Source organism: Labrus bergylta, chromosome 17, assembly GCF_963930695.1.
Source record: "Labrus bergylta chromosome 17, fLabBer1.1, whole genome shotgun sequence".
In the NCBI taxonomy this organism is placed as follows: Eukaryota; Metazoa; Chordata; class Actinopteri; order Labriformes; family Labridae; genus Labrus; species Labrus bergylta.
Genome location: NC_089211.1, coordinates 18778178 through 18914546, shown reverse-complemented (window position 1 = coordinate 18914546; position 136369 = coordinate 18778178). Strand labels below are relative to the sequence as shown.

Here is a 136369-nt window from a genome sequence, read left to right as displayed (position 1 = left end):
TTCTCATTTAAGAATTGAGCCAAAGCAACGATCAAGTGCTTTTAACCTTTATACTTTCTGATCGCCAGCAGGGGGCACCGTCACTGGTTGCAAACAGAAGCCTGACTGTAACACCAGTTGAGAAAATGACTCATGAACTCGTCAGTTCATTTATTGCCTCAATTTACTTTTTTTTCTGGGTTTTATTCCTTGTTCCATTTTGAATGAGCATTTTATGCCAACAGTAGCTAATAATGACTCAATGAAGGTACAGTTTGAAGCTATTTTACTGAAGTATTGGACAAATTATTTGGATTTTTTATAGGTCATCAACAGGGGTAAGAGTATGAGACAAAGGTTTGTCTTCCTTTCTATTTATTAGAGGAAACACTCAGACACACGTGAGGAGTTACCGCTGCGTGGCCTGGCAAGCTCACTTCAGTCCGGACTGACTTCAGGAAGTCAAGCATAAAACTAGACATGACACAAACCGATTTACTTTTGGCCTTTGGCTCACTGCACATTGATCAATGGTTTCAAAGATACATGCGGAGATCCCCGGAAATTCAATGAAATAAATTCTAATAAAATGCACGCTATAAGTCCTCTGACAAATATTAGTTAACCCTATCACATGTCGTAAAAGGGTTTTTAGAAGAGCTGGACTCCATGTGGAAACACTTAATTACAGAGTCATACGTTTCTGCTTTCAGTGATTTTCTTAAAGTAGTCTTTGGTACAAAAATACATGTAGTCATTACTTAAAGGTTCTCAACTGGTGGGTCGAGCACCAGAAGTGGGTCTTGGAAAAAAACGATGTCCAAATGTTTGTAAAGCGCTTTTTAAGCATGTTTGTTTTTTCCCCTTGTATTTGTTCTGTGAAATGTTGAGTAACAAATCAGATATGCAGCTGGGTTAAATCCACATTGTACTAAGGATTTTTATTTTCTACATGTACAAAACCAGGGTCCGGATTCACAAAACCATCTTAAGAAAAAAAAAAAACTTGCTGATTTCTTCTTAACTTCAGTCTTAAGACAAAAGTTAAGAAGATTTGATATTCATGAAATAAGTGCTTATTTATTTTCAAAACTAAGAAAAAAGCCTAAGAATGAACGTGATTATTGAAAGCAAAGTTCTTACATTTCTTCCTAATTCTCCTCGTAACTTTAAGATCACACTACACCTGTCCTAAAATTGTTAAGAGTGGAAAGTTTAGTCTCTAAATTCATTAAAAACACATCGATTGGGATTTTCAGCTTTAATAAATTTGTTGTAACTTTTAGTGTTCATTTTAGCCACTTCTGTTTTTGGTGTAAGTCTCATGTCTCTGGTACTCCTGAAATAGCATATTTAACAGTTAATTTTATTTTTAATTTGCCTTTACCGAAAGAAATGAACTAATGTTGTAATCTTTTCCTTTACCCAAAGTTTTTTTTTTTTTTTAAATTAAAGTATAAATATGTTTTCTACAGCAATAATGTTGACTAACAAGCTTATTATGATGTATTGAAATAACATTTCAGGCCTTTAGTCAATGAATTGTACCCAATGTACAGTATATATAGACGTGTGCATAGGCCTATTATATCAACATATATGCCTGCCCTGCAGCATCTGAGAAGTTCACAAGAAAGAGAATAAGGAAGTTCGAAAATAAAGAAGTTCTTAAGAAATGAGACAGTTCTTAAGAAAACAATCAGGAACTAAACTTAAGAACATTCTGAAGAACTTCCTAAGTTTATCTTAAGAAAATGTTTGTGAGGAATCAGGTGTCAGTAGTGGCAAATATAAAATTCATGACCTCATTAAACACTTTTACAGAGTCTTATTGTACGACTTTAACTGGCTGTCCATCATTTATTAGAAGTTATTATCTAATGTTGTTGAAATGTGTCCATATCAGAAAAACGTGGGCCATTCAATAAGATATTTACGTCTGAAGAGGTTTACAGAATATCATTTTATATTCACTGACACAGGACAATATCTTTGGCTCTCAGGAATGTCCTGTTTCTTTAATTGAATCTTTCATTTTTGTTTTTAAGTTCATGTAAAAAAAACTGCAAGTTAAAAAGTCCTTTTTAGTTATTAAGTTTTTAGTTATATGTGAATGAATGATCACCGTTTCCAATCAAGAAGAAGAAGATGGAATTACTGAGCTGTGTGATCTTACCTTGTTATTTGTGATCTCGTGGTGAAATCCAGGGATCTCATCGACCGCAGGACTTCTATACAGCCGAGATACTGGTGAGCAAAAACATAAAGCCAGTGTGAAATACATACTCCTAACATTTCCTGTCTCTATTCAGCTGTCCTATCCAATAAAGGAAAAACAAAAAATATCTTTAAAAAAAAAATATATATATATATATGTGGATGTTTGTTTTGTCGATGAAGAAAAAAGTGAGCCCTGCTGGAGGAATTAATCATATGATGTTTAAGTTCATCAGTATAAAGGCGAGTCCGAGCCCAGGATGTGTTTCTTTTGAATGGGAAGCTGCATCAGCGTGTTACTACAGCACATGAAATCCTCTTATCCCATAAAAAAAAAACATCTCCAGCGCCAGCCACCTACTCACATTACAACACCTCCACTGATTAATATTGTACAGACGGGGAACATTTTGTGCTGACGAGTTCCTTTCATTATCAGAATCACATTCATAATCTGTCTGGAAACAAAACAGACACACTTCTGTTTCTATTTCCTCTTCAGAGTACACCGAAGTTATCAGAACAAAAACTGTCATGTGACGAGCCTCTGTCTCTCCAGGGAGCATTTTAAAAGTACTACCAAAGCAAATAATATTATGTCAACGTGACGTTTGCACATTTGTAATGTTTTCTACTTTAAGAACAGCCAGTTTGAAGTGAACAAGTCAGCAGGGACAAAAGTATTTCAAGCTATTCTAAAATTGGTGAGGAGCTATTCTGAGCACAACGTGAGGACGTTTCTCTCTCATGCTGTAACAACAAACAAGAACACAAACCACACTGTTCAACTGAGCGGCAACTTAATTATGAAAATCAATGGGAGACCGTCTCTTAACATCTATTAAGTCATCAGAGTCTAGAACACAACTTCTTGTTCGGACTCAGTTTGAAAAAAAAAAGAAAAGAGTCAAAAAGGTTTAAACATTTCTAATGTCTGATCTGTAAAAGCATGAATTTACACTTGTTAAAAATGCACCTTTTTTTTTCATCTTAGAAGCAGAATGTGGTTTCCATAAACTTGATGTTAAATCTTTTTTTTTTTTTAATTATTCAGTCTTGATCCTAAATATTGTCTGTTTAGTCAGCCGGGCTCAAAACTAAAATAAAGTGATGGTGTCTGTAAAGAACAGCAAACACAACTTAAGACGGGCACCTGCAAATAATTCGATGATTCTACGATAATCAAACAAGATTAAAACGTACAGAATTAGGAGTTAAGAAAGTTTTAATGCTAAAACGTGAATTATTTTTAAAGGTTGAATATTTTATTTGAGACTCATTTACATTTTATTCACCCATCAGTCAAGTGCTAACTTTAGTATGGCTGCATCAGCATGAAAGCTAACATCTCTTTTTGGATGATTTTATATTTGGTCATTTTTTTCAGAATGTGCGACTTTCCAGTAGATGTCGCCCTTGAGCACCAGCGTTAAACCAAAACAAACTGCTGTTTGGCCGCACCTCTCCTATTCTGAAGCCTCCGCTCTCCTCCAGCGAAACACCTCCAACCCCCCTCTCACTGGAGTTCGCATGAAGGAGTGAAGCGCAAGCGGTGGACAAACTTTTCCTTGGCTTGAGCTGCGACTGCCTGTGGCCTGTTGTGGTAGCAGGCTAATGTTCGCGCCCATTAGTTAGCTCGTAGCTTCACATCGCATTACTCAGAATACCTATGATATAAAGCGCTTACTTGGCCTCCAAATAAGCAGTGAGTTATTCTTCTTTTCTCTAGGCCCTGAGCCAGCGGGATTGCATATCTGTTTTGTTGTTGTTATAATTAAATGTTTTTAGTTTTTTAAAGCTCCTGTGAGGATTTTCAGCCGGTTATGAAATTGATACATCTGTGAACTACAAAAACTAAAGACACCATCAGCATAGAGATTGATTATTAACATACAGGTATGTAATGTCTTAAACTGCAACGGGGGTAGCTGCCAAATGAAGTGAATTAAGAACCAGACTTTATTTGACTTGGCTGTTTCGTGGCTGTTTCTGCAGGAGGGAAATAATTACTGTGGATTTATATTTTTTTTAATCTTTCAGGTAAACAAATGACCCCAAAGTGTCAATCAGAATAAGAAAACCAGTCTTTCGCCTTAAACTGTGCGTTCTGCAGCCACAACAGGAAGACTTTCCTCCAATATTTACTGTACTTGCTTCACGCAGGTCATGCTTTGTCCACAGGGGTCGCCAAACTCAACGCAAACAAAAAAAAAAGTTTACTTCCATGTCTATCGCTCTTACTTTGATTTTTCAGCCCCATCAGTTTCTTTCCTCTTGAAGACTTGTTGTAAAACTGTGAGTATTTATCAATCAATCTTTATTTGTATAGCCTCAATTCCTAACAAATTCCACCTGGAGACACTTTACAAAAAGAGCAGATTTAAACTCTAATGGTTTATATAATCTATACAAAAACCCAACATTAATGTACCATCAACTCAGCAATTTGCAACATTTAGTAAAGTAACAGCGATAAAGAAAAAACATTATTTAAACAGGCAGAAACCTCGAGCAGAACCAGAGTCATGTTGAACGGCCATCTGCTGCGTCTGGTTTGCAGGAAGAGAAATAAGAGTAATGTTATCATAATGTTGTTGCACTCAGGTCAAAGAATATTTAATTCTTTCTCAGTTTAAACATCAGTTTAATTAAAGATATGTCTTTGCTTATTGTAGTTGAATAGCATGGAAAATGCTAACCCAAAAGGCATGGATTGTAACATGAGTAAAAGACCGTTACGCTATACTAACTAATGAAGAAAGAATGGTAGTTCTAATAGTTAAGGGTACTTTTAATATTTCACAGATAACTTGGCTATTTGACTGCAAAACACCAAACATTTATCCTCCATATCTGCCGTTTCCTCCAGCCTCATCGGAGCTTCATTGTTGTAGTTTTTTAGGGTTGTTTAAGCCGTCTGTTGTAGGACAGTATGTGTAGCGTGCGCACTGCTAGCATGGGCTAAAAGTGTGAGTGTAAACACTGTCACTGTCAATCAACATCCCTTCAGAGTAATGGTGCGTGACGTGTGGGGGAGTGACCACATGACGCTAATTAAAAGTGCTGTGAGCATAACACCATGATGAACTCAATACACACAGGACCCAAACCACAGGAAAGGAAGATAGGGGGGTTGGACCCATCCCCCCCCCCCTCACAGTGTGGATGCTTTCAGCGGCATCGACTAGACAAATAAGCGCTCCCGTCCCTAATGCAGTTAATGGAAAGTCACGCTGGTCACAGATACTGTAGGCTTTGTTTAGGGAAGTTGTAGGAAGTGTCATATGATGGCAATCAAACTGTGTTACTACATTTGGAATATAACTCATTTAACCTGCAGCCATTGCATTCAAAGCTGTGTTTTAATCTGTTTGTGCTGAATGAATAAAAAGCAGATGAATAAATGTGTTCAGGCCAATTCATTCTTCCTCTGCTCCATTTCAGATTCAGTGTGAATGGTTTCTTCCATTTTTTTCTTTTTTTTTTCCATTCACTTTACACCTTCAAGAGCCAGGGCTCAGCATCATCACTCCTCATGCGAGTGACTCATTGCCGGCATGATGACACTCACAGCTCTCGTAGTTGTGCGCCAACTTGTGCTCCTTTAAATGATGTATGATGGCTGAACAACACGAACGTGATGAGACAAACATTGCAGTGTCGTATGTCTTGTTTTTTGTTTTTTTTTCCCCCTTTTCCTTTTCCACCATTTCACTATGTGAGCCCATAGAGATGCACAATGTACAGAAATAACACATCACCATGGTTACAAAAGCATAACGCTTCGGCTGCGCACACACAACAAAGACGGAAATATTGAAATGATTACGGCGTGTTGAAAATCAAACAGAGGAAGGGTTGTTGTTTTTTTTTTTTGTTTCCACATCGCTGTTTCTCCTCCTAATGTTGACCTTCTTTATTTCCTGAATTATTCAATGTCTGTTTTCTCCTCGCTGCTCCTTCACTCAGCCTTCCAACCTACATCCACCCACTCAAGGGCATGTTGTGATGTACCAATGAAGCTACATTACCTCCCTCCATGCAGGTAGCTAAGCTTGAGTCATTGAAAGAAAAAAGAGAATGGGTAAATGAATGGAAAAAAATAAGACAATGTGAGAGAGACAGAGCACCAACCTTTACAACGTATGTCACTCCAGGACCGGAGATCTTCTCGCTCGAGTGTAGCCATCCTCTGGAGGGTTTGTTCACCAGTCCACCACCACCACCACCACCACCCGGGTTCCAGTCCTCTCTGCCGGGCTGATGCTCTTCAAGCCTGCTCTTCTTGCTCATACTGACGGCCGGCTCCAGCTGCGAGCAGGGGGTAGAATGGGAGCTGCACAGAGAGCCGCCCACACCAGATGCTGATGCTGCTGCTGCTGCACTGGGGCTCGGGCCACTGGAGCCCCCTGAGCCCGAACCCCCACCCACCTGCAGCTTAGACACAGCCAGGTCCTTGACGGCCGAGGGCAGACCCTTGATGCCTAGCAGGCTGCCCGAGTTGCTGAATTTCAGGTTGGACACCTTGTTGATGAGGGTGCAGAGGGTGGTGCCTCCATCTTCCAGGTGGTCGGCGGCAGTGCTTGAAGAAGCAGTGGTGGCAGTGGAGCAGGGCTGGACCTCAGTCGGGGGTGTGTAGGACGTCTCGGCTGCAGACTGGGAGTTGGCCGAGACCTTGGGGTTCATGGACAGGCCGTGGAGAAGCTCATCGACGGATGTCACTGACTCATTCCTGAAGCGGTTGTATTTGGTACGGTGAAGCATACCCTTCCCTCTCGTTTGCTCTCTCCCCCTCTCTCCACCGAGCGACACGCGCAGCTTGCCTAGTTCACAGGCGTGCTGGCAGACGTGGCTGAGCCGTGCTGATTACCCTCTCCTGTAACATAGCAGCGGTGGTACAGGCAGCAAACGCCTTTCAGCAAATCACAGGCCACCTGACTGTAATTTTCTCTATTGAGGTTACAGCAGTGGTTGTGTTGAGCTGCTGCTGCTGCTGCTGCTGCTGCTGCTGCAGTTGCCAAAGTCCAATGTGCTGTCAATGAAATCCAGAGCTGCAATCCAATCCTTCAGAGGGAAATATACAGACACAATCCATGGACATATAGCAGACACAGAGGACGAGGATGGAGAGAAAAAGGTCTCTAAGAGGCTGCCAGTGTTGTGGTGCGGCTTGCTTGGTTTCCAGCTGCGGGGATGCAGCTGCTGTTGATGATTTCTAGCCTCAAAAATCCAAAAAGTAAAAAGAAGACAAAAAAAAGGGGTCTATGTTGTCGATGATCCCGGTTACTGCGAGGGAAGAGCAAACACTCTCTGCTGACTGCTGCCTGCCTGCCTGCCTGCCGGCTCCGAGCTAAAGCATGACTCACTGATCTGAGAAAACCTTCTCAACAAAAGGCTTGCTGAACACTGCAAATCACTTCCTGTCGGAGGGAGGAGAAAAAAAAAAAAAAAACTCCCACTTACAGCACACTAGGACCAATCAATTTTTAAATTCCCCAGTCTGATATTTATTCTCTGTAATTCTCCAAGTCTCATTTGTTTTTCTGAGAAAAGGAAATGAAGAACAAAGACAGGAAGCTTGATAATTCAACTTGGTAAGGAAATCATTCAGAATAATTTCCTCATACTCTTGTTAGAAAGTGGATGAGGTGATAAAAGTTGTGCTAGATGGATGACGCATGCTATAAACTCATCACAAAGAGGATGATGAATGAAAAAGCGATAACAAGCATCGGTTTAAAAGCTACAATCAGATCCTGGCTGAGTCGTCCTGTTTGGACAAATATACTTGGATTGAAGAATTAAATGTAAATATTTCACAAAGATATCATTTTCCTTTAAGGATGGCAAACTAAGCTCTATAAATCATAAACGCAACGACACAATAACATTTGAGCTTAACTGGAAACATGAAACGTCAGAGATATATTGTCCATTTTCATTTAAAATAGCTGCATGTATGACACATCAACCCTTTTCTCAGTTATTCGCTTTCAAGAAACTATGACTGACTATGACGTGACTAATCCAGGGGCTATTTTTGCACAAAATATTCAGAATCAGGCGTTAATGCACTAATCCCTCACAGTATTTGATATGTGGAGCTAACAACTAGGAGATCGTTTGCATATCTTGTCTTAAATATACAGCTATCAGTCCAGCTTGAATTGATGAGACGTTACAACTCAAACAAACACAACACCAATGACATGCTTCAGACAGATGAGTCAACCAAACAACCAAAAGGATAACAGAAAAAAAAAAAAAAAAAAGCCCTCAAGTCTCCTTAAAACCAGCAGCAATGAAGCATCTTTGTCTCCCTGGTACCGGAAAGCAAACAGCCAGACACCATTCATGTGAAAATGTCCTCAGGAGCATCTAGCTAAGCCAAAAGACTGACACTCATTCATAAGCAGCTTCCGCTCTCACTCTGCCGCAGATTTCGCACTGCAGTCCCTCCCAACATCTCTCTTTCCTGCCTGGCAAATATTGAAAAAAAAAAAAAAAAAAAAAAAAAAAAAAAAAAAACAGCACGTCTGCCTTCTCGCCTCTGAAAAAAAAAAAGAGAAGGCAAACACAAAAGCAGGGTAGAAAATGCAGGCCCTCGCTAATCAAAGGAGGAGGCAAAAAAAAAACACAAAGGAGAAAAGGAGCAGAGGACAAAAAGCACATGCAATATTTAGTCTTTTGTGTGAATGAAATAGCAGGCAGGCATACCAATGTTTCTGTGAATGGAAGCAAGGCCTTTCTGCCTCTGCAAGGCAATCCCTTGGGATGGCATGGTCTTATCCAATGAGGAGCAGGCTGGATGACTCATTCAGGGGAGGCTTGCAGAATAGTGGAAGAGACCATTCCAGACGCAGGTGTACATTTTGTTTTCTCCCAGTTGCCCTTTAAAAAACAAAATGTGCATCATCAGATGTGACATGTTGCCATCATGTATTAACCTGATGTGCCGTTCTAAATAAAAATACAAAGAAATATTTCAGGAGAAGAAGCTAAAGATAGAAAAAGCCCCCCCAACCCCTCTCGATTTTGACCGTCTCCATCGTCAGCTCTTTCCCCAGCATTCATGTGAACAGTAACCACCTACACATTCAATGTACTGTTTCTATGTATGAGAGCAGATAACACATTTGCAATAGAAGAACACATGGATTCTCATTTGACAGAATTACAAATACATTTACATATCTGGTGTCTTTCAAATGCATAGATAGATTAATTCATTCTTTTAGGTCACCCTTTGATATCTTATTACATTTTCCAGGGTTATTTTGACCCTTTGAGACATTATTAGGTTTTAAGCAAATCCCACTTTGTTAGAGTTTTTGTCATTGACTTGTTATTCTAGTAGAACACCTAATGAGAAACTAACTTCAACACAGACACTTACATTTGTAACTTGCTGCTGTTTGATGGGTTTGATATCGTACCAATGACCTAAAGCGCTACCCTAAAGAGCCTGACCGATAAATCGGCCGCCGATAATATCGCCGATATTAGCATATAAAGTGACTATTGGTGTCAGCTCATTTTATCGAAGATATGTGCCAATATCACTAGATTTATTCATCAGTCAAATAGCATTTCATTTGAGTTTTATTGTATTAAAGTAGCAGTTGTCTTCCTGGCTGTCACCAGCAGAGGGCGCTATATGGATTACGAGCATTATCACTCTCCAGAGTGTAAAGGTGATGCGTGTACAAGAACAGTTACTTCAAATTTGAGTGACCAATTCGTCCATCTTTATAATTTCCACAAGTGTATGATAACTGCATTTGAGGGATCAACTCAAAACATTTGTATATCTATATCTATCTATCTCTAAAGATCTAAGAAAGATATTGGTTGATATACTGGTATCTGATTTTTTCTCTTCCTAAAATCGAGATCGATGTTGGCTCTAAAAATCCGATAATAATTTGTTATATATCACTATTACCACAAACAAAATTAAAACTTCTACATAATCAAATAAGTAATTGTTCTGTGCAACCGTAATCCTTTTTTATAAAATAGAGCTATGTATGAAATGCATCTAAAATGTATATTTTCATATTTGAAAAAATTTGAATCTGACATCATTTTTGCAATTGTGAAATAAAAAAATGAGAGTTTGGTAGTTTGATTTTAAATTCTAAAAGACTGGTTTATGGTAAATCTGTCAAAGTGACCCATTGAAATCAAAGAGCAGGACATTAAGTCCAGTTGACCTATTTGTAAACCCCTCCCCCAAACAGTGTTAGCCCAATCAAAGCTAACCCCATACTTTGGCACAACAGGGTCTTTTTTGCTTTGAAGATTCCTAACTAGGTGAAATGATCTGGAAGTTTTTAAGTGGTAGACATAATGCTTCCTTTTTTTAATGTCCGTAAGGTATAAAAATATAGGCTGAACCTCAACTCCACTATTCACCATGCACCTTATAACTTATCATTTAGTATTTCCTACTTGCACATAGCTCTGTATATATATATATATATTTATTTCTCGTTTACTGCACATACTCTAGTTCAGGTTAACATCTGTCAGTCCGATCACTGTCCACTTATATCTACTCTTTTTATATTTTGTATTTTAAGTTAAGTTTAAGCTTTAAGTTGTATTTAAATTGTTAAAATGTTCCGTCTACCAGCACTGTTGTTAATTTACTGCTCTGTGTGCCTTTAAATTGCCCCCCGGGGACAAATAAAGTTTTTTGAATTTGAATTTGAACTGTTCTTAATAAAAGGAGTCCTGCAAGTTCATTATGCAAGCAACATCTAGAGTGATGCATCACTGTGTCAAGCACAAAAACAATCATCATAACAGAGGTACAACTACATGGTGTGTGCGTGTAATCAAATACTTTCAAAGAGTCATTCTCACTAATCTCAGTAAATGTTAAACTATTCTCAGTGTGATGACCCCCTCTTTCCCTTCCCCCAAAACAAACTACAGCAGACATTATACCTTAGACTGTAAGTACACAAATGAAGTGTAAAATAAAATGATGTGAATTCTTAACCATAATGCATAAAAAGATGAGATTTTACAAAGAAAAGGCTTCATATTTTTACAGCATGAACACAAAAAACAAGTGAATCATGTAAATCTTGACCCAAAGGTAAGCTTTTAAGTTTATGTTTAAAGATTTTTAGACTCTTTTGCAGAGTAGTCAATGGGCAACGAGTGAAGAAATCGAGAAAGCTGTCCAACCAAAGTTTGAAGTCTGTTTTAAATATGTTTTCAGCTAAACCTGTAAAAGTTACACAATTCCCTGACTGAGTCGAGGACCCTGTGTTTATTTCCCAAAACTCAAATTAAGAAACCGAGCGACACTATTGTGCACAGCCCACACTGCAGAGTTTATAAAATAGCATCAGGGCATCAGGAAATATAACTTCAAGAAGCAGGCTGTGAGCACTAAAAGCACTGAGGACCCACCCACCATTTCTCTGCCACTGTGGAGCCTGACTTCAAAAGAAAAGGTGGGAATATTTTCAACGTCTGCTGCTTCATCTCAACAACCCACAGGAATGTGACAGTGGGAGTTTTCAAATTAAAGCATGCAGACCCCTGAAACCTGTACCTTCCTCTCTTTTCATAAACCATGGAGATAAATGAAATGTACATTTCATAGCCAACACGAGATGTAAGATACTTGTAAAAGGTTTAGATTCAAATCATCTGTATCTAATTGTTCAAACATTACTTAAAAATGGAGGAGAGACAGTGGAAAAGAGCATCCTTTGGCGAGGAAAGCTGGAGACACTTCTCCACATGACTACTGTTGCCAGGCTACCGAAAACATTCAAAAAAAGAGTTATTTTCAGACTATAGCTACAAGCAAAATAACCAATATTACAGAGAGGGCAGACACAGGCAAACTGGTAAATTGTGACCATTTTGTTATTTATCAGAAATGCTTATTCACTTACCGTAATGAAAAAAAGCTAAATGGACCATCACAAAGCTGACCACTGCACGTTGGTTTAAGATACTCTGGAGGAATCTGCACTACAAGGAATGAAATCACAGACACAGGACTGTGGGTACACTGATTGGAGCTATTCTCACACATTGCATCCCACTGTTATTAACCAGCACCCTCATGGTACCTACTCTAAAGCAGGAGCTAAAAAGGTTCTTCTAAACGGGTACTAGGAACTAAAAAAAGTTCATCATTCCTGCGGTGTGGTGCAGAATCATTAAAAAGGGGGGGGGTGTTTTTTTTTTTGTTTTTTTTTTAAAGAAGTCAACTCAAAGGTTGTTGAAACATTCTGTACACATGTGACTGCAGGATTTGTGTTCATTTAAATATGACGGGCTTAACAATAGTCAACCTGCAGATTGTTGTGTGTGGAGCAACAACAGTGAAGGAAGATGATCACTTCTCTTTCTATCTTGTGTTTGGAAAATATTATAGATCTATTTGAAGTTTGAGTTTTTGCACCCGCCCTCCAAAGAACCCCTCTGTTCTTACTTTGCTTACATGATATTGAGGAAAGAAAAACCCATGAAGGTCTGTCGCCCCCCCGTTTGCTGCTACAGACTTGTTGAATTTCTCCGACACTCTTTGTTGTATGGATTTTACTGACGAGTCACACTTGCAAAAGCACAAAAGCAACACAACATTGGGTTACACTGAACGGAATATAGGGTGTTTTTTGTTGTCCTACATCGTGACCTGTATAATGAGCCTGTACGCTACCATGTTTCAATAGCATTATTGCTTGCTGTTATACAATGTGTGAGTGTGTGTGTGTGTTTTTTTTTTTAAGCTTAATGAAACACAATAATATGAATGGCAAAGGGAAACAATGTTGTTAGCCTACTTGAAGAGAGAGCAGAGTGATGTAAGAATTTCCTGTGTGGACAATAACATCCACAGCCTTGAGAGCTCATTCTCATAATCAAGTCTGGGGCATCATTTGAGCCGTCGGTGAATGGTTCATTAAAAAGCAGCACAAGCAGCGGAAGTGAAGACCACATAGGAGTGGAGTGGATGTGTTTGTGTAGCCGTATAGCAACAGTAACCTGATTCTGTGTGTTTTAATGTGTGTGAGGGATAGGCTCAATATCCACTGGTTTCCAAACATTCATAAAAACAATACAATTATTTATCAAGTCAAACCTTTTTCAAAGAGTTATGGTTATATGTCAATACTTAATTTAAATAAAACAATGTGTTGTTTGTGAATAAGATGAGTACCTTAAGTTGTTTTTGGGGCCTTTTTGCCTTTATTACTGCAGATAGTACAACAGCAGAGAGACAGGAAACGTTGGAAGGAGAGAGAGTGTGTGTGTGTGTGTGTGGGGGGGGTGACATGAAGGAAATGGCAGAGTTCGGATTTGAATCCACGGCCGCTGCGACGAGGACTACAGCCTCTGTACATGAGGCGAGCAAATTAACCCCCTAGGCTATCAGCGCTCTGAGTGCCTTATTTTGACCAAATTTAAAACCAAACATATTTTGATTAAATAGAAAACATTGGCGGATAGCACATAAAGCCACAGTATATATGAACCTTTCTACATTGACAGTTGTGGTTGTTGGTTGTTCTTTTTAAATCCTTATAGGAGCCATCCTCATTTCATCTGTGCTTTTAAATGTGACGAACCCCAGAACCTTTTTTTTTCTACATTTCATTTGAATATATTGTTATGTAAAGGAGGTAAAGGAATTGGAGAATAAAAAAAACATCTTTAAGACTTGACAGATGGTGGCCCCTAGCGGTTAGATTTTGGCCCCATGTGCAGAGGCTATAGTCCTTGTCACGGCTGCCGTGGGTTCGAATCCGACCCCGACCCCGACCCTTTGCTGCATGTTACCCTCAACTCTCTCCTCCCGACACTTCCTCTCTCTCTCCAGCAGTCCTACCTCACATAAAGGCAAACAAGGGGGGTCTTGTTAAGCTTACATTATGACACACATGGGATTTTATCACAAAAAAACAATATAAGATTATTAAGTCAAATGGCCTACTAATCTTATAAGAGCTTATCCAAGATTGTAAAGCAGATGTGGGTTGTTGTCACTCAAAGACAAACGCTGGAGGTGTCCATATTCAAAGGAGAGAATTGAGCTGAAGGGAAGCAAGGGGTTGTTAGGCCTATAAAGCTATACATATTTAGCCTCTTACTCATTAATTAGCTAACTAATTAGACAGTTACAAGGTGCTTGAACAGAATGTGGCTCTATTTTTGTTGGTAGCTGACATTAAATGTGTATTAATTCCATTCAAGACACATATAGCTCTGCTGGAACATGGCTTCTGAACTGTCAACAATAGAAACAAGTCGAGTAGTCATGCAGCCCCCCCCCCCCCCCCCCAAAGAAAGCCCCAGTAAAGAGGTTTCACTATATGACAGCTTGTGAGCCTTAAAAACTTAACTGCGGGTAGCTCATTTCATAAGCTGGCACAACAACACTGTAGCTAAAATGTTTCATATTTACACGATTGGAAATGTTTTTTTGGGGTTTTTTTATAACCTACTCACCTCTTCAGCAAAACACGTTTAAGCTGTCGCTGGCAACACCTGTGTGTGTGCTTTGTGGTAGGAATAATCCTGAGGCTCTCCTCAAATAATTCACCCAAAATGTGTGACGTCCTAAAATGAAGAAACCCACAGCAACATATTTAAGGGACTTATTTCTGAAAGCTTCAGACTATTGTCAAATTTTGCAATTTAAAAAGCAATATATATAAAATATATATATATATAAAACGTTGTTTCAGTATATTTTTTTTACTTATACTTCCTTACTTGGCCACACGGGGGCGCTGCTGCACCAGTTGTGGTACTTGGTGCTATAAACTATGAAAGTTTGCAGATCCATGCCGAGCTACAGAAACTCCTTCCTGTAGACATTTAAAGGAGTCACCTTGTGTTTCTGTTAAAGATCGAAACTCCAATACACTGAATATGTTTGGTAAGTTTAACTTTGATGACATTACTGTACTCTCTGAAAATGTCTGAACTTGTTTCTGAGGAGAAACTGAGGAGTGGAAGTTGGTTAATAATTCAGATGGTGAAGTGGAAAGTGGAAAAGGCTGACGTGTCATTGCGTCACTCTAGTTTGATGCTGCGATGTTTATAAATGTGTGAAACAGGTCTGTTAATATAATAATTTATCATCATGTAAAAAAAAAAAAGTGGATAATGAATGAATAGATATTAAAGTAAACGGAAAGTAAAATTCCTTTAGGTAGTATCTGTTTTAATATGAATAAAGTTTTACACTTGTATTAATATTTTATTCAACCTGTGCCATTCTATTGCATTTAGAAATCCGCATGTGGTGATATAATCGTGCTAAATGTCAAACATGAGAGGCTTCACTGTGGTTCAAAAGAGTCCCGTTTCCCACAGAATCTATTGGCACAATCAAAACCACATGAGACCTCTTGGGCTTTGACTCTCTGTGATTGAAAATAAGATTAAAGACAAGGTTGCATCTCAGGTGGAAAATGCCAAACAGGAAGGTATCTTTTAAGAACCATCTGGGAAAATAAATGTGACTGAGGTTTCACAGACGCTGCATCACCTTCAAACACAGATCCGTGCTCCTCTCCTTCACAATGAAATACATGCGCTGTGCAGGCAAAGCTTTCAGGATGTTTATTTACATCAAGATAAATAAAAACAAAATCACAATCGGTAGAAAAAGCAGGTCCTCAGAATGAGGCAACAGATGAGCTTCATCTCCTTGTCAAGATAAAGGAGTCCCATCATCATCTTCATCATATTCTTCTTCACGACCAGGTGAGCTCCTGCAGACAGAGGTGGTTTCTGCACGGTCCATCGTGGCTCTTGTGTAAAAAGTGACACTGTGACATCATTTATCATCAGTTAATGGTAGTTCCAGTGTCAAAGGAGACGTCCACCTGGGCCGAGGATCATCCATTTCCAAACCCCGATTCAGCCAACACAAGAGAAGCTCATGATCACTTCACGAGCTCAGTGGCCGTCACAGCTTTCCTGTGGAGGGAAGATGCAGATTTGGACTGTAGGACGGAGACATTGAAGAGGTAAGACTGAACTCTCCTGCTTCTACACTGCTGATTTTCTGCCCACATTCTGAATGTATCGATATGTTTTAAGTAATGAAAGAGAATGGTGAAATTCAGCTTGAACATTAGAGCTGTGCTTTACATGCTTACAGATTTGAAAGTTTCACACGGGGGAAGTTTGCATGTTCCTGGCCAACTTAATGCATGCAAGAAATATCTCTACTTCAAAATTATGTAAGAAACTATTTGAATCTTGAGACTTTTATGTAATTTCATCCGGAATTAGAAATCTAAAGCTAGAGACAGATGTTGGCGTCTATTAAACATAAATAACGATCACAGATGGGATGAAGGACATTCATTTGAGGAATCAAATCTACGTTGTTCTTTTTAGAAGTCTAATGGCTTACGCCCAATAAGAATTTCAGGACGTCTAGACCTGTGCATGTACTTTTTAGACGAGTCCTTTAGCAATCCTCTTTAAGGGAACATAGGTGTTTTTGTTATGTGCCACACATTAGCTGAACGTGGTTAATGGATCATGTGGAACAGAAAATGTAGTTAAATGTAATGCGGTTAGGTGAGAGGGCTAAAAAAGGGATTCACAAAGAAGCTGCAGGCAACGGTGGTGATTAAGTTAAATATGGCGCAGCAGACTGGACAACATTAAAGGTTATTTGTAGAAAAGTGTTTTCTGAATATCAATCAGCTCTGTGTCCTTAAACCATCACCTGATTAAGCACTTCTTTTGTGACCCTGAGAAAACTCAACATGCAGAGTAAGTCAGCGCAGGCGACAAACTGCACTGCAACTTTTATGAGATCAGAACAAATGCATGTGCAACAGCATTGACGTACCCAGGCCTTCTCCCATCTCTTTAGCAGCTGCTCATGCTCTGTGAGCGCACCTCTCCACTGGTTCAAATCTCGGGATGGAATACTCTCCTCATCTGGTAAACGACAACATCTTTTACTGATATCAGCTATTACAAGTATGGAGTCATGGGAGTGCAAAAAAAGAACAAAAAAAAAGGCTGAAAATGATTTTATATAAAAGTAGTTTTACATTTAAAAAGCAATCTCAGCAATTAAAAAGGTATAATTATCAAAGGAAATAATCGAATTTTTAAAGCAAAATACAGTTGATTTACAAGTTTGTCCTTTGAAAATAATATATTAAAATACAGATTTAAACAAACATCTAAAAATTGTAGTATTTTTGTCATATTAAAGTAAAAAAAATACTAGTTTTTCCAGTATAGTGTTAGTTTATAGGTTAATTCATTTACAAAAAAAAGTATTTAAAAAGTGTCTTTTAATTTATTAAATGTAATTATTCTATTTTTTTTTTTACTAACTTCGTCATCATTTTGCACTCCTCTGACTCCATACACAATGAGTATCTGCTCTGATAATATAAAGGAGTGTCATTGATCCTCTACCTGTGTCCCCCTCTGCATGCATTAACCCAATATCAACTTTTCAAGCCACACACCGGGTGCAGATACCTCCTATAGTGAGGTGGAGGTCCACCTCTGACATGTCATTTCCTGTGCTGGCCTCAGCGACACAGTGGTAACGGGCGTCCTTGATAAGCGGCCCCTCGCGGAGCCAGCTGCTCACCAGCACCTCCCTCTGGCCCAGCGGGCGGCGGTACTCCATGATCGGCGTGTCCAGAGTGTGGCCATTTAATAGCCAGTGAATGTGGACGTCGCTGGGACCTGAGGGACAGAATCGGACCTTGATGTTTGACCTGTTATGGTCGTGATATTTGCACGCCCCTGATACTCCACACAGTGGACATACTTGCCTTTCAGTGGGTCTGTTTGTGTAGTTAAGATGCACATACACATGCTTTATAATTCTGAAGTGATCATAATAATCCACGGGGATGAGAAGATATTGAAGAAAACAAGCCAGTGTTGAAAACCTTTGACACGATTTATTTAGCTTCCCTACCAATAACAGTCTCAAAATGTTCCCTAGAATTATGTACACCTTCTAACTGTATTTTTCCATATATACAGATATATTTACACTTGTTTACAGGCACCAAAAATAACCAGATAAAGTCTTGAGGTGTAACACATTTGAGCATCGTATAATTTTGTTCTTAGGAGAGATTCTAGAAATTTTACATTTTCAAGTCAGGATGCTGTTATACAATATTATACACAAACTGCACCTTTAATTCACACCAGATTGAGTATTTTGAGACAACCAGATCGCTAGGAGGTTGACAGTTTAACCCCGGTTTGGATTTTTAAACATTCACTCATAATGCAGGCGTCTAACGACACACCAAAAAAGTCAAAGCAGGCTTCTTTTAAAGAAATCCAGAAACACACAGAACCCTGGTTAGTTTTTTGATTCATGGTAACATGCAAGGTGAGAAAATGTGAGGGAGCCAGTGGGAAAAAAAAAATGGCACAGAGAAAAGGAAGGGTTAAAAAAAAAATTTAAAAAAAAAAAACAGGAAGGGAAAGGTTCCAAACCGAGCAAGAGAGAAGGTGGCGTTGAGTCAGTGTCACAGGCACCACTCACCCAGGGCCAGGCAGAAGAGCAGGAAGGCCTCCTGGGCGTGAACCCCCCAGGCCTGGTCCTTCAGCAGGGGGGGCAACAGTCTCACCTCTGCCTCCCGAGCCTCCACGTTGTGGGGCGAAAAGGAGGCTCGGGAGGAAGAGGTGGAAGAAGAGGAAGAAGAGGAGGAAGAGGAGGTGGAGGTGGAAGGGGTGCTACTTCCAGAAGAGGACAGGATGTGTGAAGTGTCGACAGGAGAGGAGGCTGTGAGGGAGGGAGTGATGGAAAAAGAGAGTGTTGAGGGAAAAATAGGAAATCTAGAGCAGAGATGACATGCAGTACAGAAAGGGGGGAGACGAATGAATACAGGGTCTTAAAAAAAACAAACCTGCTGCAATAAATACAATAAAATAAAACAAATGAGGAGCTACTTACACACTAGAAAAAAAAAAGAAGATATTACCCCAGATGTGACTCATCTTTAAATAATAATTCTCTGGAAAGGTTCTTAAAATGAAACCTTCATTTAAAAAAAAAAACAACAACTTCAGATTGTTCCAGGGCTGTTTTTAGAAAAAGAAGAAGAGATGATTGATATAATCAAGCATCATGTCATACTGAACACATTCACTTCATACACAGACCACAGAGGGAGGAGAACTAGTAAAGGGTTAATACACAGGAGCATCAGAGCTGTTGACACGTCGGCTTCACAGGGAGGGAAAAAACATTAAATACAGCAACATTCCAGGCAGCTCTACACTAGACAGACAGTGGTTGATTTTTTTTTTCTTCCTAATATGCAAAGTCATCCTTCTCTCCTTTTCTGACGACCTTCAGGCCTGCTTCACCGCTCGCTGGGTGAGATTAAGGCCCACATATCGCGAGCTGCAGATGTCAGCTCCGCACAACAAAGCCAGGCTAAAGTGAGCAAATCTTCCCTGAGAAAAATTACTGTAACGTTGAAGCATTGACTAAAGTCCAAAAAGCCAAAACATAGCTTTGAAAGAAAAAAAAAAAAAAATGCAAAAGCTTATAATTTTCACTCAGGCTGTACAAAGACATGACTCCAATTTGGAAAACATCAAGGTAACTTACCAATTTGGTAAACAATGTTTCCAATTTGGAATTTAAGAAATAGCTTTTCTTGCTGGACACGGCTAAGAGGGCGCAGCTGCCCACAAAAAAACAGTTTTTTGTTCTCTTGTTGTCAGCTCTAAACCAGACGGCAGAAATTAAAGCGCCTGACTTCACTTCAACATGCTTTTATGAAGAGAAAACCTTTGCGTTATAAGTTGTGCGAAGGAGGAGAAAGAGAGAACAGTCTCTGTGCTAAGAGGAACCGAAGCTTCTGGTTAGCAGTAGGGTTCATCTGCGTCTGCAAACTGGATGGGCTGGGATTCACAGTCCACATCAAAGGGTTTCTCCTGAGACTGGCTGTCGCCGCAAAAACTGTGCGACGGGATCTGACCGTTGCTGCACTCAGGCTCTGTCTCGTACCCAGTGTCTCGAAGGGCCCGCAGGTTTTGCGAGGTCTGGCTGCCGTTCTGCGTGGGCTGCTCTGTCATGTTTATTTTCTCGGTTGCGGATGCCTCCATAAGCCCCGCCTCGCAGGAGAGATACTCGGGCTGATGGGCGCTCTTGTGGCTGCCCAGCAGGGCGGCTCGCATGCGCAGGCAGGGCGCCGGTAGGTACTGCATGTAGCAGTTGTACGCCAGTGCAGCAAGGAAGAGGAGGAAGAACAGGAGGAAGAGAAGAAGGAGGGCGGTGCTGTTGTTTTGCTCTAAATATTCCGCCGATGGATCCAGGCTGTCTGGGAGGGGGGCGTAGGAGCTGTGGGGAAGATGCGGCTTTGGCTGAAGCTTCATTGTGCTGCTTGGGGGCGGGGTTAGTGATGAGTCAGTCTGGGGAGGGGAGGTGAGCTGGACTGGGGATGTGAAGCTGGGAGGGGCGAGGGCTGAAGCTAGTGTGGCTCTGTCTGTCTTACCATTACCTTCAGCTCCGTGTGTGCTAGATGAATCCTGAACGCCAAGGGTGGTGGTGACATGACCCGCCTGGAGAGGGGGTCTGGATGGGAGATCCAGAGCGAGGACGTACGCAGCCAGGAGGCGGGTGAAGTTCTTCCTGGCGGCGGGGGCCCACTCCACGGACCAGCACTCGTAGTGGCCTTGATCCTCCGGAGCCACGCTGTAAATGAGGAGGCCATTTTCGCCGATGAAGTGGAAGCGGGAGGCCTCGGTGAGAAGGGAACCGTTGGATTTCCACATCACCTGAGCCAGGTTAGAGTGAACGAGGCAGGGCAGCTCAGCAGAGCTCCCCGGCTTCACCGTCACAGTCTGGTAGTCCTTCGGAGACCGGCCTGACACTAGGAAGGCAGAACGGAAAGACAATGATTAGTAAGGGCAGCTAAAAGTCTGGCCTAGTTAGAGGTTGAGTCTGGCGTGCTCAAAACAGATGACAAGTAGAGGACAGTCATTCCAAACTTACAAAAACAAAATATCAAATGCAGCCCTGAGGATGAAAGCACAAACATCTTCAAAATCCAGGGTGATATCTATCAGAACAGATCATACTTCAGCTATATCACAGCGATGTTCTACTGAATATATTCACTGCTATGATTCAGTCAGTGAACAGAACTCAGAACTTCAGGCTGAAGTGGACTGAGACGTTCCAGTGATGTCGTATCCTACATCATTACTCATGGTATGCCTCACGTCCAATCAAATTACTTGGACGTAATAATAAAAATATAGCACCCAGCTCAATTCACAGCTAGACAGATACATCTGTCAGCCGATAGAGGCTGATAGCAGATGTACTGGTATTGTCGTGTTTCTGTTTCCAGTATTTATACATCACATTTTCAATGCCCAAAAGTAATTCTTGGGGTGATTCAGAAATGGTGCAATCGCAAAGTTTATCCAGCAGAGGGCGCTGTTTATAAAACTCAAAGCATCGTCTGCAGCAGATGTAGTCTAGCATCAGAGCTGAGCAGCAATGTAGAACATTGTTGACTGAAATAGAAAAGGATTAAGTTAATTCAAATGAATAAAAGAAAAATCCATATTGACCACAAAACACTTTTTCCCCTCGAGAATAATCATCAAAAATCCACCATCAGTCGGGTTCTTCAGTATGCTGTATTACAGTGTAATATTGGGAAAAAGAATAACACAAGTTTCCTTCACTGCACGTGTGTTATTGCTTCTTTATCAGGTAACATAGCATGTTGTCACCTACCTGAAGGACACTTGTCTGCGTCACCATTCAGACTCTGGATGAACCTCCTAAAAAAAACAAACAAAGATTATTTTCAAATGAGGAAGTATCCTTTCCGAGACTGTAAAGCAGGTCAAACTGGATGGAGTACAAGTGAAGATGTCTCTTCATAGTGGTTTTGTGTTTGCTAATGCATGAGCAGAGTACTGGTATGAAAAAAATAAAAGATTAGGAGGTGACAGAGAGGGTAAGTACTGTCAGTCTAGCTTTAGGGGGACTTACTGATGCCGACTTGGAACCTCAAAGATGTTGACGCAGGCAGCGTTGCGAGGGTCCCAGGCACAGTACGGGTCTCGAGCCAGGATACAGTCATCACAGGACAGATACCTGCCGCAGAAAGCTGTGGGGGACTGCACTACACCAGAGTCTGAACCAGCATACAGCGAGCGCGTCTGTGGAAACACAAGGTCGTTCATGTTAACATGCCACAGAAAAGTGCTTAAGACAGTTCACACAGAAAACAACAACAATGACAAACCTGGTTAACACAACACAAGTTTAAAACATTAAATCAGCAACATTGCTTTCTCCAGACAACCACAAACCCACAATACAGGAAAGATTAACTTGCAGTCTCATCTGATTTTGAAAAAAACAGCTGGTTTGGCTTTTAACTGTCATGCAATCTTTTTGGCAACTTCCTTATGTGAACATTATCACAACAAATTTAAACACATACTTGCAAGTTTAGATACTCTTAGCTTAAAAAAAATGTACTGTAAATGCTGTAAATGCATGTCATACTCAGAGGAGTTTCTATTACTTTGTTATCCTATTTACTTGAGGCGATCTATTACAGTCACTCACCATTAATTATGTCAGGCTGGGACACCTGTCAAGTAGCATTGCGAGATGTGTAGCTCAAAAACCTCCTAATTTATCTAATACTGGCGTCAGTAAAATCCCTCATTTTTAACCTCTGCCTGAAAAGGCTAATTTCAGCTGCTGTCTCTTTAAGAACCCCCTGCCCATGGAGTCCACTTTCCTCTGATTGGCCGGCTCTGTTAGCAGCCGCATAAAAATTTGAGTGAGCTTCCGGGTGGGCGTGTCCTACAACTTTACTTCATGCTTTGCTCTAGGACGTCGGCAGAACCGAACGTCGGGTTCTGGCCAAGTCTTGCAAAATTTGTGTATCTCTGTCAAACTTTGCCATGGTCGAGTATGGACATCCAACATGGAAACATTTGATGTATGTATTTAAATATGGATCAGCATAATAGATCTCCTTTAAGTGAGGAAAGGCTTAATATCAGAAACACCAGTCGCTTGGCTGTAGTTAGATGTTGACTGGCAGCTGAGTAGTATCATAGCAACAATGAGTAGTAGTACAGCAACAGATAGACAAGCTGACAGTCTGGTGGGTGCTTTGCTGTCTTTGTGGCTCCAACACCAACTGTTAAAGGGAAGTCACTGACCTGAGAGGACAGCAGCAGGTTTTTTATGGACTCCGAGTTCTTCAGGAGCTGAATCTCCTCCACAATATGCACTTCTCCATCGATCACCACTGACTTGTGCAGGATTCCCTTATCTGGAGAGGAGAACGGTAACGTGTCAATCAATTAGCTGGAAGTCAGAAAGAAGCCTCTTTCGATACAGTAACCTTCAAAGTCTTTTGTACTAAAGATCCGCATTCAAGGCTAAGTTAAAACTGATCAATTAAAAAAAGAGATTTGTAATTATAGACGTCACTGAATGCTGAATAAAGAAACATAAGACTTGGGCTCTGTATTAACACAAGCATACTTAAAACTCAGAGAGTCACGTTAGCATCAGGGACAACGTTACTATTTCAGGACACCCTTCCTCGCGCGTTCTCACCTGTTCCAGTGAAGATGACATCGTAAATGTTCTTATCGAGCGCACGGACCCTCTCCACCACGATCTGAGTGTAGTTGACGTCTTTGGTGATGAGGCGAGGCCCGTTGCCGATGGGCAGGACGGGATCCTCCAGCAGCGGGTGGTCCTTAACAAACTGGAGGGTTTTGTCGGGCAGGTGGAGAGAGGTGCTGATGTTCTGCTGTCGCATCTGGCTGTTCATACACTGGTGGAGGGAAAAGGCAGACAAGAGACAGTTCATCATTTATGAAGCAAGAATTTTTCCACCTACGCCTACATTGCACCTACTTAATAAAGCATTTCTTCACCCTTGAAAACAAAGAATTTGCACAAGAATTGACACACTTTGGTGTTTGACTGCACTTACTGCTCCTGGACGTGGAGAAGGGGTGATGCCGTTGTAGCGGACCCACTTGGTGTGGGATTGCTCCACTGTGGCCTTCTGCATGTACTTGCCCTTTGAGAAGACCTCTTCCACAGCCGTCATGTTGTAGGCACACACCGCTGACAGACCCACGTTACCCCTGGAGGATGAAGATTTCAATTTAGCGCTAAATTTGTCCGATTTTTTTCTTCTTCTTCTTCTTGTCTGACCCCTACTGATCCCCATCCCAAGATTGAATCACATCACTGACCACTGGGAGGTGAAGACCCCGTAGATCACGGTGTCCCTCCAGTCTGCTCCCTTCAGGATGAAGACGTCATGTACTACATTGAAGACGAAGTTGAGCTCGGGCATGGAGCAGACCAGCTTGGCTTTCAGGAAGGACGTCCATTTCTTCTGGAGAGTGCGCTGACCCCCGAGGTCACCCTATGGAAAAAAAAAAACAACAACTCATCAGCATGTCAGACGAGGGGGAGACGCAGAAGGAAGTAATAAGGATAGAAGAGACGATGGCAGAGTGTGAACGTGTGCATAATTTTCACTGGGGCTGGAGTGGGACACATCAGGTTTTATTGTTTTTCATTTTCTCACCGAAGTCCAAACATTGTTTGCTTTCTGTCTACATATAAAGGTTTTATAGTTACCTGAGACGCCTCGAGTTAATAAGAATCTCTCAAAGCAATAATCTCTACAAGCAGCAACAAGAGGTGATACGATGCTTACAGGACCTTTTTTGTCTTGAAGGTTGCCTCTGAGGGAAAATATAATCTGCTCTAACTTATTGTTGTTGTTTTGCTGGAGCTATATACGATCTAAAAATAACACCTGCACACACTCCCCCCCCCCCCCCCCAAAAAATAGTTTTTCAATATATATTCACAGCCAATATTCTCTTTCAAAGATGCTAGATTTTGAATGTTAAATAAATTAAAAAGTAAGCTTATTCTAAGTGGGGTCAGTGCATTAACAAAACATTTTCTACACAGCTTTCAATTATTCTTTATAAATTTGGAGTTATATACTCAGCTCATTACAGGAAATCAATAATTGTGTCCTGTGAAAATATTTTTTTGTGTTATTTCTTAAGAACATATCTTTTATTAGATGCATGTGTATGTATTATATTTTTTTCAATTTTCTTGGGAGTTTTTATGTCACGACTTTGGTGCTTTCAAACTTAAACAAAACTTAAAAAAACGCCCTGCAGTTTTTCAGTTTGAGCTGCATGTGTTAAAGCAAAAAGCCACATTTTTAGGGAGGGGGGGGGGGGGGTGATGACATTTATGTTCTGTGGCCAGCATGCGACAATGATAGACTGTATGCATGCGCCCAGTGCGATCTCCGTTGATGTAACAAAACTGCTTCATTATGTTTTCTGTTTGTTTCAGTATGTTGCTCTCCGCTCTGTTGTTGATATTGTGATAATGTAGATCTGATTCATAAGTTATTGTAGGCTTCAGACTTTATTTTTCTTCATGACACCATGATGCACTAATGATTCCCATTAGGTCAGGAATAGAGACAATGAAGGGAGGGGGATTGAGAAAATGAAAAGGCCAGCACACACAGACACAAACATGCGTAGAGGGAGGCTGCTGGGATGTGCAGATGGTACCTGACGTGTACTGACCTTACAGACGCGCGCCACCCTGGGGATGAGCAGCTTGCCAAAGAATTCGTATTCAACCGACACCTCAGTGAAGAAGTAGTAGATTTTATCGTCCTCGCCATCCACTCTATTTGCGCCTTCTTTGATCACGTCGGCAAAGACAAAACTGGGCTCTGCAGGGGGGAAAAAAAGAAGGATGATTGGACTGCTTTTGTAAAAGCCTCATTGTATTATATTATAAGATTTAGTCCCTCTCATGACAATCTTTAAACTATCACAATATGTCACGTCCGTATATTGTTATTACCCACCATTAAGCCATGATGTGGAGTACTCCGTCCTCAGCAGGGACTGTGATGGAGAGTATCTGGAAATAATCGGTTCACTGCCTAAGAAGTTATAAGCTGTCCCTGAGTACAGCTCCCCATCTGATAGAGAAGCAGAAAAAAAAAAAAGCAATTTTAGCCTCCCAAAAAAACACGAGATTATTGGGGATTATTGTGCATTTTGCTGCAGGGCTCGCCACCGACAGAGCTCTTCAAATAAAACTGGCCTCAACTCACCAACCATAACAGTAGTGAAGCTTTGAGAGGGGTCAAAGGAGCACTTCCCCCTGCCGTCTTCAGGTCGACCGACCAATGAGAAGTTAGAGAGGTGCTGAAAGAGGAGTTCACAGTTAAATTTCACTGAAAAGTTTGCAATCCCAATTCATTTATTGAATAAGATGCATAAACCTACCAAGTAGTCACACTGAGGCTGGAAGGCGTGAGTGCCGCAGACATACAACCGCTGGCTGTCCACGACTTGGAGCACTCGGATGTAGTTTAGGCAATCCCGCTGGAAAACAAAGTAACATATACTAATAAAAAAACTAATATTTATTGTCTGCAACACTTAAAGTCCCTTAAAAGAGTGATTTGGTCATGACATAAATAAACACTTTAATGGTTGAACAAACCTCCTTTGATTTCCCTTTCAGCGTGCACATGGCCATTGGGTTTTCTGCAACTTTCCACTGAACCTAAAAATAGAACAACAAAAATAATGAACACAATTTTCCCGAGAATGAATTTGTTTCTTGATTGTTTCAAATTCCAAGTTCTAATTTTGATACCTTGTTATTTTTGACTGTCACATCGTTCTTGCTGAGCTCAAAGATGGCCTCCCTGGCTCCCACATACAGCGCATCCTTTTCCTCACTCAGCAACAATGTGGTGTAGTTGAAGATCCCAGGTTCGGAAAACTCCATCAGATCCAAATCTGAACACAAAACAGATTCCATTGTGTTACTTTTAAGTGTGTAAAATGTTTCAATTTTAACCTGCTCAGCAACAAACAGCAAACCAGCAACGTCAGGGACCAGGCGGAGACCCAAACAAAGATACAAGGAGACTTATCCTGAGAATTGTGGATGCTCATTTATCAAGGGGGGCAAAAACAAATCGATTAAGGAATCCTTATGTTCTCCTTAATCAACTGGGGGGGGTATATAGCAGATAAATAACACATGGTGCAAATTTCAGTCATTTTTTCTTAACCGATAGTAGAACAAGTTAACAATTAATGATCGATTAATCGTTAATAACATAAACACTTGGGACACAAATGTCTACTTTTGTTACAGAGACACAACAGCATTGTGTCGAGTAAATCTCGGCACTGTGTGTTGGGTGATTGATGGCAAAACTAGCCAACATAGTTTGTGGCTGGCTACGGTTGTGCCGGGTGCGAGTGGGTTCAGGTTGTAGGCGCCTGGACGTAAACGCCACAGCGATGAAGGCAAGCACCCTCACTGACTGACTGAAGCAGTGAAAACGTGAGCTGTGCTGGTTCTCACAGCGACTCAGTTAGTGGAGCTATTTATGTAACCAACAGAAAGCAAACTGAACTTCCGCCTGACAGGAAGTGCTCATGCTTGAGAGCCTGTGGTCAGACTGTGGGACTCTGTTGACATATCGGTACATCGAAGAAACAGGTGCCTCTGTAGTATTATGAAGCTTGTATTGAAGCAGCACAAGCACATCATACATAATCTTTCTATACAGTAAAGCCTGGTGCATACTTCTGCGTTGAATGCACACCGTAGCTTACGCTGTAGTGGACCTTCGCTGTTGTTAGCACTACATACTTGTAGTGTGTTGTGTGTCTGCGTAGCTCTGCAATACTCCACCTACAAATGAGAGTTGGAAGTCTGATTTTTATGCTTTGGGTTAAAACGGAGCATATTGTGTTGTTGGAGTCGATTAATATTGAGCTGCATTATTCTAGCTTGTAGTGTTCTACCTTCTGCAGAATTTTGAAAACGGCAGAGAGAACGAGACATGTTGTAAATGTAGGAAATACAAAAACAACGCAGCAGTCCAATCACAGGACTTGAGGTTGCATCATTTCAACATGTATCAAAAAGAAGGTGCACGCCAGGCTACATATGAAGGCATCTCAGTTGGTACAGGACTAAGAGAACCTATAGTGTATCTCACAGCACAGATTTGACACAGATGTATAAATCAGGCTGAAGATAGTTCAGGTCTCAGGGCGCTGATGGCCTAGCGGTTAGGTTGTGCCCCATGTATGAAGACCAGTCCTACAAGCAGGTGGGGCCAGGTTAAAGTCTGACCTGCATCATGTCATTCCCCTGCTTGCTCTCTCCTGATATTTCACTCTGTCCACTGTTCTCTCTCAAAAGCCCAAAAAGAAATCTTCGGTCCAGGTCTCCATGCACTGCTGACAAGTTGAGTTGACACTCGTGGTCTCAAAATAATGAACACCAACACTCACTAACAAGTACAACTTCTCACTTTGAGTGCATCCTCCATGACTTACCGGTAAGCACAGTTTCACTTTAAATCAGCAGGTTTAGAAAGAACATTTACAAGAAATGGTTCAGTTTTCTAAGGATGGAGTTTACAATAAGAAAGAGGATAAGTGTAAGGATGTTGCAAACAAAAACCCTTGAAAAACTGAAGTAATACATGGTTGATGAGGTTAAAGAAAAGTGAATTCATTAGAGAATTCCAGAACTTAAATTGTTGAATTTATAGCATATAAATAATACTAATAAAACAGGACACTAACACCATCCACTGTTGTTAGACACTTAAAAAAAGTTATTACAACTGTGAGCATTTTTTCTCTCGATCACCAAGTGAACGTATTCCCCAACCTCTCAGTAAAATGTCTTTTCTTATTGAAATCATCCAGGTCAGCCCTTACCTTGGTGTCTCCAGGACGTCCGAGGCACAGCGTGGGGTCCATGGGTAGACACCTCCAGGAGCAGCCCCAGAAACACTCCCAGCACGCCAAACCCCATGTTAGACTCTGGTAACTTCGGAACTGTGAAGTTTCCTCTGTGAGACAAAAAAAAAAAAAAAAGAGAGAGAAGCGACACATTCAAACCCGGTGAAGCAAAAAGAGTGTGTTTTACAAGCGAGAGGTGATGAACGATTTCTTCACAGGCTGATCTTATCATGCAGCACAGACTCTAAAATGGGACAGGCATCAAATCCACTTCCCTCATACTGAGAGCTGGCAGAGCTGATTCATCCTCTTTAGTATCGCTTAGGAGGTCAGTGTGCTACGTCACACGCACTCCAATGAAATCAATGAAAAGACACTTCTCAGACAATCAGAGAAATATGTGAAGATTATGTTCTGACAAGAAAATACATATATATTTATCATGTGATTTATCACAAAAAGAGGAAAAAATGAATATATTACACAAGAGCTGCAACAATGACGCAAACAAATGATTTGTCAATTAAGAGCAGTTAAAAAAAAAAGAAAAAGGATTGCAGCAATTTATAAAGAGAAGATGCAACTATGACCTGGTTTAAGCTTTTCATTTGTATGTAAGTTAATGTCATATCAGAGGGTCTGATGGGTCTTTTTCATACACAGATTCTGACTAAATTCATAAATCTGAGGAAAAAAATAATTTATCAACAATGAAACTTACTACTATCATCCTTCAAGTGATAATACCTAAAACTGCTATTCCTAACACCTTGTATAATATCATGTAAAATGTCAAACATCTTTATTTTATCTCTTTGACCGCATGTGCTTTATTTATGTCGCACTAGAAGTACATATTAGTCACATCAACTACTGAAGTTCACACAATTTAAATGAGGAACTTATGCTAATCCTGTCCTCTCACTTTCCAGTCAATGAGTCAGTCGTCACTGTTTCACACACAGACAAACTGAGGAAGAAACATTTTGATAGTGATCAGAAACAACTCTGACATCTGCATTTTTGCACACATTCTTCTCCTGAAATTCAACGCCAAGCTCGTAAGCTGAGCAAGAACCATTTTAGAAATGTGGGGTTAAACAACAAAGCAGGAAAACTGATGTGGACTTGCATCCGAACGAGGCATGGTGGGTCGTGTTGCTGGTGGGGTACAGCACATGAAGCTGACCTGGCATAACAGTGATGGAAAAAACACTTTTGTGTGTAGTGAGCATAAAGCCGTGCACTTGAGTCCAGTCTGCCTGACGTTCATGCATGAAAGTGTGTGTTGTAACTCTTAATGTTGAACGTCTTATGACCGCTGTATGACACTTCAGTTTACTGGTATGATCATTATGCAACACAGCAGGCTTAAGTAAATCCCCCCTACACTTATTGAAACTTACATTTATGTTCTGCTCTGCTGATTTGTGTTTCTGTTTGCCTCGGATCATGACGACAATGACAATGATTATGATGATGATGATGATGACGACAGCATGGCTGGTATCCATCAGCTCTAATCAGATATGGGTGTTGTTCTCCATTTGCCAATTTGTGTAGCATTGTGATCTTTCAGCCTGTTCACAGCTCTCCCCTGGTGCAGGATGTGCCTGATAAGGACTCCATTAGGCCGCTTTGAACCATTTGTGTACGTGTTTTAAAATATCCAGACCCACCTCAGGATGTTGGTGTTGTCATATTCAATAAAACCCTCCCGTTGTAATCAAGTCCTGGATTTTTGTCTTCAGCACTGGGCCCTAAAAGTGCAAGTCACTTCATAGTCTGGACACCGGCAAAAACAGTAAATGATTCTAAGATGCGGAGAAGTGATTTGATTTAAAAGGTAATAAGCAGCAAATGTTAAAGTTTTTATAACAACAAATGTGCTTTAAGTCATTTCGTTGCCGCTCACTCGAGTCTAAAATGGTAATAATCTCTGGAAAATCAAACCCTATTCCAAGTTGCCTGTTGTAGGTCAGCAGAAAAGTATGTGTGTGTGTGTGTGTGTGTGTGTGTGTGTGTGTGTGTGTGTGTGTGTGTGTGTGTGTGTGTGTGTGTGTGTGTGTGTGTGTGTGTGAGCTCATGCTTTAAAGCTTAAGTAAAATATTAAAATAAATCTCTAAATCTGTTCTCAATCCTGCTTGTAATACATGCAATGTTTGTTGCCAAATTAACTGCAGTGGGAGCGCATGCAGAATAATCTTGTGGTCAAATTCCCCCCCCCCCCCCCCCAAGACCAAATTCATTCAGACCTGCACAACATATTGATGCCCTCGTACATTGTCATGACTCTGTTAATATGATCAACACTGAGATGGTATTAACTCACAGAGTAATTAACTGATATAATTCAATAATAAGGATAACGTGCTTCCTTTCCTCGATCCAATCATGTGAAAGGAGCGGTGTGCTCGGCGTCAGCACAACTCCGGCTTTGTACTCTGGCTTTTCTCTCGTTCGACACAGTCGAAGTCGGCTTTTACGCGATCGCTCTGGGTCGCTGATGGAGCGCCGTGGAGCCTGCATTTGTGCTCCATGTTGTTTTAATAAGCAGGAAGCAGGTGGGTTCCGGGCAGGTCAGGTGATTTCTCTGAGAGGGTAACGTGATCTGGCTCCAAAGCAGGTTATTCTGGTTTTGTCGTCAACGGGTCTGAAAAGAAGGTGAAGTACCCGCAGCACACCTCCGCAAAAAAAAAAAAAAAAAACAGGGCGGGTCGGTCACACGAAGAAGGGGATAAAGAGGTTTATCGTATGTCTTGTAAGACGAGGATGAAGGCAGTTCCTTATTCACATGAATCAACAAGCAGTCGAGCAATGTTGAGGATTTAATGAGCAATCAAGCTACTGAAAAGATTCATGTTAGACAAAGTAACACTCAAGACCCAATAAGTAGAAAACAAAATAAAAGGTACCCTCTTCCAAGTATAAAGCGAGGGGTTTGACTTCCTGCATGGGTCATTTGTCCTCATTTCAGATTTAACACCTAAAATTACAGAACAAAGGCTAAAATAAAATGCCTGTCGAGCACTTCTTAATGACCTAGTAGCACCATTGTGGCTCAAATATAGGTTAGTAATCAGTTACCCGGTGGAGGGGGAGATATATCATGTGGCAGAGCATGAACAGACAATCGATGAGGGACACCACAGCAAGAGAGAAAAAAAAAGGAGAGACTGGTAATTGATTATTGATGTGGTTGTAAGTTAGAACAAATTGCCCCAGAGGAATGACCCGCCTAATACTGGGGTTTGTATTTCTTTTTTTTTTTTTTCTTCGTGTGAGGGTTTCCACCGTCTAAATCTGGCAAAGATGGAATTCCATCCCGGCTTCAGCCTCCACTCGGCTGAAGAGGGGGTCAAACACACAAGGACCTATTGTTTACTGAAGATGAGGGTAGCCTCCACTCCACTCCACCCCCATCACATCCACATCATCACTGCAGAGTGCTCCACAATGAACAGAGAGAGAGCGAGAGAGAGAGAGAGGAGGGAGGATAGAGGACTAGGAGGGAGAGAAAGACATCTTTTCTCCCTCTCACCCAGTTCTTTTACAGTCTTGCCAATCTAAATGCCAGGACAGCTTAACCCTGAGTTTAAGCCAGCGTTTTTAAAGATCACATAGGCCCGTGAGATCTGGATGTGGAAGCGTCCAGTAAAGATGCTCCATTCACCTTATTCACTCCGACATCACACTCAGGATGAGAAATTTAAATGCTGTTATGCGGTTCCACTGAATTCAAGGGCTGACAAACGTCATCATTAAGCTGCTTCTTGGTAAATGAGCAACAGAAATGATCAAGTACAACGAAAAGACTAAAGGCTATCTGGCCATAGGTGTGAAAACAGCACGTTGGAAACCCCATTAACATTGAACCAATTACAAGATGTTTTGATTAGCTGGAATTCTGAAGTTCTAATAAGTTCACTACAATCAATTTATAGAGTAGACTAAGGATAGTGCAGTGTGGAGGCAATTTAGGCTGCATTTAACTTCAAACAATATATTAGGTTAAAAAAAAGCTTCCATCAGATATAAAACGCTACCACATAACAACAGCCTTACTAACACTAACTCCAAATGATTAATTATTTGCCTTCATTTTGAAAGGACAGCTGCTGATATAGTAGGAGATCAGGAGAGAAAGAAAGAGAGAGAGAGAAAGAGGACTCACATTGTCCCCAGGTTGTACTTGAACCCGACCGTCCACTTGGAGGACAACAGCCTTCATACTTTGGGGCACGACCTAACAGCTAGGCCATCAGTGCCCTGACTCCTGAACATGGCTAGAAAATTTTCAGTCAACCTGCCCCTGAAACCTTCCCAAGCTGCCTTCACAGCGTAACGCTTTCCCTGTGAGACGAGGGGAGGGGGAGGGGTCTCAGGAGGCAAAGCCATGACTTGAGACAACGCTGTAGAAATCCAAGAAAGCAGCACAGCAACAGAGTCCAACACTATGATGATAGTTTTTTTTTTTGCCTTAATATGAATGCTACGTGTAATTGGACATATTTAAAGTATCAACAAACGAGTGGAAAACATCACGAAGGAGCTTTTTGCGTTACGATCACACTGGTCGTGCAGTTGCTGTGTGATATTTCATCATCACCGCTGCCTGATGCTCGCTGTGAATCTTTCTGAATCTTTTCTGTTTTCACACATCAGCTCACCACACCTTCACCTGGAAGGCGTCTGGCAGGAACAATTCCAGGTAAAGTCGGGTGAAAAGGTTTTATACATTTAAAAAAAAAAAAAAAAAATTGTTTCACTTTGAAAATGGCCGGATTTTCACCATCCGTTGTCATTTCAGTCGCTCATGAATTAAACAGCAATGAAGTGAGAAGAATTTGTCAGACATCCTCAAATAATATGACTCGTACAACCTTTAACACAGCAGTATAAACAATAAAACTTCAGAGTGACACAGCGAAAACGGCTGCTGCATGAATATGAGAACAATAAAATGTCTGATGACGGCAGCAGAAGCTGTTTCTGTAAGGCAGAGACTGAGGGAAAGAAAGAGAGTGATGTCAGCGCAGTGTGAATGGATGAGATAACAAAACTAAATCCAGAGTGAAAAGCCCAGACAGACAAAATTTCTCTCTAAAAATCCCCTTGTGGCACACTGCATTATTAAAATCCTCAAACTAGACTTATCCCTCTATCCCTGCACTCCTGACGCCCTCTATCACTATAACCACTCTGAGCCCCATTTAGGGCAAACAAAGCTTAAAAAAAAAAAAAAAAAAAAGCTTCAGACCCCTTGACGCATTGCTACAGTAGCAGAAAGAGCAGACTGGCAGCTACCCTCTGCTGCTGAGAGATTTAGAGGAGTGGCCATACTGGCCGGGGATATTTAAGACGGTTGCCATGCTGGCAGGTCTCTTTGAAACCTTTGTGTTCTCCTCTCAGCTCTATTGGCTAGGCAGGGTGGTTGACACCTGCTCGGGGCCTTGGGGTTCCCAGCACTGAGCTGGTAACTGGGCACAGACATTGGCGGGCTGCCCACTGAGGGCAGGGGGCAGAGTGGGGGAAACTGGAGCTTGACCTTTCTGCACATGAGGACTTTGAATCTGTTAGTGAGAATCAAAGAATTCAATAAATCTGATTTATCTAGGAAGTGCTTTGATGTGCTTACGCCATCAAAGTCATTAAGGGCGTGCAAACCCTTTAAATATGATTTATTGACTGGCCGGGGCGGGAGGGGGACATGCACTGTTTCCTAATGAAGCAAGACCACAACGACTGCTGGATTATAGAAGAGCCTCTTACAAATACAATCTTTCATAATAACCCATTTGAGTAAAATATAACAAAATCTTAACATGTAAGCCGAAGAGGAAAGTTTGGTTACTTGCAGAGCAGTATCTTTGTAAAGGACAAAATGATACAAAGAGACACAGAGTCAGGTTTGTACAACCTATGGCCTTTAAACACAGCCAGCATTCTAAGAGTAAAGGGCATAGGGTGTACAAACCAGATCCTCTGGCTGGTAAGAAACAGGGGGGAAAACAAAGTCATGGCTCTGCAATCCCTAATCTCTTACATGACTGATCTGAAAAACCTAGAAAACCTGAGTGTAGTTCTCAGTGGCTCTGTTGCTTTCCCTGGAGTTTCATGATTGCAAAGAATGTCAAAAACAGTTTTTTTGTTTTGTTTTGATCATACAGTCAATCTCAGATATGTTAACAGTGAATGTCTCACAAGTATGTGACCTCTTTTTTTGATGGCTGCCAGATTGGATATCTTTGCCAAAACTTTTGTTGTAGTATTTTAAAAGACCCAAGAATCATCCACAGATGTATAAAATTTAAAATCAGTGTCAAGACGATTGGTGGTTGGTTACAGGATTTAATTCTGGGTCATGCGGTTTGTCTGTTTGGTTCTCCAAACAACACCTACGGAAGAAAAAAAGAAAAAGATACAACTCGACTAAATTTGGAAATCAGAACACTTCTCCTCTCCTGCAAATATTGGATAACAGATTGATCTGCAACAAGTGTATTTGGTTAGAATTGGCTGCATGTATGACTTTATTAAATGAATGGAGGGCTTAAGTGTGTCATAAAGGTATTTTATGAAGATATATATCTAGAGCAGACTGATATATAAAAACTTAACCACTGTCTCCGACTTAGAGATCACTTATTCCCTGATGAATTGGTAGGGTGACTTGTCACATAAGACCCCCATAGTGGTTTAAACACTTCCCACTTCATTTCAAATGCAGAGTGTGCAGAAAAAGAAGCTCCACATCCTGCGAGCAGAGAGGATGGTGAGGGTACGGAGGGTGATGAAGGGTGATGTGAGGGATTTGGACATTCAGTGCCTGCCAACAACTCCAAACCCTCCCTGGCTCTCTTTTCCATGTACTCACTCATCATCAGCATCAATGCACAGAGATGCTCTTCTTCCTTTTGCCGCAGCACGCCAAGAGGCTGCTGCTGCTTTTTTTTTTTTTTTCTTTCCTGCTCCGTCTGTTGCTATATTAGCAATGGACCTAACCACGCAAAAACAAACTGTGCAATGGGAAATGTGCTTTAAGTAGTTCATTTAGTGGAAAGAAGTTCTCTTCTGGCAATTCAGCATGACATTTTCAAGCTGTGAAACACACTAACTTTCCTAAAGAAGTACCCATGTTCCTACCACTAAAAAAAGTAAACCATATTGTTAGTTTATTTGAGGAAAAAAAACAGCTCAAACTAATGCGGTCCTGCAAATAAATTCCACCCGAGTTTACACTGATCAGCTCTGCTTTCAAGGTGCTCAGCCTTTTTAGAGTTAGGATTATGTGGTCGCACTGGGAAGCAGCCGTACAAGAATAATAATCATATCACATACAAACAAGTAGGAAACAGCTGTAACAACCAAACAAACATAACTGGACAGACAAATACACATGACTCGGTACAAAAGAAAAGCGAAAAACCAAACATCTGCTTACAATGCATCCTGTAGCGCCAAAAGCCTAGTGGTTATGTTGCAGTCCCCGTGTACCCCGTGTTCTCGTCGCAGAGGCCGTGGGTTCGAATCAGACCGTGGCTTTTTGCTCCATATAATCCCCGCTCTCTCTCCTCCCAACATGTACTGTCTCTCTCTTCAGCTGTCCTAATCCAATAAAGGCAAAAGGCCCCCCAAAATATATCTTGGAAAAAAAGCTTCATCCTGCAAACGATCATGAAGTTGGAACAACACCACTTTAAATACGTTTGAGAATTATACCCATGATACAGACAGAACAGCTCAGATTACACAGTATTAGCTCCATCTAATTTTACCTGATAAACTTCCAACTGTGTGCATACGACCCATTTTCTTGGTGAATGACTGCTGACCTAATCTAGCGTACCATCTGTACAGCACCCACCCAGCTATGGGAGTGGTGAGAACAGAACTGACAGTTTATGCCAATCAGGGTGCTGTGGGCCAGGTTTTCTAACAAACCATAATCATATAATGACATAGTCAACCAGTAGTAATGATGTTATTATTGATGGATTGTGCTGTAAATATAGAGCTGGATATAAGAAAGGAAATACAAACCAAATGGAAATTAATTAAGGTACTCTGTCAATGGCACAAAGAAAATTAGGTTATTAAAGGGACGTGTGTTTACATTCAAGTATGAATTTGTAGTCACATGATTTTTTTCTGTTGGATTGGACCCATCTTCTTAAATCAATATTCTCCTTTTTTCTTAGCCTTCTATGAAAATCTATTTTATTTGTCCGACAACACAACTATATCAAATGTCAGCATGGTTGGGGAACTTGTGAGAGCATGACAACACTAAGTTCCCATTTTCTGACATTCTAATGGCTTAGAAAAATGAATCTATTCAAAACAAATCTGTTGATTTATCATATTCATACTTGCCTAATATTCTTACTTAACACAACTGTCTTAAGTATACCACACAACAGTGTAAACCATAGAGCATATCTGCATTCATGACATTTAACTCAGGGTTGAAATAATGCAGTTGGATGGCAATCTTATAAAACTTTTATGGCTGGTTTTACATTATTAAAAAACAGAGCTAAAACCAACTCTGATGTTTGTACTTATTTGTCAAACAGCACTTGGCCTTGCTCTTTTAATCTCGGTTATTTGGAGCCAGGCCTGTCCAGGCCCAGAAATTGCCAGCGAGAGAGAGAGTGGGAGGGAGAGAGAGAGAGAGCCTTTACTTGAAACAAAATACTGAGACCACAGAGGATGACACATTGATGGAGACAGATGTCAGCTCCAATGTCATTTGCAGATTAATGCAGTTTGGTGTTAGATGTGGCAGGGACTGGAGCACGCTCACATGTGTACATGATAATGCCAACTGCGGGCATCAAATCCCTCTTAGAAGAAATGACAGACAGAGGGAGCTCATCTTAGAACACCGCCAGCTGCATCAGAGTTTTGGGTTGCGTTTCCCCACAGGCTCAAGAACCGTTTCTGACATTTCAAGTGTGGACATTCACGGCTTTACTGTCTCTCAGTATTGGCGACAACTCCATGCGACGATTACATTACAGCTCCAGTATTTGTAACAGTCAGATGAGTAGAGTTTGTTCTCTTCTTTCTTTCTTAACACCCATAGCTCTTAAGTTTCCATTTTCAAACTCCAACTTCTTAGCCCAAACTGATACAGACTCGGTCTTCCAGCAGCAGTGATTAGCTCTTTCAAATAGCCATTCAATATGCTGCACTTATTATGGTTCTTCTGTGTTAAATAAATTGGGTTCAATTTTGACTGTTTTCTGAGGGTTTTCTTACCTTCAGAACAGTCGGCTAGTCTGAATTTTAATTTCTGTTGAATCAACATTGAAATGAGCCACTACCTCCCTAGGCATTACCAATTTCAAGAACTTCCAAAAAGACAATTTAATCATAACAAAAATGGTTCTGAAATGCAGAATTTGGAAATGTAAACCTGTGATTAATGAATGCCATTATTTGCAATCAAGTATTGAAATTCAGCTTGAAGCACAGCTTTAAAAAAAATTTGAAGTTAAATAAAATGAGTTGGGGATGTGTTGCCATTAAATTACCTAGATTAATTTCACCTTGTATTAAGTAATTAGTTTGTAATCTAACTAAATTACGAGAACTGAGTTTAAAATTGCAATGCCAACACATTTTTATTTTGTGACTTTGTCAGAGTACTTCCACATGTTCCTCTTTGTGCCTGCTTGTCAGACTACAGCATGCCATACTAGATTGATAAACTCAAAACATTCAAATCAGTCCATATGTATAGTTTCTCTTTCAGGTATGTCAATATTTTCGATTTAAAATATAAAATCACTGCCAAAAAAACTTCTGACATTAAAAGGTTGCTTTAAATTAGTATTTTTTAAACATGTGATAACTCTGAACAAATACTGCCATATAAAAATTGTTCTTTACTGTTTATTTCCACTCCCAGTAAACAAAACTGGTTCTCCCTTAGACCTGCCACCAGGCATTAATGTGTAAAATTGAGCTCCCCTTCCTATCAAGACCAGTTAGTCCACTTCTCAAATTGTCTGGATAAAACAGCACCAAAGTGTTCCCTTCCCCTGTGGAATTCAGTGGAAACAGACATCAGGCTTCAGCTGTGAAGTGCAAAGCCACCATGTCAAAGCCGCATCATGTTAACATCAAGACAACTGAAATCCAGTGAACAGCTGCAGAGCTTCCTCTGCACAGCTGACTGATGGTCATATGGAGAAAAATTGTGTTTAAAAACTGCGACAGATGATGCAGCAGTCAGCGTACATTATCCTGGGTGAGCTCCCCTGGGCGACAGATGGGAGGAGAAGTTGAACTTCACAAAAGCCAGATCGGGGATTAACGGCGTTATCTTCTACATTCAGCATATTATTTAAAAAAAAACCCTTCATTTAAAGCTGAATTTTTACATGGCACACGTGATTATGTCTGATGTTTAACAGGCTGTACGTAAATCAATTAGGAAGAATTTCGATGTAGGTAATCCATCAGTGACAACCTGAATGTCTAAATTAAGGAAAAGGGCTTGTGTGAAGGCAACACTATACAAGGGATGTTAAATAGAAACCCTCCTATATAATTACGGGTTGTAGGGCCCCTGCTGAGCTAGCATGTCGACCTAAAGTGGCCACAGCAAAGGCAAATGAAGGGTCAGGTCCAGTAAAGGGTATATTTAGTCTGTCGATGGCAAGCTTTTTAAAAACAACACACCCTTTCCCTGAGTCACATGGCTCTGTAGGATTAGAAAAAAACGTCCCTATAAACATACAGACCAGCAGAGTTTTCTAACTAGAGGAACAAGGAGTGCTGTGTGGTGTTCCCCGTCCTGCTACTAAATATGCCTCTTTAGTTTAACATGAAAACATAATCACCAGGCGCTCTTTCTTTTAATTAAAAGGAGAAAATAAAGGAAGGAGTTTTACAATTGACATCTGCAAAAGGCTAAAATACAATGCAGGAAATTCTGTTTTGAGGATCCTCCATAAAAGCGGCTGCTTCTGCACGCTTCTATGTCGTCATCCTTACCAGATTAAAACTGTCAGACGGCTGCATGAGCAGTTAGCCGAAGCTTGGCAGTTCATATTTGTCATGAATGTGTAAAATGCTAAATATTGCTAATAATGAACACATAAAAACTGAAGACATTGTTTTTAAATCTTGATTGTCATAACTAAGTGCTAAGTTTCTCGGTTGGAACACAAAGGCACGCTATTGAAAAAGTTTTAGAATAAAGCAACTGGCTACTCTGTAGTGAAAACATTAAACACTTTTAGAATTCATATTATAAAAATAAGCTGAGTAACAACTAGTGTTGTAGTCAAAGACCACACTAACCAGGACCAAGACATAGCCAAGACCACAGTGCTCCGAGATCAAGACAATACCAAAACATTTAGGGATCGAGACAGAGTCAAGAGCAGAAATATCCATGAAAAATCATCATCTTGTGTGAAGTGGGCGTGTCACTCGCTTACACCAAAACACCGGGAAGGTTGCGACCGTAACGGGGGGGGGGGGAAGATAAAAATGACATTTTTAATGAGTTGACGTTATTTGTTTATTTAGAAAGTGGCATTTCCTTCCAATCACTGTAATGACGTGGAAAATAGCCTATCAGTGGTGGTCTTGATTTAAAATCTGAGACCGAGACAAGACAGAGGAAAAACGCTTTCGATTCTGAGACGTGACAGAGACCTTCAAAAAGTGGTCTCGAGACCGATTTCAAGTACTACAACACTATTAACAACTAACGCAGAGCTGTGAGAACAGTCTTTTTCACCCTGAAGATTGTAAACATAAACATTTTCACTTAGAGATTTAAATATGATTGATTTCATGCTTTTTATTTTATTCGCAGGACAATGCTTGTTTTTCCATCCTTTTTTTTTTTTCCTTTTCTTTTTTTAAAAAGAAGATATTTCCTATAGGAAGACAACTCAAACTTTCAAAGCTAAGCTGATCTGCTGTGAGGATGCTGCATACTGCCTTAACGCACAACTAAAAGCCCTCGCTTTATGTCACTTATCTTACTCGCAGACCATACAGTCAGGGGTCATATAAAAACCACCGCTCACAGCAGAGTAATAAACCTTTCACTTGATGTCGTTTCCTCCAGGCTGCTGCGATGCCAGGGAGGCCTTGGGGCGTATAATGTGGGACTATTTTTGGAAGCTGCGAAAGCCCAGCAGAAGGTCTTGTGGTTCCCGGCTGAAGGCCTCGCGGTAACAAGAATGTGAATGGTAGTCTCATTGGTAGTAGCTTTTATAAACAGCAATATAGCCGAGTGCAGGTGACTTCAGCCCCCAGAGTGAATCTTGAAGTCTGCATTTTCAATCAACTGACGAGGAAGGACATATCTGAATATGATTGCCCTAACAGATTCATTTGACGCACTAATGAAATAAAACGACAGTAAAATAAAGAAACAAAACTCAGTCTTTTATATTACAGTTACTAGGCTTTCCCACCAGTCAGGGCACATTTAAAGAGGCTGTAAACATCACTAAAAACCTTCCTATATTTTCCCCTCTCCTTTCTTCCTTTAAGAAGGACTCCTTTCTCTCCTGCTTTTCTCCCAGCACAGTCTTCAGCAGGCACTGATTTCATGGTGGTAATTTTGGTCCGGCAGAGACAAAAACCTCCTTTGGAGCGCTGTGTGAAAACTCAGCCCATCACCCACAGGCTGCCACAACACTAACAGTGTGTCCCCCTGAACTTGGCATACCAGGAGATAAAACACTAATTTCACCGTTCCCTTCACAGCGCACAGAGGGGTAAACAACACAAAGGCCGGTCTTAAAACTTGAAACAGTCATCACGCAGACATCTCGTGATGCGGCCGACAGATTTAGGGCACACTTCTGCCCTCATGGAAATTACAACGGAGAAAATCAGGTAAACGTCCATCACAAGAGTAAATCAAGAGAAATAATGGAAGGTCTTCTTAAATCCCTGAACTCCGGGAAACAGGTGTTGTCGTCAGCTAACCATTAACCAAGCCCCTTCTTCCTTAGTTACAGTTGCTATGCAGGCCAAGCATTCCTGCACAGCACATATGCAGTTTACAATAACAATGGCAGATTAAATGATTAAAATTAAAATTAGTTTTGAAACAATAGGGCTTTGATTTGAGACTGAAGTAAACCAAGTCAGGCGTCTTTATTTCTCACTGACGGAGGGCAATATGTTGGCTCAGTGTATTTTTGTTAAGTCGTAAGCTAGCTAGCAGCAAACAGAATAGCTATTGTTACTGACCAAGTGACAATTTAGCACCCAAGCAGTCAATGTGTTTAATAGAACTATGTTTTTATAAATATAATCTCTGTGTCTGGAACTCTTAGTGAGCTACAGATATACTCCTTGGCATTGGAAGTTAAGTTAGCGTACTTACTGTTATAGATGGCACTCTGGTTAGCCAAATATCAGAGATGCTCTGATGCAGGGGTGGGCAACTGGCGGCCCCCATCAACCCTCAACGTGGCCCTCGGGTCAATTTTTACATATCAATTAATTGGAAACATGACAAAATCTGCCGTGAAATCAGGAAAACCAGAAATATGTCCATAATAATATTTGATCACTGGTATATGTTGAGTTAAATTTGAGACATTATTGACTGTAAATCATTTTTGTATACTACAATTTGGCCCCCAGGCAGTGAGAATTAAATGAATGTGGCCCCTTGCTGTGACCAAAGTTGCCCATCCCTGCTCTGGTGTATCTGTTAGATATCAATATCGACTGATATTTGCCCTGTTGACAGACATCAGCCCATCATCAAATATTGTGGCGCCGATGTCTGTAGCCGATGTGTATCCGTTCTGCAGCATCAGTTTAACGCTGATAAGCTCGTATACCTAGCTGTTTATTCGGAGAGGTTTTTTTTATTATTGGGCAGAAGACGTCACCTGACATCCAGTCTGCAAGACATGTTCCAGTGATATTGCAAGAGGAAGGAATATAAAAAAAAAATGAAAAATGTATCAAATTACAAGGCCCCTTGGAAAACCAGACACCTAGCAGAAATTAGGGCTCTGCTTGATTCTTTTATTCTGTCGGTCAAATGTGGCTGTTCAATACAAAGCTGGACCAATTTGTTGTGAATTTTTTCCAATCAGCAGAGTAGAAACTCCTATATCAGCCCACATGAGTCTCAGGTGTTACCTTTAAGACGCATGTGTCTCAGAGCTTTCTGTAAACTAAAATAATAAATCACAGATATTTGACTGGTCACTTGAGGTCATCACAAGGTCTTTTAATTCAGACTCTTGTAAGGCAGACTGAGCTAAAATTGTAGTGGTGGGGGGGGGGGGGGGGGGGGGTGGGGGGGTGGGGCAAACACTCAATCCATTACTTTACTCTGGTGTGTTTGGTTTTTAAAAAGGGTTCACAAAGAAACACCCTCTCTATGCGAGTCGCCATCACATTGTTTCAGTTTGGGAGAAATGTCAAGTTGGAAAAGACACTGTTGTGCCTTGTTACAGTTGCTTAGCTATGAGGGGACAATCAATGTTTGGAGGAGCGCTTTCAAAAACAGTGAACGGCAGAGAAAAGGCACAAAGCAAAGCTGGATGTCTGAAAGGCCACTGAAAGCAAGCAGCTGCGCATGTATACAACGTTGACCAACAGCTCGCTTCCAACAGGTATAAAACAAATGAATCAAAACTTGAAGAAAAAAAATAAGGAAACTTGACGAACTGATTGGGTAAAAAGAACAGCATCAATTTAAAAAAAAAAAAAAAAAAAAAAAAAAAAAAAATCATACTTTGCACCAAAAGCACCCAAGCCACGCAGAATGAAATCAGAGTTGCATTGCCCAGGTGTGGTCATGCAAGGGGATTATTTAAAAAAAGAGGATCAAAGCCCTGAGGTGGTTACAGGGGGGGGGGGGTGTTTGTAGAAGCATGCAGCATTCGTGTTGAAGCATGCAGGGCTGCTGAGCAGCTCAGTATCGGTCTGCAAAGCAAAAAAAAAGAGGGGGTTGGGAGTGAGAGGAGTAGAGTTTCTGACCTGTGGCTCCTTACAAGATGCGACGCTCTTCCTCCGGAGAGAATTATAAAATCCTCAAGCTAGGGAGGGGGGGGGAAGAAGACAGAAAGATCAGACAAGACAGTAATGTAGGGTGTGTGTGGTTGAAGGAGGGAGAAAGCAGTGTGTGTGTGTGTGTGTGTGTGTGTGTGTGTGTGTGTGTGTGTGTGTGTGTGTGTGTGTGTGTGTGTGTGTGTGTGTGTGTGTGTGTGTGTGTGTGTGTGTGAACATGGTACGCTGTCTAGTCCATGCTTAGACAGATAGGATGTTGAATCAATGATAACACATGTTGCACAATAAATCAACCATTAAATAAAACATTTACACAACCACAAGTATCTTTTCATCCGTCCACACACACATCAATATGCAAATGAGTTAGATAAGCATTCTGGGAAGGACAAAATAATTACAAAGTGACATAAATATCCAAAGGCCACTAAGCCGCTGATATCATATGATGTCTGTCGGGATACTGTGCTAACTTTTTCATAACCAAGGACACAGGAATGGAGAGCAGCCAAATGATAAACATTATCTTGTGTGAGGAACCTGAGGTCTGTGCTGCTGTATTCATTTCCTCTTCCACTTCGTTCTCTACTGAAGAGGTTTGCCTGTGTTAGAAGTCTGTCTGAGATATTGGAGTACAAATTCAAGACTGTCAGCAGCAGCCATGTCCGTGGATCAAGCAGATGTAAATACAGAGAAAACCCTCTCGGTTCAGCCCTGTTGAATTATGTCTGCTCTATATGTGGGTTAATCCCAGGAGAGGTCAGCTACAGACAATCCTTAAATCTGCCCAACTTTAATATCAAGTTGCACAGTTTGTAAAATGATCAATTTGACATTGAAAGGCGGAAGAATGTGGCTAAAATGCAACAAGTTTCTTCTTTTTAACACAGCTATCCTACTTTATCAAATTAATGGGTTTTTTTTTTTTGTATGCCTTCATCCACCACAAAAATCATAGTTCAATCTGAAGATGCCCCCAAATTTGGGGTGCTGGATGTCCTAGTGGTTACCTTGCGCGCCCGAAGTACGGAGGCTGTAGTCATCACAGCGGTCGAGGGTTCTAATCCTCCCTTGCAAGAATCAGCACATTTCTGCCATTTTTTTTTTGTCTTATATAAAATTAACCAAAAGTAGTAGCAGATTAGATTTCTGATCAACTAATCTGTATTTTCACTGTGGCTCCAAAAAACCCTTCACCTGATGTGGACACTAGAGATCTAGCTTTCTGTATTGCTAGAGAGAAAAATTGGGCGACTAATAGAATCATTAGGATTGTTTTGTTGGTAACCACTAATGTCTGAACCAAAATTGTGCCACACCGTGTAGTACATGTTTGAATGTTTCACTGGATACGTAAGAGATTTAATCTGTTGGTAGAGCTACATGAAATGTCAAAGGATCACTGAATGTGACTGGCTTACGGCCTGACATCAACATTACTGTGCCATAAAACTAGGATGGGAAAAAAAAGTGAGATCTATTTGGAAAAACTCAGCAACGTCAGTCATTAGGACTGCACCAGTGAGGATAGATTCCATTTAATCTAATGATTTCTCACAGAATTTGGTTTGGATTTTGAGCACATGATTGAGAACGGACAAAAATCAGCAAAAACACGATATCACTCTTATTTCATGGAGGACCAAATCCCCCACAACAACAAAAAAAGAAAAGTGGGGTTTCAGGCCCTTTACAATTTTGTGCAGTGTCAGCACCTGACTTGTGCATCACTAATGAATCGACGCGAGAACAAAGACTTTCTGGTATAATAAGCAGCAGCAATAGCTGAACAGCCAGGTGGAAAAATTCTTTGGTTTTCTTTTGGGTTCATGGAAACTAGAGCGCCTAAGTGTAAAGGAAAGTAGAAATCTTCTTATGGCCATCGTGACAGATGGTTGGGCCTCCATTCACAACACTTTCCAGTCTGTTCCCTCAGACTGCCTCCCTTTACAACAAGGCTGAATACATTCTCCCTGCACAAGTACACAAGCTTTATTCGCACATTCCACTACTATCCAACTCTGTTTGAGTGGAAAAAACAGGCTTACATATTTACTCTGCCTGAACCTGAACTTCAGTTCAGTTTGGGACTATTGGTCACCGCCTCTACCGGAAAATAAACTTAACTACGGATGTACCAAAAAGAAGTACTCAATATTCTTTAAAAAAAAAAAAAAAAAGTAAAAAAGTAAACAAAACTGGAAAGAAGATAAATGTTGTTAAAAATGAATTAAAAAAACTAACCAGATATCATCCTAAATAATGCTGAAACAGCATCAAAAGCTGTCCCAGGACACAAGAGACAAATCTCCCAGACACCCGAATTGAGGTCACCAAAATCAACCCAAATATTCAGATTCATTAGCATTTGCTTTGGTGGGGTAAGCTACTGTAATGCAGGCCCCCTGCTCTACAGTATAAAAGAATAATCAGATTATGTTAAGCAGAGATGATACACTACAGGCTAGAAACATGGGCAGTTCACTTCACACAACAGATGATCTTTAAGACTAAAATGCTTCGGATGTGCACGCACATCTACAGCGTGTAACTGTCCGGAAGTTCATCCATTGCTTTTGGCGCTTCTGTGATAAAGTATAAACTTAAAGCGACATACCAAGTACATTAGTTTAGGTCAGTCTTGGTAACTATCAGATCCGAGGCCACAGAGGACGGTTATTTGTGTTGATCAAGTTCATATGCTGTGCTTGACAGATTCAATATGTAGCCGCTTGGAGACAATGTTTCTTTCCTCTTTTTCCACTTTGTCACTCGGACAGCTATAGAAAAAAATAATAATAATAAAAATCACGTATGCAAGCAAGCACAAATACACGTCGCGACAAGTTCTGCCTCCTGCCCGCCTCTGACAGCATCAATGGACCGCTGGGAGAAGATGACAGTCGCCAAAGATTGATGAGCCCGAGGCCAAAGGGTTCATCCCCCTCGACATCCTTAGGAAACACTTTGACTTGGCTTCCCTCGACTCCCACAAAACCCAGTGACAGCTGATACAGACTCTTTACTATGCACCCACGAATCCAAGTGACACCAGTGACACCACGCCTTCATACGTCTCAATTCAGGACTTCCTGAGTGGGTGTCAAGCCCGATTGTGCCCCCAGACAACGCCCTTGGTGACACCGTGGTCCGGAGAGGAAGTGGGATGTCATGGGTCAGTTTTTTTTTTGTTTGTTTTTTTTTTTAAATTGATGAGTGGACTTGAATGAGGACCAGGAAAAGCCAGCCTTTTTGAGACTCTTGAAGGCAGAACAAATTTATTAATAGAACTACTTTAGAAACCAAGGCGTTGGTAAACATACCGACAGGATCGGCTATTGAGCTCACCCAACTGTGACACCTGATTTTCCCTAGAGCTAATAAAAAGGTCCGAGCTGGAGCTTTTATCAGGATCTTATTACCAACCCATCTCCAATTCTCATACAAGGACCCTATTTTGTATATCACTGGTGAATATTTTAGGTATTTTCAACAAAAACCTCATCTGAAAGAACAAAATCAGTCAGTAAAATCTCCATTTTAAATGAAAGTTAAAGCAGGCATCCAACTAGGGCGGCGATGTAGCTCAGTTGATAGAGCAGGCGCCCCTTGCAGTGGCGGCAGATTCGACGACCGATTCTAATGCCGTTTGGTGCACATCATCCCAAACTCTCTCCTATATCACTCCTGAGATGTCTTTTCTCTGGAGGGTTAAGCTTCTGACAAATCATTTGGGCGTTGAGCACATCTCTAACTGCTACACATGTTGCTGTTTTGTGAATGACATCTACAAAGCTTTTAGCCGGTCTCTGATAATGGTTTTTAACCCTTGATCCCCTGAGACTGACATGAATACAGACACATGAGCAACCTTGGCTGATACACAAAGAAACAGATACACAGAGGACTGGGAAAAGGCCTCTCATCCTTATGACAGTGTGGTCCTTCCAGTAAGAGCCCCCCCCCCACCCCCCCACCCCCCCACCCCATCCCCACTTTGCAACACACTCATCTGTGCAGCCACCCTTACTGTCCATCTACAAACATCCCAAGTCTCTGACAGGCCTGGCAGCGTGCACCACCACAGGTGGGGGAGGGATGAAAAATGAGAGGGACAGAGGAAAACAAGGTTTGCTGAGAGAAGATAGTCGAGCGTGCAGATTCAGACCATGCTTAAACAGAAAGAAGAGAAAGGACAAAGAGGAGAACGAGGAGGAAGGAGTGGGAGGAGGATTCTCCTCATGGGAAACAAGAAGGGAACGGTTGCATAAAGAATCATGAACGTTTCAGTTTCAGGGCTCATGGAAAATGATGTTTTCCTTCTTGCTTTTGTTTTTCTTCTCTCCGGAAGGAGAAAACACACTCAGATTTTGACTCCAAAATGTGTTTTAGGCAAAACAAGATTTATTTATTCGTCGGGTTAGCACATTTTCATGCGATATAATTCTCCCCAGCATTTGGCACTTTGTCTGGATGTCCTACTTTTCTACATGATGCAATACAGGGAACCCTTGTGTAAATCATTTGGTAGGAATAAAAACATCTTGCACATTTAAATCCTGTATGGATGCATGGGCTCTGTTCTTTGCACACACAAACACGCAAAGGGATGTTTTCAAAAGGATTACGCAGGCTTGAATTTAACAGAAAGAATCCCCAACTTCAAGCTCTACAGAGCAAATCTGGCTTAAAGAAACTTTCCTCAGAGCATCCTGGTACATTAAAAAGAAAGGGCTAAACTCAAAAATCCTGTCAAAGAAACATGTTTATTTCTGGACGATGCGAGAGCACATCTGCTGGAAGATTATCAGCTCCTGAATCAAGAGCAACAAAAAGCATAGAGAACACTTATACAAAACTATTTTTAGAACAAATCTGAAGTTTGTACACTTCAGGGTCACATGCACTTTGTTGGAAATTGTCAGAAAATGTGAAATCAAAAGGGTTCTTTCTTGTTCTTGATGTTTCTGCAGACTAGCGTGTCTCTGGGAATGCCAACTGGAATGCATGAATCTACAGGAATGTCCACTGATATCCTGCTATGTGTAAATGTTTGCTCATGACTGAGCTAGGGAAAATAAGGGGGGTATTTGTATGCAAGTGTGTGTGTGTGAGAGAGAGAAAATAAGTGGCAGTCTTCTTCTGCTTTTGTATGAATCTTAAGTAGTCCCATGTTGAGGGAGGCTTTGTTTGCCGTCACCATCGGGGGGCACGTCCTCCAACTTTTCCCCTCACTTCCCCTTTTGGCGTTACATTTATCATTCTTCTTCAGCGAACAATCATCCTACAACATGGACTAGCATCAGACACACAATAAAGTACCGCCCTCCCCCCCCCCTCTTTGGTCCCTCTTTCTGGTTGCTGGGATACCTTTCATCCAATGGGACAGCTTGTCAACAACATCATCACTTACTTAGAAACTTTCTCTTCAGCTCACTTTGATTCGAAGCAGCGGAGGCTTATTAAAAAATACTGCTGCTTCTTCTCTCCTCAAATTAAAGTCTCTGGAAACTTGTTTTTTTTTATGCTGCATCCAAAACCCTTTAAAAGAAATTGAAGATTTAACGTCTGGTGCTGCAAAAATTGCAATGCTTCCTGAAGGGAACGGCTGAAGTGGTACAACCTTCTAATTTGCAAGAGAAATTCCACTCAGGGCAAATATAGCATTATCCGGCTGTGCTTACAAACTAGATGCACGGTATTTTATGCTGACATTATAGACTGCTAATGTTAACTAGGAGAGCTACCCTGAGGCCTGATTCATAGAAAGACTGGGTGACTCACCAGACCTTTTTTTCCCTTTCTGCTCTCACAATCGTGGACAGGTGCATTAGCAATAAGTGGAGAGATGACGGAGGTTGACTAAGAGCCTACAAACACTGAATCACATCCACCTCATTTCCTCTGCCAAGGAACTTTTTCTAAGGGCGACATAACCTTTTACTGAGTCCTGCACAAGCATACAGGATCGGCCATGATTCAGCACAGTATTCTGAAAACAACCCATGTCTTCTGTTTTGTTTCTGTTCAAACTTTTTTTCCTTCTACATCTGAAGCAGTTAAAGGTTTGGACTTGACCGCATTTGCACCTCTCTCTTTCAGCTGACCGCTTATTCCGCTTATTATGACCGCTGAAGGCAGATTATTTTGCTTACCGCACCCGAACTCCCCATCTTCTATAGATAAAAATCCAAAAGAAACACCAGGCGAAGAGACAATGGTGATGTTGACAAAAGAAACAAAAAGAGATAGGGTGCATAGAGAAATGAAAAAGGGGGAAGGGGGAAAGGAGGAACCAAAATAAAGAAAAAAAAACAGGGGGAGAATACAGAAAAGGAGCAAAAGGAGAGGTTGTACTGCAAAGGCGGAACCCCCTTTAAATGACTGTGTTTTGTCAGTGAAATAAAGAGCAGCTATCAGCAGCAGCAACATACCAGCACAGTGAACGAGAATGCAAATCAGCCCTGATGCAAATGTCATACGTCTTCAGGGGGCAAAACAGACTGTCTTTATACCGCCCCCACCCCTCCAAACATTACACACTTCTCTCTGTGCGATCAGAAATCCCCCATGATTCTCCTCTGAAACACCAACACTTCCAGGAGACAATCTTGCGCAGAGCAGGAGAAAAGTAATAACATCATCTTCTTACTTCACACTGAACAAAAGGCCCGAGTACAGTGGGCTCTTTACTCAAACACACACACACACACACACACACACACGCTTCTGAAAAGATCAATCACTTACTTGTCTGTCATGGCGTCGGCTAGCGAATACTGATTCATTAAAACTGCTTTTCGCTTTCTTCACCCAGTTGGAAACGGTTGAGGGAGAGGCCCAAGGTAAGAGTCACAACACCAGTCTGCAAGAGAGGGGAAAATCAAGATGTATTTGAATTAAATCACAATTGGACACGACAATACAAGATCTCATGGAGATTATCTTTCAGTGTATTGTGACCTATTATAAAGGCTGAAAACAACAACCCTCATCTTTATTACTGAATCAGAAGTGAGTGAAAAATGCCTGCCATAGCCCAAAGTGACATATTCAAGAAGGGTTGTCACGATACCAGATTTGAAAACCTTCATAGGATTCTAGGACAAATCAAACAATATCAATTGCAAGTTAATACCTTTTCTATTTACAAGAAATCAGTGGATCTCATCTGGTCTAGCCTCAGGACCCACCACCAACACTTCCTTTAAAAATCACGACCAAAATTTCTGATAATTTTCCTCCAATCAGATTTATACAATGAAAAGCAGTGCAGTTTGGAGCTCAGACGGTACAAAACATGAGACAGAACAAAAAAAAAAAAATCATGTTTAAAAGTGCTTCATAGACTTTATGACACAATTTTCCTCCAGGTAGACGTTTGCGACCCGCTAATGGGTCCTGACCCACCAGTTGAGAACCACGGCTCTATATTATCTAAGAGTGTTTATAAATGGGGATTCCAGTCCCAATGTTATGTACTTTTATAATTATATGCACATTCTTTTGTCTAACATGTATGTAGGTCAGGCAACTAGACAATTCACTGCTTTTGATGAGCAACAAAAGATGAGAGCTAATCAGTTCTATTGTGACTGCAACTGCACATCAGCTAGGACCCCCCCCCCCCCCCCAAAAAAAAAAAAAAAAGAGGAAAGGAAAACCCAGCAAACAGGCCTTGGTCCAGACTGGGACTGCAGCGAACTTTGCAGTCATGCTTCACTAGCTCACAATTAGCCCGAGCAAGGCCCAGGTCTCCTTTAACTTTCTGTGGGATACTGTTACCATAGTTACCAAGGCAGCCAACCAGCAAGCATAAATAGGAGTGCACCAAGAAATCCTCTGGGTAGCAAGGAGACAGTGTTCAACCAAAAGCACAGATTAAGAATGCATTGTTTGTGATTAAGGAGCAATCATGACATTTTCACATCAGTACAGCTGCGCTTCATGCAGCGTAGAATACACATTTAACAAATGCAATACCTTGCAGGAATCTAAATACACCACCCTGATAAGCATGCGTGTTTGGGGATGCACATAAATCAGCAGATGTTCACTGTCAGCATCCTGATTTTTCAATTTTAATGAGGAGCCGAGATAAGTCACATCCTGTGTCCTGCTGGGTGACGACCAATCTCCCAAACCCTTGAGATTATCTGCCTTTAAACGATTACCAAAGCAGCACATTACTTTCAAAGATTATACCCTCTAATGTGTTAACACACTGGCAACACATAGATCTGACTTTCCAGAGAGGGATTTAGGCTCCATAAGCAGATGAAGGTTAAACAGCATTTCGCTGAACGTCAAGTAAACATAAAGGGACCTGAAGCAGGAAACGAAAGCTGTTTTAACTCTAAATCACGTCAATTTATTAATCCAAAACTGATTAACTAAAGACTACTTAATAGTTTTATAACTGTCAGCCTAGATTGAAGGGAACCACAGGGGTGAAGGAAGGCTCTCAACTCCGCCCAACCCTATCAGCATCAATCGCAGACAGACAGCCTCTGAGGCAGCCAGCGACAGTCTGTCTGCTGATGTGCCCCCCTTTTCCCTGCTTTCCTTTCACCGTATCCACACATCATCCCCGAATTCTGAACTTTCTGCTTTAAAGCACCCATCATATTTCCTGTTGCTGCACCTCTTGCGCACCTGTTTCTTTCATTTCCTGCCTAATAGCAGCTCATTGATCTTATTTATGCGCCTGTCCACAGTACTGTACAGAAACATGCATTAGCTGTATACACCCAAGTAATCTCCTGTAATCACTTTAGTTCCATTTCCTCGGGTCTCTCAGCCTCTGTGTTTGAGGGAAATGTTTTAGAAGGAGAAAAACTGTTCTACTGAATTAATTGATGCAATAATTAATGGATTGATGGTGCAGGGTTATCTGCAGAGCATTCTGTCTTTGCAGAGATAAAAAAAAAAAAAAAAAAGAATAGAGAAGAATGCAAAGGATATGTCCCAGCATTGCTTTTAGAAAGGCCTACAAGTCGATTTCCAAATGACATTTGACCAGATTACTGAATTTTTGCAAGAGTATGTGCTATGCACAATGTGGCAATCCAGAAAAGTATGAGAGCTTTATGGAAAACATCCCTTCTGCTGTGATGATGTATGTTTTCCTGCAAAGCAAGGGTTTTTTTTTGTTTTTTTTAACCACAAGCCAAAATATAACTCCTGCCTTCTCAAGTACAACATGATACAGTGCTTGTATACTGTGCTCAACAGGAAATACATCTGCAACACAGTGTTTATTACCAGTGCACAGTGAGATACACACTCAGACCTGGAAGAACAGGGCTATTTGGCTTAAATCAATAGCACTTGAAAATATACATCAGAAATCTCTGATATACCTGAACACAACATTCACAGACAATTAAAGAAGCCAAAAGTGTTTCTCTGCCCAGTTAAGGATAGAAAACCTGTGGCATGCTTAAGGAAATCGGACATGTCCACACTGGGAGAGCAACGCCCTTTCTTCCCCTCTCTCAAGTGAGATTTATAAACTCCTGACAACAGCCAGCAAGAGGAGGACTAACTCTTCAACATCTAAAGCTGGGCGTACAGTGCGATTCTTTTTCATCTTGAATGTAGTGTTAAATCACACTGCATGTCTTAATCAGTCCCTGTTGGTTTTGTCTAGAGGGAATTCTGATAAAGTTTATCAAAACAACATGGCTTCATCCTCGATGGCGACAAAAAAAAAAAAGAAAGAAAGGTCTGCTTCCTGCAATCATGGACAAACAAATGAAGAACAAAGAAAACCGTGTGGGAGATTTGGACTATTTGATCCATCAGTTCTGCAGCAAAGTTGTGTATTTTAGCACGGCAGTGTTAAGACTACAGATAAAACATTGGCATGAAAGATGCTACCTCAGTATCATCAAACACATCTCTAAAAAACAAGCTAGAACAAATATTTGAGCGTGAGCAGAATCGACCTCAGCACCAGCAGCATTTGACAGAAAACAAACTGAGTATGCAAATATGCCAGAAATCCAATCTATTACAGACAAACACGATTAAAGAAGCAACTGTTAAGGTGTCATGGCCTCTAAAAACAGAATTTAATCAGCTACCTTTTCAAGTTAACCAGTTTTGCATATTGCCTTATCCTGAACAGCATGAGCAAATTTCTTTTACAGAGCATCAGACAACACAGAAAATAATACAAATGCTGCCCTTTTCTCTGTAAACATCTTCAATTTAAGCTTGTATAGGAAAAGTAGAGCCTTTCTAGAGAACTGTGTGGGTTTTAACTCAAATAAGGCACAGCAGAGTCCCACTCACTGCATCATGAAAACACTGAATTATTCACCTCCCAGTTGCAATTCAGGGTAAAAATAGCATGCACAGTACTGGAGACTATCCACTGCCCCGAGTAAACATCAAAACAAATCTGATCACTGAAGCAGAGGAGAAAGGTGTTGACATTGCGAGATGCCAGCAGTCAACACACTGTCCACACACACACAGGCTTGTCTGCGACGTGAATCTTACCATAATCTGAGAAGGAAGATCCTGCAGGTTGAGAGAGGAGACCCCTGCTTAGTCACAGTGTTTTTTACTGGGAAAGTCACCGAAAAGGTTTGTATGACAGATGGAAAAAATAAATAAATAGAAAACAATCTTCCAGCGCGACTAGTCTGTCATCTCCTCCTTCCGTGCTCCCCCGGCGGTCATGCTTCTTCTCTCACACTCCCTCCTTCTGTCTACCTCTGTGTGTCTCTCTCTCTCTCTCTCTCTCTCTCACACTCTCTCCTTTCTTGCTCGATAAACACTAAAAAGACGAGCACAAGAGGCTGCAAACGGTGGAGAGAAAATGCTTGCATCAGCGGTCTGGGGTTACTTTAAAAGCGTGACAGCGGAAGACTCTGTCTCCGTACGAGTCTGCAACAAAAAAACAGCAAGCAATGCCTGTCCCTCACTACCACAGCAGTCAATTGCGGCTTGCCGGTGGACAGCGACAGCGCAGGGATCGCGCCTCTGGAAAGCGTCAATGCACACAATTGCTGAGGAGGGGGAGGGGGAATTTTGGGGTAGCGGGCGAGTGGAGGGAAGAGGGGGGAAGGGGGCTAAGGTTAGGGTACTGTGCATGTGGGTGTGTGGGAGTGTGTCTATTGTCGCTGGGTTGTTTCCCCCCCCCCCTTCCTTCTCTTTTAAGGAGTGAAAGGAGACTTCAGGTCCAGCTGCTCAGCACTGTATTTATCAGTGTGTGATGTGCCCACAGTTAAGTTTCTTTTTTTTCTTCTAATGTTGTCATAGAGCATTGCTAAAGTCTGCAATAAATCACATTTTCATTAAGTTAATAACATTGAGCTGAGCAGCAGTACATTTATTTTACACCAGGATGATACATTTCCCAGAGATACATGGATCACATGCGGCCCCAACTTTCCGGAGATGAACAGACAAAATGATGGATCGACTGTGATCTGTTGCACCACATGGAATTTGATACAAATAGCAATTTTGAGATGGAGAAATATTACTGACAAGTAATTCTTCGCTATAGTGAATTAAAGCTATGATGATGATGAATGCATTTTTTTACACAATTAACTTTATAAAAAGGGATATGTATCATAATCATACATTGTGTGCTCAGCTGTGATGCTCTGCAGGAGGTGCTGCACACAGTGCCACGAGTTTTGTAAACCTAAAAAGAGTCAAGAGCATGGTCAACTTAAACTATCATTTCTAAAGTATTGCTTACGGCACTGCATTTCCAGCAAAACAAGTTTTCATGTTAAAACGTATACGATGCAGATATATCCGTGATTGGCCGACAAAACATGCTGGCAGATCTATCAAGGTCAGACCCTTCTGGTAATATAAATTACATTGTTTAATATTAAAATGGAGTTGCAAATATCAGTCACAAATTTATGATTTTGTATCAGTATGTCTTTCTTTAAATATTTCAACAAAATGATTCAAACTGCAACCTTCAGGAAGGACGTTTTTGTTTCAGTGACCCTGCTGTACTAGCAACACATCTACACAGCAACACACACTTAACTGCCAAGACAGTTTACACCCTCAGGGAACGGATCATGGTGTTGGGACTTATTTCTCACTATGCAAACATTGAACCGATCCAACAGCAAGCAAATGAAAGAATACTGATTAAAGTTGCAGTTATCCAACATCCTGATATGCAAAACTATCCCAGAGTCGCTTTTCACCACTGCCATGCTAAATTACAGTTGAAAGTCGAAGAAATAAAAGACAGCACCTTGTGCGTTCAGCGGTGTCACACAGTGATATCTCTGCACAGTAACAGAATGTACTGTATGTAGTCTCGCTCCACACTCCATTCCCTTCCAGCTCCCTGCTCTCAGCCGCACAACACTGGGAACCTTTTCAAAACATCAAGTAAGCTGTCAATAGCAGCGCTGCGGCGGCGCATCGGCAAGCTTCCTGCACTCTCAGCAGAAGAATAGGAGCGGGTGCAGCATCTTGGGAATCTTGATGGATTTCCTGTACAGTATTCATAAAAGTAGTTATTGCCAGCACTTCAAAAAAAACAAATAGCATGCTTCGACCAGAGCTTCTTTTGATCAATGAAAACAAAAAAAGCAATAAAGCCTCAAAAAGGGTGTGGACTTCTCTTCACCTTTATTGTTACCTAACACATGAAGCAGAGGAAAAACAGGAAACCAAGCTTAACGTTCAGTGTTTTCTGATTTGAAAAACACCATTCAAACACGAGACAATTTTGCTGAGACATTTCTGGAATGCACCGATGCATTATGCATGGCCAGTAACGCATAAAGTGCCAACACATGCCACTGTCTGCTGCTGAGACACAGCCAGATGCTGCTCCCGTCTTCGCCAATAGGAAATTATTCCAGCCTGAGGGTGTTGGGGTTCTACTAGGGTGTGGCGGGGGGGGGGGGGGGGGTTTGTGTTGTGGGATTCAGACCGAGGTGGGGGTTGCGGCCCCAGATGTCCGTTTCTAAGAGCATACGCAGCACACCTCAACATCAGAGCAGGACAGGCCCGACCTCTAACCTCTACCCTTTAACTCCTGCAGGACCAAAACAATGAGGCGGCTGCAAGTCGTACATCACACTCGCCTACCTTGTTTCCTAAAACCATGACATCCAATAGGGACAGCTCCCATCGGTTATATTCTAAACCGCCCCTCCCACAAGAGGACATTTGAATATCTGCAATACACAGCAAAGTGCATTAAAACTGACATATATGCTGCAACACTGGAGTTTAGCATGTCAGACTTGCCAACTTAGCCCAGATTTGTTCCTGCCAGCCGCCTAGTTTTTCTGTTAGATACAATGTTGTTAGGTCTTCCCTACACATGTTAGCTTGTAGGCATTTTCCACCAGTGTTGGGTATGATTTTATAATGATGCGAGACAATCTTTCTTGCTGCCTCGACTTGCCAGGATATACCCAATGATAAGATTGCTAATTGGAAGGAGGGAACAATAAGGAGGCGTGTCCTTGTTGAAGAAATAGCACTTTTTACAGCGACCTCACAGTAGGAGGTGGAACGCCACAGGCCAGACAATTAGCAGGTAATTCAGCCTTATCTGCCAGAGGAAGAGGCTGACGACCAAACCCAGCAGAGGGGGGGGGGGGGTAAGAAGAAAGCCTCTGATGGCTTGTGAATGGTCGCCCTCGAATCCATTACAGTGGTTATTCAATTACCTGACAGTCGCTCACTGTGTGCACGTAAAGAAACGTGAAGTCCTTTAAAATGGGGTCTTCTTGAAGGTGGCAGAATAATTGCATTTGGATTTTACAGACGAAGGGTATATGCAACACTGGCTACCCTCCAGTAAGAAACCAATTTCGACGCACTAACTTTTTACAAGACACAAATTTGACAAACAGCCCAGGCTTGTTCTGAAACCCAAACAAGGCATCCAAGTAAATATCCCCTGACATCCAGAGCAAGTGCCATTTCTGCACAAAGTTCATGTTTTGACACAAAGCTCTCTTTAAGACATGCAGACATGCAGACTGAATGACCATTTCCCACCAATTTAAAACAGATCATTGATTCGGGGGTAAAAAAAAAAAGGACTCTAAAGACAAGCTTGTGTGCGGTTATCTTTCACAAGCAAGAGCGTTCAGGCTGATTTCATTTAGCACATGTGAATCCCATGCTTCCAATGAATGTGGGGAAAAAAGACAAAGAACGTCTTGAAGGGAGCTCAGTCACCCAGCTGATAAAACTGAGACAAATGTAGACAAAAATGTGACAAAAATAGACTAATTAGCCTCAAGTAAACTTCACAGCCCATGAAAGCGTCATGTGCTCAGAGATTTGTATACTTCGATACTTATGTAATTTCAATGGCTACACCAGGATCAAAAAGGAAGAAAAGACTGCCTTACAACACACACAACCTCTAACCTGAGGGAAAGTCAGCGGCATGCAGCCTGTGGTTTAATGATTTGTCTGCAGCTGGTGAATGATCACACAGCAATATCCTGTTAAAGCCAGTTCTCCAGGCCCCCCCCCCCCCCCCCCCCCCCCCTCGAGGGTCTGACTGACATGATTCTGGCCTCCCCCGGTGACACTGAAGCGCCAGCCAGCGATCATATTGACAAGACCAGAGTGGCCGCCCCCCCCCCGCCCCCCGTGCCTTGTATGACCCAGCCAAGGACCTGTAGAATCAAACTCGATGAGGCAGAAGAATGACTTATTGAGGCCGCTGGGGAAGGGATGTCACAGCCCGGGCAGTTTGGTGGAGCGCTGAGCGAAGCGGAGGGGAGAGGCGAGGCGGGACGGGGCAGTTAATGTCGCTAATGAAAGCTGTGGAAAACAAATTTAGAAAACACAACAGCTGGGTTTTGGGACAAGCCCAATGGCTGGCATGTTCAGAAATTCCAAAGTAATCATGCAATGTAAACTACGTCTGTATGTAATGTGAGGGGCGTTTACTCTTCTGTGAGGAGTATCAATGATCCATGAATTTACTTAACCTCCCTTTATGACAAGTGCAAGAGCAGGTGGGAAACTTCTACTTCTATGATCGTTTTCACAATCAAATAAATTGTATTCTGTTTATCCCAGGTCATGTCCTCAACTGCTTTCTCACACACAGAAATCCTTTTTGCTTGAGTGTTTACAAGAAAAAATCATCTCCAATGTGCGAACACACACATTTTTCACATTTTTCACAAGACATAACAACTGACCAATAGGCTTTTTAAAAAATAGGTGCAAAGTTTTAGCCCAACATCAAACTTAAACTTGAAAATTACCTTGGACTAATAATAAATATTTTGCTAATATGAAACAATTTCATAGATCGACAGAAATTATCTTTTTAAAATGCAAAGCTGTATGCGGTTCAACTGTGAACATTATCTTTTCATTCTGCTCTGTTTGGACAAAATGATCGAGACATTTGACAAGATTTAACATTCTGTGACTTTTTAAAATGGACCAAACCTTAAATTGACCGAGAAACTAGTCATCAGATTGATCAGTGGTTTAAAACAGCAAATACACGTGGCAACCAATCGGTTTATAAGTTTGCGATGTAAGTGTATGAGGAAACTCTTGGGATTTGAGGATCTTGACTAAACAAGCAGCTTGGATTATAACCTCATATTGGTGTTCAAAACAGTAGCAGGTTAATAGTCTGTTTATATGCAAACCAATGATGGGACCGCAGCTCTCATCTGAAGCTTACACAGAATAAATGAAGCCCTTTGAAGGCTTTGTCTGCATTTCACTTTAAAAAAAAAAAAAGGTAAGAAGGCCAAGAGAAGAGAAGGACTACGGTGATGATAGTGTGGTTTGAATTATACTGCACGGAGCCAAGAGAGCCACTAACAGAGCCAAGAGTTCAGTTAGCCAGGCCAGAGGGCAAATTGTGAGACAGAAAGCAGCTCCATAACTCCTTATTACTCCCTCCGGTCCACACAAGACAAACTAAGACTAGACAAGCATGCAGGTGAAAGGTTTATGAGCATCCTCTGATGAGCTCCAGCTGCACTACACTGCCCTCCTGTCCTGGCACAAGTCATTCTCCAGGCTGAAGAACTCCAAAAAAAAAAAAAACACACACCCTAAGAGGCAAAACAGTGCACGCTGCAGGTCTGTATGCTCCATCCAGCCTTCATATAAACGGTGGTTACGTGTCAATAAAAACGCCTTTGTTGTTGCAGTGAAAGAGCACCCTTGATTTATGCATGCCAAGGGTAGAAACCCCTCAATGACCTCCGGGTGCCAGAATGGCATTTTGAAAGTGCAAGGCGAGTTTAATCTTTAAAAAGATTGGTGTGAGCACGGGCTGGTGAACCAGTAATATTATATTCACGTGTTCTGCAGCCGCTTCAAGGACAAGACAGCGACTGCAGGCACACAGTCGTCCGCTTACATCTTCATTTTGTTCCCCCCTTTTCGGAGTGAAAACATCGCGTCACAGTAATTAAAACGTTTAAATGAGCCAACCAAGGCGTGGAGAAAGTGTAAGCGAACATTGTGTGCGAAATGAAATACGTTTAAAACAAAGCAAATATGTCTTTCTTTCTTTTCTTGGCGTAGTGGGAGTTTAGACTTCAGTGCAACAAGTGCAGCTGAGCTTCAAGTCCGCGACAGCACGCATGAACACGACCAGCAGGGACACACGCAGTCTGAAATAACTTAGCAAAAAAAAAAAAAAAAAAGTCCCGATAATGCTTTCAAAAAGAAAGTAGAGGTTATATAATTTAGCACCCAAGTTAAACCGTGTTGTTTACTCACCGTGGGGACGTTTTTTCCCTCTTTGGCCCGGTGTGTACGGAGATGAGCGTACGTCGTTGCAGGAGCAGCAGCAGCAGCGTGACAAAGTTTGGTTAGTGGCGCTCTCTCTCTCTCTCTCTCTCTCTCTCTCTCTCTCTCTCTCTCTCTCTCTCTCAGCTCAGCATGGCGGCTGGGGCCAGGGACTGGATTCAAACCTCTCCGGGCTGTGATATCAACAGACAGGGGGGGGGGGGGGGGGAGCAGTGTGCAAGGGGGGGAGGCGACGGCAAGTGAAAGACCAGAAGTGGAAGAAGTAGCTCAGACTTTGAACTCTATTTTTTAAGCATCAATATTGCAAAGTAAAAAAAAAAAAAAAAAAAAAAAGATAATAAAAACAACAAACAAATGTTATAGGAGAAGTCACACATGTAAAACTTCACGTGCAAGTAAAAACATTCAGATTTAATAACTGTGGCTGGGATGCCCTAATTTAAGACGTGTTATCTTAATAAGGATGAAATTATATTTTTGTTATTTATTAGAATCTGCTTAGCTACATCTAAAGTCAATAAATAAATGTGTTGCAAAAAAATGCAAAAGTACAAATCTGAAATGCATTGGAGCAGAGGTATAAGGAAGCACACAAACGAAATGCTCATGTTATGCACAAGTAGCCTACCTATGAATTATCCTTGCAACAATCCATGCAATGAATTACTTAATACCCCTAAAGAGACCCACATATCTTTAAAAAAAAAAAAAAAAAATAGTCTCTTTAGGCAGCTTCAACCTGGACTGAATCATTTTTTTCTTCCCTCTTAATAATATACTTGCTTATACTTTTCTTAGACAATCCATTTGATAAAGCTTGTATGATGTCAAAAGGGAGGGAATTATGAATTATTTGTGATCTACCTAGTAGTATTTTAAAGTTTTTGAATTAATAACACAACATACTATAAGCTACATTCATCCAAAATTGGGCCTCCTGCACAATGAGGCATTCAAATGTCTGACTTCTACTCTTAAAAGTGTGATGCATTAATATAGAAACCTTCAAACACAGGCCTATATAAGCCTATGTACAGTTAAGATAAGTTGTGGAAGTCACCTCTTCTTTCATTCGATTACAAAATCTAAACATTGTTATTGTGAAAGTATATTAACAGAAAAGTCATGCACATTGCTCTTGACTTTTCCTTGCTTATATTTTAAATGCAGTTCTTCTTGTGGAGTATTTATACATTGTGGGGATGATTCTTCCACCATCAACAAACCATAGATTTGTGTTAAAGCAGGACGTCAATGCACAAAAAAACGGACACCTTTTTAGTTGTTTTAGTTCAACAAAATATCAGTTTAACCCCTCAACAACATACCGTAAGTGCAATCCTCCAATGCCAACTCCTTGTCAGCCCACAAATTTCCAGCAATGTGACGGAGGTTATGACCTTTCTGTCCTCTGTGGTGCCTGTACAGCCCAGTTGTAGAGTTAGTTACCTCTAATACTGGCTACGAGGTCTCGTTTAGGTGAGGCCAGTGGGTTGAAAAGGTCACTGCTGGAGGTCAGAGTTTACATAACATTTTGCTAAAGGAGAAGTGAATCAAAAACACAGTGGAGGAAAGACAGGCTGAGCCTTGTCTCATTGTGCAGGCCAGAGGAGGAGGGAGAGGGGGCTTTCCACAGCACTGCGGGGCGAATACAATACCATCTTTGAGTGAAAGACAGATTGCTGCTGCTGGTGGAAAATAGAATAGCATTTCAGTCTACCTCTGTGGCTGCTTTGTGGGTTCACCAAGAAACAACTGTCGAGAAATTACCTGCCCACTTGAGCAGCAATAAGTCTATAATTTCCCTTTTCTTCATTAAGGAAGATGTATGCCGCATTCCTAAACATGACAATACTTCCAGGTATCATTGGCTATACTACAAATTGTTTATTTTCATGTGGGCCTCTGGTGATCTGAGAGCTTAGAGTTGAAGGCTGGCTGGAGTTAAAAGGGGACGCTAAGTGCTGCCTGAAATGAATACGAAAAGCAGCTGGGTTTATCTTCACTCACGCTTTGACATGTGCTGCTAAGAGAAAACAGGTGACCGAGGAATGTGCGCTGAAACCCAAACGTAATACTGGAGCTCAAATGATTTGTAGCCACTTAGGCAGTTCTTCCTTTTAAAAGATATATTTATTGCAATTATATGATGTCTTTATGATGAATTTCTTCCTTTTTGTAAGTTTCTCTCGTCTTGTGTGTCCCTTGCTCTTAGTTTGTCTCTCTGCATGGGCACAGTCTGTATAAAAATGACATTTAAAGGTGTAATCGAGTCATTTTCAAAGAGGGAGGACAAACAGACAGACACAGAGGAGGTAATTTGAATGCTGCTCCTGATAAATGTATCAACTGAAGACCAAAATGTAAAATGAATAGGGGCAGAAAGTTTCTCTCTCTCTCTCTCTCTCTCTCTCTCTTATACACACACACACACACAATAGACAAGAAGGTAATAGAGTAAGGTGTGGATTTCAAGTGTAAGTATATATGATCTTCATGCCTGAGCTCTTCAGACACAGCAGTTGGATATATTTAGAGTCCCTAGCTGTGTGTATCTATGCTACAAGGCAGACCACAATTATTCACAACACTGAAAGAGCCACCACTGGTCTGAGATCAGTCAAGAGGAGAGTGTGTATGTGTTTGTGTTCACTGGTACGAGGACAGGATTTACAGTTGAATGGTCAGAGGTCATGGACCAGTCATATAAAAAAGTAAATGCGGTTAACCCCTGAGTTAAGACAAATTACCCTTTTAGAGACTTTCACGCTAAAGTCGTCAAAGTTTTAATACACAGATACTTCTGTGGCTCATAATTACCAGGATAAGTTCAACATTGAAAAAGAAGTAAAGTCTTACTGCCAATAAAGGGTTAAAGAGGGGTGTCTTAAAGGCTGTCAGTGATGCCCTAACATTCATATAAGGCCAGTCACCTAAAAATGTCTTCCCTGTTTTCCAAAACTGAAGTATAGTGTAATGAGCAGAACCGCCACAACTAACAACAAGACAGGAAATTGGTGCAGAATTATTTTCTGCGGGCTATAGTTTAAATTTTAAACACCTGCTACTGTTGTTGAGCAGCTACCTTGAATGTGATTAAATACAGGCAGTTCAAGTTATACACGAGAAAAGTCTTATTCAACAAATAATTGTATACCTTTACTGACAGAGGTGGCAGCTTTTTCTTGTGTTGCCTCACCTTCTTTGCACTGACATGCATGAGTCATGACACATTTCATATTTAACCTAGATTATTTATTAGCTTACATATTTCCCCACAAAACAAGTTAGTTTAATACATAAACTTTTGCCAGCTTTTATGGCTTTGGGGAAATTAAAGGTGGACTTACACCCTTGTAAAGAAGCAGGAGACTGCCATCTAGCGGAGATGACGAACACACTCATTTAAAGAACCGTCAGGTAGGTTACCCTCTCACTTGTCCTGAATCTACTTCAGGTTCAATTGAAAAAAAAAAGTTTTTGCGTCTGTGAAATCTTTTTATATTATGTCATATTATAATTTTTTTAAGAAGCTGCAATAGGGGAATTTGGTCTGATTTCAATGGCAATCCCACCTTGCAAACTCAAGAAAGTAATTAATTGCGCCCCCCGGTGGTCAAGTGGAGTTGGTACAGTTCCCTTAAGTGCAATGTTTTCTTTCTGCGATATTACTGAACTCGAGGGGCATCGGGGGGGGGTTAGGGAAACCTACCTGATTGGGACCATACATGAGACCTCTTTGGCAAAGCACTGCCTACTGACCTGTCTGCAGAGGGACCAGTAGATAAAGATCATAGACTGTAAATATTAAGATATTGTGCTTGTGTGTATATTTCAGTGTGTGTGTTGCATGATTACAGAGTGTAAAAAACAGAATTTCCCCTTGTGGGAATCAATAAAGTAAATCTTAATCTTAAATAGGATAGGATAGGATAATACTTTATTGATCCCCAGAGGGGAAATTCGGGTGTTACAGCAGCACAGACAAGAAAGCTAAAAAATACACATTAAACAGAATAGATAAGATAAATAAAAAAAATAATAAAAATAAAAATAAAAATAAAAATAAATATAAATATAAAAAATAAAAAATAAAAAATAAAAAATAAAAAATAAAAAATAAAAAATAATAATAAAAAATAAAAATAAAAACAGGGGGTATATACAGTACAAAATAAATGATGAAGTTAACTGAGGGGAATTGAGACAGTAAATCTTAATCTTAATAAAGATTAAAATGTAACCCTGCCTATGCTCCTCGATTGATGTCAGACATTGTCTACACGTGGATAAATCTGGAGTATAATCATTTCTGAATACCTCACCAGTACACGACTTGTCTTATTTTATCTGCTTCATGGATTTAGCTGAAGCAGGAAAATTAAAATCCAGGGATGTATAAAAGCTTGTTTCTGAGGGGCGGGGCTTACAGCTCCATGCTCCAATCACTCTTTCCGATGCTTACCACGTGCCTCACCTTGCCCAATAGTGAGCCGCGGATTATCCAGTTCACCCTGAGTTTGCCGCACCCAAAGGTGGATGACGGTGAAATGGGGCGGAGCGACCCAGCGACGAAAAGGGACAGGGAGATAAACCCACTGTGAAACCACCAGGGTCGGGGATAAAAAACAGAGGAAAACCCGCACGTCCTGCGTTCGCCCTAGCGCCGTTTTATAAACCAAACACGTCATCGAAAAAGAGGGTAAGCGCTGAAATAATAATATATTTTTTTGCATTATATCTTTTTATCTCCCCACGTACAGTAAGACACATGTGGGGGGGTTTATTTGATTGTTTTGTGCCCTGTGGTGCCTCTGGTTGTGTTGCTGTATGGCGAGCTCTCACGTTGCGGAGTCTGCAAAGAGGAGGCGTTGTGTGTTGCTTTACTGCATATCAAACGACTATTTTTTTGTTGTTGCTTTTTTTTTTTTTGGTGCGATTAAATGAACGCAACCTCCGCCCAGACGGTTTCCTGTGTTGAACAACAACAACATTTGCAGCCCAGGTTTTGGCCCCAACTATGGTTAGCCTGCTACCGAGTGAGCAGGCCTGTGCATGCATTATTATGCACTTCCCCAGGCGCTCAGTTACTGGAGCTTTCTTTTTTTTTTTATTTCTTTTTTTTTTTAAATATTTAAACGGATTTGGGAGCTGCTCAAAACGATTTATGTCGTTTTTCTTGAACTGGGTCGGACTGTTTGTACTCTGGGAGTGTCGTGAAGCAGAGGAAGTGTAGGGGCTGTGATGGGGCAGTTTCCTGTTAGACAGATAGCACCATGTCCTGCATGATAATAACTATGTGCAATTAATATTTGGTAGTCACTGCATCCGCTAGAGTATGTTTTTTAATCATAATTAAAGGGTGGGGGGGTTCAGATGTGAGAGTTGCAAAGTTATTATTGTTTTTAGTGCATACGAGAGAAAAAAAAAAACCTACAGATTACTGCTGAACATTGTTGTACGACTTGCATGGGACATTAATGTAAATATTATTCACAATGGTAGTGCAAAATGCCACAGAATAATGTCCTAACATTAATGACTACCTAATTGATGATGGAGTTGATGCATAATGTTTCAGCAACATGAATTAATCACCCATGAAGAAAAAGTAAAAATACAATATATATATATGCATAAGTTGTTGCTGCTTTTCTGGCATAGTCAATGATTGTCCTTAAGATTTGTACTTTTTGCCACACTATATTATTCATTTCTCATAATTTCCCTACATTGAAAGCCCTAAAGATTGTTTATAGCAGTGGATGAACTAATTGACTGACATATAGGTTGCAGCCCTGTAGTAGGCGTAATGTGAGGCAATAATAACATACAAGTTGTTTAATTTGGAGTACATAACTATTTCTCAAGTCCACTTTGAAGCCCCTCCCCCCCTCCAGTCCATACTGTATGAGGTTTTGCAGCGCCAAACTGCCAACACAAATTGCCTGTGAGTGTGTTAAGGGATGGTAACTCCCTGGATTTGGTCATTCTGTTAGAATGAGTGAAATTCCCAAAGGAGGGAGCTTAGCTCTGACAGTCTGACTACGTGTTGCCACCCTCCACAAGCTCTACACTACGACACACACACACACACACACACACACACACACACACACACACACACACACACACAGATAGACACTCACTCCAGATACTGAGCTCTGAGTGTTTGTTTTACTCCCACTCCCCACGCCCACACCCTTGACTGCACTGCAGCTGAAAATGTGTTCCTCATTTCAAGTCCATTCTCTATTTCACTCTTCTCTTCCTTCCTCCCCATATGTGGTCACTTAGCAGGGTTTCAGCAGACCTTTTTCCAGTTAAAAAATGTGAAAATAGTCTTTTTTGAACTTTCACTGACACCACAGAGGTCACTTAAGATCATGTCAATATATGTATCTATGTTTGGGTCAAGTAGTTAGCCAGCATAATGCATTAAAGATGCACATACAATAGTACAGGCTACAGATTGAGACCAGGGAGGGCTGTGTTGTGTCAGATCTTCCAGCAGTCGGTCCAAACATGCAACAGACAGATAACCCCTAAGCTGAAGTACTCACATGCTACCACTGCAGCGTGTGACCTGACCTTGTTGGTAGTCAATAATAGATAATACCTTTCCCATGCCTTTACATCCCCTGATATCCAAATTATGCAGTATATGTTTGGTTAGTCCAGAGAGCTGTTTTTCTTAACTCTAATTAAACTTGTACGTGGATTTTCAACCTAATCAACTCAAGTACGATTTATCTCGTTTTAGGGGTTTTTGTTGCTCCAGAAATCTATCTGGGAGAAAGGCACATTAATCATAATTTGGAGTCATGTTTTAGATATTTAGCCGCTGCTTTCTCTGATTGTCTGCTAGCTGGCTGCTAACTTTGGCTGACTATCCCTGACGGAGGGAGGAGGGAGGGGGGGGGGCGGGGCGTGTATTGAGAGGGGTCTCTATATCAATGCTTCCTGTAGTTCGACAATAACGAAGAACACATTGAACCAAAAACACGATGAAGCAGTCACATGCACCTAGGTCGTACTGGTTGCTTGAAAACAGTCTAACGTCACCTGTCGGAGGATATAAATGTCACCTTCCCCCTCCCACTCACTAATGGTTAATATTCCTGAATGTTTCCTGCTGTGATCTCACATCAGCTCACACCTACTTCACAAGGGAAAAAAAGGGGTTATGTCAGTGTCAGAGTTGAAAGATCTGGCCAGTTGCATTCACACATGCAGCCCGCAATGAAAAAAAAATCAGGAAGTTATCAGGAGTTTTATCCAAGTATGAAAGCGCCGTGTGTCGTCTAGTGCCATTAAGGTTGTGTACAGTGAGTTTACAAAGCTGAATACAGCTCCCCTCTGACAGTTGAGACGATGTTGTTCGAGCTTGGAGAGCGAGCCCAAACGGTAAACATTTCTAGTTGGACAGGTAAAAAAAAGAGGTTAAACTGGCTTTGGCTTCATTAAAACAGATGGGATGCTGCAGATCATTTATAATAATCATAATGTAATCGGGTCATTAGTCTTTTTGTGTTCAGCACTATTGTCTTTAAAAAAAAGTTTACATATTGTTATTAGACAAATTGCTCTGAGATGACTGTAAATAACAAGACAATTTCATTTCATCACAGTCTCTCTGTTGACGCATGCGTGCCTCAGACTCCTTCTGTTTCCAGGAAAGATCATAAATTGGCTAAAGTGTTAATACCTAGAAACTGCACTATGTGATGAAATGACAGCGTGGAAAGTAAATGTAATCTAGGGGTAGTGGGTGCAAGAGTCTTCTTGACAACTGCAAAAGTGGTTTTGAAGAACAAATGTGTTCCCACCATCAGGCTAATTGGGCTGTTTTTTTCAGGCTCATCAGTGTCTGGTCTAGAAAGGGAAATTACTGATTAAAAAAAATATATATGGCAGCCGATTGAATGAATGTAGAACTAGAAAGAAAACGGACCTTGTCTTTGTTCGATGTGCATTGAGTGTGGACTAATTAAAGAAAAGAAAGGCTTCAATCTTTAACAAATATCAGATTTTTAAGAATATGCACTTTAAGCATACACTGTGAACAGCTTATCATGTTCTGTAATATTGGAAAAATATGCCTCAATATTTATAGAACTTTGATAGGACAGTCTTGGTCGAGCTCAGGTGAGCTTGACATTGAAGCCATTTTAAGAAGTGACTTCAGGCTTAAGAAATTGTGATGTGTTTTTTATGGTATTTTATGCTTTTAATGGACCAAATGGATTATAGACTAAAGGATAATTTGAGCTGCTTGTAAAAAATGATCATCAGTTGCATCCTGCTGGATATGCGTCTGTGTTTGCTGATTTAAATATGTGGAAGTGGAACATGTTTGGGATAGTCTCAAACGTAGCCAACAAGCCAAGAATATGTTAATTTGAGTTTTGTAAAAAATGTATTTCTATGAATTAAAATGTACTTGTTGCAGCTGATGAGGTATGATATTCATACTGAGTAAGATAATGGCGCGGAGATAACGACTTAAAAATGGAGCTTCATGATCTGCGTTTTTGTTTCTGCTTTACTTGGTCGATGTACTTTCAGCTGTGAGGTCAGCACTTGTTTTGTTGCCTCCTCAACACTACTCTACTCTTGTCTGCTAGCAGCTCATGATGTTGATAACACGACAACTACGACACTGTGTATGTCAATTACTGTCGGCTGCACAGGACCGTTTAGAGGGCCTGTGCTGAAATGTCATCTAATGCATTCCTACCCGTCAAAGTAGTTAGGGTATCCACCCACCCCCCCACACACACACACTAAAAGCAGTTGCTGGTGGATTCTTAGTCCTCAGTCGTGATAGGCATCCAGCTCAGAGATATAAAGAGACTTGTCTGAGTGCTTGTAAAACTGTACACAAACTGATACAGAAAGACCAGCAGGACATTGAGACCATTTTTGACACCATGATGATCTTTTCACTGCATGTTGTGTGATTGGCATATTCTTGGAGCACTCTAAATGGACCGTTTTCTCTTTTGGAGAGCTTAGTCATGCTGACAGAGCTGCATTTAATCTACGCTTCCGTCTCTTCAAAAAGAAAGCTTTGAAAAATACAGTTAAGTCTACCTTTCTCTTTTCCAGCGTCTGTGTAGAATGAAAACACATATTAGGCTGTGTCATAGCAAGTTCAAACATCAGCTGATTCAGTTTTCTAAAAGGAATTGTGACCCCTTTTTTTAAATATTCCTGTTTGAGTGCACACGTTCTCTGTCCTTCTAGACATTAAAGTGAAATATTTCATTAAAGAGCCCTTTTGTGAAAGCACACATTTGAAAGCACATATTTGTTCCAATTTTGACATATTAACAAGATTTTTTCCACTTAAGCAAATAGTTTTAATTGATTACCAGCTTTGGTCTTAATTAGGGAGGATCCTTGACTAATTTCCTCGTTGATTAAACAGAAATTTAAAGTCAGACTAACTGACTAATCTAAAGGTAAGAACACACAAAAAAGTAGTAAAAAAAAAGCTGTCTGACAGTAAACACCGTCAAATTGGTTTGTTGTGGCTAACATTAATAGTGCTAGCACCACCAGCCTTCGGTCCGCCTTCAAAATACTCCCGGACTGCACTACTCCTACAAGATATTATGCATTCACTGTGCTTGTTTACATCCAGGTAGTAGAGCTAGAAGAGAAGGCCCATTAGCCTAGTCTACAACAAAGAGACAGATGGCTGTGTTAGAGCTTGAGCAGGGTCAACATATAACAATATAAATATTTAATGTAATTGACTAATTCTATCCATGGTGATGACCGTTAACCATTCAGTCACATCTCTAATCTTAATAGAGAGATATAATGAGAGATCTGTTAATGCAGCAGCACAATGAACATCTATAGCACAGTTAGCTAAAGTGTCCTCTGGGAGGTTTTGTAGAAGGTGTTGTGTTTCATCCCCAGGCTGCTGTTTCCTGTTCTTGACCTTTTTTTTTTTTCTTCTTCTAGCAAATCTAAAACGCTTGATTATCACATTTACAAATCCAAAAGTCCTCTTATTTCTCACACATTTAATAATCTGCTATATAAATATGCTGCTTGATTCATCATCAAATCTCTTTCCAGTTGCTTAGAGACGCTTGGATGAATATAGATCAAGGGTTCTCCACATCCACTGTGAAAATGTCTGTAGACGTAGCAGCTTTTGCTGTGCATAAGCTGCTAAATGTTCTATGTAGCCCTGTCCATTGGTGCTAAAGAAAATGTCCGACAATGTGGCACTTACTGTCAGTCAGAGCTGGTTGATAGCAGACTTCTTTTTAATTGACATTTATTTTCAGCATGTTGGGGTCAACTATGTTCTCTTTCTTGTGATGAACAAAGTACATTATCAAACATTTAAGAAGTAAAGTTTCTGCTCTGATATTTGTTTTTTTTTTCCATACAACTCTGTCCCTCAAGGCAACATCTTGTGTTGTTTAAAGAAGATAAACCCCTTTATGCTTTGTCCTTGAGTGATAGTCTTGTCAGAAGAAAAAGTGCAGAGAAGGAGCAGATTCTGACAGTAAAGCTGCTCAAAATTCCCCAAAATGTGCAGGGTGGTGCACGAGTTTCAGCTCCAGGCACTCCCTTGGACAAAGTACTTTCCAATGAATATATTTTGGCTAGGGGATACAAGCTGACACGAGATGTTCCATTTGTACAATTAATTGATTATTTAATGTTCCCTTTGTTTTTTTTGAAAAAGTGAAACACTTTCTGGTTATTGTGATTGGACTGGATTGTGACTTTTGTATAGAAATGACTCAACCTCTCGTTGATGCACAGTGACATTTCCAGAGTGGAGTTTTTAGTACCATCCTGACAGAGGATAAGTGATTTTATAAAACAGGAAGAAAAAAAACAGTTCCCCTGACCTTCACATCATTAGATAAATGCTCCTTTAAATACAGAATTTGCTTCCAACTCGACTCTTGTGCTATTTAAAGTTCAGGGACTGTTGTCTTATGAGAAATGCATGCGCAATCTTCCACTGTTTTCCTGACATGTTTTGATTCTGATGTGAAATGATTTTGATGGTGTGTGTGTGTGTCTTGTGACACTGACTGGCTTGCATTGTGATTTGAGGCCTACAGCTGCTCTTGCATAACAGTAATCTGAAAAAAGGCTGCCCTGTGTTTCCATGGTAATGTGTTTGGTTTCCATAGCGATTGCACTCTCAACAGGAGTGGAGGCTAGCCGAGCCCCTGCGACACCATATCTGAAGAGATAAGAAGTAAGGGGTGGGCCTGTTGTTGTGAGATGACAACATTCTGCATCGATGGAGCCACTTCCTGCAGCTACAGCCGTTGTTATTGCTACACTGTCCATTAGAAATAAACACGTTTGTGGACGGTGTCGAGTACTGCCCAGCTGGATTTTGTCAGCTGACATTTGTGGTCAGACAGAGTGCAGCAGGAAATAGGTTAGTTCAAACAAATGCTCCTCGAAAAAGCTGTGAAATTGATCAGCTTTACTGTACCTTCATCAATGCACATCACAGCAGAATGTATTCCCTGTGATCGTCTCCTTGCTTTGTTTACTGACATTTAGGTGGTTATTCTGCAAAAGAATAGATGTTAGAACATCTGCATAGATCATTTCTTCACACCATCTTGTATCCTCCCTCCTGCTTTTTCTGCTCTTCTTTTCTCCTTCTTCTAGTTTTAGAAATACTTTTAACGACATTCTTACTGTTCAGTCTCGCTGTATGCGGGTGTTAGATCATTTGGTAGTGTTCACTGCAGTGCTGGAGTCTGTCGGGATTGATGGCAGCTACGAGACATTTAAAGGATCAGGTTACACATTGTTGCAGTGGTTGGCATACCTTTTTTTTATAAACCTTTTTGAAATGCCTTTTTTGGCCAAGAAACCTCTAAATGGCACGATACAACTGTGCGCTTTCTGAGCCGGCTATTCAAAAGTCTAATTACTGAATCAGTAACTGTGGGCTTATTTCTCCCCCACTGAAAAGCAAAAAACTTGGCGAGAGTCTAAAAACTAAGATTATAAACTTGTTTTTCTTGATGATTAAAGTCATTGTTGGCTCTGTGTTTACTCTGTTACTTTCTTAAAACAAAATCTATTTTTTTAAGTTCCACTGTTAGTTATGTTATTTATTTATATATATATATATAAAAAGCATTGGACCATGAGTGAGCAGTTTTGTAATGTGTGGTCAGTTCTCAACAAAGACTGGACTTCCTCTGGAATAAATGCAAAAAAAACCTAGTATTTCCAGACACTGTACATTTTCATCTCAAAGTTATTATCTGTGAACAGAACAGGGCACTGATGTATCATGAAAAAGCTGACCACTCTCTCCCTGATTGATGATCTGAGTCCTTATCGATACTTTTCTTTTAATTTGGTGGAAAGACGGGACGGCAACGCCACTTTAACAGAACTGGTATACCGTGTTATACTTCTGGGAAAACAAACACATTTCTCATCCAATCAAATGTATTCAAGATCACGTTTTCTTTATCTTGATGTTATCTTTGAACATATCATGATGGCTTTGTTGACCTTTACATAATAGTCATTTTACTGAGCCGACCTTGAACACATCATAATGGATCCATATGTCACCTCGTTTAGTTTATTCTGACGATTTCAACGCTAGATAACTGTTTTTAACGAACAGGACTTGTAACACATTTTGGGTGATCTTACCACAGCTGAGTGGAGAGAGGATGACTGTCCAGCAGCATCATGTGTCTACTTGCAACAGCAGCCAGAGTTGATGGATTTTATTTCTCGATTCACAATACTGACATACTGGTTGGCTGGCATTTCGATTCCATCCAAAAAAACGTTATTAGTCAATTGATTTGTGTTTGCGCACCAGTGATTTGATTTTTAAAAAGAAATGTGACTTGACTCGAGATATAATGTAACGTTTTAAGGTTTTAACACGAGACTCGTTAGCAGTATCGTTAAGCTCAAACGTTTGGAAATATTCTGAAGTGTGTCCCTCTGGAACCAGGTTTCTGTCATCTCTCTCTCTCTCTCTCTCTCTCTCTCTCTCTCTCTCTCTCTCTCTCTCTCTCTCTCTCTCTCTCTCTCTCTCTCTCTCTGCTCTCAGACGGATATCTCAGCAAGTGTATTATCATCCTCTCACTCAGTCTCAAGAACAGCATGAACGTTGACCGCTTCAGGGGGTTGTCGCTTTAATTTCGATGTCTCATCGTCTGCAGACATGTTTGATTTGTTATGTCGCCTCTAGCTGCATGAACATCGTGAACAACAGGCAGCAAATGCAGTCATGACCAAGTCAGACTGAAGTGAATTAGATCAGACCAGCGGCCCGGAAGTGTTAAGACCACCGTCCTGTGAACCAGACTGACACGGTCTGTCTTTAAAGGGCTGCAGAGACTATAGTGTTCTGTGAGATATGCTAACCGTATCATTAGCACCAAATCCAAAAAGTTTATTTTGAAGTTGTTGTTTTTTTTTATGTGGCAGGTTTATGTGAGGTTGTTGTTATTTCTCCAGTATCAAACCACTTTGTTTGTGGGTTGTTGTTTTTCACGGTGCACTGACATAGATGTGTATTAATAACAGGCTGGGGACTGGGACTCTGTGTCTTTAATGAGAGCATTTGGCACCAGAGCTAATTGCTGATGTCTTTATTCTTCTGTCAATAACTGATGTCCTAATCTCAGCAGTGGGACACAAATGAGTTTTCCTTCTAGAGAAAGGTTTGCAGGAGCAGAAAGCAGCTTGTTTTTTGTTTTTCTTCTCACAGTGATTCTTTTATAATAGAAAAGAAAGAAACGCAGTCATGATTAAAGTAAAACAGCAGCGAGGATTTCGTTTTAGGAAGTCAGGGCAGAAAGGTTTTTCATTACCGCCCGTCTCTACTGCCTCCTCTTTGGGCACAGTTTGGAGTTTCTTCGGACACAGAAAACGTAAGGATTATCGTGTAAAATTAATAACTTTCTTTTCATTTTCGATTTTAATATTGCTTTTGTTCGAGTAGTTTCTAATAATATGCAATTGTAGTGTTCAAAGAGTTTGTGTTTTGATTTGCAGCAAATGACTGAATCGGTCAGTGAGAAATAAGATCAGATAATGCTACTTGCTGTGGTTTGATGGTGTTACCCTCCTTTATTCTTATTTTGTGTTTCTCCTTTTAATTCTTTCCTCCTCTCATTTGTTTGGAGTCACGTGAACTATTATAGAAATGTTAGCAGTTTCCTTTTTCTACTTCAGAGGTCATTTTTGCCCAAATGCTTCAAATAACAATATTTAAAACAAACTTGTTGATACAGCCATCGCTAGCCTCAGCTAAAGAAGAAGTTAAACAGGCTGTTTAGTTTCTTTGTTGAAGTACATCAGTTATAATTAAAATCCTCAGTTGCTCAAGTCTAATAAAACTCAGAGTCAAACTGCTAAAATGTAGTTAGCCTAGTTTAGCAGGCCTTTAGCTTTGTTAAGCGAGGCTTAGTTTGGAATTATACAAGGTGGTTTGGTTAACTTTTTATTATTTATTATTTATACTTTTTTTTTTTTTTTCATGTTTTTTTTTTTAAAGGCAAAGTGATTTTCATGATTTATCTGTGGTCATCATCAAATGTTATTGTTTGTGTATCCAAAGAAAATAATTTAAACACACAAAAGTTGTATTTAGAGTTTACCCAGTCAGCATGAAAACCTTTTAACCTTTTTTTTTTTTTTTTTTTTTTTACAAAGTGTGATCATTTACTTTCCTTTTTACTTAAAGAGCAAATGGACAAAGCGTTGTTTGGACTATGTTCAGTCAAACAACATCAACTGAGAGCACAGAAGTAGCTTTGATTGAGCAGGTGACCTGAGATCTGTGAAAATGTCCAGTTTGATGTTGTGGAAACTCTCCAGACGTCACATAAAAGCTGACGGAGACAGAAAGGGACTCTGTCGGCGCTCAGTGTGATACTGGATGCTTCGGGTTTGGTCTACAGTTGTCATGGTGGTTTTGGCTGAACATTTGTATTGATGTGGTCTAATGGGCTGCATCACTTTCTGCCAGAGCTCCCCTCATTACCCATGCATGCTTGCGCACACACACACACACACACACACACAGACACAGACACAGACACACACACACACACACACACACACACACACACACACACACACACACACCTATGCTCAGAAGTCGGCCTGTGTCCTTCAGAGTCAGGCCTGGAGAGATCTGTGCTGTGACAGACAGGCGAGACTATTTATCCTTGCATACACCCGTCCAGCTTGATGTAACTACAGGAAATCTGTCTTTTTTTTTCTCTGAGGTTCTCTAATCGCTCAATGTCAATAACATTAGACAAATTATAAAGTTAAGGCTTAGTGTTGGTTATTGACGCAGAAGCATATATGTACAAATTAAAACATATTTCCAGGATGTGCAGAAGAAATTTCTGAGTGATAATTAAGACTTTTTTTTTTTTTTTTTAAATATCAGATCTGCAGTTTCTTTTTTTCCCTGCTTAACTCTGCACAGCCTTGACAGCTGATGGGTGTCGTGATTCCAGGAAACACATTGTAAAAATCAATCAAAACCCCTCAGAGCCGAGAAGAGTGGTCACATGATCTGGACAGGAAGCGGAGGAGAGAGTGTTGTTGTGTGATTGGCTTTGTAGTTCAATGTACTGCCGATAGTTCGGTTTCTCTTTTGTCAGCAACTTTATTATCCGACTCTTAACTGAGTCGATCCATTTCATCGATTTCAGTAGTGGACACATTTAAGAAAGTTAGAAATAACTTAAAGTTAGTTTTAAAAATTAAAGGGGTGTCATGTTCGTATGACAGGACAGTGAATAGATTCAGAAACAGGGATGAGAGAGTCGGGGATGACATGCAGAGGAAGGCCGAGGGGGGGGAAAGGGTTTAAGTCCTTGAGGTTGAACCCTCATGAATGAATCAGACATACATTATATTAAGTAGAAATGTATGGAAAGGGATTTATTTTTTATTTTTCTTATACAAAATCATCAAATTTAACTCTGGTACTCTCTGTCTGCAGGAGGCCAGGCCAGGATGAACGGAGAGTCAGGAGCCGGAGTGGTGACGGCCCCCCCTCCCACCACAGCCCCTCACAAGGAGCGGTACTTTGACCGGGTGGACGAGAACAGCCCCGAGTACCAGAGGGAGAGAAACATGGCCCCCGACCTGCGGCAGGACTTCAACATGATGGAGCAGAGGAAGAGGGTGTCCATGATACTGCAGAGCCCGGTCAGTGCACAGTAAACTGTTCATTCATTTTGCCAAACCCTGAAAGAATGCATTACAGGCACTGTTGACAAAAGCACTCTGCATTTACCAGAAATGAAAAATGCCTTCAGTGTAAGGGCAGCAGACCTCTAAACGTCACATGACTGATCCAGTTTTATTCCTCATCAGCAGTTTGTCTAATACCCGCACAGAGAGCAGCACTGTATAGAAGTCTATTGTATGTATGATAAGAACTAGAGGCATAAAAAAGATCCAGAGTTGTGCTTTTAAGAGGGTTTAATGTTATTATGTTCAGGTCAGCGCTCATAGATACATTAAGAGGTACTTTGTATGTCTTTCTCTGTTTCTGAATCTCCTGTACCCTTCAATCAGTTATGAGGTACATTTGCTATTTTCTGTTAGAGTTTGAAAACTGTCAAAGTGTCAGTGTTACTTTACTGCTCCTTATGATAGTTGTTTAAAGCCCAGCAGCAACATTATATCCTCAGTAATACACATCCAGTATGTGATGAATTGGCTGTCCAGAGCAAGTTTCACATTTTTAAGGTTTATTTTTCTACAAATTTTGTGACTGAGTGACTGACTAAAGGAATATACACAATATATTGAAGCATGCTGTCTAAAAACCCTATGAGCAATAATTCATATTAGTTGTGTCCAGGGTTTTTGTTAATGCAGGTTTAGATTAAAATAGAATTTGATCAGTTTTTTTTTTACCTCTTCTGTTTTGTAAAGTGGTCATTGTGATCCAATGAGTGTTTTGTTTTGTTAGTTTTTTGCCCTTAAACTGTTTTGTTTTTTTGTTTTTTTGTGTGTCGTCATGTTTTGACCGGCAGGCCTTCTGTGATGAGCTGGAGACAATGATCCAGGATCAGCTGAAGAAGGGGAAAACGCCCACCAGCCTGCTGGCTCTGCAGCAGATCGCAGACTTCATGACCACCACTATGCCTTCCATGTATCCAGCTGCACCACAAGGAGGCATGGCAGCGCTCAACATGAGTAAGCAGAACGAGTGTGTGTGACTTTTTTGACCCCAGCCCTGATATGTCTGTGCTCACGATGAGTAATGAAGCGTCTGGGGTAGTTAACATCGGGACAAAGAGTCCAGTTTGATTTAAGTTTGCAGACTCCATCTTAATGTCTGTATTTATTAGTGAGAGAATGGAGCTTCATATTGTTTCCCACACAGAGCTCTGTAGTTTATAGATAATTGCTCTAGCAGTGTCCTTTTATTGTCATTACTATAAAAAGTCTTTTTTTAACCTCTTTCATATAAGCCGATCTTTTCTGTCTGACTCCATCTCTTCCTCTCAGGTTTGGGTATGGTGACTCCAGTGAACGATCTGCGTGGTTCAGACTCCATCTCATATGATAAGGGCGAGAAGCTGCTTCGCTGCAAGCTGGCGGCCTTTTATCGGCTCGCTGATCTGTTCGGCTGGTCTGAGCTCATCTACAACCACCTCACAGTACGATGCACTTCCTTCTTTATTACACAGCCAACCGTGTTGACAGAGTCCGTCATCTCGTTATTAAGTAAAGATTCAATCTGAAGCATGTAGTCTTGTCTACTCACTGTTTATATAAAAAAATGTTTTTAAACTGTTGAGAGGGAAGAACTGAGGTAAAGATACTGCATTAGATGAACGGACTGGTGCTTACACTGAATAATCCAGTAACGCAACAGAAGTAAGTTGTGTTTACTTCTCTTTCATTATCTGAATGAGCTCCCCTATAGTTTATAGTATAGAGCCCCCCCCCCCCCCCCCCAAAAAAAAAATATTACCATAACATAAACTAAATGAGGAAAAAAAAAAAAACTCCCAGCCAGTCAACATTTTTCTTTTGTCTCAAACAAAGCCTGGAAGGGTTTCTTGTGCAGGCGTCGCTTTCTCAGTTTTTGTCCTTCAGGTGTTCTGACAGTGTCAGAATTTGAGAATCCACACACTAAAACAGAACGTTCTTCTGGTGAAGAAACAAACAAACCAAAAATCCCTCAGAGGGCGTTGTTTTCATGTGCTGTGGAAAATGATAACACATGTTGACACGGCTGTGTAAGTCGTCAATCTGTCCTTTTATTTATGCCATATGAGATGAACAGTAGAGGCCTTATTGACTATTATTATTGACCTTTTGAACTGTTCATAGCCTGACAGATATCCATTTTAAATCAGACATGTTTCATATATTCTTTGCCATGTAATAGAGTAATGTAACGTTTCTGTTTTATATTTTAGGTCAGGGTGAACTCAGATGAGGAGCGCTTCCTAATTGTCCCCTTTGGGCTCCTGTACAGTGAAGTCACTGCTTCTAGTCTGGTAAGAATCTGACCTAATGTGTATTAAAACTGCATTTGTTTTCTTTTTTACTTTTCTATCAGAGAACAAAAAACATTTTGTTGTTTAACTTGAGATACACATAATAAAATATTTGAAAGCAACTTAAATGAACCCCTCCCCGTCTTCCCCGCTCTCCAGGTGAAGATTAACATTCAGGGTGAGATCGTGGACCGGGGCAGCACAAATCTCGGAGTCAACCAGGCCGGCTTCACTCTCCACTCTGCCATCTACGTTGCACGGCCCGATGTGAAGTGCATCGTGCATATACACACACCTGCAGGGGCTGCGGTAAGGGACTGTGTCCACAAAGTGTTAATACCTACAACAAACACAAGCATATTTAGCCATGGTGTCATATGGTGTGTTTGTCTGTCTGGCTGCAGGTGTCGGCCATGAAATGTGGCCTGTTGCCGATCTCACCTGAGGCTCTGTCTCTGGGAGAAGTGACCTATCATGACTACCACGGCATTCTGGTGGATGAGGAAGAAAGTACTCTCATACAGAAGAACCTCGGGCCTACCAGCAAGGTAAAAAAAAAAAAGACTAAATATAAACCAGAGAAATGATGTTCAGAACTATAATAATGTTTGAACTGTGAAAGCTTCATTTTGAAAAGAAAAAGGGCTGAATTCACATTTTATGGTGGTTTTAACATGTAGCATGAACAAGTCAGCTAATTTCTTTATCCTACAAACAGCTGTGGAGTTTTGTTGTTCTCGTCTTAGTCTGTGTTTTTTTCCGTCCCAGGTGCTCATCCTCAGAAACCATGGCTTGGTGTCAGTCGGGGAAACAGTGGAGGAAGCTTTTTATTACATCCACAATCTTGTAACCGCCTGTGAGATCCAGGTGAGTGAAACATGTTCCCTGATGTATTGTGACTTAAAGACAAAAAGTCCTGAATTATTACTTTAGCACATTTTGTGTAGAATCCCATATCCCATGTTGTTTGTCTGCACATATCATGACTATTGTCTTTTGTCCCCTTGTGTCTCCACATCTTTATATGTGTTCATTCTTCTTCGTTTATGTGTGTATCTGTGTGTGTATGTCTTCATGTCCACTCTTTATTTTCCGTCCGTTACCTGGATCCTATCCGTGGTTTTGTCTGTCTCTACCTACCCCCCTAAATTTCTTTCAGGTGCGAACACTGGCCAGCGCTGGAGGGCCGGACAATCTGGTAATGCTGGACCCGGCCAAATACAAGGCTCGCCCACGGGTGCCAGAGCCAGCCGGCGACGGGTCATCCACACACCCAAAGTGGCAAGTCGGGGAGCAGGAGTTTGAGGCTCTCATGAGAATGCTCGACAACCTGGTAAGAAGAAAGAAAAGGGGCATGTGTAAAACGTCCCCCCCCCCTCTCCTCGTGTGAGGAGGGTAATGAAAATGAATAGGATTAAAGATTTAATGTCGAGTTGATGTAAATGTTTAATTTAGTCTGTCAAACTTCGTCTTTAACAACATATTCATTGAAAAAGAGATTTTGCTTCTGTATTAACCCTTTGCTTACCCCTTTTGTTAATATCTGTCTTCCTGTTTCCAGGGTTACAGGACGGGCTACCCTTACCGCTGCCCGGCATTGCGAGACAAAGGTAAAAAGTACAGTGACGCAGAGAACGCTTCCTCCGCCCACGGTGGTTACTCGTACGGCGAGGACAGTGACTCAGGCGCTCGCTCCCCGCTGAAACACAGCTTCCAGCGCGGCCAGCGCGACAAGACCCGCTGGGTCAATGCCGGCGGCCGGCCCGACGAGCCCTACGAGGACGGGCCCGACGGCAGCAGCCCCAAGTCGAAGCCTAAGGTGTGGACGAACATAACACACGATCACGTCAAACCCTTGCTGCAGTCTCTCTCGTCTGGTGTCTGCGTGCCAAGCTGTATAACCAACTGCTTGGTCTGTGCCTACCTTACTGTTCATAGTATAGATTGTACAGCTACTTTCTTGGTGATATGGGTAGGTGGTCGGCATCCTGAGGCTCTGGGGTCAGTGAGGAGTAAAAGTATAGTACAATCTGTCATCTTTAATTCAGCCTTCTTTATTTAACTGCTAGGCTCAGAAAGGAAGTGAGTATTCTGCTACTTTTCAAAAACGTTTAGTCGTCTTCAGGCTCACTCTGTAACTGTAGCTGCCGTATTAACCCACATTAAAGATGCACTTAACTCCGCTCTGTTCCTTACGTCAAAGCAAAGCTGTGATTATTCTGTTGATTCACTTTGCTCTTGTTCTCTTTCTGGTCTCCTACTGCTTCACGATGCCGGGCCAGCTGCCTCCCAGCATGCCCCACTTGCATGTGTAGTTGTGAAATGCATTGTTGCTGTTGATGTTTTTCCCAGAGGAGCGAGCAGCAGGGGTGTGGCATGAGTCCTCAAGTGGGCAGGTGGATGTGGGAAGACATGGCGACCACACGATCGCTGACCACGCTGTAATACACGCCCTCTTTCTCTTTGCATCTTGAAGTTAGCTCTGGTGAAAGGAAAGGCAAATACTGCTAGATTTAAGTCTTTATTAACCTAAAAGTTCTAAGTGTAAGCTTGCATTGTAAGCTGCTAGTGTAGCATTAAGATAGATTTACATTGCCTGCTAAAAAAAAAAAAGAGTGAGGTGGCATGTCTCGGTCTGAAGATCTTTAATTATATGAATAATATAGACATCATAGACATTTGTTTATAAAGAGATAACGATTATATAACAAGGAAAACTTACAAAAGAGTTTGTGCAGCCTGTATGTGTTTTACATTTTTAAAACTTCTCAAAGATCTTAACTTCTCCCAGTTGTATGTTTCCGTTTCCCTTATTTTTGTACTCTCAAATTTCTGGTTTTAGTTTCCCCCTAAAAAATGCTGGAAAAAAAAATTGAGGCTTGCATGAGTGGATTTGTTTGAAGAAAAAAAAAAAGTAAAAAAAAAAAGAAACAACAAAATGTGGAATTTGACCTGACTTTTGAATTAATTATCTCCTGTTGGGAAAGTAGGAAATGTTGTGTTGTGAGACTCTTTCTCAGTGAGTATATCGTGTTTACATGTTCATCTCATACTCAAACCAACCCCCCCCGACCCGGCTACTTCCATCCAGAAAACCCTTCCTCATCCGTTTTTGGAAAGCTAGCCAACCGAGCTTCAGAATAAAAACTCAGGAATGGAGTCATGAGCTTCTGCTTTCCACTGCAAATGACATGCCTAGTTTAAAAAAGGTTAAAACAAAAATATCCTGCATGAAAGCTGAAGATTTGATTTGTACCTTCACCCGCTGCTCATTCAGAAATGGGTGCTGGCTTTATTTTCCTTCAATCATGCTGAGCATTACCAGGTTTACAAAACCACTGTGACAGTAAGTGGGGAAAACTAAAAGGTTTCGTCCCTGCAGGAAAGATGCCTCCTTGATTAGATTTTTTTTTGTTGTTGTTGCGTGGAGTGGCCTCGGGTGTTTTTCTCTCTTATCTCTGTCGTCCTTGTTGTCGTGTATTAGCCTGGGAAATGACTTTGGTGATGCCAGCTCACCCCTCACTGCCACTCTCGCTTCGTAAGCCAAACCCAATCATCTCAGTCACCCCACCCGGCCATCCCTCTCACCTCACCCTCCCTCGTCTCCTGCCACCACCCACCCCTCACCTCTGCCTCCCTTACCTCCCCTTGTAACCTTTTTGTCATTCTGTGATGCTTTCAGTTTGTCTTCAGTGTGCTTCTTCTTTTTTTATTTTGAATAAGACGATCAATGATGATGACAAAGGGGGTTTAGGTGGTCGAAATACATTGTTAGGCTTAAGTCGCTATATCCTACTGTATGCTTTAACTGGTGTCAGGCACAACGTCTTCTTTTAATCAGTTTCACACATGCATGAAACTCTTGGAAAATGTCCTGAAATGATGTGTTTGTGTTCACACATTCAGCTCCACCTAAACGTTTGGAGATATTTCCAAGAGTTTTTTTTTTTTTTTTAGCTTGTGTGAAAAGCTGGCACATGTGCACAGCTGCTTTTCAGCATCACTGATCATAGGGTGGGCAGGATTTCAGGCTCAGTTACTCAGAGTTTCACAGCGTCGACCAAGCCTAACTTTTTAGCAGATTCATAAAATCATAAAGCATCACATTATGTATCTAAAGGTTAGTTCTGCACCAAAAAAAAAAAAGAAATACGATTTTTTTTTTTTTTAAGGCAGCATGAAGAGGCACAACTTTGAAACGTCCTGTTTTTGTCACTTAACGTTCACATTAGCTGCAAAGTCACCTGGGAAGACTGATCATAAGAAATCAACACGACACTGATTTGTGAGGAATGAGATGTGTAGTCGATAACACCTAAACTGGTTGAAGAGGCTTTTTTACTTGAGTCTTGTGAGAGTGTTGCTGTAGTTTTTAATACTGTCTGAGAAATGATTTATTTTTAATAACATTTCAGCACTACAGATCTGTTTAGATTAGTTGGTGAGAATCCTCTGCTAAAAGCAAACACTCTATAGACTGCGAAGAGGAAATCTTAAAGGGTTTTTTGAGTGAAAAATGTTATTATTATCCGAATGAACCCTTTTATTGAATGTGCCTCATCATCATTGGTTCACTTTTTTTTTACATTCAAACCTTTTTACAGCCATCCAACTTTGTCCATTTCAGTTCAGCATGACTCTTGTATTGTGAAGCCTGCGTAGTATTTTGTCTGAATCTTATTTCTGTTCCTGCGTTTTGGATTTCATGAATCTGAGTTGAGATTTTTTGTTTTGGTTTCTTTTAACACTTCTTGTGGTGTTTACAGTTTACAAAGGAAGAGGGACTCCGCCAGGCTGCCGTAGCCAATCAGTTCATCCCGATGAACACCAATCCAAAAGATGTGCTGGAAATGAGGAATAAGGTATCAAATATTTCTCCCCCTGCTGCCTTTTTTTATTTGAGTAAACAGAGAACATCTCAAGGCTCATAAGGGTCTAGAGATGTTTATCAGTAGTTCATGAGTAAGTTGTTGTGCTTTCTAGATCCGGGAGCAGAACCTGCAGGACATAAAGACAGCGGGACCCCAGTCTCAGGTCCTGTGTGCTGGAACTGGAATGGAACGCTCCTTTAACCAGGTCAGTCGGTGAAGTCTTCTGCAAAAAAAAAAAAAAAAAAAACAACCTCTTGCTGCTACAGCTATCCTGACCTGGAGATGAATCCAAACAAAAGAGACTTTTTTTAATCATTGAATAACTCAGTTAAATGCTTGAAAAAATATCTTCATATTCAGTCCAGGTCTGGAGTCACCCCTTACGCTGCAAACTCAATATTGTTTGTGAAGTTGTTCTGGACATTCAACTTTTTATGGCAGAATTTGGATGCGATCAAAATGCGTTCTTTAAAATCTGATCTGACTTGAGTTTCTAAAGGAATAACTTCACTGCTATTGACAGACATGTCCTCCATGTTGTTTTGGGGTGACTGTGTAACTGTCACATTATTCTTTGACCACAGAGATATTCACTCTGCCAGGTGAGTAATGTGTTGGTAGAGGTAACCTCACTCTGCTCTCCAAACCTGCCAGCTCAGGTTGTGTCCATAGTCATCCATATTCTTTTTTTTTTTCTTTTTTTTTTAAACTCATTCCTTTGAGGATCGAAGATGGTCATTTGACAGATGTATTGAGTTTTATTTCTGTGCATGCACTCTTTATCCCCATCTGAGAAGAAAAAAAAGCTTCCTGGAAATAAAACCAAACACCTTAAGGAGAACGACAAAAAATAAAAAGAGATTCACTTTTTATTTGAAAGAGTGTCGAGCAACTTTGAGGTCAAACTTCACCCCCGCACGTCAGCTGTAAGACCGAGGCAGTCCATCATATGCTTCTGTTTTGTCAAGCCAAAGCTGTTGCATGAAACCCCCTGTGTGGATAGTTGTTCTCTACCGTGCACGCTCTCTGCTCTGCTCGTCACGGCCTCAAATCTCTTTCTAGAACCACCTCGCTTTGCATGCATTTCCACGTCTGTAAGGTATGTGTGTGTGCAGAGGTGGAAAGTTATTAATGAACTAACTACAGGCCAGTTTACCCTTCTTTTACACAATCTCTTTAATGTGAAAAGAAATGATTTAGCGTTTTCGTTAACAGGCATTATAGAAGTTAAACTGTTTTGTAACTAAATGAATAATTCTTCTTGAGCCTCTTTCCTGCTTTTCAGTCTCTTTAATTCTCTCCTTCACATTTCTCTTTTAAGATCTTATTAAAATGGCACCTATTCACAGTGACCATGATCATTTCCATAGAGTAGCTTTTAGTGTTTATTCATCCCACAATGAGGAAATCTGAAGTGTTACAGCAGCAAAGAGCAAGGATGGCCAACAAAAGAAACCCAGTGCACAATTAAATAGAATAAGAAATAGTAAAAACTCTCACTTTCTGACAGCCTCACATCTGTTCCACAATATTTCGCTAAAAGCATTTGTAGTACTCTTTCCACCTTTGTGCACGTGAAAGCTGCTGTGCTCCTGAATGTCTGCACACATTCAGTCATGCCTGCCCGACATACCGCTGATTCAAAATGTGCTCGTGTTTCAAGAGATGGCTTGTGGCCCCCCCCCCCTCACTGGGTTTACTATTGCAGGACGCCCCTCTGTCTGACTGTACAGACACTATTGATGGCCTTGATGTGTCCGAGGGGTCCTATAGTCCTGCTAGATCAATTAGAAAGGTACTTGCTACTTCAGTCATGAATGCTATTCACCTGTAGTTCACATTCTCCAGTCACTGCACTCAGTCTGCAGATAGGCCTGTATGAATACAGTAGAATTTCAAGGTAGAATAAAGCGGTTGACCCTTTTTTCTTTTTGTATGGTCGTGTGACATACACTAGTGTTTCTTAATCTACAGTCTGAGACGTTTTGACAGTTTGATTTAAGGTTTTTGTGCCTGATAGGATCCTTGTGATGGATGATTGCAGTCATGACTCTTTTGTAGGAGAGCAAGCAGACTTTTTGTTTCAAAACACAATTCAGCATATTTATTGATGTGAGCAGTAGAGAGGGGAGGTTTTAGATCCACTGATGCATAAAAATGAAAGAAAATGGATTAGAAAAGAAAAAAAAATGTCCTAGAAAACACATTACAACTGTTTTGACAAATTTAATCCATATTTCACGACAGCTCATTGAAATATCTTTTATCTCAGTCAGTAAAAGATTAGGATTTTATTAATTTATAAATACTTATTTTATTAAAAGTCAGTCAATATGGCAGTTTCTATGAGTAACACTGAAATATTTTAGCTTTGGCTCCTTTTTGTGGTTTTAAAGTCAATCAATTTGTATTAGTCAATCTTAATTTGTGTTGCTTCAATTCACAACTAATGCTATCTCAAGAGACCTTACAAAAAGGGCAGGTCTAGATCGCACAGTTTGTTTTAATATTTACAAACACCCAACATTATTCCACCGATAGGAAAACATTCAGCAAGGTTACAGTGTCAAGGAAAAAGTTCCTTTTAAAAAAAAAAGCAGAAATCTTGAGCAGACTCATGTTGCTCCGACTTTGTTGCGCTTTCAGAAAGAGATTGAATGAGACTGAAAGAGAAACAACAACAAACAAAACAGATTTATAGCTGCAAGCTGCCACTTATAATGGTAAAAGCATTTGTGGTATAGGCAGGAACAGCAAAATGATGATAATCGACCCACAGTATGAGTCTCATTATTAATGTAAACATCTCTACTGATGACACAATGGGGAGGACTGATGTTGTTAATGATAGCAGCTCTGAGATTCACAGTAACAATGATAATAGTGGTAAGAATGAGACTGATGGATGCAGCAGTTGGAGTCAGTCAGGTGGACAGCAACAGGCTGATAACTCGTCCTCAGGTCAGATACATGGCTGTAGTAGTTCTGTGTTTGTTGTCTCTGCTGCACTAAATACTTCTCAAATCTGTCAGTGCTTGGTTATCATGTAGAAGTGGTATTTAATATGAATGTCTAATAAAATGACTCTTTGTATACAATAAGATCTTTTTCTGATATGTTTCTCTTTGCCATAGATTGATAGCTCTATCTTCATAGAACATGTTGGCGCTCACATTCTGCATAATCTAATCTGAGAGTACTGTTCATGTTTGTCAAAATGTTGCCTTTGTGCAAGTTTTAAACAGCAGCTGTTTCTCTCTAAAATAATTCCTTTCATGTGTTAACTGCAGTAACTTGTTGTCTGTTTGAACCTGGACGTCTCAATGCTTTTTGTCTACTACTTCTGTGTGTGTCCTGTAGGGGGAGCTAGTGACCGCCTCCAAGGCCATCATTGAGAAGGAGTACCAGCCCAAGGTCATCGTCAGCAAGCAGGGTCCGAACCCCTTCACCAAACTCACCGACCAGGAGCTGGAGGAGTATCGCAAGGAGGTGGAGCAGAAACAGAAAGGGCCTGAAGGTAAACAGAGCAGAAGAAGAAGAAGAAACTAATCTATCAAAATAGCCACAACTGTTAGTTATAGTCTATGCTGATGTGAGAATTACAGATGTACACGATAACTAGTGTAGGCAGCATTGATGTCAAAGCAGAGAAGTGTTCAATCACTTAAGTTTTAACACCTTCCTCAGGGTACATTACTCTGCATAGAGAACAGTGAATTATACTGTGTGATTTAGCCTCCTCCTTCTTTAATCACTCTAGCTTGACCTTCTTCAAGAAATGAAAATGACACAATAATGTCACTGATATGAGTCTGCAGTGCGAAGAAGATTTGTTCTTTGAGCTGTTAACTGTTGATGTTCACTTAGTGTTGATCTTATTCTTCATATTTTCAAGTGATTCGCAGCTATTCCAAGTATATAAGAATCATTTAGATAACGCTTGTAAGTAGGGAAATAAGGCGTGCAGATTCATGCAAAAAACCCAATGAATTTCTGTAGGCCAAACTGTGATGTTATCTCTCCACACAAATGAATTCACAGTGCAGGGACGTGATGATAGTAAGGAGGGATCAGCCTCCAATGTTCCCTGTCCTGAGCCTGAAAAGCAACCGAGGGGTCAAGCCTCTGACTCCCAACCTCTACAGTCTGCATCCGACTCGCCCAGCTTAGAGCAAGCCCCGCCTGCAGCCGCCCCTGAGCCGGGCTCCTCTGGCCCCGGCCCCTCCAGCGAGGCAGAACCGGCTCAGAGCATCGAAAGTACCGCAGAGTTAGTCGTAGATGAAGTTTTAACGTCCGCGGAAGAGATTCTGTCAGCTCCAGATTCCCCACAAAAGGAGTTCCACTGCGCCGTGCTGCGAGCCCTGAGCAAGGAGCCAGTGGTAGACGCAGACCGGGCTCCAGGTACAACCAGATGAAGCGGAGTCATCCTTAAAATCTGGCCTTCCGCTTCCCTCACCCTCCTGCTCAGGCTTGACCCGTCTGCACTGGGGAGTGTGGGAATCCTTGCCTGCTGTGTCCTCTCCTTTTCCTTGCGGGTTTTGGAGTCTGCTGCCATTGTTTTAAATCCCTACCCACAGTTCATTCTTCAGAGTCTTGCTTGATTTCCCCTCGTCATCCCCTCTCTCTCTCTCTCTCTCTCTCTCTCTGATGCCTTGCGCAAAAGGCATCCGAGTTTAAGCAGATCATTACTCTTTCTCCAGGTTTGATTGGACGAGGGACTGAGTACAGAGGATTTGAGCAGTTAAAGGATACACTCTTTTGAGATTTGAAACAGCGCCTCCACTCTTTTGAGGTGCTCTCCCCTCAGGTCTAGAAGTGCTTTTGCAGTGCAGTGCTGTGCTAACCCTCAGGGAAACTGTTTCTGAACTCAGTCATCCAATCAGAGCTTCCCGTGTGTGGACAATAAATAAGGATGTTCTCCTTCTTCTTTTCCTGCTAATCTATCCTGGATTTACCTCCATTGGTGTCCACTCGCCCTCCTGTGCCTCTGACTGATTCCCAATCATCTCATGATAAGATTTAGTTTTGCTTTCCTCTCGGGGAAATTTTAAAGCTCCTGTGAGGAACTTTTCGGTTTGTGTTGATTCATGCGCCCCCTGTGTACAAAATGGCACCTCTTATCGCTTAGCTGCTCCTGTCCTGTACTTGTGCAAGTCATTTTTTTTTATGTTGAAGAATGTTATCCTGCTGTTTCATAATTAGTAAATAATAAAAATACATTTTAATCTTTGCTTTGCATATTGTATAAAAAGACTGCTTATGCAACATTGCAGCAGTGGTCATAGGCTGTAAAAATAACGACAGAGAAAGTATAAATTTTGTCGCCGTTCCTCTCGTTTGCTTCCTTTAGGGCATATACAAATATTAACATAAATGTCAGTCTGTTTCATAACGGGTTAAAAACTCCCCACAGGAGCTTTAAGGTTGATTTTTATCCGGGTTTCTTTTAAAGCTTCAGCGGTTCTCTCCTGATTAATTCTTCCTCCCTGGATTGGCTCCCTTTGTTTTTCTCCCTTTGGTGTTATCTTAAGATTCAGAATTTTGCTTACAATCAAAATCTTAGGCTAAAAAATAAATGCTCATTCATTGAAAATAATTCTTGTTCATTATATCCCTTCTCATATGTGGTAAAAAGATTCTCACTGTTTAGTTTCTGCCGTTTCTTTTGGTTCAGACCCTGAGCAGCTAGTTGAGCCTGACGAGGAGCCCCGAGGCCAGAAACCCACCACCACGCCTCCCAGCACCCCGGTCAGAGCAGAAGAAGGTAGGTTGACCTGAAGTACTCGACCACACCTGGCTAGCCTGGTTCAGCATGGGTTCCTCCAGTCCTCCGACTGGCTTTTTGGCTGTTTTTAGGGTCTACAGGAAGAATGCAGAGACTTGAGCTCATCCATCTGCCTGTTTGTCTTGAAGTTTGTTTGTGTTGTGCTCTTTAATAATACTACTACAGGTGTTGTGCTTTGTTTTGTGTAATAACAGGCCAAGAGGTTCAGTTTGATCAATGATAGATTCCATATCATAGGCGCAGATTAAGATTTAATTTTAAAGCTCCTGTGAGGAACGTTTGGTATGTGTTGATTTTGGCGCCCCCTGTGGACACAGCAGTACTTATTATGTACATCATGTTTAAACTGTGTTTAAACTTTGCAGTGGAAATCGTAAAACAGCCTGTGTCTTCAGCGAGCTGTTGAAGACTTAGTTTGTCATCTACCTGGCCTCGGCAATTTCAGGCTCTAAAAATGACCATCTACAGATAGTTCATCTTTAATCTGATGGTCTAGTTTGCGAGGCATCATTATTAATTTTATTCACAACAGGCAGAAAACACCTCACAGGAGCTTTTAGATGTGGTGTCAGGAAATAGTTCAGAAAGACAGTCATAGTGAATACCAAAATGATTTAAAACAAAACTAAGTTGTTTTGGTATTTTAGGTTTTAAATGCAGGCATTCCAGTTTGACGCTTTTCTTTAATGTTTACTTTTTCCCTCTTGGTCTTTATTACTATTGGATTACACCTTTCTTAACCGTATCAGCCATGATGATACAAGAATCTAATTATTATGTTAATTTAATCGTAATTTCAATCAAACACTTTTACTGTGGGCCACAGTCAGCAAACAGTGAATTTATAAACCTTGTGTGGGAGTAAAGGGATACGTAGTTTTAATAGCAGGTGTAATCTAATACCTGAAATGTTGTTTTATAACATATGTCTCTATGTACAGTATCTCCTCTGCCCCTTCACTTCCATTCTCCATCTTTTTGGGGTCTACTAAGAATGGTTCCCAACCATTCTTTTTAAATTTCTTCTCTGGTGGTTTTTTGTTTTCTCTCTATTTCACGTTTTTGTTTCCTTTTTTTTTTATAATTTAACACAGTGCTTGTGGTTTGATCTGCATAGACATTTGTTTCTACCTGTGCTTTTTCTTCTTTGTGCCTGCGATTACAATCAGGAGATGGAAATACAAAAGAGTACCTGTTGCCATAGTAAGTACGTACTGTTCCAACTCCTAATTACCCGCCACCCTCCATGCCCGTGTTTTTTGATCATTTACCCTTTTTTTATGTGCATGGCTTCACTCGTAGAGCTCTTCTGTCTTCTGAACTAACCCATTTCTTTCTGGGATCTGAGACTGTTCAGTCGGTTCCAAGTCTGTACTCTGAAGTTCTTTAAATCTTTCTTGGGGTTGATGGGGGTTATTTCAGAGCTCCACCTTCTCTTGTGATTTGCATTGACTCACTGAAGTCTATATGACTAAGGAAAGAAATGACAAGACACGTCAATAAAACATGTTCCTCAAAGTCTTATTTCTCATCAGCTCAAATGAGAGTTTCCTGGATTTAACAAAGTGAAGGAAGTTCCTGAAATAAACCTCAACTCTCAAACCTTGTTAAATTAGATAACCTTTTTCTTCCCTTTATTGACTCACTTTCAAGTAACCCAACCTCTCTTGCACTTATTCACATTCTCTTTATGTACATGACACTGAATTTTTGTTTCATGCAACAACAAAAAAAATCAGGTAATGCAAATGTTGTTTGTTTTACAGACGAGTCCATGACCAGGTACATGAGTGCTTCTTTGAGTGTGGCTTTCAAACCGAACTTGCTGCTGATGGCTTTATGCTGACTCGCTGTTAGTTTTAGCTTTAAAGATGGTTGAGTTCCACTGCTTTTTCTGTGTGTGTTTTTTTGTCTCCATTTTATCTGTCTGTAAGTTTGGCCTCATCTCTGTTCTGACAGACATGAGAGAGTAAAATGAAGAGTGGTGTGCAGTGTTTTCTCTGGTCTTTATAAAGGGTTTCTTCATGCTAGTCTGTAGCATGCAAGCCACATTAGAAATGCATAGACCAGTAGTTGTTTTGCACCTGACTGCATTGTGTGAGCTTTAACTGAGCTTGAAGTAGTTTCAGCCACTGATCCATAGAGGTCTGCTGACGCCCACCTTCTGGATCCTGCTCCAGCACTGGTTGCTTCTTAACTCTTTTTTTGCTGGGAGTATTTTTGAACCATGACATAAACAATTCAGTAAACATGAACATTAAATTAAAAAAAAAAAGAGAAAAATGTTACCAGTTTCCACAGTCTGAAAGACACGAAAGGACATCGTACTAGTTACATTGCCAAGTTAAGCTACACGACTAAGCCTTTTCCATTCATCCCTGCATGAATGCAGTTTTCTATTTCAGTTTCAGTTTGACTGGTACAAGTTATAATAATCAATTTAGTTGAGAAAGACTGAAGTACGTGCGTTCAAACAGAGAAATAGCGTTTTCAGACAGCAACCTTTGATTTCTGCCAACCCAAATTGTAACAGATGCTCACATTTTTTGAGCTATAGCTAGCTAGCTGTTCTTGTAAGCCGTGTAAATTGGTTAAAAATCCGCCTCTATCTGACTTTTAACGTTTTCGTTCCGTTTTAGACAAAAAATCTAAAAGAATAACACCTTTTTAGACAAAAATAATATAAGGCAGTGTCTCATTTTGAGCCAACAGCACAAATACTGCTGACTCACTCTTTACGGCGTTCAACAGCTGCAGAGAGCTAGCAAGGTTTTTGAATTAGCCTCAAAAATACAGCGCATGCTTCCAGACAAAAAGACAAAAAAAGTATTGTATTTATATCTTGTTCAGCAAAAATAGTTGACTCCTGTTTATTAACTGAACCTTTTTAGTTATCAGCATATTTTGCTGGATTGTAGTAAACTTACTGAAGTGGTTGAAAATCTGCCTTCAGATGAACTTTTAATATTTAAATGGACTTGTATTCAAATATTAAATTGTAAAATATTCTTTGAGTTTGTCAGCTAACAGATGTGTTTTTCCAACCTTTAGCTAATGCTATTTGTTAAAAACATGGGTCAATTGCAGTGTGACTTAAACGCCCCGTAAATACAATAAAGAGCCTGCCGTAGACACTAATGTAAGCATAACTTTGATTGTACCATCAAGAACTGGACCAAGCTCCTACATAATGGATCTTTTGGTCTGATATAGCTGGCTAGCTATGTATACATTCATTTTATTCCTCGAAAAATAAAAAGCAAAAGACCAAAGAGACTCTTTTAGCACTCATTATTAAGGAAAGCGGAAACCTGTATTTGTAGTTTTTTTTACTCCCAGCAAGTGGTTTAAATTTGTATCAAATACAATACTGTACTCACCTGTAAGTAAATTATTCCTCTGGTTGTTAATTCAAGGCTGAGTTTAACCTGCTTTGAAATCCGCGCCAGTTTAATTAACTCACTGGATCGTCTGCTGCCTTTTATTCTATAACCTCACTTGTGTGGTTATGTGATTAAAGTCTGTGGAAACATTGCAGTATGTGTTCTGTTGTAGACTTTTGTTTTTGTTTGTTTTACACAGGGTGCAAATGAGCAAGGGAACTGCCCTCATTAAGATTTCCCTATTTAAATGAAGGTAAACCAAAATGCTGTCTCGGCGTGGACCTGCCCAGAATGAGAAGTCCAAAATGTTTTTAGAAATAAACAAGATTTACAAGAGCACAGTCAGTTGCTTATTATCCTTGGGAGTTAGGATTGCAGGTTCTTGGCAGATGCTGTTCTGTTCTGTATGGTTAGAAGACAACAGTGCATCATGTTTTTGGTTTAGTGTTATTTTCTTTGTGTGTTTGTGAAACGCTCTTTCGGGTTTCAGAAGAAGTATGAGTTGAGGTGATAAACATTTCTGCAGTAAGGCTCTTAGACTAAAGACTTAAGCATAGTTGTTTAAAGTTGTTTACACTCATGAGGTGACAAGTGAATGTTTTTTTAAAAGAGGAAAACTGTGTGGCTTTGAAAGTTTATCCGGTGGTTGATTTCTAGTTGCTCGAGTAGTGTGCAAGCTCGACTGCAGATCCGTCAATTTGTCCTCCAGTGATCATTAACTCTCCCCTTTCTTCTCCCGACAGAGTCTTTACCTGAGCAAACCTTTAAGGACGAGAGCGACGCAGCCACCCTGAGACAGACCCTTCCAGATTTAACACCCGACGACCCCTCCGATGCTCCGGCACTTCCTGCCGAAGACTCCGCCTCTGCACCTGCACCTGCACCTGCAGCAGCAGAGGCGGAGGCAAATGCAGACGCAGATGCTGATGCAGACACAGCTGCTGCAGCTGCAGTGGGAGCTGAGGGGGAGGATGCTGCTGACGCTGGCGAACAGGAGGGTGAAGAGTCTCCAAGCAAATCGCCCTCCAAAAAGAAAAAGAAGTTCCGCACTCCCTCCTTCCTCAAGAAAAACAAAAAAAAAGACTGAGCCCTAGATTGGAGAATGTTTGATCGGTCCTCATGGCTGGCCTCTGCCTCTCTTCATTTTCGCTTTTTGTCTGCTTTCATTGCACCCTTCGAGCAAACCACAGCTACACACAGTTATGCTTTTTTGTTGTTTTGATATAATTTGTCGCTGGCTTATTAACCTACTTTTCCTCGTTAGTGTGTGCCAATTTTGTATACAGTGTAAAAATGACTGATTGCATAGAGGTTTTTAATTATTACAGGCTTTTAGTTGTGAGAGGGTGATGCATTCGGTCTTGTCCACTCCATCTGGCCTTTGATGCATGTCTAATACTGCAGGGCCACACGCTCGCTGTGAGGTTTTAAGGGTTTTATTGCCCTCATTTTTTAAAAATAAGAGTATTACTAAACTGTTGTAACCACTAGAATGTATTGGGATTGTATCAAAAATATGTCAAAGTGTCTTTTAAAAAAAACAAAACAATGCAGAAACAGAAGCTTGTCATTTACCTTCTGACAGTGAAAACTACGAATTACAATCATTTAATCACATAGGAGAACTACAGTATGAGAATGTAGTCATACTAAACCAAATATTCTGTTTAAATCATATTAGCGTAATCAAATCTGGTTGAAGGTTTTTTCCTTTTTTACTAAAATATTCCACCAACAAACATTTGACGCACCCTAACCTTACAGGTATGTTGTTAAGTGCTTTACAGCTTGTGATATTTTCCAAATTCAATTTAACCGTGTGGATTGAACCTGCGTTCTTTGAACCCACAGATGTTGAGTGTTTCACAACAAAGTGAGTCACCCTGATGGTGTTCATTCATTGTCCTTGTTGATTATTCCAAGGGATGGCAATATCTCTACTCCTGGCTTTTTAAAGTCTTTTATTATGAAGGAATGTGTAAAGAGAAATTCTTAGTCTGTGTTTTATTCATTTTTATTAATTATTATCTGAGTCTGACTTTGTTTGGCATTAGCTCCCTGATCCCCTCTGTCTCTGTGAACGTCAGAAACAGTTAAATATGCTACAAATTGTGAGTTTATGCATTTAATTTTTTTCTTCATTGTAATTGTTTTCTGTATTTTTATTTTTTTTTAACCTGAGCTTTTTCTCACAGGGTAGATTGAGGTTTTGATCGCCTGCTGTGAGAGAGCACTGTGAATCCTATCTTTCAAACCACTGTCTATGAACTCATACCACACATTGTTTTTACAGTCTGTCACCGTGCATCAAGATACAGAACACATCACGATTATGGAGCTGCATGATCAATCATACTTCTCTCCACTTAGACTTTCCCGTTTGAACCCCAGTCTGACCAAATGGACACTCTCACCTGTGTGTTTCCAGTTGCAGTAAAGACACGATGTACACTGGAGAAACATTTTGTTTTGTTATGGCACTGATGTGTAATCGATGGTGTGATATAAGCTATGCTTAAGGCTGCAGGTCGTTAATACGAAGACCACGTCCATGCATTGCTTCTCAGCTTGTTTTTATTCATCTTGTTTGATTGAAGAATGGGTTTGTCCAATTTGTGGTGAACCAAAAGATGAATATTACAGAAAACTACTAATTTGGCCTTTTTCCCCCAATCTGCTACATGCAAAGCACAGAATGTCTGACTCATGAAGGACTGCATGTGTAGAGTGCTTAGAGTGTGTACTCTTCCTTTTAATGACTGTAACCACCCCATTGATTTGACCTCTGTTTGTTTTAGCTTTAGAGTGCAGATAACAACAGTCACAGTCGTCACAGGAATGGTTTTTTCATCTCACATCTGCTGATTTGTATCCTCTGTCTGAACTACTTCCAGTTGAAATATGTCTCAGCATTATACCATCTACAGACTTAAATCTTCCACCTCTCTTTTCTCACGGCTCTGCCTCTTTTACAACCATAAATAAACAAACACTACCATGAAAGTCAGCGCTGTGTGGTTGTAGTCATTTATGGATAATAGTGGGGGGGGAACGGGACAGCGACACTGCATGCTAAGTGCTCATGTTATTTATCAAAACATTACATATTCATCCTTCTTTAAAGATGTGTGTTTGCACTGTTAACTGATGTGGCTGATTACTCATTTCTCAGATTACAGGATAGGTGTCTTCTCTTTTTCTTTCTTCATGACTACAGGGGGAAAGTCCTGCTACAGCATGTGAGTTTAGGCAGGAGTCTTTCATATTGAAAATGCATAATGTAATTCAATCAGGTGTATCCAGCAAAAGGCAGGTTGTAGTCCATGCCTCCAGAGAGCCTCAACACTGACTGCAAGGGCGCCTTTTCCAAGTGAAGCTCGAATGGTTTGACTTCCTCCCGCTTGAGTTTTGAACCATGCTTTTCAAGCGAGGTCTACAAGACGGGACTGGAAGATGAACTGGAAACTAAATAAACCCCTAACAGGTGACCACTGCAAGGCAGGTCAGCGGTGTGGTGTTTTAAAGACTGGTGCAGGGTTTGAACTCTTCACATGTAGAGGGGACCAGAGCCTTTATCATATAGATACATCATAATAAATATCTTTGTATCGACTGTTATATTTGAAATTGCAGTCACTTTGTGTCTAATGTTGGAATTAAAAATAAAAACACGTTTCCCTGCAGATTGCTGTTCTGTGGTTAACCAGATTAATGCGTTAAACCCATTCAGCCCTTTCCATTTTTTTGAAAGATGAGATTCAAGTTTCCGACACTAGGGGCGCTGTGGGGGAAAATCCTGACGTTTCTTTCTTCAACTTTGACCTCAGAGTTGTGCACGCTGGAAATGGCAACTCGATGAAAAAACGTGGATAGTGAAAGACACAGAGTTTTATTTATTAAAATCACCGTTTGAGCTTTTCCACCTGGATTTAAAACCTGTACGCGGCTGAAAGGTAAAAACCTGCCTTTGTTATGTAATGTTAACTTGTTTACAAATTGTAAAAGGCTGATAGTGAAGGCTGGCTGTGCTTTCCAGCAAGTAGCTCTTACATGTTTCTGCGTATTGTGATTTGTTTTCTTGCATATCATTCATTAAGCTTTGAGGAATAGATGACTTTTCTGACATTTAATGTTACACTTTGAATCCATTCAGGTTTTAGATGGTGATAGATTAAAACAATAGTGTACTGTGTGTGGTTGGTGTTTGTTTATATGTCCTCTCCTCTGGTACAGATGGGGAAGGTCCCCAAGAAGAGGAGCCTTGCTGACAAGGTGCGCAAAACCAAAACCTCTGCTGAGATCAAAAACAACCCGTTTGAAGTGAAAATCAACAGGAAGAAGTTTGAGGTGCTGGGGAGAAAGTCGAAGCACGATGTGGGTTTACCTGGTGTGTCCCGATCCAAAGCGAATAATAAGGTAAGGGCAACAACAGCATCATGTTACAGCCCACCTGAAAAACTTTTCACCCAAGTCAGGTGAAATCTGCTGCATCCAAATCAAATGTCTATGACCACCTTTCATGTGTGTGTCAGCCTGAAATGCAAATTAAATGTCCCACATGTAACTGTTTAGATCACAGTTCATCAATTTTTAATTTATTTATTTTTATTTAACCAGGAAAAAGTCTCATTGAGATTAAAAATCTCTTTTTTACAAGAGCGTCCTGGCCAAGACAGGCAGCAGCACAGTTTACAGGGTTTCAGACATTAAAAAAAAAAAAACACTTAAATACAGGAATCACAAAAAGAAGCATTCATCAGAATCTGTCATAAGACGTCAGCAACAAAGCGATCAAAAATGAGTTAGTTAAAAACATCTACAGTCAGATGTTTCTGCCTCCAGATCATTAAAAGATAAGAAGACCTTTAAAAACATTCAAGGAAACCAGCTCCCGAAGATTTAAAGTATCTTGCAACAGATTCCAAGAAGAGGGAGAAGCATACTTGAACGCCCCTTTTTCCTAATTCGGTACGGGCTTTAGGGATGGTTAGAAGATAAAGATAAACTTTATTGATCCCCCGTGGGGGAAATTTGTGCATTACAGCAGCTCCAGAAAACAGGGGACGGGAATATAATTATAAAAAATAAAAATAGAAGTTAAAATCAAATCAAACATATTTACATTTGCTTCCACCCGTGGCCCCTTTCCGCATGCCGTTCCCCGCTCTCTCTCCCTGGTTTCCGACTCTATCCACTGTCCTCCCTCTGAATTAAAGGCACGAAAGGCCCAAAATAAATCTTTAAAAAAAAAATAATGGAAAATTACACAGTAACTACACAGGTAAGGGTTATTGTTATTAAAAACACACACACACACAGTGTGTAGCATGAGGTGGTGATGTTGTTAAACAGTCTGATTAAACAGTCTGACGGCAGATGGGATGAACGACCTGCTGTAGCGCTCTGTCTTGCAGGGTGGGTGTCTGAGAAGGTTTAAATCCTGCGAGCGAAGATGGTAACTTCCATTACTTTTTTGAAGTATGTAGGTAGGATGGAAGCAGACTGAGAATACCTTAAATAAAATATAAATAATATAAATGAAAATATGCCAGTGATTTAGTCGACTGTGTCAAGAGACACAAGAGCACGTTCAAACATATGAATATATAGATTTCAGTTGTATATCTTTTGCAGTTCATTGTATGACCTGCACCAGATTGCAGAAATGAAGTTTAGTAAATATTTTTAGATATTTTCTGCCTGTATCAGAAACCTATGTGTGTTCACACTGTGTACTTGTAAACATGTTTATATTCTGTACACAGGAGCAGTTATATCGATTAATCCTCCTAATGCCGTAGAATAAAGGTCAATAATGAGATTATTTTATCACACTTGATGCTTGTTCAATTTGAACATTTTAATTGTCTATCAAAATCGAGCCGGAGGAGCTCAGTTTTAGAGTGATGTCGATCAGAACGGCAAGTTCCAGATGCACAGAAAAAGCCAAACTTAACCGTCATCTCCTATGCTGATCGTTCGTTTGAATTTGTTGACGAGCTGAATTCTGCCCGTTCATTATTAGTGTTTAACAAAAAGCTTAAGCAGGTGAGACGGAGGCCCCTCAGCCTGTAGGGACTTTGTTTTGGGATTGGGAACCAGGGGGGGTGGCAAGTCCAAGTCCCAGTGCGGATAGAAGTCTGGAAATTGTTCTGGTTCACTTCCTCCTGAGTACTGCCAAGGTGCCATTGAGAAAAGGCACCCCGACTGCTCGGGACGCCCCATGTGTGCAACCTCCTCACTCAGACATGTCTTCATTGAAAAGCATAGGTCCTAATTGTGCATGTGTGTTTTTCAGGCTTGTGTGTGTGTGTGCGTGAGTAGCATGTCTCGCAATAGAACACAGAGGAAACCTGAATAAAGTACATAAAGCTCAATTAGCTGCAGCAGCGGACCCATTTCAGATCTTAATTCATTTAACTTTAAGCCAAAAAGGAAAAAGAGAGACACAGACCTTAAATTGATAAACTAAAGACGTTTTGTGAAAGTGGCTTCTTCATATTCGACGTGATCATTGAAGGGATTAAGATATCTGCAGCTTCAAACAGAAGCTTAAAGCCAGTGTGACTTTAACATAATATATGGTTGAATAATGGAAAGCGTAAAACAGAAGATTCTGCTGTCTGTCGAATTAGATAAACCAAATGAAACAAAAGAGAAACTCCTCTCCTGTAGCACTTTGCTGGGTCACAGCTCATCATCCATGTAACACTGTCTGTGCTGTGAAGCCTGGTGCCCACAGTATCACGCTGAGGGAGGGAGTTTCTGCGAGGAACGATAACTAACAAGTTCAACTGAGGACAAAAGTATAATCTGCACATCTTTCCTCTGACTGAGAGTTTAAGATTTAGTTTACATTTGTGTATAAACGCTTTTTTCCTACGACACCTCGAAGGGAACACAGGTGTCTAATCTATCATGATGGAGCTGTGTGTGTGTGTGTGTGTGTGTGTGTGTGTGTGTGTGTGTGTGTGTGTGTGTGTGTGTGTGTGTGTGTGTGTGTGTGTGTGTGTGTGTGTGTGTGTGTGTGTGTGTGTGTGTGTGTGTGTGTGTGTGTGTGTGTGTGTGTGTGTGTGTGTGTGTGTTTGATGGAATAAAAATGACATCGCTTTCCATTTTTGACCTGCAGAGAAAGGAAACCCTCCTGAAGGAATACAAACTGAAGAACAAGTCCAGCAAATTAATCGACAGACGCTTCGGAGAGTACGACACCAACATGGCACCGGAAGACAAAATCCTGAAGCGGTTTGCGATGGAGAGGCAGGTCAGTGATGAGATCTTTTATCTGACATTAAAGGTCTCCTGAGCGTAACGCAGGCCTCAATAAAATCAAGCCAGCACTCAGATAGAAGAGGGCAAATTAGAACAAAGCAAGAGCTCCAACAGCACTTTAGATGCAGTTTCCCTTTGTGCTACAAAACAAGAATATCTGGTCTCACAAGGTGTCCGAAACATTTGATTTTGTCTTCCAGCGTGCCCACGATAAGAAGGATGTGTACAACCTGAACGAGGAGGAGGAGCTGACTCACTACGGACAGTCACTGGCAGAAATGGAGAAGTTCAATGACATTGGGAACAGTGATGATGAATCAGAAGAGAAAGGGCTTTTGTCAGGTGACTAAAACACTGATATTTTTAATCCGTGAGGTTTTATGTATTCAGAAGTAGTAGGAGTAAATATTCAGTTTCAGACGTTCTCTGGTGTGGACTTCTTCAGTTAGGGTTAGCACCTTTTTTTTTTTTTAAATCATCTTTTTTTGACAGTATCTTGTGTGTGCGCTTCACAGAGCAAGGTCAAAAAGTGCTTTACAAAATGTACAATCATAAGAATTAATAGAATATAAAAAATAAAAAAAGAACACAAAAACCTTCAATTTTACAAAATGACACTGGATGAAATAAAATCCAGTTTGAACAGATGTGTCCTTTTTGAAAGCATCAGACGAAACTGCAGAAGGGTGATTGCTGCGGAAGTGTGTTTCAAAGTGTCAGGGCCACAAATTCAAAGACGTAATCACTTTTTTTGATTCCAGTCAGACAAAAGGGACAAAAGGTAGAGCGCAGTCAGAAGATCCGACGGTGATGGAGCGGGTCAGGGGTCTACCCCCCAAGGTGCCTGCAGGGCTTCATCCAAAGGACAAAAACTGAATTCTTAGTTTGATTGGAAGCCAGTGTGTGGGGGAAATAAAGTAGGTGAAGTGAGTTGCTGGACCTTGCAGATGCAGGTGTCGAGCCAGGAAGATAAAAAAAATAAGAATAAGCATCTAGCAGTAATGAATAATTTACAGAACAGCAGCGAAAATAAGAAAGAAATTAAGATGTTCTGATATCTAAAGTCAAAGCCCACGAGCCCTCGCCACAGCTCGATTTGATAGGTCATGATGTAGTTTTAAGAGCTGGTAGTAGAAAAATAGTGAGACTAATGTTGTTCCTCATGCAGCTGAGCTGACCGCCTCCCACTTCGGAGGAGGGGGGGGCCTCCTGAGGAAGAAATCTTCGGGGGATCAGCAGCAGGAGGAAGAAGGAAGCCACCGAGCCAAGTCCAGACAGGAGCTCATCGAGGAGCTCATCCAGAAATCCAAGCAGGAGAAGGTGAGCATGAAACACACAACCCTGTCAATACAGCCTCGTGATCACAACTACACTCTAAAGTGACATTCACTTAGCTTTTCAAACTGTATGTAGTCATTAAAGGATCAATCTAACGATAATTTTGTTGTTAAAGACAATAAGGAGCATTCCTTTAGCCCTGCGTGACACAATCCCTTATACCCCCCCCCCCCCCCCCGCTGTTTTAAATAATTATTTAATCTATTAATGTCTGTGTAGGTTCTCAGTCATAGCATCTTTTATCTGCAAGGCCGGAAGAAAAGACAACACACACTGTTTAAGACTGAGCTGTGACAGGAAAATGCAACTTTGTAATGTTCTGAAATGGAAACCGGTCAGCTGAATATCTGGTGTCTTTTAACCCCGTGAGGGTTGGACACTGTGTCAGTCAGTCAGTCCAAGTCATGGTAACTCAAAGCGTGCTCCAAAGTCTACTCATGCTGCACATTACAGAAGGGTTTACAAAGTGCTTTGACGTACAAGCACACATGAGGACAAAGTTCCCCATGATTCATCTTCCTCTTCCGTCTTATTCAGCGTGAAAGGCAGGTGCAGAAAGAGGAGAGCCAGGAGCTGACTGAGCAGCTGGACAAAGAGTGGAAGAGCATCCAGGCTCTGATGGTGAAAAAGACGCCCAAAAGTGAAAGTGCCGACCAACCAGAGGAGAAGCCAAAGGTAAGGGTGACAGAAATCTACGAGTGAATACAGAGCCTCCTCACAGAGCTGGACTCGCCTCTGTTGACCCTCTCTGTTTGTTTTGTGCGGTCCAGCCGGAGGAGTACGACAAGATGGTGAGAGAGCTCGTCTTCGAGATGAAGGCTCAGCCCTCGGAGAGGTTGAAAACACCCGAGGAGATCGCTCGGGAGGCGAGGGAGAAGCTGCAGAAGCTAGAGGTGTGGTAGTGAAGCGGACTGAACTTTTTTGAACATTTTTATCCCCGATGCTCAAACGCTTCTTGTCATTATTACTACCTGATGTCTTCTTAAAATCTAAACTTTCCTTTAGGCCGACCGTCTGAGGAGGATGATGGGAGAGGAAGCTGTGGACAGCACACAGAGTCAGACTCACATGTCTGCTGATGACCTCAATGATGGCTTCATCCTGGACAAGGAAGACCAGAAGACTCTGTCTTATCAGGTTAGAGAAGAGAAATGCTTTATTTCTGTTATAGTCTCACTTTTTGTTTTGTTTTTTTTCACAGGTCAAAACAGAACGTTTTTAATTTACATTTGTTTTGTGTTTCCAGGACGGAAAGTGGAACATTGGAGAGGAGTCAGAGGAAGAAAAGGAAGAAGAGGAGGGAGAAAGTGAGGAGGAGGAGGAGGAGGAATCAGGGGCTGAGGAGGAAGAAGGAGACGAAGAAGAAGAGGACGGGGAGGGCAGCAGTGAAGAAGAAGAGGATGAAGAGGATGGCCACTCGGACCTGGAATCTGAGCAAGAAAGTGAGGATGAGGAGCACAACAAGGAGGATGAAGTTATCAGTACCAAACCGAGTCTGAGCAAAGAGGAGCTAAAGGCCCAGCAGGAGGCGGCTAAAGCAGAGCTGCCCTACACGTTTGCAGGTAATTACACAGAAAGAAAACCAGCCGAATTTGTCTTCAAAAACTTCGACCCTAAATCTTTTTTGTTTTCTTAAACTGTGTGTTTCTTCATCTTGCAGTTCCAGAGGACTACGGCGACCTGCAAAATTTGCTCGACGGTCACACCCCTGACAATAAGCGCATCATTTTGGCCAGGACTCAGAAATGCAACCATCCCAGTCTGGCTGTAGGCAACAAGCTCAAACTGCAGGTACTAATATGAGAAAGGCGTTACATAAAATCTGCACTTGTTGTCTGTGCAGGAAACGACTGCTCCAACTTAAGATGTTGTCCTTTTTTTTTTTTTCTTCCTAGAAACTGTTTGGCTTTCTGTTGAAGTACTTTGGAGAAATGACCAACTTGAGTCCACCTGACCTCACCACCGTAGACAAGCTCATACCGTGAGTTACAAATGCTGCTTTTAACCTTGACACAAATGTTGAATGGGATTTTTTAAATGATGTGTTTTTATTGGTAACGGGATTGTGTACAAAGTAGAAGGAAACTGTTGCATTTCAGCCTCTCCACAGATGGAGGTCGGAGCTCTCAGAGAAGGACCTAAGCTGTCAAAATTAATTCAAAGGACTTCTTCACATAATCACTTATGGCAAATGTATTAAGGACTATTAAGGAGTTTTTGTTTTAATCTGCTGTCAGTGATTTGTGTGCTCCGGTACTCTCTACAACTCTCTACTTTCTTTGGATTCTGCCCCGTGTGAATGTTTTTTTTTGATGTTTTAAGACCATGTGATGTTAGCTTAAAGCTCGTTTGGTGGATTGTTGCCCTCCGGGTGGGGATTTAGTCTCTGCCTCAAGCGAAGGAGTTAAAGTATCTCGTGGTCTTGTTCAAGAGTGAGGGGTAAAATGGATCGCGAGAGAAACAAAAAATGATGCTTCTCCAGAAAACTGGACTGGTGATATTGAATAAATTCTAATTCTAACTGATTCTCCAGCTGTATGACTTGTTTCCCCAGCCTGCCCCCAACATGTGAATCAGTATATGACATGTGGGGAAGGATCATAGCTTAAAATGAACCTCTTAAATGAAGCATTTAGTCTTAAAGGGACTCTTATCATTTCTCCCTCTACAGAGAGCTGTACACTCTGTGTCAGATGTTTCCAGATGAAGCCTGTAAGTCCTTGCAGAATATCTTTGGAGACGCCGCTTGCTGCATTGAGAAGGTGCTTGACTGCACAGGGCAACCAGATTTGCCAAAGCTGGACATGGTATGTGTTATCCCCTGTGAATACAGACGTGATGAATGTTCAATATGCTGGATTCAGGTTTTCAGAGTTTCCCCTCCTATGCAATTTGTTTTTAACAATTCACAGTGTCTCTGTAGTCCTCATGTGTATGTATAAAACCCAACAACCTAAACCTGTAAGATAGGGCAACCTGTGTGTTGCCTGAGAGTGGAAACTCCTTCTTCTCTGTGTGACTGAGACAGTAACATTAAAATCAGTTCGTTTATTTACAACATAGAATGTTTGTTTATGTCTTTAAAGCTTGTTTACCTGAAGGTGACAGCCCTGCTGTTTCCCACCTCTGACTTCAGACACCCAGTAACCACTCCAGCGCTGCTCTACATCAGCCTGAATCTCACCAAGGTACACGCAGTCCTCAAGGAGTTGATCCTCTCTGTTGTCATGGATGTTTATGTTTTTTTTTTTTTTTTGAATTATTATTCAACCCTGCCTCTGTCAACGCCTCGGTCTGTTACTTCATCATCGTGACTTTTGATTGGACCTCTTTTAGACATTTTTGTTTGTTCGTGCATTTTTCTGCTGATAAGAAGAGGATTCTGAATTTACTCGTAAAAAAATGTTCACAACAGCAGCTGGATGGCATAATTGTTAACTACATTTATTTAGAAGTTTTTCTTTATCGATCATGCTTGGGGGAAATTCAATTTTTGCACTCTGTTATTGAGACTCATAAGCTGAAACACACTCGCATGCACAAACAGGAGCCCATGGACATGCACTGATGGAGAGATGTCAGAGTGAGGGGACATGAGCGGGTGGGAGGGGGGTGGGGGGGGGGGTCAGTGCGTTGATCGAGGGCACCTCTGCATTGCTTAGGAAGCGATCTGGCGCCTCTCCAGCTACCACGCCAATTTCCGGGATTTGAACCCCAAGTCCTTACAGACTGAGCTACTGCCGCCCCCTAACACACAAATAAAGGCCTATTGCTGTATCCATAGGGGAGCGAATCACAGCGTAACTCAAGATACGCTACGACATGTTATGTTACAGACACGCGATACGTAGCATATGCTAACGATACTGTCACAAAACTGAGATTCTCTGATCATTTATATGATGCAAGAAAACTATATAAAACGTTACATCACAACATCTGAATAACTGAAGGATATAAGATGGACCTAAAAAAGTAAAATGCAGGATTAATGTATCTATCCTCATCATGATAAATACTTTAACTTCTTTTCACCGCTCTGATATCTATCCCATCGTCGTCTTCTTCCTTAATCCAGCTGTCAATTTCTTCTTTGTCCAATTAACTTCCGTTCCCGTTACCCTCATTTGTGTCACATGCACCACCATGAGGAGTCACTGGCAGAGAAATCTCTTTAGAGGGCTGTTTTTTTTAATTTTTATTTAAATATCAATGTTCTGCACCAGGGATTTGATAATTGTTTGGCATGAGTCAGGATGCTGTATCGATATATTTTTGTTCCACCCTTAATTCAAGCTTGTTTGTTCTTCCCCATGATTTGTACGTCCCTAGGTTCCAGTGAGGTCATTACAGGATGTGACAAAGTGTTTGGTGCTGTGCTGTCTGGCCGTGGAGTACTTCTCTTTTTCAAAGCGCTTCATGCCAGAGCTCATCAACTTCCTGGTCGGGATGCTACAACTTGCTGTGCAGGACAAGACGTCTTTAGGTAGATGTGAACTCCCAGCATATTTGCGCAGCTCTTTGATGCGTGTCTTGATGACACCATTTCATGAAAGTGAAACGGAGACGACATTATCGTAAAACATTGTGTTGCAGGTTACACGATGGTGCCGCCCTTCAGGCCATCAGCGAAGTGCAGCGAGCTGCTGGTGCTGTCTGACTCCGGGTCAAGCAAGAGCTGGAGCAAGAAACGCCTTCAGCTGTCTGCTACGGAACGGCTGGAACTCAATACCGACCTTGACAGAGATCACCACAGGTAGGACGAGAGAGGAGAGAAACTGCTTTCATGTCTATGCAGAAGTGCAGAAGTTTTACAATCTGTTTTCTTTGGAGGGATAAGTTAAGGTAGTCTAATTCACATTCTTGCTGGGAGTTGGATGAAAAGATCTCTCAAGTCTGTCAATGAGAGGAAGTTAAACCGAGGAGATGTTTAGTTTAGTTAGCCCGACTAAAATCCACCGCTTCAAGAGTCTCCAGAAAATGCATTACTAGGTACTGGTGTTGATTTTACTGTGCGGGTGAAATAGTGTCCAGTTGTTTTAGGAAATACATTTGCATGTATCTTACAAATGAAAGTATCTTTCAGTGACACCCCCCCCCCCCCCTCCCTCTGTAAAAAAAGAATTACATCATCAGTGACAATGAGTTAGCTTTGTGGGCAAACAAGCAGCTGAAGCCAAAATTTGAATGACAGTCAATCTTTGGTCTTTTTTTATTGAATCTGTTAAAGAAAAAGAAAACTCTGCCTATAAAGTAAACAAACAAAGGCCTAGAACTGACACTCATTACCCTCAATGAAAACACAGCTTGCATATTCAGTCGTATAGTAGGTTGTTGTTACCTCCAAAAACGCAGCCTGCATTAGCGTACTTTTTAAAGTCATGAGGGCTGCTGGTGCTGAAGTAAAGACCACACTAACCTAGACCGAGACATTTAGGGAGCGAGTCAAGAACAAGACCGAGGCGGGGCGAGACAGAGACAAGATCATAAATATCAATGAAAAATCATCCATCTTGTGTGCAGCAAACCGGGAAGGTTGCGGCCGTAACCGGGGGAAACAATCAAACGACATATATATTGAAGTTGTTTTAGAACACATTGTCCTTCTAATCACAGTAATGGCGTGCAAAAAAGTAGCCTGTCAGTGTGGGTCTTGATTTGAAATCTCTTGAGGTCTCTCAAGTACTGCCACACTACTGCTAACCCACGCTGACTAACTTTAATGAAAGGATGGGTTCACATTTTCATCTTTAGATTAAAACAAACAAGATCCCCAGAGACGAGGCATTCGCAAACAACAGATCCCACAAAGCCTTAATTAGCCATTCAACATCGAGTCTATGAGAATACAGCACACGCACAGAAGAGAATACAAGCTGGGAGACAATAATAGGGGACAGTAGGATGACGGGGGGAGGGGTGGGGGGTGGGAGAGAAAGTGTGAGAAAATCTTTTGTCTTCACACTGCTGCTTCTCGTGTTCTGTGTGGACCAGAATGTGACCACGGAATATGAAAAGGCGTGACAGGAAGAGATGAAGGGAAACTCATGAATGACTGTTTCTAGCCGAGGGAAAACAAGGAAAGCTAAATGTGAAACAAAAGATCGTATCTCAGAGGGACCCCTCCTTGAAGCAGTCACTTTGTATAGAGACGTGGCACGTCGGCTGTACTGATACAGAATTAGTGCGTGATGAATGTCTACATTGATGTCCACCATGTTACTGTTATTAAAAAAAACCCTAATAAAAGCCAGCATAGCGTGTTTTACCTGTAAATGCTGTGTGGCTCCGAGCTGATGCATTCCACTCGTGTGGTTGTGATGAGTCGCAGCGTGGTTTCACACAGCAGCTGGTGTGTGGGCACGCAGCAAAGCTTGCAACCGGGCTTCAGCAGACCGTGATTTGTGGACAGTCTGTGAGAATATACATCTGAATTTGATCTAAAATGAATACTCATAACATGACATAAATCACATACAATGCTGTCATCATGGAGGGAAACTAGTAAACTAGATAAATCTGTTGATATAAAGTATTTTAATTCATCATGGATCAGGCTGAGGCTTGCTAAGACCCTAAATCCCCAATGTGGAAGTCATTTTGAAATGACCTAAGCCTTAACTCTCTGAATCAGTCCAGTTATCCCTGCTCCTCACAACTCAGCATCCAGTTTGACAAAAAGGAAATCTTAAAACTGTGGTGTTCATCCATGTTCATGTATCTCTGCACAGGTTGACGTGTCTGTCTGTGACCCTGGACCTGCTCAAGCGCTGCTGCCTGCTCTACAAAGACCTCTTGTCCTTCAATCACATCTTTCAGCCAGTCAGAACACTGCTTTCCAAACACCTTTCAGCACAAACATTACCAGAGCCCGTACAGGTCAGTACAGAAAGGTTCCTAGATGTGTCTCTTTGTCATGTGTCTTTATTGTACCACCAGCCTTTATTGTAATGTTTGTTGTTGTGTTTCAGGAGCTTCACAGGGAGATCTTAGAGCTCATCAGCGGTGCGCCTGTGACTCGCAGTCCGCTGGTTTTAGAGAAGAAGAAGCCCATTCCTCTGAAGCTGCTCACACCCAAGATTGTTGAAGTGTAGGTGGTGATCCAATCTATTCAGAAGTCATTTTTTTAATGACGTTGAAATTGGAAACTTGCTGCTTGTTTTGATGTATGGATGGACTGAATTGGTCCTGGTAAATGTTGGTGTTACAGCAGCACTTGTTTATTAAGTTTAATAAATAATACACAGAAAATAAACCCTGACACAAGAAGAAAGAAAGATATACATTCAGTAATAAATGAAAGCTTCAAATATAGAAAATCTAAAACCTATATAAAGCTAAAATATGTCTAAATTATAAACATACTTTACAGGGAGGTTGAGGAGTTAATGTGAAAATGTGTTTTTTTTTTAATCTAAATCGTCAGGTTGGATTATGGAAAGAAGCGTGGCAGCTCCAGGGAGGAGAGGGAGAAGGAGAAACTGAAGCACAAGTACAAGAAGGAGTTCAAGGGCGCTCTGAGGGAGATCAGGAAGGACTCGCGCTTCCTGGCCAGAGAGAAACTCAACGAGGTCATGAACAGGTGTGGATCTCAAACCCCGCCATGTTTCTGCGGAATGTGTTGGTTTGACAGGATACAGCCTCTAACTTTGTGCGTTTTGCGTTTCAGAGATGCAGAGAGGAAGAGGAAGGTGAAGGAACTCTTTGGCAGTTTGGCGACTCAGGAGGGAGAGTGGAAGGCCCTGAAGAGGAGGAAGAAGAAGTGAGAAACAGAACGTTAGTCTTCATCTCTTCTCAAATGGACCTCTCCCTCCTCCAGATGGATAACATCTACAAGGAGGGAAATACAGTGAAACAGAGAGCTACAGTTTTTTACTTTTACAGATTTAAAAAAGAAATCACAGCATGGATATATGAAACTGTCCTATCTCAACCACACTTTGATACTGTTTGAGGAGGTAGCTGTCAGGAATTTTGCACCAAGCAGCCAAATACTGTGATGTAGGCGTTTGGAGTGACGATAGGATGCTGTTGTTGAAAGTGTCAGTCAACACAGCAGAGAATATTTGGTTTGCTATCTCCATTTTACAACAGAATCCATCACTATAATGTGCTTTAAACCCAAAATAATAAAAAAAGCATGTTTCTTTTCTCCTATTTTCCATCAACCATACGTATGTTGTTTCTATTTAAGATCACTTAAAGTTCTAAGAGACTATCAGCGATGAGATGGATTATCTCTATTTTATTATTAATGCCTGAATCTGCTGCCGCGGAGTAGGTGTCAGGGTGAGTGACTTACTGCCGATTTCCACATAATCTGTGAGTGCCGCGGTTTGTCAGCAAAACCATGTCAACCCATGGTTTTGCTCTGATGGACAGCGCGTGTCCTGCCCCAGTGGAGGCACCGTTTCTGGAGCACGAGCACAGCCGTGAACATCTGTACACGTGCAAACAAAATGTTGCTTTGTCTTTCTGAGTTTGCCTTGATGTTCCTTTTGGTACCTATTTTGACTTTCTTGTTGATAAAGTGATGGAAAATACAATCCTGAGTCCGTATATTGTTTTATTTTGAAACGACCGGACGCTCTGTGCACGTCCTTGTCTGACTTCCGGTCCAGCTCAATTTGTTCTGTCTAGATTAACAGAAGAGCTCCGTCCAAAATAGACTCGCAGCGTATTTGAAACGGAGCAGGGCACAGTGGCTATGCTGGCGCGTGAGACGGGGTGCAGCGTTGAACTGCACGGTGCTGACAGGCAGCGACGCTTATGAAGTATGTGGACATTGGCAGTTAGTGCAGGATGCGGACGACGCAGTTTTTCTTTTTCTTTTTTTACATTCCCACTGCATAATTCTAATTTTTACTGTAGAAAGCAAGTTAATGTACTTGGTACTTTTTTGCCCACAGGGGGGCGCCAAAGTTGACACGAATCCAAGTAGCCTCACAGTAGCTTTAAGTAAGGTCTTGTCATTTTAACCATGTTTAAAATGCTACATAATCTCTCAGTCTAATCATATGATGAAGGGGAGTGTAGAGAAATGCAAACCTGTTGACTTGTGTTGAACAAATTAAAGAGTTTTTGAACACCCATTAACTTCGCTTAAATACACATTGAACACGTGTGACTTTCTGTTTAACGATGGGCGTCTTCAGATATAGTGTAGCCATTTTGTTATTGAGAATAAACTTGTAAATCCAACATGTGGCTGCATATCTTTCTTTTCACATATTTTGTTATCACTGTTTGTGTGAGTCTGGCAGCTTTAAGTTTGGTTGGTTGGATCTAACAGCTCTGTGAGCAGGGATAAGAAAACAGTGATCCAAAGATTCATTTGGCACTAAACCAGTCCCACTTTAGGCTTTAACATCTTGAGTGGTAAATATTTAAACACTTTTAATAGAATATTTGACTTCATGCGTTTGTCTTCTCTACATCAACTCAACAGTTTGAGTCTTAGCGATGGTTCCATTCCCCCTCCAGCTCTCATTTGGTTGCACAGCAGAAACTTAATCATTTTTGTTTTATAACTACTGAAGCCCTAAGCAGACATGCATCCATTCATTTTAATTACCTCAGTTTTCCAGCGGTAAATCATTTCCGGTTATCTCAAGATAATGAAAATAATCTGTCAAGAAAAAAAAAACAGCTTTTTTAATTTGGAAGGTAACAAGAAAAATAGGGTTTGATCTGAAGAAAGCAACTGATATTAACTCATTCTCACAGGAAAACAAGGGTTGGTAACTAAAGATAACAACAAACTACGACTAAACAAAATGCATGTAGGGGCGCTGGTAGCATAGTGGTTAGTGTGTGGGCCCTTTGTACGGTGGCTGTAATCCTTCAAACGGGCAGCCCGGTTTTGAATTTGATCTTTGGCTCATTTTTGTCATTCCCCACTCTCTCTCTCTTTCCCTGCGTTCTGACTAAAATAAAATGCATAGATACATGTCCACTTAGGGACTTCTGTATTCAACACCTCCACATTACAAACTATGAAATAAGCCAATATACTAAACTTTTAAAAAACAGCTGCAAACATGCAGTATGTGCACCATAACCAGAAATGGTCTCTCTAAAGTGATAAAGCTGTAGACAGATTTGCAGTGAACAAAATACCAGAGAACAGATGATCAGATGCTTGGCAGATAAAAATGGAAGCAGGTTCAGTAAAAAGCTGTCGCTGCGGTTGGTGGTCTTGATGTTAATGGAGCAGAACTGTCTGTCAGAGGAAAGATGTCGCAGGAGTTGTCTGCGAGGAGAGACCTTCGTAGGGTGCGTCTTTCTTTTCTCGACAATCTATAAAGTCTGTCTGCTGGATGAGTGGGTACAAGCACAAGGCCAACTCGCTTTATTGTTATATCACAAACTGGTTCAGTGTCTACAGCCAGGATTATTCCGGCCTGTTAACACAGTTTCCAAAAGGCATATGTTCCCCTAATGAAAGTGCAAAACATCTGCTCAGATTTCCATCAAACAAAACGATCGAATGATTCTTCTAATGTAAAATCATGTAATTAATATATATACTATATTATAATCTGATGAATCGTTTTAACATAACGGCACATTTCAATGAAAAATTTTAAAGCGTAATCCAGAATATTACAGTCATTCACTAATCTGCCCACTTCTTCTGTTGAACAGAAATAATGACTCATGAATTTCTTCTCAGTTGGTTCATCTTGGGGTTTTTTTTTCCAACCTTTGCCCCTCAAACTGCCTGAATAAAAATCCCTTATTATGAACATACGTGCTACCCGTACATTTCCAGCACTCCATGATCGTATTTAATACAAAAGAGAAATGAGTCTAAAACTCGAATGTGGGCTCTGTGATGTCATTGTCCCTTATTGTCCATCTCACTAAGTGTCTACATTTTAGAATATGGTTTATTTTCCTCTACAATGTGTCTGCAGAATTCATTTCCTGTATTTGCTCAAAGAAAACATCGACCAGGGTCACCGTATTAGATGGAATTACAGTCCAGTCATTTAGAATGGTAACAACAAGGGGTCTTAATGCCCAAATGTGAGGATGTGAGGGTCCATAAGAGTACATTGAGGTGTGTTTTGAGCTATTATGTGTTCTGTGTGCCCACCTGCTTGGTCTCACCATGAAGACTGTCCCCCAGCTGGCTCTGGGTGAGATTTGGGTGCATGTCTTTTTTTTTACATTTCTACTCTATACAGATAATAATTCCTGCCAGCTTGTTTTTTTTTCCATTCTCAGTCTGAACATCATACTAAAAAAGAATGAATCAGATAAAGCAAAAACACACTCTTTACATATTTTATTCAACACTAACACTCCAAATAAACACACCTCACAGCTGTAAACCCGTCTACTTTTACATGCTCTTGGTTTTTCCAAGTCCATTCAACATGATCTACATCTTTAATAGCACTGACAACCTAAAAAATACAACATGTATGCACAAAAAAAGTCCAGCACTTTAAAGCTCATCGCCAAAAAACAGTGACATTGTACGGACAAAAATAGAGAATATCATTATGCCTCCGTTTCAGACAGATCACTGTATTGAGTTCATTTATATAGAGACACTTAGGTGTTTTAAGTGGTAAAATGTAGTATAGTTCCATGTTTGAGTTATTGACATAGCCACATGTAGATTGTTGAACATAAAGACACACACACACTCACACTCACTCACACACAGTGACCAGGAGGCGTTCTCAGTGGAAGGGAAACACTGTAAAGGACAGCTGGTCACAGATGACACACCTGAGGTCTGCTTTAGGACTGATGTGTATAAGTCACACACACAGACACACGCACACAAAAATCATCTTTTATTTTTTTTATCTACAACATTTACACACACTGCTGTACATACATATGTGACATCACACACGCACACACAGACAGACGTTGGGTACAGACTCCAGGTAAGGACGAAAAACGAGGCACAACGGGACTTGGCAGAGCGACATGGAATGTTTCGGTTGTTGATCTGTTGATCTTTGATTGTGACGCTCTTGATCCGTTCAGTTATCAGAGTCCTCCTGAGACAGAAGAGGGACAAGAGGTGGGCTGTTAGTGTTCTGTCCTGTAGCTAAATGACCTTTAATGACACTACACCTCATAATAACATTACATAATGTTACTGTATAAACCACACTCGATCAAAGGTTTTTTTTTAAATTCCCCTTGCTTATGTCACCGACTCAAACTCAGTCTTCTTCCTTAGCATGATTTCCCTTGAGAATCAGATTTATTTATCAGTTTTAGAAGATCATTTTAAACCAATGTTTTCCTTCCAGTTACAGAGTGAGGGATTGATGTAGCCGGTATTGAGAACCCGTCCACAGTGTGTGATTTAAAACAATATATCTATGTTATTAATGTTTAACATTTCTATATTACCAACCCTTTATATATTTAATATGTGCTAGCACTGTTGTATGGCCTGGCTTACACTGGAGAAATCCTGAAAAAGAAACAGAGCACCTTTAACAAGCTAGGCTAACGTTAGCATCTGCTCGGCTCATGAAGCCCTGTGGTTGTGTTTAACACGTTACCACCGTATTTGGTGTTTTCAATTATCTTAACTTTAAATTGTAAAAAAAAAAAGATTCAGCCATTAAATGTTAAAAGAGAAAACTTTAATTGCTAACATTTTGCTAGCTTTGGCTAACCTTACAATCTTTGATAGCACAGTTTTTTGTTTTCTGTCCCGTGATGATTTAACCAAAACAAGTTAGGCTTTGCTGTCGTAAATATTACGACAAAATATGTAATTTCTATGTAGGCTTGTGTATTGAAAAAATAAATTAACAACTTGATTTTTTGCTGTATTGCTGTATTGACTGGTGTCACTCGGGCATGCTGCTTTCCATTATCTGAGGCTTTTTTTTGAGATTGGTATCAGTATTGGAACAACTCTCCCAAATTTAAAATAATGGACAAACATTTTCAAGATAAATGTTTATATGCCTTCCTGGCTGTTTTACTGTTATATTTCAGTAGATTCATATTATTTGTTTAGGCTGATTAGAGAAAAAAAAGGGCTCCCTTGTAAATCCACTTACACTCTTGGCGTTTTCCAATTCACCTTAACAAGTTAAATACTTGTCCTTTAAAAAGTCCATAAGCTGCTTCCAAGCATCAACATCAAATATTTTATACAGTAGTGATGAAACATTTTACACTCAGTGAGCTTTTAAATGTAATGCTTTTCAATAAATTGCATTTCTGTATTACACTTTCAATCCTCTTTTTTTTCTCAAACTTTGACCGTAGGATTTATGTCGACCGGTTTCTCACCTCTGTGATATCAGCAGGATCATTGTCAACTGGTGACTCTGCCAGGGTCTGCACTGCCGAGGGATCCTCACCCTGGGAAAAAACAAAACTAAAGTCAATTTCCATTTAAGCATGCATTTGAAAACGATAAAGGAGAGAAAAGTAATCCAGAAAATTAAACATTTTAATGTGTTAAGTCTGTGCACAGATAGTGGCACTTAAAAGAATAATGAAAACATAAAATAACATGGACTAGCAGCTTCTCTAATCTGCATTTGTGCAAATATTGAGCCTGTTAATTCTTAATTCTTCCCAACTGAGTAGTTCAGACGGTACTCCTCATTTGAACATGTTTGATAAACAAACTGAATCCCAGTTCAACTAATGCTTCATTTATGTAATGTTCTCCGAGCTAAAGCCTATTTACAAAATTAGATTCAGGGAGTGTTTTGGCGCTTACAGATTGCCGGTTGAAGGCGGGATACTTATGTCCTTGTGAAGCTTTGTGTGCACTGTGCAACGCACAAAGGCAGAATGGTGGTTACGCCCCGATCCACCACTGGGGGTAGTAACAGAGAGAGAATACGGGGGAAGACGGAGGCAATGAGTAACGTTTGGGACGACGAGGAACAGCGGTGTGTGTGTGTCAAAACTGTATGTGTGAAGCTCCTGTTGTATGTTCACACGCCGTGCCTCTTGTGCTTCTGCCATGCGGTAACACAATGTGAATTCACAGACCGGGACAACAATATTTCACCATAACAGATTCAATGTGTAGCTAAAAGTAGCTAAAGGCACAATGATGGCCGAACATCGTACAGAACCTCAATCTGTAAAAGCATTTCTAGAGCCCATTTTAAAATAAGAGCCTTTTCCATCTATTTTAACAGTATGACCTTTTGTAAAAAGATGATTTGGATTGAGTATGAAACGTTTGGTCTCTGTTTTTAACTACTGGTATAAAAAAACAACTCTGATTTGGCATAAAAAAGAAAAGAGCTACAATAAAAGGGACAACTTTCAACTGTTAACACAGCAAAGTATATAACATGTTTTTCATTTTGATTTTACAGCGACCATCATGGGCCTAATTTGTATCCCTTATCACCCTTCTTAGTGGTCTACAAATGCTTGATTGCGTAATGTTTGCATTATTTGCCTTAGGAAGGTCTAGACTGAAGCTTGTGTATGCAGATGGACTCTGGAGCAAAGAAGTTCCACTTGTATTTGCCTTTTCCAGAACCTAGTGGTTATAGAGCTAAAGAGACCACAGAAGGAGAAGGTTAGGGTAGTTGGACAAGCCTAACTTTATCATATTTATCAAGTGTTTCCTGCCCCCCCCCTCCCCCCCGCCCCCCCAAGACAGGCGACATAGATCCGAACACTGACTTGTCTTTTAAACAAGGCATGAAGCATTAATGAAGAAGGTGGGGGCGGTGACGCGTCTCCTGTCCAGCTAAGAGACGGGGGCTTGATTACAGCCTTTGTTCTTAATGAGGAGCGGTCACAGTGTGCTGACGTGCACTCACACACAAACACACACACACACACACACTTCTGTGATGTGTAGATGTGACGTAGTCCCCGTGGCTGACATAACCTCAAACCAGTTATTGCTCCTTTTCCTCCTGCTGCTGCATTTAACACCACCCATCAAGCCCCCATCTGTTGACCCCGCTGAGTCAGAGAGATGTGTGCTTACTCTAACACACACACACACACACACACACACACACACACACACACACACACACACACACACACACAAAAGCTCCATGGTGCCAATAAGACACTGCCTCAGATTTACTTTTGACAAGAAGTTTAAGGTTTTAATACCTCACCTACAATCTTTGTTGTTTTTTAAAGCAGGTTGTAGACAATAGTTGCTTCCCAGGGACTTAAATACAGCAGCTTCTCCTATTTGATTGGAGAAATGTGATATATTTGTTGAGACCTGTCATCCCCCCACACACACGCACACATTCAACTCTTTCCACCACTCATCCTCTTCCTCATTGTCAATGTTTTTCTTCTTCTACCTATCTGGCTTTTGTGTCATGATATGACTCACCACTAGCTGATGAAACGGTAAAACAAGTAGATGAGGAGATTAATCAGACTCCCACCTTGTGTTCGTGTGTTTGTGTGTGTGTGTGTGTGTGTGTGTGTGTGTGTGTGAGTGAGAAACGCAGGAGACCTTCTTTGATGGGGCTCTCCAAACCTGGCATTAATTTTTCAAAATCAAATCAATATTAATGACGTTTAATGGCTGTGCCACCTGGGAACGAGGGATAAAGGAGGACGATCTGCTGCTGTCTGCATGTCAATCTCACGATCAGAACACCAGGTTTTTTTATTTTTTATTTTCTTGATCATGTCTGTCCCTGTCACTCCGTCCACCCCGTGTCTGTTTGTCCATCTGTGCGGCCGTCTGCCAGTTTGGCTTGTCAGGGTTCCTCATAATGAGGCTGATCACATTCCAGGTGGAGCTCCATCAGTGTTTTTATCCCTCAGGATGAAAAATCACGATTAGCTGTCCAGCTGCCTTAATAACACAACTGCTAAGGAGGATGCACAGATTCAATTGGATGTTTGTGAGAAATACCACCAGTGATGTTTGATAGATTGTACAGGAGCTTTTTCCAGCAATGTTAAGATCAAAGCAGAAAATCACCTCAATAAAGAACTGCAGAAAAAAAACAACATTTGTGCAGGTGTCAGTTGAGATAATAACTTGGTAATTTCCTTGGTATTTGTTCCTTTTACCGCCTAATTGTATCTATTTAGCGCCGATACAAGCAGGAAGCACGCTGAGGAGATCTTTGTGTCTTAATTAATGTTATGGATTCCCCTGTGTTTCAGCCCTAATTAACGGAAGGCAGATCACACATCACAACAAACATTCAACATGCCAGGCAGGGAAATATTTCAACGGCTTATCATTTCCTGGTACTAACAGCAATGTTATGCAAGAGAAGGGTTATACGAGGTAAACTTAGACTCCTATTTGATTTTTAACACATAGCATTCCAATTATAAACCAGAGTATCTGCTTTGGTTTGACAATAAAAGAAGAACAGTGGTGACAGTTTTTTTTTTTTTTTTTTTTCAGTGTAAAAACCAAGAGGACCATCTGCTCTTCTCGTTCAGTTTGTCCTGCAGAAACAGTTTCTGCCTTCATGAGAGTTGTCATAAATAAAAGTGAGAATGTAGTTTGGGATCTTGCATGCTGCAGCCTAATGATGATACCCTGTGGAGTATTCAAGATACATAACTTTGTTGCATTTTGTAACAAACACATAGATGTCTCATTTAATTCTCAATCTGCATTCATATTGGTATGCAGCAAAACAAAAAATCTGAGTCATGCACAGCCTGAAGCGTTCTCATGAGATGTAAACACATTAGGGACCTAATAGTGAAAATATTGCTCTATGGCACTACTAGTGGTCAAACACTCTACAAGTGTCCTTTAAAAGTGCATTGTAGTTGTTTCAAATACTGCTAAAATTACTGTGTGCAGTCAAAAGAAAAAAAGGCTGGAAGGCTGTTACTCTTCTATATTTCAGATAATTCATGAAAAAGTCCTGATTGGGAAGAGAAGGTTAAATAAATAGAATAAATGCAGTTAATCTATGAAAAAGAGAGACACTAAACACACAGCTCATATTGAACATGTGTTGCATCAATATTACAGTAAACTACCTCGTCCTTTTGACAAACCATGGCCAGACTGACTGATGAACACCACAGAAGAGCTAACAATGTGTAACGTCTTTCATTTCAGAAAAAGAACGACGCAGCAGACATGAGAAGTGAAGATGGATGACTCAAGGTCAGAAGACCATTTTGACACAGAAGAGTTCTAGCTGGAAGCCGCTGACATAAAATGGAGGTTTGTGCTGAGCTGCAACCTATCATCGCTACAGGTGTTCAACAGTATCATGTGTGAAAGGTATGGACTTAACTCTTCTCGTTTTATGTAGAAGGAAATCTATATCTATTTCTTACAATGATAATAGCTGGATCTGTTTGTGTTGAAGGCAAATGACCACAACATATAAAGTCACATCTTGACAATGCTTCTCTTTCTCTTTATTCACCCCATAATTTGAATCACAAGAAAGAGAAATGTGAGTAGTCAATTAATAACTGCTCACAGCACACAAGCGACGGCGAACAACTTCAGACGGAAAGCTTAAATATGTTGACTTTGGAGTCATTGAAATTGAACTGAAGGAACTTCTGCGGCGCCTGCCCACAAAGATTTAGTCAAATAACCAACAATAAATACATTTTCACTGAAGGCAGCTACAATTGAAGATAGATGGACATTATTTGCAGGTGGTAGCCAGCTAATGTTGGCATATTAATCATCTTTCATTTAAACCCATTACTGCGTATAAAGTGGTTGTGGAACTAGTTTATCTGTTGGAGCCATTATTATTTTGTTTGTTGGGTTGACCACTGGGTGGCACTGTGAGCCCAGCGATCTAAACTGGAGTTGAAGGACGTTGATTAGCATTTTGTGCACACTTGTAGTTTATTTGGGCAAATTTGTAGTTTATTTAATGTTCTTGATAAATGTTTATTTTTAAACTTATTAAATGGATGGCATATTCGACATGAACATTTTGTGTTTGAGTGTTGAGGATTTTTGGACCAACTCTAGCTACAAGTGAAAAACCCAACCAAATGTAGAAATGTACGTCATCAATTTAAAATGTATAAAACTGTGGCTCTGCCATTACTCTCCTGCAGGAGGCGCTAGAATACTTTTGTCTGGAAGATAAAGTTCCTCAGTTTGCTAAATACAATTTTTCCAATAATATAAATGTCAAAACACATCTGAATTACTGGAAAAAACAACAACAACAACAACAACAACAACAACAAAAAACAAATAGATGAACTGTAAATGAACAGAATCATTCCTACTTTTTTGGCCGGATCCTTCTTGACCAATCCAGTTGCAGCAGCAATGCTGCCAGCACTCTCCACAGTTTTATGGGCCACAGCAGTTACCCCGGTAACCATAGCTCCTCCCACAGAAGCAGTTTTACCGGCAACTTTATGGACAAAAGATGAAGAACAGAGGAGGGCATTTAAGGAGGTTGTGTGACTCTATGTAGCCTCTATTCCTGTGGGATGGGGGGGTAAGGGATGTACATAAATATGATACACACGTCACAATACTGGACTTTAGAGCATAATTGTGAATTAATTGATAAATTGGTGTGAAAGATCATCATTCTTCAAGCTATACGTTTTCACCTAAATAAGCAATGGGTTTACTGTATCTGAATTTTAGTCTGGGTAAACATAGCTGTTTAAAAATCCTATAATCTTAATAATCCTATTAGGAAATGCCCTGCAGATCTTTTTATAACTAGATTATTACCTGTACATTCATTTTGATAAATATGAACTTCAGGAACAACATGGAGGCACATTGCTTTCGAAACTCTTCTTCAGCTTTAACCCAGTTTTCAACACACCTTATAATGACTTGTAGTGTATTTAGCTATAAGTAGCACGTTATCTGGTTTGTTTTAAAATGTGTTTCATATGACTTTGTATGAAGGGAAACTAGACTAAATCCAGGCAGGCTTTCTTTATAGGTTGAGGATGAAAATAATGTATTACCCTTCTTGTCTAAAATAAGGGATATCAGATAACTCATGCTAAACTCTGTATTTGATGTTTCCATTTGGTGCTTTTTAAACATCCACATCTTGAGGTTATGGCCCTATCAATGGTTCACAGTTCTAATCTACACACGCTATATACAGTAGCAGGAAAAGAGAGCAACCACAAATCACACAAAACAATGTCAACTTCATCTTTTCTGTTGATGAAGTGATCACAAGCATATCAAACCCATGATATAAGGTCATAAGTACACCACAGCTATGTTTTTAATGGGAGAAAACAAGCTACACTGGTAGTTAACTATTTTTTGGCAATCATAATTAATCACAGCTAAGCTGCAATAAGGTGTAGGCTATCTACCCCTGCATGTTTGGACCTCATGAAAACACACTACAATTTCAGATGTTGGTCACTTTGTCCCTCTGAGAACAATACATCTTCTCTCAGACTTTAATAAAACACCATTACATCATATATTTCTTTTATAATCCCAGCCTCCAAAACACTAACTGTACTTGGAGGCGAATATACAACAATACAGACGTTTCCCTGGATCCCTATAACAGGAAGTCTCCCTTGGCTTCTCTGCTTGTTATGCATGAGAAATGGCAGGACCCAGTGGTCTGTGGGGACTTATATGGGGCAGGTTGTGTTGAGCAAGGTGGTGAAATGTGACACTCGCTCACCTAGGGGGAAAATATATTACTCTCTCTATTACCGACCACATGAGGACGCAGTGATATTCCCCCTTTTTATGTCTTTTTTTTTTTTTTTTTAATGTCATAACCTTTGTCTTGTTGTGTGAAATATGATATTAAGAAGCATTTAAGGCTGAATTAACTTATATTACCTGTTGTGACTCCATCCACTGTTTTGTTGCCTGTAAGGTAAGGCAGGTGAAGCTCAATTAGTCAGAAAATATTAAAAAAAAAAAAATGTACAGTGCATAAACATGCTGATTAAACTCAGGCCTATAGGTGAGTGTAAAACAAAACGCCAACTTGTCGTCACTGTAGACGTGGAAAAAAAAAAGGCTTTTGTTTCCATTTTATTTTAACAACAATAGTCTTAATTAAACTAATTGAATTCAGAACCCACCGACAAACTTAACCCCATCTCTCGTCATCTCGGCCGCTCCAGTCATTCCCTGCTTGGTTTTCTCAGCCGCCGCCGCGACCCCATCCTTGGCTCGATAGAGACCCTTCATTAACGAGTCCATGGCTGCTTGATTGGCTCCCGGATGACACGCGCTCACAGCTGTGGGGGATGTCAAGATAACAGCCATGAGAGGCGCTCGGTATTTAAACGTGACATTACACACAACACAACAACAAAAAAAAAAAAAACCACGACGCCACCGCCCTACTTTCCTCTTTGCCAGGTTTTGTCAAGCGAATCTCGGTGTCTGAAATAGCAATGTGTGTGCTGTTTCATACATCAAACCTGCTCTGAAGCGTGCTGAAAAATCCCACCTGTAGGATTTTTGGGTTCAGCCCCACTGAAAAATCATGAATGGATTTACTATCATTTGAAGAAAAAAAAAACGTCAAGAGGTCTAACACATTGTAACGCCATAGGAGGGGGGAGGAATTAAAAGTCAACCAACATTAATTAGAAAAAAATACAGCCTAGCCTATATTTTAAAAGGAAGAATAGAAGAAGAAAAAAGAAAAATAGGTGTCCCTACCTGTTCGCTTCAACTGTAGGTTACTCAAGGCGACAATAGGATGAGTCTTCCGGAATGACAGCTGAGATTTCCTTGTATGAAGAGCCAGAAAATCCTGTTTTATTGTTTCTAAACTACAACTAATCCACAGGCGAGGTGTGTGTAGTGATCCTCAAGACCAGACAGACAGGAAAGAGAGAGAGAGGGAGAGAGAGAGAGAGAGAGAGAGAGAGAGCGAGAGACTCACTCCACAGGTTTGATCAGCGCCTCCTACGTTTCGGTGATGGAGAGAGAGAGAGCGATTAAAACCCCCGTGATGCTGATGCGTGAAGAGATGCTCTGCTGTCTGTCTGTCTGTGACACACATAGTCAGTCAGTCCCCCCCCCCAAAAAAACACACACACACACACTCACTCACACACACACTCACTCACTCACTCACACGGAGATTACGTAGCTCTTTCTGTGTACGTGGTTAGACAACAGCGTGTAGGTGCAGCAGGCTTTTAATGATCATCAGTCAGTGAATGCATCTTCTGCCAAACGGCCAATTAGTGGCTATATAATTATGCAAAATAACACTGCTGGTCTTTTGCATGCAGTGTCCACACATGGGAGTAAGATGTTAACCACAGCTTTGTGTGAACTACGTAATGATTCCCCCCCACATCTTAAATTAAAAGGTCGTTTTAGTAATGGATTTATATAATTAGTCTTTTTTACAAGCATTAAAAGTGACTTTTGATTTTCTTTCTTTTTTTAATATAGGTTACACAAAACAAACATGACTGAAGAGCTGGACTTTTTTTTTTAAGCTTTTGAACTTTTTGATGAATCATTAGAATAACAGATTTTATTACTCAAATGTTGATCAACTTTAGGAATAAAAACCTGATCTTCTAGATGAACTATTTGATCCTTTTTGATAGGATGTTACTAATAGCTTTGGTAATAGAAAGCGTAGTTTAAGACAATAACAGCAAGAAGTTTTGGGTTGCCAGGTATTGAAACATCATTTTGAATAGGCACTTATTTCTAGAAAAGGGCTACAGATAGATGTGGTTCAAATGCCTTGTTAGAAAGTGGGACACATTAAGAACTAATGTATGAAAACAACTCTTATTGTTACAGTCTGTTTGAGATCGTTTGGTTAGTCAATACTTTGGAACTCATCTGTAAAATATGGAAACAGGGAGTGATGGAACAATGGGGCAATGTTACGTTTATTTGTATAGCAATTTTAATATAGGTTTCATTAAAAGTAGTTTGCATGATACATTTAAAGCATTAAGCAGAGAAAACAGAGTCATATTCAAAATGTGTGTATTTTAACACGAACATCATCAGACACAAATAGAAACATCACATTACATCATGATACTTATGATGGTTTCAGCTAAACACAGAAACCATTGACTTTCTTCAGTAGATATATACTTCCAAGATCTGCAATGTGGTTGGCAAATGTTTTTAAATGCACAATGAATATATAAGTTGTTAATATATTTTCTTTGACATTTCCTAGAAAGAAAATACACACAAACTTTTCATGTACAGTATGGCCTTGAATCTCAAACTTCAAGAAAGCCACCATATTTACTCTGACAAACAAAGATGATTTTTCAACATAGAACTAGGACTTATATGACAGAGAAGAAAACATAATCAAGCTGAAGGTCTTCTAAGTTGCAAATATACCAAATTATAAATACAATGGCAAATACACTGGCAATGTATTCAATGCAATCAACAGTATGCTGGAGTTTGCCATTTCTTTGGTAATTAGAACAAGTAATTACCAAAATATTGGGACCCTTTGACTTTGTTGTTGATGTTGTGGGGGTTTGAAACAGGTATCAGTATTGTTTGATGTTCACCAATCAATAATCTGGTATTGTGACAACCCTAATTTACAGTAAATCTCAACATATGGGACTACCCACTACTCTAAAATAAGTTTTTCTTCATAGTTCTTACCATGCAACCCAAAAAAGGTTAAACCATCAGTTACAGCATTTTCTTTGAAACCAGTGCCAGTGTTTCTCCCATTTCCAGGTCTCAGTGCTTTGGAAATAAATGATTTATTAGCATCATGTACATGTTTTTACATATGAGCATGAGCATTTATTACCTCATTCATCAGTCAGTCGGCTCATCACTTGGTTCCAGGCTTTAATATCTCTACAACTATTGAATGAGTGATCAATTTCCCACTGACATTTACTGCCCCAATATTGCTGATCATTTTCGGTGTGGAATTCCATCTTTAAATTTGTTGCCTCTGGTAGGTGAGCCATTAATTATTTTCTGTTTGCATTCCACTTTTCCCAAGGTCATTTGTAATATTCAAACAGTCACCTGACATTACGCTAATGCTGGAGAGCCCGATTTTAAAATATTAAATTGCTGTATTAGATGTTTGACAATTGCAAAAATGTAAAGAATCTGTGACGTCATGATAAATACACATGCTTCTTTAAATCGTCACCCCCTGAGAAGACGATGCATTGCGATTACCAGAGACATATCGGGCCATATTCAAGGTGAAAGAACTTCATATGATAGCTCATTAACTGAGAAGCCAACACCACTGATGTCAGCCATCAACCAATTCTAGATAACTAGATTACAGACAGTAATGTTAGCTATGGGGAGTGGTTAAAAGTGCAATACTTCTCTTTAGGTTTCCAGGATATGCGCTGCTAGACGCGCCCAATTAACCACACGTGTTCCTTTGTTTTTTTAAGATTGTTTATTCCTCTTCTTAAAACAGAAAATTTTAGCATTCTTTTCTCACCGGGATGGAGGAGACACAGGTATGGCGATAGATTCTTTTGTGTAGATTTTTCAGATTGTGTAGATCTTTTGCTTTGCTGCAGTCTAAAAACAGTGTGACTGCATACCTGACTGGGCACAGGTGATGTTCATCAGCAGCTGCTCTCGCTCCTTCAATTGTGGGGCGGAGTTTGTATTACGCACCGTCCTTTCCCTTAACCACTCGGGATTAATTAATAATTCATTTGAATAAGAAATAATCAATAAACAACTCAAAATTGATAAACAATGCAAAATATCCAATAAATCAACTATTTGGCTTCAACAGTGGTTAAATACTCTGAGAGTAGAAGTTGAGCTATCAAATATCTTGTTTTAACCTGACATATGGGCCTGTGTCATCCCACATTTTCACATCTGTTCATCTTTTCAGTTAATGATCATTTAAAAAAATTGCGAGCAGATAATGTTTTTTTTTTGTTTTTTTTTTCAAAAATATTTTTATTGTACTTTTAACTTTTAAACACACATACAGACAATTCAAACAGTACAACAGAACAAACAACACACATTGTCCACAAATTACATTTCTCATCTATATCTCAGACACATGGCACACCCCAGACATTATAGACAAACTAGTTATGCCTGTAACCACAAAGTATGGCACGAAGAATGCCACGGCATCCAAGCTTGTGCAGTAAACAGTGTATAATAACCACAGTTGACAGTGAGGCAGCACCTCTTTTTCTTTTACATTGAACATTTTTTAACATTAAAAGCAATGTCTTTTAAGCGAGATTTGAAAACAATGCATAAAATAAAGAGCATCAAATAAAAGATAAAATACATAAAAAAAAAAAAAACACTACCACTATATCTAAAGAAGGGTGTCCACATTTGCAAAAAATCATCACCTTTACACTTGAACCTATATGTTAAATACTCCATTGGTATGAGGTCAAAGATTATTTTATGCCATCCTAATACTGAAGGTGGAGTATTATCAATCCATTTTAGTAATATGTTTTTCCGGGCAGCGAACGTGAGGATACTGAACAGCCTTCTTCTATAAAAGCCCTTTAGCTGAGGACTGGGTAAACCAAGGAGCAAAGTTTGAGGCTCAATATTAAATTGAACATTAAAAATCAAATTTAGTTTACCAGCAATTTTACCCCAGTAATCTTCAATGTGGGTACATGACCACATACAGTGTCTATAGCTTCCCACCTCCACAATACATTTTGAGCACATTTCTGACAGACTTGGATTCTTCCTGTGTCTTAGCTGGGGGGTAATCTGTAAGCGATGTAGTATTCTAAACTGAGTTTCTCTAGTTCTATAACATATAGAAGCTCCATATTTGAGCCCATGTTGCTTCATCCATTGTTAGGTTCAGATCAGTATTCTACATCCGCCTCAAGTAATCTGAGGACATGCTACCAGCAGGGTGGAGTTTCGCATAACCCTGACCAAGAATTGATTTCTTGCCTCTGTGAAGAAGTAAAGATTCAATCTATAATGTTTTTTTTGTGTGTGTAGCAACCCGGAAAACATTCAGTAAGACAGAATTTTAGTTTCCCACGCTGGGCGAGATGCCAGAGGAAAATGGCCACCGTGTAAATTCTGAGAATTGTTTGACCATTGGGCATGAAGCTGAACTTGGAATTTCGCGGTGCATCCTGAGAACCTCTCCATTGCCATTTGACAGTTTAATACTCTTAGTGATCCATTTTTCTGGTTATTCCTATTGGTCGTGGATAGAGATTGTTCGCTATAACGCTGTTTTGTCCTGGTGGTGAATTTCTGTGTCAAGCACCAATACTGTGAAACCTATACAAGCCTAGAAATAGTCTATAACAAATACCCACTGCGCGTTGGGAAAAAAAGCCGGAACAAATACATTATCCATATCTGAGAGGGAAATATATTTAAAGTGATCATATTATAACTTAGAGGAGAATCTAAATTGAATAAATGACCATTTACTGCATGTTATCCATTGAACTCAGAGCTGGCATCTCCCTCTACAGAAACCAGATGGCCTCAACACTTCCCCTCCACTCCGTTCTGTAAGTTTCTATGTCGTCTCCCCACTCAGAGCCCCAGTCCCTGCCCAAAGTCTGTCGCTATGTTTTCTTCTGGTGAGTCATCATCCATCACGAATCTCCACAGAAAAAAAATCCTGGCAATCTGGCTTGTAGTTGCCAAAATTTTGAACAAAATAGGTAAACCTCCACCGACTGAGCTACATCACCAACAATACAAGCTATAAGAATACAAAGAGTAAAGAAACACATTTGGATTTAAGGTATTCAGCTCATTTCTACCATGCATTAGCTGTAGAAACTGTCAAAAACTGTTGAAAGCATTGCTGCATTTATGGAGAAACGCACACAGTAATGCATATCTATCTTAGCTATAATTCTGCAGTCAAACACCTCTTGTTTCTTAGAATATAGCATGGCCACTTTCTTAACCTGTTTCTGTCAGACTAGACAGAAAGCTGTTTATCGTTGTTACTGTAGAAGTTGAATACATTCAAATGTGAACGTTTCAGCACAGATTGTAGGTGTACTGTACATGTGCTATGATTCACTCTGTAAGTAGGGCAAATTAAAGTATGCAGAGCATTTATTGATTTCTTTTTATTTATTTATTTGTAGCTCAGTGTATTGCACTGTTTCTGATACGTAATAGTTTAAACATCTCGGATGGTTTTGGCTCCAGACCCAGAAAAATATCTAAATCTGTACTTGTACTCCGTAATAAACCTCAGCCAAACAAGAACTTGAGTCATTATTAGAGGAAAAAAATCCTCAATCAATAACATGGATAGAAGATTAATTACAAGGACAACAACACATGCTCAGAGGGATGATACAACAACCCTCCTGTCTTTAAATAGCCTCCTACAGTTGTCTCAGCGATGTACCTGATTTGTACACACCCAGTATCACAGGGTTGAGTCGTGCTTCACTCCACTGTCAATCACATGCTACAGAGCGGAGCCACTACGGCCTCGTGTCATTTATCAGTAGCTACAGGGGACAGGCCGCGCTCATTACTGTCTGTGCTGGCCACAGGCTCAGTGAGACGCTGCACAGAACAGCAGCCCACAGGCTCAATTAAAGCACCTGATGGATTCCACACTAACAGCAGCGTAGCAGTGTCTTTTCTTCAGATTAATGACTCCTTTGCTTGTGTTAAATATTGTTCTTACATTTAACACAAAAGAAACATGGCTCCCTCTGTTTGGTATTTGTTGAGCTTGTTTAAATGTGAGCCAGTATAGATTCAGATCACAAAATATGAGCTGTTTCTCAGTTATTGTGTTAAAAAAAAAAAAAAAAATCAATTTTCTCTCTTTAGTTTAAACATTCAATCAAATAAAAATACTTTAAATCATTGTCTTACATCTGTGGTCACTGACTCTTCCCGCATACTGCTTTCAGCTTTATAAAAAAAGGGGGAATAATGGACATTTTGATAGACTCTTCATTAGATCTCATACTGAGGCAGCAGGTAGCAGAAAGAGTTTCTGCAGCTGAACCTGCAATGCTTCAACTATACCTTTCACCATCTTCTAAGAAGGACCCCTAAATGCCTACATGTTGGCCCTCACACACAATAATCAGGACCATTTCTCACTCATATTGGCATATTTCTTTTGTTTGTTGCCGTGAAAGGGCAGGGGTGCCAGTAACGCAATATCATTTATCTCATTTATCCGTCAGCTGAACTCCGACAGATCATTACAGGTAGGATCATTTTCTCCAACATGCTCTTACATCATAAATCATTTTGATGATAAAAAAAAAAAAAAAAAAAGATTGACTCTGCACTGCAATCATTAGAGAATGGTAGAAGATAGACAAAAGTAATAGATCTTATTCTTTGGACTTCCTTGAGGGAAGTTTGCAAAGTAAATGTCTCTCAAAGACAATATCAATCGATTTGTACGAACACGCTGCAAATTCTTGCCACATTGAACCCACCTGAGATATCAACTGACAACTTTAATTACTGGAAATCAAACACAAGTTTAAACAGCAGAAATGGAACAGTTCATATATTTTTTTATCTAAATGAAAATCTAGAGTAATTATCTGAGACGGATACATTGCTGTGAACATCTATTTGATATCAGTCAGGACATTTCACTGTGTGCATGAGAACAAAGTTCTAGAACAAATCGACTAAGGGTGCATCTGAGATTAAAAGGGGTGCAGCAGCTACAGGGACCAGCAACAGTAATGAAAAATAGCACCTCATGACCATCACACAATGGATGAAATAAACACAATCTGAGTCACTGTTGTCATTTGAAGGCCTTGATAACTTATTTTCAAAGAAAAAAACAACGTTTTTTTTGTTTCTTCCATTCAATTGAGGGTGCAGCAATTTGAAAAGAGGGTTCTATGCAAACTTTTGCAGAAGGTAGAAGTGGGCCTGGCATGAGGAGAGACATGTCTGGGGCTGCAATGAACCCCAGTGAGGCATATATAGGTTTATATAGGAATGCATCAAAACCCCAGTATGAGTCTGCAGCTCTGCCCTGCTGTCTCCACTGGTCACATAGTAATTGGTGTTTCTGTTCATCTTTTTGCCTTTTTCTCTCTCTTATTGGTGTCTGTGTGTTTTGCGTCCCTGAGTCTATGCATGCGTGTGGGAGTGTGATTGGACACCCAAAAGCACCAAAAGGAGTTCAGAGCTAAAGCTTCTTTGTTTTTTATATCTCTGGCCTCATTAAAGATGGACCGACTGAGATCTAAAGTTTAAAAGAGACTGAGGAAAACCAAGATGTAAGAATTATTAATAATAAAATAAAACAAAAAGACAACTATTTTTTAAATTAAAATCAGAACAGTGGAACCACTTTCTAGGCTACTGCTATAATTATAAATGCACATTTTTAATCACGAATAGAACCAAAATAGTATTATAATTCAGAACATAACTTTGTATTCGATGTTCAAGTATTGAAAAGTATGTCTGTACTGCCACCTTCTGGTAGTTTATGTGAAAGCTTATTGAACCCGTTGACCTGGACAAGAGAAAAAAACAGACTTATTCTCTATCAATCCTTCAGAAACACAAGGGTGTGTACTTCAGACTTTATTTGAAGTCACGTGATCAGCTGATAAATGATCCCCTTGGAGAGATGAAGGAAACCTTATGAGTACATTTCAGATAAGTTATGTGTTAAAGACATTGAGAAATCAATGAACATGCTTGTCTTTGCAGTGTCACTCGGGTTTTCTCCGGCTCTATTAGCACTTCATGTGTAATCAAAGAAGGGAAAACAAGGTGATGAATCATGTCTTTGTTAATCATTCAATCTCTAACGTTTTGGACTGCCAACAGGAGGATAAATCAACAGCGAACGATATTTCTGTGACTTCTCAGATGTCCATCATTCAACGTCTAGCGGCTATGAAATTAAATAAATTCATTGTTATTAACTCATCAAATGAACACCTTAGAAACGTAAAAGATCACTGACACATAGACACACTTTTACTTAATATGCATATTTCTGTGTCATAAAATCTCCATCTGCGTCCTTTAATATTCAATATATGTTATCACTCTGTTCATAATGGCAAGATTTGTAGAACAACAACAACAAACAAACATCATTTGATCTTTTGACGTCATATTTTCGTCGTTGTGGCCCATCGATCTATCAATGGCTCACAAACTCTCACTCTCCCTGCACTCTGTCTGAACATTGTCCACGCTGTAACTCATCAAACACTTGGCAGACTGCGAAGAGGGCATGACGGGTTTGGTAATTATAGTCACTCCTTGGGCGTCATTAGTGGGTATAAAAGTGGGTGCAGCATTGAGACAAGAGGTGATTGTCTGCATCGCCTCTGTGCTCTAATTTTGAACTGATTATGTGACGTCACAAAGATGTTTAAATGCAGAGTTATTTCAATCATCATGAAAAGCAAAATGACTCTTTTCAGTTTGTGACAGCCACGTATCTGTGGCACACATGTTGTCTGTAAATCTTTTTTTTTTGCGATCTAATATTTGTATTTTCAATAATGAAGGTCAAATGATACATCACAGTTAATCATTAAATCATATATATCTCCTCTGTCCCTCCATTCTTACCCGCCTCCCTTTCCTCCCCCACCATGTATGAAGCCTGGGTACTGATTTATGAGAATTACTGACATTAATTGTCAACATATAAACACAGAATAGATGTATCTACATTTAAAAAGAGAAGAGAAATAAAAGGGACAGTACTTTTAAAAGCAGGTCAGTTGTGATATCCTGCAGGGTAGAACAACTGAACTTCATGATAAGTTATTGCAAAGATTGCACAGATTGTGTAATATAGCTTAATTTAGTTTTCTCCAGAGCTCTGGACAAAATGTGTAAGAACAGAAGTTAAATTTCCCCTAAAAAATGCAGTTTTGTTACCCAGCAAGCATTCACACAAAAATACTTTGGATATTCTTTTTTCCCGTCGTGTCATGAACTACCAACTGGAACAAGTACCTATTATATTGTCAGCTGTCACAGTTAATCAGAGATTTATTATGGAGGGTAAGATTATCAGTATCAGGTGTCAGTATTGTACGGATGGTGAAATTCATTGCTGGGATTTTGAAGTGCATTGATAAAGTAAACTTGTCTGGACTTGACATTTAAATAAAGCAAACTGTAGTAATTCAGATTTCCTGTGAGTCACACTGTAGTTGCTTTGAAAAATTAACCCATTATTTGATTGATTTTAGGGAGTGACCTCAGAGACGATGACTAAGTTAATAACACCGGTGGGGTGATCCCTCAAAGATCAACCCTTAACTTACGCAGTACTTCTTCGAATCAGATTTTCCTCTCCCACCCAACAAAGGTTTTAGACATTCTTCTTTCACTACGGACAAATCTCAAGTTGCTCCAGTAGACATCGCTTTACCTCTCTTATTGTAAGCTGACTCTACGGACTACACTTACACGATGCTTTTTTTATGCCTTCGAAGAATTTGACCTTTTCAGATCAGACTGCTTTTAGTCAGTCTCTGAAGTCTGAAATGTATTTCTTGATGTATTACCTTCACTGTAACACGGACTGGTACAGACCTGCAGACACTGCACTGTCACTAGATGGCACCAAAAGACACTCAAATTGCAGACAGTGTCATCTGCTTAAAATGGCCCAACACAAGTAGAACAAGGATGGACTTGCACTTAAATTGTTTTTACTTTAAATACATTATTATTTAAAAGTAAATTACAAAAACAAACAATAACAGAATAAGGTTTAATTTGGACCTCAAATTGAGTTACGATGAAGTTAAGGTAAAGGTAAAGATGGTGAATTGGAAGTTTTGGAAACAACCATAAAGAAAGAAAATATTTGTATAAGCAGGATATGTTGCAGTAATGATGTTATATTTCTTTATGACATCTCTGGAGAGATTGATGCGTTAAGCAGCAGAGATATGTGCCTCATCTTCAAATGATTCAAAGATTTTGATAATCTGGTCTAGTGTGCTTACGTTGCCTTTTACACAGAAAGTCATGAAGTAGCATCAGGGGTACTTAACGCAATTAAACTGAAAAATCTCATCTTGATGCCTTCAGCTCTTCTTCAAACATACAACAACAGAGAGGGCACTCATTGAGCACAGACCTGCACGAAGACCAGTAAACGTCAACTAGGGTATGCAAAGCTACAAGTGCAACCTGTGTCTTTACACAAAACCTCTATTGACATTTTGTGGGGTTTTCATTGACCCATACCTGACCCTTCCAACAAGTTTCATAAAAACTGATGGGTAGTTTTTCATAATCCTGCAGACAAACAGATGCCACCTAAAATCAGATTAATGAAAGTAAAAGGCTGATGGAAGAATGATTGCTTTTGTCACCTTAAGTCTGACATTTAAGGGATTATTCCACAAAAAGTTAAACCCATGGTTGTTTAGTCTTTCCACTTTCCACTGAGAGCTTCACCAACATTGTAGAAATATCACCTCTCACCTAACACCACATTTTGTCAAAGCAATAAGCTAAATCATGCCAACTGAGATGATAACTACTAACATTAAAACATCTTGGTAGTCAGAGAACTCCTCAATAAGAACTTTAACTGGGAGTTACAAGAAAGCTTTGCAACCTAACTTACTTTCTCGGTCCTTTTTTAAATAAGCACTGTCATTGTTTTTCTGATATACGGCGTTCAGTGGTTGTATCAGATGTATGCCACATGCTGGTAGCAATTAAGTGCATCTGTTGTAATACAAACAGAAACTAGAGGAACCTGCAAAACCTCTGGATGACTCATCTGATAACCCACCTGGAAAAACAGCTCCACTGCTCAAGGTCAGATTGAAATGATAACTTTAACTTTGTCTAGTTTAATCTCATCTGATGTGTTCTGTCGTTCTGAACATGAAAGAGCCAAGAAACCAATGGTCTGTAATACTGCATTTTTTTCTGTTCTGATAAGAGCTTACCTTTCTGTAAGAGCTCTGCTTAGCCATGTCGGCCATTTTCTCCACAACTTTGGTTCAAACTGGAATATCTCAAAACACATGCAGAACTAGTTGCCTAGATATAATTCCATAGACATATATAGCCTTGTCTTTAAAGCAACTTATGGGGCGCTGGTGGCCTGGTGGCTGGTTTGTGCACCCCATGTGCAGAGGCTGTAGTCCTTGAGGGGGGCGGCTCGGGTTCGAGTCCAACCTGTGGCTGCTTTCCTGCATGTCATACCCATCTCTCTCTCTCTCTCTCTCTCTCTCTCTCTCTCTCTCTCTCTGTCTCTCTCTGTCTTACTCTCTCCAGTTTCTGATGCTGTATACTGTCCCATCACTCAAATAAAAAGCCAAAATGCCAAAAACATAAAACTTCTTAAAGCTACTTTTTTTTGTTATAATCATAACCATTCCTGTACTGGCACCAGATGGCTGATATTTTTGTTTTGGTTGAGCGACTAGATGGTTAGCATGATTTTGTTGTTTTATCTCGTCCATGTCAGTTTCAGTCAAAGTAGGCAGTGGTTTTCATCGAACACACTGTGCGCCTGCACCACCAATTGAATGTCAACAGAGGACAAAGTGATCGACTAGCTTGACAAAATAGTGTAGCAATTAGAGGTGAGCGTGCCGTTAATCCCCCTAAGGAGTTGGAGGACACCAAAATCAGAGCTACAGTAGCTAGCTAAAGGGATTCACATTCAGCATTGGCCAGAATCATATCCTCAAATAATAGCTAATTATGCGTCATGTTAGCTAGATCTGTAAATTTAAGTTTTGTACTAATACATTAACCATCTTAACCATTTAAGTGGTTATATGAACATTTTAAGTGTTCCCTTTTCCTGCATCAAGTGACAGTTATCACAGTTCATTTGTGTATATACGGTATATGTGTGTGTGTAGCATGTAGACCTATTCCACACACATTTATGCTAACTTGCATGGCCGTCCCTTAAGGCCATCAAAATACATAAAGAATACTCATAATTTGTAGCTTCATTTGTCTTGAATGTTATCACTGCCTGACAATGAAATACGAAAAAAAAACCAAAGAAAATGAAGATGTTTTCTGTCTTGTGTCAAATGGGAGGAAACTTCACCTTTTGGTTTTATTGACCAGCAAGTGTTTCTGTGTTTGCTTACATTGGATTCATTTATTCAAATGAAAACACAACTTTTCAGCAACAAGCATCAGAAAATATAATTATCCAGTTATAGCCCCTCTCCGATCGCAGGAATTTACACCCAGAATTAAGGTCCTTTTTGAGGAACTATCTGCATTTCAACAGCAGGAACCAGGGTCTAAATTTAGTTCAGAGGTAGAGTATCTACCCCTAAATAAGACCCTGTTAGGGGGTTTTACTTTGCAAAGGCCCATGAACCTTGGAAGGCAGGGCATGCAGCCCCTGCATTGCTGAACATGTCTGATTGGTCAGGTACAGCAGGGCTTTACATCACCCATTGTTAATCAGTGAATTAATTTGCAATGCAGTGAAGCCATATTTGCATAATGTTCCTGGGACTTCAGGCAGCGGTGGAAATGCTGACAACTATGGGCCACAGGTACCATTTAGTTCCTTGAAGAGAACGTCCAGGGACCTTTGGTTGAAAAGGGACTTTTACTTCAGTCCGATAGACTAATAATCCATGTGTATTAGTCGTCTATGACTATCAACTATGTTTTTCTTGTCTCTGTCCAGCATGATGAGTTCAAAGGGAAGTCTTGGAGTTTGAAAACAATGGGGACCAGCTTGATGGATGGTTGACTGTACAGTATATACAGCTGATGTTGTTCAGCGCAGCCTATGCAACTTGGATCAAGTGGAGAGCCTCAGAGACTTAATTAGTTAAGGATGTCTTCTTCAAAACATTTCCATTAAGATTACATAAAAAGAAAAGGCGAGATTGTAGAAGGAGATAGCAAGTTCAAGTTACAGATTCCTAGAAAACATCCTGAAATTTAAGAAATCCAAAGCATGTGAAGATGGAGCGAACAGAGAATGAAAGCCAACTCTTTCCTGGGGTTGACCAATTGAATTACCCTCACCTGGGGTTTTTGATTGGCTGCCAAATGCTTCACGAGGCTCACGCACAAACTTTAACAGGACAGTACATGCATCACATCTTCATCGAACACAACAGCAACCTGTTGCATGTCATTTATTCTGTCTTTTGATTTCCTGCTGTGAAATTGCCAAGACACACGGTTACAGTTAGGATTGAAACCAAATGAAACCTTTTTCAAACCCATACACATGTTTGGCCTACCAACACACAGAAAAAAAACACACATTTTCCTCTGGAGTTGGATCTGTGTAGTGCTTGAGGAAGGCCTGTATGGTTCTGTGCCATGAATCTGTGGTTTCCAATACAAATCTCTGGCAGCGAAGGAGGCATTTTCACTTTGGCCTGCTGCTGCACAGCATCAGTCACTGTTTCATAACAACATGCTTCACT

The 136369-nt window shown here is 40.6% G+C and overlaps 5 protein-coding genes across 26 annotated transcripts in view; 2 read left to right on the top strand and 3 right to left on the bottom strand.

Moving 5' to 3' along the window:
• Window positions 1-9899, bottom strand: part of shc3 (SHC (Src homology 2 domain containing) transforming protein 3) — a 20217-nt gene extending 10318 nt beyond the window's left edge. The window contains exons 1-2 of the mRNA XM_020643000.3: window positions 6331-9899; window positions 2156-2226 (exon numbers count right to left, since the gene is read on the bottom strand). Coding sequence (XP_020498656.2) covers window positions 2156-2226; window positions 6331-6960 — 701 coding nt within the window. The 5' untranslated portion in view covers window positions 6961-9899. The remainder of the gene's footprint in view (window positions 1-2155; window positions 2227-6330) is intronic.
• A 5890-nt stretch (window positions 9900-15789) lies between these two features.
• sema4d (sema domain, immunoglobulin domain (Ig), transmembrane domain (TM) and short cytoplasmic domain, (semaphorin) 4D) lies at window positions 15790-60990 on the bottom strand. Of its 7 annotated transcripts, none has more exons than XM_065965548.1 (21): window positions 60829-60990; window positions 50839-50953; window positions 44059-44117; window positions 29041-29174; window positions 26942-27087; window positions 26786-26848; window positions 26566-26664; window positions 26391-26484; window positions 26139-26255; window positions 25849-26000; window positions 24469-24644; window positions 24201-24357; window positions 23816-24038; window positions 23413-23525; window positions 22220-22389; window positions 21959-22005; window positions 20703-21080; window positions 18740-18979; window positions 17704-17916; window positions 17054-17145; window positions 15790-16164 (listed from the first exon to the last, which is right to left on the bottom strand). In XM_065965548.1, exons 4-21 carry the CDS (start codon window positions 29135-29137, stop codon window positions 16144-16146), a joined length of 2598 nt encoding a protein of 865 aa, XP_065821620.1. In that variant the 5' UTR covers window positions 29138-29174; window positions 44059-44117; window positions 50839-50953; window positions 60829-60990; the 3' UTR covers window positions 15790-16143. The 7 variants fall into 7 exon arrangements, with proteins under 7 accessions (XP_065821620.1, XP_065821621.1, XP_065821618.1 ...); XM_065965549.1 differs by lacking the exon at window positions 60829-60990 and adding an exon at window positions 54598-55034; XM_065965546.1 differs by lacking the exon at window positions 44059-44117.
• A 4410-nt stretch (window positions 60991-65400) lies between these two features.
• add1 (adducin 1 (alpha)) lies at window positions 65401-96443 on the top strand. 16 transcript variants are annotated; one of them, XM_065965532.1, is made up of 19 exons: window positions 74596-74780; window positions 76874-77082; window positions 77919-78081; window positions 78397-78548; window positions 79317-79397; window positions 79557-79706; window positions 79802-79945; window positions 80166-80264; window positions 80557-80730; window positions 80959-81309; window positions 84164-84259; window positions 84381-84473; window positions 85977-86063; window positions 87629-87785; window positions 88310-88669; window positions 89943-90032; window positions 91820-91835; window positions 93636-93689; window positions 94180-94316. In XM_065965532.1, the coding sequence occupies exons 1-18, from the start codon at window positions 74654-74656 to the stop codon at window positions 93685-93687; spliced, it is 2601 nt and encodes an 866-aa protein (XP_065821604.1). In that variant the 5' UTR covers window positions 74596-74653; the 3' UTR covers window positions 93688-93689; window positions 94180-94316. The 16 variants fall into 16 exon arrangements, with proteins under 16 accessions (XP_065821602.1, XP_065821604.1, XP_065821607.1 ...); XM_065965535.1 differs by lacking the exon at window positions 93636-93689 and having other exon boundaries at window positions 74597-74780; window positions 94180-94341; XM_065965534.1 differs by lacking the exons at window positions 91820-91835; window positions 93636-93689 and adding an exon at window positions 91223-91260 and having other exon boundaries at window positions 74598-74780; window positions 94180-94320.
• Window positions 96444-97230: 787 nt separating this feature from the next.
• nop14 (NOP14 nucleolar protein homolog (yeast)) lies at window positions 97231-111247 on the top strand. The gene is made up of 19 exons (XM_020643035.3): window positions 97231-97389; window positions 97670-97852; window positions 100566-100700; window positions 100909-101050; window positions 101877-102028; window positions 102584-102721; window positions 102817-102939; window positions 103052-103183; window positions 103293-103608; window positions 103707-103837; window positions 103942-104027; window positions 104718-104853; window positions 105133-105234; window positions 106379-106532; window positions 106643-106802; window positions 108778-108925; window positions 109018-109136; window positions 109473-109628; window positions 109716-111247. The coding sequence occupies exons 2-19, from the start codon at window positions 97670-97672 to the stop codon at window positions 109810-109812; spliced, it is 2610 nt and encodes an 869-aa protein (XP_020498691.2). The 5' UTR covers window positions 97231-97389; the 3' UTR covers window positions 109813-111247.
• Window positions 111248-113324: 2077 nt separating this feature from the next.
• Window positions 113325-122951, bottom strand: LOC109990773 (alpha-synuclein). The gene is made up of 6 exons (XM_020642979.3): window positions 122652-122951; window positions 122063-122221; window positions 121815-121844; window positions 120251-120381; window positions 115334-115405; window positions 113325-114072 (listed from the first exon to the last, which is right to left on the bottom strand). The coding sequence occupies exons 2-6, from the start codon at window positions 122181-122183 to the stop codon at window positions 114055-114057; spliced, it is 372 nt and encodes a 123-aa protein (XP_020498635.1). The 5' UTR covers window positions 122184-122221; window positions 122652-122951; the 3' UTR covers window positions 113325-114054.
• Window positions 122952-136369: the final 13418 nt, after the last annotated feature.

What these genes read in the sequence shown, in the direction of transcription:
- sema4d (XM_065965544.1), bottom strand. Translation starts at nt 50,876, where the DNA reads ATGAATCAGTATTCGCTAGCCGACGCCATGACAGACAA. An exon ending in CTTCTCCACGTCCAGGAGCA is followed by an intron (nt 24,039 to 24,200) that starts GTAAGTGCAGTC and finishes TCCCTCCACCAG; the next exon opens with TGTATGAACAGCCAGATGCG. An exon ending in TGTCATCTTCACTGGAACAG is followed by an intron (nt 23,526 to 23,815) that starts GTGAGAACGCGC and finishes TCTCCTCTCCAG; the next exon opens with ATAAGGGAATCCTGCACAAG.
- add1 (XM_065965528.1), top strand. Translation starts at nt 74,654, where the DNA reads ATGATTAAAGTAAAACAGCAGCGAGGATTTCGTTTTAGGAAGTCAGGG. An exon ending in TTTCTTCGGACACAGAAAAC is followed by an intron (nt 74,781 to 76,873) that starts GTAAGGATTATC and finishes CTCTGTCTGCAG; the next exon opens with GAGGCCAGGCCAGGATGAAC. An exon ending in CCCGGTCAGAGCAGAAGAAG is followed by an intron (nt 90,033 to 94,179) that starts GTAGGTTGACCT and finishes TTCTCCCGACAG; the next exon opens with AGTCTTTACCTGAGCAAACC.
- nop14 (XM_020643035.3), top strand. Translation starts at nt 97,670, where the DNA reads ATGGGGAAGGTCCCCAAGAAGAGGAGCCTTGCTGACAAGGTGCGCAAA. An exon ending in ATTTGCCAAAGCTGGACATG is followed by an intron (nt 104,854 to 105,132) that starts GTATGTGTTATC and finishes ATGTCTTTAAAG; the next exon opens with CTTGTTTACCTGAAGGTGAC. An exon ending in CATTACCAGAGCCCGTACAG is followed by an intron (nt 108,926 to 109,017) that starts GTCAGTACAGAA and finishes GTTGTGTTTCAG; the next exon opens with GAGCTTCACAGGGAGATCTT.
- LOC109990773 (XM_020642979.3), bottom strand. Translation starts at nt 122,183, where the DNA reads ATGGACTCGTTAATGAAGGGTCTCTATCGAGCCAAGGATGGGGTCGCG. An exon ending in AGTGGATGGAGTCACAACAG is followed by an intron (nt 120,382 to 121,814) that starts GTAATATAAGTT and finishes TTGTCCATAAAG; the next exon opens with TTGCCGGTAAAACTGCTTCT. An exon ending in AGAAGGATCCGGCCAAAAAA is followed by an intron (nt 115,406 to 120,250) that starts GTAGGAATGATT and finishes GTTTTTTCCCAG; the next exon opens with GGTGAGGATCCCTCGGCAGT.